Raw genomic sequence first — 144179 nt, forward strand, 5'->3', positions numbered from 1 at the left:
GATGGGGGGAGGGTGGGGGGAAGAAAAAAAAGCCCATCTTGGTCTGTGTTTTAAAGGACAGTGCTTTGAATGTCATTTGACAATTTCCTTTTAATTAGAACTAATTTACAGAAAGATGCCCACCAGCTAATCTTTACAGGATAATTAACTTCTATTTTCTTTACTTTTAATTAAAAAGTGGAAAAGATTTAGCTGATCCATAAAGAATTGTTCTTTTGAAATGTTCATCAGACTTCACACTTCTTTTGGCATTGGTAATATTTAGATCCTATCTGCTGCTCGCAGTCTCCACTGAGTTATTGCAATGATTTCCTTCCCCTTATCCGAGGTATTAAGAAGTGGAACTATCAATAGTAGAAATAGGAACCAGAGGAAAATTAGAATTGAATTAATGAAGAATTTACTGCAAAAAGGAACCCCCCATCCTTCATAATACTGGAATGAAATTGACATCTTAGATATATCCATTTCATAGAAATTCCTTGATGGGAAAATATTGTTTTATCTACATTATTTGATACAGCAATCATTTTTCTTTTTCTGAAGGCTCCCCATTAAATTCTTTGAAATGACGCTCGACTAAAAAGCTAATTGTTGCAGAGGCAGTTTTACAATACTGCTATTTCAGCCCCCACAGACTCGCAGGCTGCTGAATGTTATGAATATGATGCTTTTCAGGTTAAACAGCAGCATCTTATTAAGCACTTAGGACACAGTACAAAGTGCCTCGGCGCCGCCACAGGATGAAAACTCTCTCAGCCTCATCAGAGCTGGTGGAGAAAAGTATTTTCCTGCCACTGTTAGCACCTTCCAACAGACTTTACTTAGTGGAGATAAAGTGAGCCAATATGAGGTGAGCGTGCAGGAGACAGAGCCTCCACTCGTCTGCAGACGAGCCAATGGCTGAAGATGGATGCCCCCACTTAACCATGATAGCTCCCTGGAGGAGCCTCAGTCAATGGCTTCATTAAAAGTGAACGTTCTAGTGAAAAGCTCGCTTATAAACCAGTAATTAAGACCACACATATTTTACCTGCTTTGTTTCAGCTGTCACATCCGGTGTACAGGCGGTGTACAAACTTTTATTTTCTTATAAGTAACAGAATGACACTAATAAATCATTCAGCACGAGGAGAAGCGAGTGTGTAACAGGACGGACTTGAGGATGTTTAAATGCGGCAGGCTGGCCCTTTTAACAGCATTTTAATCTGTTCGCTGCCCCTGCAAAGCAAGAGAGGCATTAGCTAAGCCCATATTAGTTGGAGGACAAGCTTTGTGACTTTTATGGACCAAACGTTGTACCAGTGTCCACTTGGACGTGTGTGTGTGTGTATGTGTGTGTGTGTGTGTGTGTGTCTGTCTGAAAACTCTAGAGAGGCAAGTAGAGGCAGTAGAGTGAAGCAGGACCCAGCTAACTCCACAGAGAAACTGGCTGGCATCTGCTGAAGCCCTCGGGCACGCTCAGAGGTGCCTCCAGCATTTTAATGGCATAGTCAAATGCCAGCATGTTTTCATGCCATTCCAATTCAAATTCATTGGATAAAGAAGTAAGAGCGTGTTATTCCCCTTCAACAGTCCAGACAGAAACACTGGGCGCGACAACACAGAACTTAGCAACTCTGCAAACATGCCGGAATCCAACGTTGTGTCTGATTGGAATAAGATACTCGACTGGAGTTATGTTAACAGTATTTGAGAAATGTGAGCAAAAATAAATGTCTGTCTGTGAGGAATAATATTATTCAGCATCTGGGTAACACTTTCACAAGCTGCGATGAGGAACACACAGACAGCGATACTTTTTCCCAGCCGATGGGTGTGCCTCAGTCGCACTGCATGAAGCATAAATGTACAGTAATGTAAACTTAGCTAGATGCATGATGTCATCAGATTGCCTTGTCATCTCGAGCGCTGCAGCCTCACAGAAGAGTGTGTGTGTTCATATGTGTGTGTGTGTTATTTTTTACAAGGATATGAATACATTTATTCCCCCCGCCGATGAACCCGCCCTCCCTCCGTCTCACCACAATTTCCAGACAAGCGTTTGGATGCTGAGTTTTCAAGCAGTTTGTTGACTGTTGATTGTAAGTGCCCGAATTTAGGAAGGCAGCCATTTCTAATCACGAGAATTACATTGCTTAGCAACCGGAAAATCAAGTTAAACAATACGATTGCTTATTCTTGGTCACAGACGGCAGCTCTGAGAACACATCAGTCTCCACTGAAGCTGTTCCACGCTCCTCCCAGCACACACACACACACACACACACACACACACACACTTACACGCAAGCAGCCATTCACAGACAATATACAAATGGTAATTTACTTTTGACTTGTGTTACAGCATTCGCTCCACATTTAGTTTGATCACAGTGTACAACTTGGTTTTCTTTTTTATAACATTTACGCAGTAAGAAAAAAGACGTTTGAAATAAAAAAACTCCTTTGAGGGTTCCTGTAGCACATTAAGCTATTAAGAGTTGCATAAATGGTATCTATTTCATTACAGTGATCAAGGATTAAATTAGAGGCTTGAGCCCTGTAACATATACACTAAGTCTCCTCCAAGGCTGAGGGAGCCCTCTGCTTCCCAAAGGTCATTAGAGCTGAGGAGAGAGTATGGCCCCCAGTCTCTCCTTGCCTCCCTCCACTCTCTCCTCCTTCTCTTCCTCTTCTCCCCCTCAGCCTTCACAGCCCCTCGTGCAAGATGAGACGAAATTGTTTTTTCTATTTTCATACTTTTCTGTCAGAGAGGGAGTGTTAATCCACCGCCCCCCCCCCAAACCCCCCCCCAGCTGTGGAGGTAAACATGAATGTGTGTCTAAGTCTACCTGGCTCGCAGCGCACAGCTACTTGCAACTTGAGACAAAGTCTATATTTCCTCCCCCGCAGAAGTTTGAAGAGTCCTGCGGAGCATGTGTGTGTTCACCTGCAAGTGAGGAAGGCCCAGTATCAGCGTCGGCACAAAGGGCCAGTCGCGGGGAGCGGAGTTGGCAGAGGTTTGAGCCGTGTGGCCCTGTTGGATTTTAGGGCTGCATTATGCATTCATGTTTAGTCTCAGGTGCTACGTTTTATCCCCAGGCCAGCTTGGACACATTTTCAATGGACCTTTTGGATGAAAAACTGTATAGGTGGGAGCAAAAAATGATTTCCATGCTTATAGAGATCTGCCGCTTTGTTCTGTCAGATTCAATTACCTCACCTCTAATTAGGGAGCTATAGAGGAGGCTGGGTTTGTGATCCACACATCACACTGTGGAGCCTGCTGATAATGTGAGGTATCGCTATCACAGCCCGGCCACAAGCTCCCCACATTGCGGAAGGGGCTGAAAAAGCGGGCCATGAAATTACCAGTCACTCATACAGTTTTGCACAAACACATATTTGTTGAGAGCTCCTCTTTTTTTTTTTTTAAGAGCGAGTTTCCGAGGCAAGGTTGGCACATCTGTGTGTTTCCATTTTCTGTTTTAGCCCACTGAGGCACAGACTCGTGTAGCGAGTGTTTTTTCCTGAAAGATAGGCCCATTCCACCACCTCTGTCCGTACTCTCTTCCCTGGTCCCCTTCCTCTGTGACTCATTAATCCTCTGTCCATCATATGGTCTCAGAGTATCACCCCATTTTATAGACTCAGCGGGGGCATTACCATATCCCTCTCCGGAGCTCCACTCCGCATGGCCGATCCCTATCAGACAGAGGCCATGCCATGAACAAAAGAGCCACTGTGATCAAGCTTGCATTCAGCTACCAATGTCTCTATTAGCATTGGCTGCTCCTGCCTGCTGCTCCTGCTGCATGACTGTTTGAACAGGGCTGAGATTTCTCTCTCGAGTCGGCAGAGGAAGAGTCTGATGAATGCGGATGATACAGTTCAGGGCGGAGGGTGTGGATGACAGGGCTGCGGGGGTGCAGGGATACCTGGACACTGACCCTGATTGAGAGGAAGTTCAGACAGGGAGCAGTTTCCTAAAACATCCTCTTAAAATTGAGCAGATATGAGTCTTTGTGCCAGGATGATTTTAGCAAACCAAGCCTTTTCTCTAGAAAGTAAAGCTCATGAATTAGCACGTGGAAGTCTGACCAGAACAGCTGTCAGACTTGAGGGGAAAGACCATTATTGTAGGAGTGCAACTAATAATTATTCTCTTCATTAATTGATTCATTGTTTTGTCGAGTGGTTTCCAACCTTTTTGGCTTTTTAGCCCTTAAAATGAAGCCAAGTCTCGTCAGACTCTTCACATGTTATGACCTCTCAGGTTGTTCAATCTAGAGGACTGTTAGAGGCCTGAAAAGGTGTAAAGTAAAAAAAAGCAAAAATCTGAGAAAAAAAAAAATCATTTTGTGTAACAGAAACAGATTTATTTAGGAATCCTTGGGGTTCCAAGTTGATGACACAAAAAAAAATGCCCATCACAATTTCTGAGAGCGTCCAAAACCCAAAGATATTCAAGTTAAAATGATACAAATAGAGAAAAGCATTGAATGCTTGGCCTTTCCGCTGTATAAATTACATTATTTTATTATATCAGTTATTAGAATTATGGTTGATTTACTTTTTGTTGACCGGCTAATGAATTGCATTAACATTACATTTGTTTTTGTGTGGTTTTGAAAATGGGGTTTTAGAAATGTAACTGATGGGTGTCTTGTTTTGGTTTTTCTTTTCAAAACAGTATAATAGTTTAAAACACCCAAATGGAGCAAAGCACGGTATCCAGGTTACATTGCAAGGACAAGACGTAGGCAACACGTGAAAGACGCCGCATAGATTTACAAACGATTTCCAAGTAAGCTTCCAAAACACGGTTTCTTCTGGGTGTTTAAATCCGAGATCACCTCTCATGTGAAACTGCTTGCCTTTTTCATGTCTGTTGTAATGAGCGCACCATTTTAGCGCGGGCTGTGTTGTTCTCTGTGGCGACGCGAATACGCAGGCGCTCTGTCCGCCGTGTCGTTCGGCCATCTGAACTCCAGAGGAGGCCTGATAAGAGGGTGAAGCGGCAGACGCTCCTCCGGCCCAGTTCGTCAGCAGACCCTATAGAAATGCACCAACAAGCGTGGGTCACACAGTGAATGTGACAGGATTTTAAACAGTACACAACTAAATATAGCCACTATCAGAAAATGAGTTAGGAGTGTGGTGCTAGTCGTTTAGAAAGTCATTATTCTTATCATTGCTGTCTCTGAAATAATTTCAGGTCTCTCCATGCAATGAATACTGTATAATAAACTAAACATGTGAGAATGCGCACAAACTTTGGTAATCTACGCAGCCCCCAAGAAGTAGCCATCAGACCCCCTCTAATGTCTCTGACTGGGTGGAGTATTTCATTTTTCCATATTCAGCAAGGCCTCCAGTATCTCTATCAGTTTGAAAATGCTCCATTTAGTTACTATCTGTTGGAGTGGGGAAGTGAGATGCCCTTATTCCGAGTCTATTAAACCTCAATTCTATCTCATCTTATCTACCTAATCTTTGTGTCTTATTGACCATGAAGTTTATCTTTAATCTCCCTTTACCCTTATTATCGCGCAACACTGTAGGTCTATTTTCTATGGTGCAATGGTGCTGCTGTATTTGCCGGCAACAGAGGAAGAATCGTTTAGTTGTACACACAGTTCTTATTCAGCTGTGTAATGGAATGTGTACAGAGTGTGTGTATAGAAATGTATTTCCCCGCTTTCTTTCACACTGTCTTCAATTGCCTTGGCAGGAGCTTTTAACGCCAGTCATACAATCTCCCCTTGATACTGCGATATTTATCTCTCAGTATCATCCTAAGCGATGGTAGACTCATCGAGTCACTTCACGCCTCACTTCACTCCTCAGCGAATCAGCAGAAGGCATCAGATAAGATCATAAAACTGTATCCTAATTTAAAAGCAGCACTCTGCCTCCGCAGTGTCTATTAGAGATCTGTGTGCTAATTCTTTTCATGTCCTGGGCTCCTGCAGATGTAGGCCTCTACAAAGGAGTAATTTATAAGACTAATGAAAAGAGCAAGCAGTTTGTGGACATCAGGGGGGTCTTTTATGAAGCTCGGTACAGGAAGAAAGAGAAACAGGAGAGGCACACCAGCCCCACTTTTCTGAACTGAAATTATTGCTTTATTAAAGCTGAGGGGCTCACTCCCACTACAATAGAACAAACACATCGAAAGGTGTCGAGAGGATATCAGGGCACTCTGTTTGAGCTTCGGGATGATGCACAAGAGGCTGCAACACAGCTCATGTGTGACAGGCAGAAAGGGAGACAGCATCCACATCTAGCAGGCAGTGATGGCAGCACTTTTGATATGATTATTCAGTTTCAACACAGCTCGAGAAGGAGATTTTTTTTATTATTATTATTTTTTTTTTTTTATGAAAATGATGCAGGTTTCTTGCTTGGAGTGTGTCATTTCAAATATAAACTAACCTTAAACTTGAAGTGTTCCATCACTTCTTTGCTATGGTAATTTGCGTGCAGACACTGGAGACATGTTGTGGTGGGGAGGAGAGGTGTGCAAGATGCACATTATCTTAATAACATTCAAATGCCAGGTGAGATGTTTTTCAGAGCTAATACAATTCAGGTAGCAGTACAGTAATTCCATCAACGCCCTTGATTGAAGCAAAATGGTAATATGCAAATACCAAAAGAGATGTACAGCTACAAGCAAAACTCTGAAATCATTTAGATTTAAAGAAATAATATTGCACAGAGGGGGGAAAACATTAATCACACGGAAAAGTGTCTCCTTTAAGATTGCACTGGTGTATTACCCGGAGGCATGGAATGTAAATGGAAAATCAACATTGTACCCTGTGATAAGGCTAACAAATTAATAAAAGTATTTTCTTTCCTCCTCCCATGCTGATGCCTGTATGAAAAGTCTGGAAAGGAACTTTTTTTTCCCCCTCTTCCCCTCCGTCTGCGTGAGGTTTTGTTTTGCAGGTAGCGGGATTAAAATCAACGCTCACCTTGGCTGCTTGTCAGCTTGTTTTTCAGAAAGCACACAGTCTCAAAGGGCTTTTTCAATAGCTATAATGGAAGGACCTTTGTGAAATATTATGGTAAAATAATATTCTTTATTAACATGGCCTTATCTTTGTCTACACTGAATGTCTGAGCATGCAGAGTAAAGACAGTACAGCGCTGTGCTGCGCACTGAGTTGCATCTGCATTCGTAGTATCTCAACAAAAGAAACAAGGAGAGGCAGAGGTTTTTTTTTTGAGAGCCTGAAGGATGTGATGAAACTGCTGAACATCTCCCTTGTGTGTATGTGTTTGTGTGTGTGTGTGTGTGTGTGTGTGTGTGTGTGTGTGTGTTCCCTCAGGTCCTCTGGAGGATGGCCTGGAGGAAGAGGAGGAGGAGTGCGTCTCTGAGGAGAACGAGCTCTTGGCCAAAGACGAGTTCTCGGTGGAGGAGAACTTCTCTGCCGAGTTTGAGACCGAGAACATGAGCTGTGAAGACATGGAGTACTTCTGCAACAAAGGTGAGAACCGTTTACGTGGTCTTAACCACGACTCCAAAAGCCGCTCTTCAGAAGCAGTGCACAGGGCTCTTTTTAATACCTAATCTGAGACAATATGTTTGAGCCACCCTTGTGCCAAGCATCAAAAATAAGTTAAACTCCTGCCAATGGCGTCTAATAAAATTCCTCAACATGTTCGAATCAAACCTGGCAGAACTTGTATCTGCACGAGAATTTCTCCCGCATCACTGCCTCGAAATGAAACTATCCATTTTGATATTTGATCCCAGCAATCCACCCAAGAGCAGTGGTTTGATCTGAGAGAGAGATGGCATCGGCCACACTGGCTCTCCCTCTGTGATAGTGCTGTGAAGGTGTGCTACGGTACACCAATGCACTGGAGAGCGTAGCACTTCCCTTTGAGTCGGCGCTAAAGCTCTGCGAACACTCAGCAGCACCTGCTACTGCTCGGAGGTCCAGCACTATAAAGCGCCTCAGCATCGCCAAATGCGCCCGAGTCCTCTTTGAACTCCAATTCAATTAGATTGCTTCTTTGTATGTTTGTTTCATTTCGGTCACACCTTGCCATCACAGGAGCTAATTTGTGGTCTGCTCCAGGTTACAGTGTGAAGATGACAGACTTGTCCCGCCTCATACCCCCCCCACCCCCACCCCCACCCCTTCCTACCCCCCGGTCGCGTGGCTTTCACTACCCCAGGTGTCCCCATTCTTACTGGCGCACGGATGCCATAAATTTGACTTTTTAATGAAGAACCAATGCTTTGAATGTCTGCCTCTTCCTTCTCCTTTCAAAGGGGAAATTGTTTAGAATTATTTCTTCACACTTCTAAACTGATGTGCCTCGTGGGATTACATTACTGGAGAAAAAATAAATCTTTCATGTTTCAGGTAGGCTATGCCCCAGTAATCGTATCAATAATGTTTTCCTTTTGTTCTCCGGGAAAAGTTGAACGGCACAATTGTTCGGAAATTGCAATTACCAGCGACGCCTCGTTTGCTTCACCCTTTGTCTCTGTCGTAATGTCTCCTTGCGCGTACTTCAAAGTAGAATGTATGGTCTTGTAATAACCCAGTAGCTATGAAATAGATGGCGCAGTACACACTGGTGGCTGCAGCTAGGGAAAAAAAAAAAAAGTACAACTTCTAAAAAAATCTTCAAAGAACCTTGTCAGAGCTGTTTGATATTTCCATTGTTTCGGATAAAACCGTGTGAGGAACTGGGCCTCAAATCTCCTTTTCGTGTTTATGAATGAAGTCAACACTAAATAGTAATCCCAAATGTCAAATGCTACTTTTTGGGGACACTTGTAATCTGTTCCTTGTCATACACAAGCCTTACCAGTCAGATTTTTTTTTTTATTACTTTGCTATCTAAGCTTACAGTAGCTAAGTCTCCCATTGCCTCCTAAGACCCAAATGATGTACTATCCAAATTTCCTTTTTCCTCATGGCAAGTTCTGTGCAATCATCAGGTGTAGCCATTTTCCCCATGATCCGTTCCTCAATTAGATCTATTTAAAACTAATGTCGGCGTGGCTTAAATTTACCCCACTTATGTGAAACTGCCGTGAATTAAACAGGACGCAATCCTGGCGGCATTAAATGGTTTAAGTGTGTTATTCCTCGACTATAGGAGGAAAAAGAGAGCCCCCTTGATTAACTAAACCCTCTCAAATGTGATGGCGTGCTGTAATTAGCCCTGTGCGGACTTGAACGTGGGTTTTAAAGCAGCCACTCATCCCATGGCCTTTATCTTCTGCTGCTTCCCGGAGAATAAGGTCTCCCGTGTAAGGTTCCTCCACTGAGCAGTGACTCTCTGGTCTTAGCTTAGCCTTGTATCTGTGTAGTCACTCTCTGAAATGGGCTTGTCAGGGGGACCTAAAACCTCCATTAAAAGTTTCAGTCTATAATAGGTATTAAAAAGCTGTAGGAACACAAAGAGGAGTACCAATTTTCATTAACATATGAAGCACTTATTAACTTTGATCAGAGTGCGGTGAAGTAGCAAAGCCGCTTAAAGGCGCAAAGGTCAAGAAGTTGAATGCCACCAAAGACTCAGCCATTTGCCTTACCCTTGCAGAAAAAGGGACTCCCCAGATAAGTGCATGGAGCACCTTGACGTCCCATCTTGGTCTGAGGCTTGGGAACCTCTAAACTGGGTGATGGTTGACTCTGTAACCTGATTAGTTGATGGTGTCACGGCTCTGTCTATGGTTTTTGGTGCTTTCGTGGATGCACCGAGGCCTGTTAGCCTTGACTTGTGCAACCTAAACGTGAAATCTCACTGATGCTAAACTGTGAGTACATTGTGTTTTCAGCTGAAGTGACATATCCCAATACATGTTCCTCCAAAGCCCCTGTTGTATTATCTATATCAGTGGTGTCTAACCTGACCTTCAACACAAGCTATTCTGTGCTGCTGATACGTGCTTGCTGCCCTAGTCATTAGTTGCATATGTCCGTGGGTTGTGACCAGTTCAACAACAAGAAACACTTCTAGAGGTGAATCTCTCCAGTAATCCACGAGAAAACAATTACATGATTAAACTTTGTGTAACAGTTTCTTTTGGCCTTCCTCTCTGTTAGTCATCTTGTGGCCCCTCAGCAGTGGAGAGCAACCCAAATACTGTACTTAAGCACTTTACCTGAGTACTTCCATTTTGTGGTACTTTTTATTTCATTTCAGAGGGAAATATACTGCTGTTACTACTGTGCAGGTTCAGATTTTGGATACAAAATCAACAAATACTACATGATGCATTTTTATAGATTAAACTAACTACACATACATAAAGTAGCTAGAATTAGCCCCATCTAGACCAACTACAACATTAAAATGCTGCTGACATGTCAATCCATGTTACTTTAAGCATATTTTGATGATAGTACTTTAATGATACTTGATTAAAGTATTATTATACTTGATACTTGATAGTACAATACTTTACATTTTGAATGAAGGACTTTTACTTGTAGCAGACTATTTTTTGTACTGTGGTTTTACTACTTTTACTTAAGAAAAGGACTCCTTCCACCACCCCTCATGTTTATGTTGCAACAATTAAGGGGGGTTGGAAACCGCTCATTAATATGATCAGTAATAAAGGAAATTACAGTTATAGTTGTAGCAGCCATCGTTAAACCGTTAAATGAACGAAGAACGAATACACATAATGTTACTGAAGCGACACACATGGGTGTGAAATGAAGCAGCGTGGTAGAATAGCAGAGCCCCAGAGAGAAGGAACAGTATTTTAATATACATGGAATTAGAGGGGGTCTGCCTACCTATCGAGAGCTCTGTGAGAAAAAAAAAAAAGCCACATATCTAAAGAAATAACCTTGGCTTTCCCTGCGATTTAAACAGAATCTTACCTCAAACAACTTCTCCTGCTCGGTCAATTTCACATTTATGGAGCTCTGCTTGTGAAGGGCCCACAGTTGAACACGCTGACTTCACAGCCAAGATTTATACTCTATTGACACACCTGGCTCCATAATTGTAAGAAAGATACCTCTTTTATATACACTGAGTGGCATCTTTTTTTACTGAAATTGTGAAATTTCACCTTGCTGTTCTACCCCCTCTTTTATTGTTGGCTATCTGTGAAGTTCAGCACAGGGTGTTGCCACAAGCTGTTCCCTTTGTGCGTTCCAAGTGTTGCCTGATGACAAATGACTTCCTTAGTTAGCTCTGACAGTAAATTTACATGTCATTTTCGTGCGTCTCATTTCCTCAATGTGAAACACCTTCTTGTGAAGTGGTATTACATGTTTGTTTTTTTTTGTTTCGTTTTTTTTTTTGCGGCTCAAACTGCTTGATTCTGATGCTGCTGTGAGTGTTTATGTGTCCGGATACATCAAGCAAGGCTAAATGTGAACATTTCGCACTCTGCTGCACCGTTCTCCTCAAATGACAAAAATTATAATGTAGGCAGAGACGTTTTATCGCAGCGGAAGTGAAGAGTGAAAGCTCAGGACTGCACACACACAGGACTTAACATAGCAAACAACAAACCCACCTTGACCCTTCAAATAACCTCTCGGCGAGTAATTTGACTTGCAGCGGTCAGAGACGTACAGTAACAAACAGAAAGTGGCAGAATTAATTATGCCCCTCTTTGTGTAACACAGGAGTAATCAGAATCTCCAGCAACGCAGGAGGAAGATCTCCTTGGCACTTTCGCCACAGCTGCCAGTGCCCAGAATGGTAAATGTGGAATTTTAATGCACAGTTGATGCTGGAGAATATGGAGAAATGCTAATTTGTGGTGCGATAAGATGAATCGAGTCATCCCTTTAGCCCCATTTGACTCAGTGGAGGAAATTAATCATTAATGTTTGTTAAGTATGACAATCTAACTGGGCCAGATCTACATGCTCAGAGACTGAGGCAGAGCGAGATAAAGACCCAGGCTGCAGACAGGGAGGAAAACTGCCAGATTCTGTAATGATGGGAATTTATTGGCATTTAAAGAGACAGTGGCAAGGCATTTCACTAATAGCCTCCCTCCATTGGAGTGCTCTGCCCGCCACAAATTGCATGCAATTCAAACCTATTTTTCAGATAGCAGGGAAGTCTTACAGCTATGCTTGACTTTGGTGAAAGAGGTTGCTTCCTGGAATTGACTTTATCTGTTGCAGCATAATCTGCATCAACAACCAAATATGCAATATCAAATGACTAGCACTACCACTGCTGGGGGGAGAGCGGGCACCCCCACCCGTGATATTACATTCTGAAAAATCATTGCCAGGCTCCAACACTAGCAAGATTGTGATGGGTTTAGAAAAGTGGCAGTGGGTTAAAGTCATCGAGCCTAGAATTCAGTAGCATATAGAACTGTGCAATCCCATATGGAGACTTAAAAATACTTATACTCCATTTTGCAGAAATTGCGACCTGTCTCTAGACTCAGTGGCCAGGATTAGAGTGCTCTGAGCTCCTTAAAGTCGCACACGAGAGATTGACATTTTCAAGGGCTTCCTTGACAGAGACAATGCTAAAAGGGAGAGAAAAAGCCAATATGACTTTGTTGCTACCTTGCTCCAGGAACTGTGTGTGTAAATCGCCTATAAGCTTATTGACCTGAATGCATAGCACGCTGCGTGTGACTGCAATTTGGCTAGAGAGCTGTCCTTTGATAGAGCGGCGATAGGGCTGATTTTAACAGCTCACTGGCTCCTCTTGCATGCCCGCCAACCCTGCACTCAGCAGGCCGCCTCGCCTCCCCAGCCCTCCCCGGCCCTCCCCGTCCCTTCTGTTCTTGTTCAGCCTTCTCTCACACAACCTTAAGTATCTCCATTTGATTGCGCAGGGAAAGGAACCTAAGCCAGATGTAAATTATGATCCAGGCGATAATGTAGGAGGATGATCATTGACAATCTGTCTCCCTTGATAAGACAGCGGAGGGTTTCAATTCAAATGATGAAACAAGGCAGCGTCTCTATTACTTATGGTGGACCTCTATGAATGAAATGGAGCGCCTCAATCAATCTATTTCTATATCAGAAAGGTCAAAATCCCTGTGTCGTTTGAAACCATAAAAATGGGTCTCCATATTCGTCTGTATTCCAGGTTTCATCAACCCTTACTGTAAGCAAAGGAGTGCTGCTGCAGCACTTCTTCTCCTCTGCTGTGCTTTTTCCTAGTGACATTTTGCGCAGGAAACTTCATCAAAGCCCTATGACATTGTTCCCTGTGAGGTTGCCCGGGTGATTGTGTTTAAAATGCATTGCAAACTGTGTTAGATAGAAGGCAGAAAATCCTTAATCACTGCTTAATTAAGGAATCATCTTGTAGCTTCATTTCCCGGGCTGTAATTAAACACTTCCAATACGTTTCGTTACAGGGCTTAACATGTTCGCCTGAGATCAAGGTAGTGCCTTTAATGTTATCTCGCCAGCTTTTTTTTAAACTCCGCTCCATTGGAAGGAACTGTTGATATGCGCCTTTGTTATCCTCGTCATAATACGGGCCTAGTATGCTAAAGAGGTTCTCCAGGCCCAACAATAAATAGTGGGGGGAATTTAGTTGAGTGGGCTCCCTGATAATATACTGGGAGAGGGAAGGAGTGCTGGGGGGGGGAGAAATCGCCAGCCCAAGCAGACACTTGCATAAGCAAAACTGGGTCATAATGACCTCATGTACTGTAAGTAGGACATCTCTGCAGACTTCCCTTCAGTATCCTTTTTTTTTTTTTTTCTTCATATACATCTCCTCTTTTAGCGCACGGCAGAAAGCTGACATCCTTTTGGCAATGTTTGCTACCTTCTTTGAAGTGAGCCACGTCAAAAAAAAAAAAAAAAAAAAGCTAAACAAGCATGGTGTGTGTGCTCGATCTGGAGATTAACCTGAGGACGGACGGCGCTGGAGTGAAGTAGTGTGTGTCCCGTGGCAGTTGTCGCTGGAAGTGTGATAACTAACACTCTGAAAATGCTTTTTGGGAGCTGTGGGGGGGGGGGATCTGATACAGATGTGGTAAACAACCATGTGACAACAACATGTATACATGTCCTGTCGAATTTGGTGATAGGTATTATTTTATTACATGGCGTGTAAGCCACATCTTAACTATTGTCTTTGTCGTCCGGATATATTCACATTTAAATCTACATATCCATCCCTTTTCCCCTTGTTGAGTGGATGAAGTGTAGTAATCCATTGTAGTAATCCAGGCCTGTCCTTGACCGTTCACTATTGGGTTTAAAACATCAAAGGGATGAAAACGATATGGTGACAAAAGTGGGAGAAATGTTCCTCCACAAACTATCAACTACCACTACATGCCCCGAGCAGGTTTGCTCTCACTTGCCCAAGTTTGGAGAGACACAGTGCAACCACTGTGTCAGCCACATTGGATTTATTCAGAGCACCACACTAGGGGCACCTACTAAGCACTGATTTATGTGCCTATAAACTTTGAGTACAAACTGTGCTTACCGTAGACACGCAAAGATAGATTTTCTTACAGTAAGTGCATCGACAAGCGTCCCCGTCCGTGTTACCGCTGCGCACTCAGAGGCGGAGTCTGTTTAACAAGGTCTTTAAGCACTTACACCTTGGAGAGAGATACCCAAATATCCCTTAGCATGGTCTGTGTGAGCCCCGAGACTGTAAATCAGCCCTACATCCTATAACACACATTCTAGCTCGCTCCACAATAGATCAAACAGTAATAAATAGCCACCTCTCTCCCACACATTGCTTTCCTTCCTGTTCCACGGGGCTTCCTCTTGTTCCTGCGAGCACTCATGGGAACTCCTTTTACATAAAAGTATGCAGCTGGACCCGGTGAGCTCACAGCAAATGTACATATACAGAACTATATATATACACAGCAGCACACACAATGACAATAGCTCACATGACTTCAGATGGTGGCAAATATTAGAGGAAAGAGTTATAAAACCCAAATGATTCTTTCTGGGATACTATCCAAAGTCCTATGAATCTACCCTTCGGAGGGGCAGCACAGTCCATAATGCAGAACTTAATTAAATTAGGTGTCGAGCACTACGTTTGGATTGAGTGTATTGTGTGTTTTATGGGACTTCAATTTTTATTCTGCCTTGCAGGAGGGGAAGATGGCAACCGAGAAGCAGGAGAGTCTGAGATGGACGGGCAGGGCGAGAAGACCAGGCATACTGCCGTGGGACCAGACGAATGGGACGGTCCAAGTAAGAAAAGCCTTCATATCACTTCCCTAGATAGCCTCTTAGGGCCATCTGACAAAGTTAGTGCAACTAAACTGCGATGCATGTTGCATAGTTTTAGGTAAGGTTTTGGCAAAAAGGAGCAACAGGATATTTGCAGACACTGGTTCAAGAGTAAGAAAGCTTACTGAAGTCTGCATGCTACACAACAAGCTGCTTTAACTGAATGTGCACCCACCATTCAGGTAACAGTACATTATATTACCAACAATTTCTTGCTCTAAAGAGCAGGTTTGGTTTTTTGTTTTTTTTTAAAGAAATCTATAATGCAATGCACATGTAGCTTTTTTGATGAGTTTTCAACACATCTTGCTTTGCGCTTTTACTAAAAGTAACTTCATCAAAGTGATGGATAATACATTGAACAAGATAGTTGCACAGCAATCACTGCTCAGCAATAGCCTGCACCCACACTGCTGAACACACAAAATATGATTCCTTTTAATGCATAAAATGACCTCAAGAATTTATTGCAGGTACATGCGTTTGTAAAAAAAAAAAAAAGAAAAGAAAAGAGAGAGAGAGAAAAAAAAGAGGAGAGAGAGAAAAAAGTGGATTTGGGCAAGTTGTGCTTGCTAGCTCGAAGCCCCCCGGGGTGTGTATTTTATACTGACAGTGAATCAGTGTTATCGCACCTATCAGATAATGCATTTATCATTAAATTTCACATTTGCATTTAAATCTGGGGAAGGAAATGAGCATTGCTGGCTAAAGATAAGAACGCTGGGACGACAGTAATAAACCATCACTGTGATCAGTCAGGAGACAGGGCTGAGGGGGTCAGCTCAGAACTATGGGGGCCATGACAAAAAGAAGGCATCACATGTGGGGAAAAGGCCCCTTTTGGGGCGAGAAAATGCTGAGCTTAAAAATACTGCTTTGAAAAGGAAGGATGGATGTAGCATGACTAGATGTATGACTGACTGTAATTATCCTTCCCCCTTCTACTTAGCCATCAGAATGAGAATTAGAGGCTCGGAAACACACTGCTGGACAGGCAGCCGAGAGAGAGAGAGAGAGAGAGAGAGAGAGAGAGAGAGGAGGGAGGCTTGAGTTTTATGGGAGTAAAGTGTCTCTTGCATAGAGCGAGGACGGCTGAACGGCAGAGGAGGTGATGTGAGACGTGATGCCCATTTCATGTTTTACTCAACCACAGCCCGAGTGGTTCGGAGTTATCAAGTGACATCCAGTTTGAAGACTTCGACACCGTGTCCTAATCTCTGCTGTATTACCAACTGCAAAATGGCACTTAGCACATGGCTGCATCCAACCTAAAGTAACATGCTTTCATGTACTGTATACAATCAAGCCGGGTCTGTCAAAGAAAAACCAATGAATTCATGTTACCACCGATGTAACTTTCTCGACATCTCTATGATATACCAACCAATTAGTGAGCGACTTCCACTGAGGCAGTCGTGCCCCTCTGTTTTCTCAATGGGCAGCACAGAGTGGGCAGAAATTAATCTTGGCGCATAATAATGCCATTCACTCTCCCATCATGGCTGCCATGAAAGGTCATTTCCCTTTTTAATTTTTCCCATTGTGCTGGAAAAGTCAGATGGGCATGTTATAATTTGAATAAAGAGGGGGAATCAGACAATCAGATAGGCACGTTTGAAATGACATGACTTCCTGTTCAAAGCGATTAAAAGCAAATTTATTTAGTTTGAGACTGTCTACCCTTTAATCTCTTTGTAAATGTTCCGATGGTTTCGGCATTCAAAAGTTCTTTGTTATTCTTTGGCTTAAGTTTAAGCAGGTGTGATTATGATCACCAACAGATAATTTTTAATCACTCCGCGTGTGCATCTGAATGGGATGTGTAATGGCCGTTACATAAAAAGAGAGTGAAGCCTTTTAATGAGGTGGGCTAACTCAGTACATGCCCACCTGCTTTGGTGATTCCATTGAAGCACCTCCATACCGTTTCCCTTTTGCTGAGTAACAACAAAAGCCTTTACAATCTACATCCTTTAATTGAACTTTTTTTTTGTCCCCCGCATTTCATCTCCACTTTAGTAACTCGTGTCAAGTGCTGTCCGCGATTGCCCCGTGTTCTCTTGATTGTCTTTCTGTCTGGAACAGCGGAGAAACGGCGCAGAATGACTCACTATTAATCTGATAGCTGCCTCTCCTCCGCTGTTCAGAGTGCCGGGTCTCTGATGTGGAACACCCAGCGAGTTCCCTTTCTCTCCCCTTCGTCTCGACAAGTATGTCCTTAAGCGAATCTGCACACTGATCTTCTGTCTCATGTTCATTTCTCGTCACGGATGTTTCGCAATCAGCCGCTGATTCGGGAGATAGCGTGTCATGCTGTTCTATTCATTTTCATGGACTGGTGGTGATAGGGATCTGACTCTGTCTCTCTCATTCTCTCTCCGACTCTCGCTCTCCTCTAGGCTAATTGGGAATGGTGTGTGTTAGCTAGCAAACTCTGCTAATGAACTTGTTCTCAGCCTTATCTAAATGCTTGCTCGTGTAAACTACACCCCCTTATGAAAAAAAAATTCCAGGGTTCATTAAGAGCGCTGTAATTATGATCTCTGCCATTTTCTACTTATAAGTGTTAAGCCTGTAAAATGCCATTTGTTTCCATGTGGTATTTAGTCATACATGTGTTCATCTACTTTTATAAACTAATATGAACTAATGGACATCTGAAGCAGGACTAGAGGTCGGCTGGCCTTTAACTATAGAAACGACATGTATTCCAGTCCGTGTTGTTCACCGGATATAACGACGTTTGGCTTATTAGATAAATAACTGAATATAAGCTGCATGTAATGTATTTATTGGTATAAGTATTAGCCAGATAGGTACAGAATACGACCCTATTAAAGGGACACTCCACTGATTTTATCAATCAGTTCATCAGTTTACTCATCACAGCCATTCACCCTGTAAAACAGTCTAATGTATAATGTCTTTTTTGACTCTGGGGGGAGCTTTCCAAAAAAAAAAACTCTGATTATGTCATCATTAGGTTTATTAGGTTATTTCAACTTGAGCTTGGAGACTTCAAATGTTGATCAGAAAGTCTGCAATACAAACTGGAACTTTGAGAGACATGGGCATTTAGCAGACAGGTAGGCTTTAACTAGAATTGAGTTGCATTGTGGGAAATGTTGGACTTGGGGGGCTTGACCCATACCTTTTTCTTGCAAGTCCCCTAACTTTATGGAAGTACAATATTATAATAGTTGTTGGAGTGCCCCTTCAACACATACAACATTAGAGACAACATGTAAAACAACATGCAAGCCTTAATGACAATCTAATTAAATTGATCTTTATTTCGGTCTTTAAGTTACAAACAAAATCATAATCATAAACAATGGGGTGCTTTCCAGCAATGATATCAGTAACAATAAAAAAGAAAAACGTACCTGCAGACTAATGCTACAGTCGCTGTTAGACTGCAGCTAAAGTGTTAAGCTGTACTGTAAGACGTGTTGTAAATGATCTTTGCATCATACACAATCAGGATCTGAGATATTGCAGCAAACACACGTAAAAATAAGGCACACAGCAAAGGAGGAGGAGATGCAGAAGGAGGCGAGGAGTGTCACAGAGAGGTAACAGAAGCCATATGATCACCTTGTCCACAAATCTCCTCTCTTGGCTGTCCCTGACGGTCGGCGTGGCCCAGCTTGCTCAGCTCCTGGTGCCAGCTGGGCATCGGCCAGGGCGAGGCAGGGGTCAGCTGAAGGAGTGGCCATCTGAGAGTCTACCTGACAGTCAGACACAAACGGGGCACAAGCAAAGAGAACACCCCCCCCCCAACCCTTCCCGCCTTAAAAACGATATCCATTTTCATCCCCCTTCCTTCCCCTTTCAAGACATCAAACATGCACACGCTGAAAACGCAGCTTCACTCAGATGTAAAAACTCTCGAGTCTCAGTTTCGACTCCAGCCAACCCAGAAGGGTCTGTGGCCGATCCGTCTTCTTCCAGTCTCCAAAAAAAAAAAAACAATAGCCATTTCAGGTTTAATGCACATATGTCATGCTCGGAGATTTGGAGGACCAGATGGCCACGATACTGTGGCAGGTGCCTCAACAAATGTTTGCAGTTTGCCCGTGCTGCTATTTATATCGTGGTGAAACACAGACACGCAAATATTTGCAAAAGGACAGTGGGCCCTTTTTGTTGGGAGTCAAAGCGATCACCAAAATAAACAGATGGGATTAAACCTTTTGGGCATCAGTCAGTTGAACTTTGGAATTCCCACAGTTCATCGAAAGAAACTTCTTGTTCTGGAGGAAGAACAGGAAATGAAGGTGGAAGGTTATGGGGTCTTTATTGAGAAGATGCAGTTCACCTTCAGCTCTGTTTCATTGTAATAGACAGCTCATGATGTTCATATCTTTTGCATTTTAGTCACAGAAGCTTTCCAGCGCTGAAAGTAAAGTGGACTGAGAGTAAACCGACCCAAACTCCAGTACAAATACAGCGAATAAACTTCTAAATTCCTGCACAGCGACAGTCCATTTGAGCACAGTTCAGTCAGGTTGCTCTCAGTAAACAAGGCATTTTCTAACTCAGCACCCAAGTCCATTATAAAGTCAGGGTGTCGTCAAGGAAGGAGGGGCGAGCCGAAATGAGAGAGAGCGAGAGAGAGACAAACGGAGCACCCAGATGCAGATTAGGCTGCAGAAGATGAGGGTGTAAAAGGGATTTAATGGTAGGATGGATTAGAGAAATCCTTGTAACAATGTTAAATAATTATGGTTCCAGCCGAGATCAAAGCGCCATTGATTGAACCCCTCAAGCCGTCAGCACACAGAGTCTTGGAAAGCAAAGATTGGTAAACTAGTGCTCAGACCACTCCGGCTGCTCCAGTTAAATTGGATTGGAAATATTAGGATATAGATGAATCCTTCAGGAGGCTTTCGCAAAGCTTTTGTCACCGGAAATGTAGCTTGGGAACGGTATGAAAGGTTTGATAGTGTACTGTCTCGACAGAATCATAAGACGAGGGTGTCGCAGCTGTCTCCACTGATACCTAAGCGTTTTAAGTAGACTTATAGACACACTTGACTGTTATATCAGCAAACTGAAAACTTTCAGCGCAGGCTTTCATTCAAGGTTTTATTCCCCCCCCCCAAGCTTCGTCTTGTAATCAAGAAATTTGGACGTGCATCATGGCAATTCTCTCTCAGAAAAGGAAGGTTTTTATCTCGCTCCTCCAGGGGTTTATTCAAAGTCTTCTGACAAGTCTCACAAAACATGAATGACACCGAGATTGCTGATACTGATGATGAAAGTCCATCATCAGCCTCTCCGCGAGTCCTGGGCCCTGAGTGATGTAAAATTAAATTGCAATCAAAGTGCGATGTGTAAACATTGTCCGCCTTTTCCCAAATACATTTATTTCTTAGGAGATTGCTGATGAAGGCTTTATACTATATGCATCACCTGTGTGCAGACAAGACCCCCCCCCCACACACACACACACACACACACCCCCACCCCCCAACCCCCGACCCGCCACACTCGCACACTCTTTCTCAAATTCACAATGTGTGATTATAATGATGAAATATGCAACAAGAGATTAGACAAATCACTGTACTCCTATGCTGCATCGCCTTGATGCAAATTTAGTCACTGATCCGCTATACTAAGAGGCTTTATGAAGGAACTTCATGGTTGTTAGTTATATAATCTAAAATAGGGCAAAATGCAATCACTGTTCTTATCATCCGAGGAAGATGTCACTATATTCAGTTCTAGTTTTGTGTGGATACGTGGGATGTGGCACGCTGAGAATGCCCTTAATAAGATAATTCACTTCCAAACCATTTTGTCCGGATTTCAGCAGAATTTGTGTCCACTTACAATGCCAATCTTTTCACCGCGATTACTATTTCACATTAACCAGTGGAAGAATTGAGGAGAAAAACACGAGCTGTTGCTAAATATGAAGCAGACTTAAAGCGTGGCTGGGTGGTGTTTCTGGCCCCTCGGGGACTTGACACCCGTCGCGTCTTTCTTTAGCTCTCGGAATATTGTTTGTTCTGCAGTGCTTACCCTCCCAGGCGCTGTAGCTGCACACGTTTTTCTAAGAGGTATCATTGTAATTGGCTGAATATTTGATGTGTGTGTTTAGCATTAACATGGAGACACTCGTGCATGCGAGCGCTAGGGGGATATAATGCTGGGTAAACTCTGGTTTGCTCAACTGAAACTTACTCGCGTGTGGACATTTTCATTTCTTTTGGCCTTTTTTTTTTCTTTAAATAAAACTACAGAGTGTATTTGAGGGACTTTGGTTTGTAGTTCTTTTTCATGCATGAATTTGCAAGGCTTTTTTTTTTTTTTTTCAAAATCTGGAAGCAAGCGCTTCAGATAGTGCTTAGTTTCATATGCATGACTTTTTACCTTCATTGAGTTTGGTGTCCTCACATTATTACTTGGCCATAGGAATGCACTCAGTCCCATCCGAGCCATATCTCTCCCAAAACCCCAACCCCCTACTCTTTCTCTCTCTCTCTCTCACACACACACACACACACTCATGTACAGCCCACGCACTGATAGGTATTGATATCAGAACCCCCCCACCCCGCCTGTGAAGGCCTCTCATTGGTGATGAACAGCTGGGCCCAGCTTGGCCCGCTGGTCACGCCAATTCCACCCCCTTCTTTCTTTTTTTTTCTGTTCAGGGGTGGTGGGGGGTGGGGCCCGCTTGTCAAGTGAATTAAAATACCAAATAATAGTAATAATAATGATAATAAAAAGTTAATAAAAAATGGCATGTTCCTCCCTGATTGCGCGGGTGTTGTGGTATTCAATTATGCAATTTTCATTGGCATATTAATCATCTTTTCAACAAACAAGCCGCCGTTAATTAAAGCAAAGCATGGATAAAGACGTGTTGCCGGATCATCACTCCGTTTATCACTGCGCGCAGACCCGCAGTTAAGTAAATTCAGGCTGTGAGATGAATTTCAATGGTCTCCCTGTTTCTTCCTCTGTGTGTTTGTGTGTGTGTGTGTGTGTGGTTAGCCATGTATTTATGCACATTGTGTTTGGAGGTGTGGTTAGTGACGTTTCATGTCAGTTTGTGTGGGAAATTGAAATCACACGTTACCACGTTACGTGAGAATGACTTTAATTGTTTCATACAGACCTCCAATTCACGTGGGAGGTTTCTTTTTTTATCATCCCTTTTTTTTCTCTCTCTCCACAGATTTGAATGTTAAATACTCCTCGGTTATGACTTGCCACTGTTCAGATTAGTCAGACTGACTCCAGTCGAGTGAATTTAGATTTTTCCTCTGCCTCTCTGTGGCCACACTGAGTGTGCAGAGGAGGCCAGTGGAACTATATGACATCTCTGTACACACAGGACAGCGCGGCCCATTCTCCTCGCCTCTTTTTCTCTGGCTTTTTGTGCCGCCTCTGTGCCTTGCTCATTGGTGGGAGGGGGATGGAGATTATTCAGGATCTGGTAAGATACGGGCTTCTCTAATCATAGCTCACTGCCTCTACTGTCATTCAGTCACTAAATAGAAGTGGGGGGAAAATGTCTTGGTGACGGGAGCAGCCAGACAGCCATGCGAGTGCTTGAGTTCCGCCAGCAGAGAAAGAACTCGAGGCATCTGTAGACATGTCGCCTGTCCCTGTCCCTCATTGTAGAGCAACTTTATCAGCACCCGCCGCTCACCCACTTGCTAAACTGGAGGGCCAGTCGCCTCTTAACTTAAACATAAGATCTTTGTGGTTTGAAGCACTCGGCTGCTCTGCGCCCAATGTGGATCTGAAAGGCAAACACGACTCCAGTGTTGCCGTCGCCCATCACAAAATCGCACCTCATGGAAAACTTGTTTCTGCTGTGTTAGCTCGAATCTAAATGCACTCAAACAGACTGTTGCACTGGAGCAAGATCACCCCCACCCCACCCCTAAAGGGAAAAAAAAAAGAGAGATGATGGAGAAAGAAAGAGAGAGGGAGAGGGAGGAAGAGGGAGAGTGGGAAAGAGATGGAGATGGAGGAAAGAGAAGGAGGAGTGAGAGAGGGAGAGAGGGGGAGAGAAAAGTCAAAAACCTCCACATAACAATGCCGGAGAAAAATCAGAACATTTTCCACCGAAAGATGGGCCATTTCCAAATCCTTGTGCCCTATCAGACAAATTAAAGTAAATCAAGCATGAAATGAAGCAGAAGAGCCCGGAGATAAGGCTCCTTTAAGTCGTTTACAGATTAGGACAGAGAGAGAGAGAGAGAGAGAGAGAGAGAGAGGGAGAGAGGTGCATCTGGTCTCTGGCAGTGAAGGAGGCTAGTTTCTCATTTCACAATAGCAGCCTGTGTATAGGATTACTCTCCCCTGTCACCGACATGAGGAGCAGTGGGGGAATAGGCGTCCACAAAATGTGTCTAAATATGTCCCATCAGAAATGTTTCGAACCAAGAACCTCTCAGCGTCGGCCAGATGTGACACGTGATAAAGAAACGTGTCGCGCGCGGCGTTTGACCCGGCGTATCGCTCTGATTTGTTTATTTCAGTCGCCTCTTCACCTTTTCTCTTGCTCAAGTGGCTTCATCACCACGGCGCGGCTTAAAAATTCAAATGAATGCAGGATTGGCTGGGCCGCGTCACGTGATTGTACGGCTGTCAGCTCCTATGCGCATGTTAAGCACGCTTCAGATCAGGTTCGGGGGGGGGGGGGGGGGGGGGCGGGAAGGGGAGGTGGTGGGGGTTGTGTTGTACAAATTATATTCTCAAAATGTGATTTTGTTTTAATGTTGCGTCGCTGTGTAAACTGGGTTGTTAAATATGTGCGTCGTACTTCTATTTTCTGTCTTACATCAACAGATTAATTGCTGTTTTATTTTAGTGCTCGCAAATAATCAAAACATAATTACGGAGCTAGTTGCTCATGGAGGAACGATATTTTACAGTGCACACGCAGACTCACAGGCAGGCGCACACACACACACACACACACACACACACACATCTCATTCATGCATGCACGCGAATGCAAGCAGGAACTAAACAATCCCCCCACCACCTCCACACACACACAGGCACCCACACAAGGCAAGGGTGCTCTGCTCTTTGATGCCGCCCGTCGAGCTCTCGCTGGATTTTGTTTCACTCCTTTTCGTGTATCTTTTCTGGGAGCGATGAGAGGTGGGCTCGGCTGCGGCACTCAGCCCGCTCCGAGAGAGACGAGAGCTGGCCCCCAGTCGCCGGGTAGCTGCTCTCCAAAGCCGCGACCTTGACCTTCCCCAGCCCAAGTCCTAGGTTTAGCTCCTTTATCGCACTATCTCCAGGCATTTAAAAATACTCCTGAAACTCAATGATTTAACCCGCTTTTACGCTGTTCACATCAAAACTGGATGAAAAAAAAAAAAAAACGCTTAATCCATCTTATCTGTTGACTGTCAAACTGCTCCGGCTAAAACCTACTCACAAAAGACAACTAGGTCACCCAGGAAAAAACAGAATTCCCCCGTTACCCAGGGGAAGTTGCAGCCTGGTAATTGACTTGGGAGGAGATTCAGGAGTACTTTAAAAATAGTCAGGAATTAACTGCAGAGTATAAAGACTTGGAGGTAGCGATGTTTACTTGTGTTCTTTGCTAAAAAAAAGTTGTTTGTTTAGATACATCTCAGTCATATAAGGAAACCAATCTCTACCTATATTCCCATCCAAATATAACTATTTCATGTCATGCAGCGTTTTACACACTTTATTTATGACAAGACGGAGCAGACAAAACAGCAACTTCCTTTTGCAGTCTTTGCATTGTTATCCAATCCGTCTCCAATACATGCATTCCCAGTGCACATGCCATCAATTACTCATTCATCCTGACACACTCCGGTGGAGTAATGTCCTTCCGGTGGCTCTGAAATTTTAAGAAAAGCATTTAAAATAATCAGATTCCAGCAGGAGTGGTGTGTGTCCTCTAGATGTTGTCTGCGATACGGTGATATCGCGGCGTGAGGACAGTCATTCTTTAAGTTTTGCTGTCTCCCTTTACATGCTATCAATAGAAATTGCAGTGCTCCTCTAAAGATGGATGTCTCCGAGATTGTTGTCAGCAAGCCTGCCGCTGACTTCACCAGGCTTCTGATGAAACGGAGTGCTTGACAGCTGGTATATTTCAATTGTTCAATGACACCAAACAACAGTCTCCGTGTTGGTAATGTACTGCAGGACCAAGTTCTTGTGTGTGAGTGAGTGAGTGTGCGTGTGCAGCTGTACTATTCTGAACTTTCTCATTTCTTTATTGCTTTAATTACTGCAGTTCAAATTCAAAGAGGGTCATGGGTTATCTTTGGATCCCCACACGAACACTGAGTCCAGTATCTCTAGGAATGATGTCCTAGACACTGGACAATTCCACACCTCACGATTTACGTCCACTGCCAACGCTCAATACCAATGCAGGAGGTAGTGTGCCGTTTATGTAGCGAGGCGGAAAGTAAGTGTGTGGAGGTCGGGGTGAATGGGCATGTAGCGTCTGACTTGTCACAGTCCTGTTGCAGACCTGCAAATAAGGTTTGCCTTTTCATTAAAGGAATAGTGTTTGTTCTCCGGCAGCGAGTTAGATGAGAAGATTGATACCGCTCTCTTATCTGCCCGTTGAATATAAGGCAGCAGCCACTCAGGTTAGCTTAGCACAAAGACTGGAAACAGGGGGGAAACAGCTAGCTCTGTCCGAAGGTAACAAAAGTCAGCTGCCAGCTCCTTCAAAGCTCAGTAATTAACATGTTATATTTAGTTTGTTAATCAGTACAAATACTGAAGTGTAACAACGACAATTCTCTGTTTTATTGGGGGGTTGTGTTCCACAAGTTACTTCCAGAGCTAAGAAATCGTCCCCTATATAACCACTTGTAAAAAGGCAGATTGATGTTTTAAGACTTTGGTTTATTTTATACGGATTAAACAAATAAAATATATATAAAGAATTCATTAGTGAGCTTTAGAGGCTTTTGGGCAGCGCCAGGCTAGCAGTTTTCCCTTGTTTTCAGTTGTTGTGCTAAGCTAAGCTAACCAGCAGCAAATAAGGGTATTTCCCAAAAAGTCAAACTTTAGCTTTTTAGTCACCAGGCAGAGTAAAAATCACAAATTCAATCCTTTTTAAAACATCAGCATTGAACATCATTTTCCTACTGACACAGAAGTGTCCAATATCAATGTTCTTGTCTGGCAATGGGGCTGAAACCCCTGTATTCCTAGCTGTGTCTTTGAACACAACACTTTGCAGGCATTGTTGGGTCCTTCTACAACAAGGGGGTGGAGTCCATCTAAGGGACCCCCACAACCCCCCCACCCTCAACCCCCTGCTCAGCCTGTGTGGAGTGTCACAGCTAAAAGGCCCTAATCCCTTTGGCTTGTTTAACTCTTTCCCCCCAAGGCCTCCACAGCCTGAAAACAAGCCTGACCTGAAGGGGTAAATTCCCCCTCCCTCTTCTTCTCCCACACGCCCCCCCTCCTCATATGGCCAAACTCCTGTGGTTGCCTAGAAACTTGCTCTCCAGCAAACGGTCAACTTTCTCCCCGCTGTTCAGGGCCAGGAGCAGCCACATCTAGGCGGGTTGGGGGTGAGGGGGGGGGGGGGGGGGGGTAGAGGTAGGTGAGGAGGAGACGAGGTGGTGCTGCTGGTGGTGGTGGGGGTCCTCCACTGTTTCAAAACAAGCACCTTTCTCAGAGATAGTAGTGTGAGCTATGGGTTATAAATGATGCATTTTGCTCACTTGGACCTGATAATAGCACTTTGGGTGGGGGGGGGGTGGGGAAGTTCATCGCTCTCTTATCAAAGCTCTGCGACATTTCTCCTTCAGCTGTAAAATTTCATATCACATCACTGCTTTAAAGATGTGGCACCTTTTGTTGAACCGATACAGTGCATTCCATTTCACCCCCATATGCCTCTCTCATGGTATATTAATTTATAGCCCATTTGCTGGCTCCATAACACGGCCTGTCAGTGGAGATGACTGGGATTCAGTGAGACATCTGTGAATTGCCACGCACAGGTTATTGAACTTTGAACAGCAGTCATTTATTTGCTTTGATTCAAAGGTACTGCTTGATATCAAGAGGGATCATCTGCCGTGTGAGGCTCAAGCATGTTTTCCCACTTGTCTCCTCTCTTGTTTTTCTTTGTTTCCCCACAACATCCGCTCTTACTGTTAATGTGCTCAAGATAACTGGAAAAAGGTGGAGTAAACCATAAGCTCGGTCAGTTAACAAGGTTGTTTTGTTACGTTTTTTTTTTTTGCTACGATCCATTTCTTTTTCCTTGAAGTTGGTTCTTTGAACTAGTTAGAGAAGTCAAACTCATGTTGAAAATAGCTGGAGCAGATCCATTGCTTTAACAAATGTTAATCTGCAGTAGCAAGTTGATGATGTCATTTGTCATCTCTGACCATTAGCAGGGACCTTACTGCGGGCCAGAAATTATAATAAGAACATTCAGACTTACACTTCAGGCACATTAATAGAAACATTCGCAGTGAAACGTGAATCTGTCATTGCATTTCAAAGAGTTAAGGGAGAGAATCTTTCAGTTGCAGTCTTACATTATGGCATTACGATTAAAAGAGTAGTGTTTTTACCTTTAAATATTTGTACCTTACAAAACAGACTTAATATGAACGTTGTCCTACATTCAAGTCCTTAAACATCACGACGAACTCCTAACTTTGTCTGAATGTACAGAACTTTGTTTTAAATTCCAGCGGAGATCCGATTGATTGATGATTTTTCCAACCTAACGGGAGCTAGAAGGGGAACATTGCATGTTAGGGGTTTGTTGAAGTGTTTAAGGGTTTAATTATATCTAACAATATTATTCAAAAGTAGAAATTGGTAGTTTGCCTCTTTTAGGGTCTCTGTCTGTCAATAGCCCACACCCATTTCTTCTTTAAATCATACCAAGCTGGCACCCTGCCTCCGAGAAACTCATTAGCATTCAGTTGTATGCCATTGAAGGGAGAGATGAGGTCCCCTATTCCTCTGTACCATAACAGAAAAGAAAAGACAGGACACACATTAAAAAAAAACACACACACAAAAAAAAACCAAACAGATGCCAGCGTGGAGCATCTTGGGTGCTATCTGAGGAGGATCTCTCCACACAAAGGGACATTCATTGGTCTGCCAAGTATCTGTGGAGTGCAGGAACAGACCCTAGAGTCTAGCGACAGATGATGATCTTATCGAGGGAGGGGTGGGGGGGCAGGGAGTAGGTGGTGGTTGAGGGGGTGTTGGAGAGTGTTGAGGGTGAAGGTGGCGGAGAGAGGGGTTGGTTGGGATTCGGAGGAGGGGGTACAGCTCTTGAGCCACATCATGAGCCCTGTGTTGCCAAGTGTGTGGCATTTGAGAATTGGATGGTGAGGAACGCTGAAGAGAGAACACACGCGCCCGGGTTGGTTAAATCTCCTAATAGCCCAGTTTGAGCTTCCCTCCTGTTTCAGTCTGTCGTTTGCAGTCCGACGGGTTAAACACCGTGACTTCTGTATTTGTGATGTGTTTAGGTAACAGAATTGTGATTTCGGGCCTTGTAAGAAATTGAATAATCATTATGACATCAAGAGTTTTTTTTGCGGACACAATTTCAAAACTTGTCAGTAGCCAAGTCGATAACAAAACACATCTGTCACTGTATTTTTGCAATGTTACTAAACCTGAAAATGCTCATAGAGAACATACAGACAGTATGCATGAAGGGAACTCATTATTCATCCACGGGTGTTTTTGTGGAGATCTTCCACTAGTATCTGCAACAGATGTGACAAGCCATCTGTGAGCCAAGGTCCTCAGGCAACATTTGGTGTTAGATGCACACAACTGGCACCTAAACATGGTGGACCGCAAACTGCACAAATTGAATCGTACCCCCCTCCCACACCCCTTCTTGCACCTACACCACCCATTACCCCTTTTTTACTCCACGCATCCCACCCCAAAAAAAGGGTAAAGGAAAGGAATGGGAATTGTTGGCCGAGGACGGCTTGAGCTGCTTGTCAAGCGGGGCTAAACAGGAACTTGCATCCAAGTGGTTAAAGGCCGTGGGTCTTATCTGAGGACAAACAGAATGCATCAAGCAGTGGCTGTTGCTCTCAGTGATGACGACCAGCTGTGCACCAATGTTTAATTATTTCTCTGTAATGAGCTTACCCACCTTCCACTGCAGCACCAGGAAGACAGCATGCAACAGCAGGAACTCAAGGGGGGGGCGGCGAGTGAAAGAAAGAATGAGATAACGCTGTCCAGATTATCTTAGTTTTAGGCCTATTCCCAGACTGTGCATGCATTTTCTCTAAAATATCTGTCTTAATGTTTCGGCCATGTGTTGGTCTACCTTTAACAAAGATTTGGTCAAACGAGTACATTTCTATTATGGGTGACATTTAGCTTTTTGTATTGTTACCAGAGTGACCACTACTGATGAGTGTATGATCAACAAGGTGTCATTTGTAGCGGGTAATAACACTAGCCGGATGTTTGCGATCATGTTTATGCATGCAAAGGAGCACATAAGCGCAACATTTCCATACCGGCACAACAGACGGACACAATAGCGTGTCGCAGATACACGGCTGATATTTACACACTGGAGCAGGGCTGAATAGGTCATTATACCACATGCGCATCAGAAAGTTCAGTGATCACTTCAGCCCATTCAGCGTGAACCGAATGCCCTGAATACCTATTAGCCACATGTGTGAACAAATAGGTTAAAAGACACAATGTTAACAATTCATGTAGAGTTTGTTTGAAGAATAATACATTAGGATTATTTGCCTGCCTAGGTAATATATAAGCGGCAGGTTGGTTTCCCTCTAAAGGGTCAGTCCCAGATCTCTGACCTCCCAAAGACCGGTCCAATGATCCAATGATCGCATATGAAGAAAGCCTAAAACATGACTCAGTCCTGATAAAAATGTCCTTTGTTTGAGCGTCCTTGTGTCGGGAGAGTTTATAGAATCAGATAGACCATGTATGCTACAGATGTCTGAATCATCACACTTCCTCTAACAAGACTTTCTTAGGGTTGTCAAGGCAACCAGTCGGAAATGTACAGTTGAGAGCTGCCTACTTTCCCTTTGAGACGCACACACACACACACACACACACACACACACACACAGGGAAACATCCTCATCGGTAAACTATGTCACAGGCCTGCCATGGGGTTTATCATAACTATTTGATTAATCACCATCCCGAAAAAAGTACACTGAATCTAAGAGATAAGATAGTGGGAGGATGTCAGGGAGGTGAGCACCGGTAGTTCTAACAGCACTATCCGGTTTCACTGTTAATTAACTGGAGCTCTGCACAGCACTAACAAGGGCCCAGCCTTCCTGGAACAACAGAAATAGGCCTGCCACTAGCTGCTCTTGCCAGCCAGCGAGCCTGCACTGTCTCACAGAGATTATCTCAACACAAGACACCTTTCAAGAGAGGTTAGTGCGCCATGTGTCTGAGGAACACCATCAGATGGATGCTTGCTTGATTTGCTTATCCATTTTGAAAATGCTTGGCTTTAACCTTCACTGTTTACTGCGAGGGCTTTGAGGCAAAAATGTGATCGCACACGTAGGCTCGAGGGGGAAAGGACAATGAATGAACGTCACTGTGATTTGATGTGGAACTTGTGTGCTGCATAGAGCGCCGTGGCTGACTGCTTTGGGATCTGGTGTGTTTTTTTAGGAGAGCTGGATGCGTTCCTTAAAGATGGCGAGCGTCGGATCCACAGCCGGCAGCAGCTCCCTGTGGGGACAACATGGGGACCCTTTGAGGGGAAGATCGAGATGAGCACTGACAGCACTGCACTGGTATGTCCTTGTTTTGGTCAACTACTGTATCATTATGAACATTTGGGTACCACTTCCTAATATCAAGCAACTGCAATTGTGAAATGAAATACAAAATAAAACAAGACAGGCAAGAAATGACAGAAATAAGAGGGAGCTGAAGTAACTAAAATCAGAGTAATCTATGTGATAAAAGTGAGATTTGAGAAGTTATTTACATAAGAGAACCTAAACAAATCTTATCTGGCACATCGCTCCAGAGTTTTGGGGACTTGACAGCAAATAGGCGATCACCCCTGGTCTTTAGCTTCGCCTCTGGGATGGTTAAGAGTTCACTGCAAGAGGATCTCAGGTTAGGTTTGTATGGACTTAACAGTTCAGCAAATAAAAATACTAATACGAGTGTCCAGATTTAGCTGAAGAAAGCTGTTTGCCATGTCAGCTAGACACCCCTCCCTGTATTGAGTGCAACATGCTAAAGTGGAATTTATTGAAAAGTATATAATGAGGCATACTTCATACATTCATATAATTGATGAAACTCATTTTTATTGAATGGATTTTGCTCTGGATGCTCTAAAGTGCTTTTTTCAGAAGTGGTCAAACTGTCCACTGGTGGGGTACACATGATGATTAATAAGACGAAGCAAGTCATGCTGCAGTAAAGGAGGACATAAACCAGCCAAATACATAAACCATTAGTTATAACCCCTTTATAAAGTATCATTAAAACCTGTAGTGAAATCACTGTATTTGGTCAAAGTTGGAAATATGATTACCAGAAAGTCCTACATCTAAAAACCATATTACGGGCAATTCCCGCGACATTCAAACCTATTGCTGTGACTCTTCTGGGATCCAACTGGCCCCCATCAATAGCCTTTGAAGTGCATCCATTTTAACCATTTAATCTGCATATTTTATGACAAAACACTTTAATTGGTGGATTTTGAGCGCGGTCCAGGCTCCAATTGAATGAAGTCACATTTCATTATTTTTGATGTTACCCTGCACACAGCGGCTTTATATCTCTTGTTTCAGAGATCCCAGCAGAGGCTCATGTTGACCTGCTGCTCTGGTGGAGTGACAAGTCCTCCAAGGGTTTGATATTCCATTCTGCGTTGGATTAATTAAGAAATTCCTATTAAAATGTAACCAAGCTCACAATCATCCTGTTAAGAAACATAAGGAAAAGTCCATGAGGATTTTTTGCCCCCCCCCCCCCCCCCCCCCGAGTTTTCCCAGATTCCTTAAACGCATAACTTTATTAAATCATTTCAGAGCAGTTTTGACTGTTTTCTAAGCTCCCCTCATGGTTTTGAAGTCATCAGTGGCTTTAAATAACTCAGGCCGTATTATAGCCATGAAATATGGCTTCTCTCAGGGTAAAGCCAGTTATCCTTGGGCGGAAAAGTGATTTGACAGAGCAACACCTCAAGTTGCCTTCCAAAGTTACACACTCCATATATTTCTCCAGCAATCTCTGCATGAATTTTCCCTGAAAGGCATCCAAAACCAACCTTCAACAGTCCTCTCAAATGACCCCCAGACTCACTAAGTGATGTCGCATGAAAAATCTTTGTGAATTGTTTGTTGCTTGGGTGCTTTTAGTGGATACAAACTTTACAAAATCATTAAACTGCCTGCTGAACAAGATGCATAAACTGATTGTTGCTCTTGGCGAGAGTGATAAGTTCTTAACTAACTGCCCTCAGAGGAATTCATCGCTGCTTTCCACATCCTCCTCAGGTTTTCTCCCTTTTTTTAAGTGAGCAGGTGCTGGTCATCACCTGTAATAGGCTGCGGAGGGGTTATAGAATATGCCAAACCTCCCTCGCAATTAAAAGCAGTGGAAGAAGCTTTGGCATATTGCCTTTAAGGATCTCATGTGCGTCTATTCTCCTGGGGGCCCTTTAAATACTCTGCTGCTTGCCCCCCCCCCTTCCTCTCCTTAGTTTCATCTCTCAAATGGGGTACTGGCTGTTAGCAGCTTCTCACTATCTCTCATTAAAGGCTAGGTCAACCCAACTGGTACACTTTGTTTTATTATTATATATTTTACAGTGCAACTTTTTGTTTTGCCGAATATTCCAGAAACTATCAGTCAATTCTTGTGTTTTTGCACATCACTAGAGAATCATCTCATGTACAGTAGCTCAGCTTTGTTTCTTTTTTTGTTTTTGTTTTTTAATCAAACCTCTACTTATTGAGCTGTTGCCTAGTTAAACATGTCGCCGCTGGCAACGTCCTTAAAAACGGTGCTGCATTTGTCTCAGTTGTTACAGTGGGAGGAGAGGGAGTTGTGCAAATCTTCAAACCCTGACACATCAAGACAGGAACAAAACCCTGATGCCTCACCTGGACAGGGAGAGAGGGGGAAGTAGTTGAAATAACAAATGGGAGTGTGGGGAGAGAAAGAAGAAGAAGAAGAAAAAAGGCCGGCTAGTTTTGATGCATGTCAGGGCGACCAGAGCAGGGTCAGAAGGCGGCAGAAAGCGTTTGAGGTAGAAATAAAGGCTCATTGCTTCATGAGTCTCTACCTCAGCTAGGAGGCACTCTCAGTCATTCTTATGAAGGGTGACCTCCACAGACTATTAAATCTCCTTTTACTCTCTCAGATTTTTTGAAACCATAGAGGTGAATGAATTACCCGAAGGCAGCCAGGTATATGGCAGGAGTGACACCTCTCTCATGCTTGAAACACATGACCCGCTGGTGAGATATTGATATGCCCTCTTTGAAATCAGACATATATTATCCCTTCATCCAGACACGTCATTTCAGATGTGACTTTTTAGAGGTCAAGCTATTTTTGTCGAGCCGCCGCGGACGGTGCATAGGTCCGTTTCTCAATCCTTGGCATCACGCCCAGAGAGGGACTAAAGTGTAATGACTCCTTAAAGTGGCTTACAGTAAATAATGAGAATACAGTGAATTTGAGCAGCTTTTGCATTAAACTGGACAGGAGCGGCACTTTGGCACATGCAGAGCCGTTTAGGAGGAAAGTGTGTTAGGTCCAGCTGGTGTCTGGGGAGTAGTCCTGTGGAGTCTGATGGAGAGGTGGGGTAAGGATTGGGAGGGAGGGGAGGGTTACTGGTCCCTGGAGGCAGCAAATGGGAGCACAAGCTGGAGCTGGCCTAGCTATATGTGCTGTGGCGTGGGAGCCGATGTGGGCTAGCGGGCTGGTGGACGACAGGCCTCAGTAGCTGACCGCAGTGATGGATGATGCTGAGAAAGAGCGGCGAGTGGAGCGTTACATGCGGTTGTCCAGGCAGGCCTGGAAAGAGAGGTATAAAGCTTGAAAGGGAAAGAATGAAAAGAGAGAGAGGTGGGGGGGGGTGGGAGAGAGAGAGAGAGAGCAGGAAAAAACAGAGGAGAAAAAGCATGACAGGAAATCTGGGCATCTGCAGGACAGAGATAGGGTCACATCTCGACCGTTTATCAAAGAGGAAAGCAGATTTCACAGCTGATGGGTCGGCCGTGGCAGGTCTGTAGACCCCAGGGGCTCAGTTTGGCATGAGGCGCTGGAGTTATAGTTATTGCTGTTGCAGACCTGTTAACACAATCACATTGCGCCGTATTGGACGGCTCATAGGCCTGGCCTTACTGTGGTACTTTTATATGTTCTTTATCATTCTTAGATCACCTACAGACTAAATACAGAACCAGTTTCCACATGTAATCATTTGTTTTAAGAAGATAACAGGACAAGGTGTAGCTAAGGTAGAGAACCCAGCCTAAATCTGAGAAACAGAAGGCTCTCAACTAGACTGAAAGACAGAGACCATGTCTGAACTGATAGCTAAGTAGCTGGCCGGGGTCAGAGCACAAGAGAGGGGGGGGGGGATCCAGAATAAAACACCCAAGAGTTGGCGTGTTGCTGCTGTTGTCGGCCGCTTTTCTCTGCTCTGCTCCTCTTCCTCCTCCTCCTCTCCTCTCTGTCTGACTGATGGGGCTGCCAGAGCGCCGTCTCATCCCTCACTTCTCTCACTGATCAATCAGACCATTAGACTCCAATTACAGCCGCAGAGCCCGGCGCAGGTGAGCGACGAGCACATTCAGCCGGCTGCCGACAAAACGCCTCCGCCCGGCTTCCTCGCGCTCTCCAAATTAACGCAAATTAATAGTGACACTCAGACATAAATGTCTGCAATCGAGGGGCTAAATTAACAGTCTGGGTCGAAGCTATTGAGTAGCAGGTGTCTTTAAAAGCGGTAATTACCTATGCTGGACAGAACCGGGAGGAGAGAGGTGGCCCATGGTTTGCCTGGAGTAAGAGGCCTGGCCCCGGTGAGCCTGCCTTCCATTGTAGGTGTTAATAATTGATTGGGAGGCAAGCTATTAATGAGCAGCAGATTTAGAGCTCTGTTGTAAATGTGTGTTGATGAGGGTGTTGCCGCCTCTTGTACAATGCCTTACCAATGCTAATTACTGGGGCTTAGTCAAGGTGCACTGTAATGAGTCTGGATTCAATAGAATTCTGGTGTTTTGAGGGCCTTTTAGTGCAAATTACATGCTAATTGTAATGCATATGACTTAATTCCAGATTAAGATCTATCAGGGAATTTTTTTTTTCTTGTCTTCTATGTACGTGTTGGCTAAAGTTGCTGTGAGCATATGTTTATGATCAAACAAATCTACTACTGTAATCTCTTTTTCATACAAGGCAATGATTTGGAAGGTTACAAGGGCCTAATAAAAGTCAATAATAACCAATTCAGCCTCAACACAATATTACAATGTTACCCCTGAAACGTAAGTCATCATAATCATAATAACGTGTGTTATGATTTGCCAATATCTGGAATATTGAGTGTGTTTTAGGGAAATAACATGTTAGTATAGTATAAAGAAGACAACCTCTGTTACATTTCTGTCTTTTGGAATTGTTTAAGACACATACACCTTTATTAATTCTCACACTGAAAGAGGGTCAATAATTCAGATTTCTGCTAAAATGTGAGAACAAAGCTAAGTGTTTGCAAAGCGCCCACGTGTTTGAGTCTGCACGCTCTTACGTGTATGTTTCGGGTCACACTGTAGTGCCTGCGTATGTGTGGGAGGGCATGTGCGCGTGCAGACTGCGTGCTGCTTTTGGCTGCGAACAGAGAGCTTTAGCTTGTAGACTACAGAGGAGCGAAAATGTCAAGATACTGTCCTAATTTTCACCTGGGACAGAGAGAGAGGCAGAGGCTGTCAACCGATGGAGTGTGATTATTGTGTAATTTAGTACAAGGGTAGGAATATGGGCCTGTGCAACCAAAAAATGCTCCAGAAATTATTCAGCCCATCACTCAAGCCATTTATCTCACCCCTTTTGCCCACCCTCTCCCTCCAATATGTTTATTGTTAGCTACTCCTAAACTTTAACAAGTGGTGGCGGATTTTTCTGTTTCAGAAATTATATTTTTCTTCTTGTCATTGCTTCATTAATCAAGAGGAGGCATTCTGAAAAATGTTTTGTTTTGGAGGCTGCAATCTATTTTGTGTGTGTGTGTGTTGTAGTTAATCTGCGCCCGTGGCAGGTTTCCCCTCCGAAACGCAGCGCTAAGCAGCGGTATCGCAGGCCTATTGTTGTAGCCTCTGTCATAGCAAGGAGAGCCTGATGCAGGCCTGGGCTCGCCTGATAAGGAAAAGAGGATTCAACATGGCTGGAAAGGAGAATCAGTGGGACTTGAGAGTGGAGTACGGATGGGGCAGATGCGCTCGCACACACACACACACACACACACACACACACACACACACAGACTCACACAGACTCACACAGACATACAGAACGACGCACACATGTTCTACACACATACAGTCACACATGAGCCTACACACACACAAATCATCGCCATCATCACACTGGCACATGCCCAGGCAATTATTTACAGTAACATCCAATTACATATGCAAGAAGGCACCCCAGGATAGGACCTCTCTGTAGCATAGCTGCTAAATGGCACACACACACACACACACACACACACATACACGCAGCCTGAAATATGCATGCACGTGCACATAAACAAACAAAACCATTAAACTAAACGAAATTAACAATTTGAAGTCCAAAACATTTTGATTCATGTTTGCATTTAAAGGTGGCCCGCGCGTTCTATCTGTAAGTCACACTGTCTTGGATATGGTTTGAAAAACGCCAGACATTATCAGGACTAACAGGATTTGAATTTCTGTGTTGGACACACAAATAATTTTGGCACAAAGAATGTGGCTTCATCTAATGAAATAATGGGCCCAAATTTTAGGCGGAGAACCAATTTGTGATTGCATGCATCAATTATTTCTTGGGTTTAAACCAATATCAGGGCTGGGGTCTCTTCAGATGGGTAAAAATGGTAATTATCTGGCCTGCTTTCCCTTGCTCAATGTCATCCATATATTTATCGATGGCATTATCGATGGTTTTCATGTTCTTACATTAAAAGAGGGGAAACATCCAAGCAGATTCTTTTGAAGTAGCCCTTTAAATCTGGGCTTCTTTTAACACAGATCAACATGTCATTGATGTCTGTGTGCGAGTCAGATGGAGAATAGATTGCAGTCTTTTTTTTTCTATTGCTATTTACATTTATTTCCCCCCAGCCCGCACTTTCAAAGTTTCCGCGAGCATGGCTGGAACTCATCGCCGCCCACATGCTCCACGTATTAGCTGTGAAGCACTCAGTCAGTCAGCTAGTCAGCGCTATTATGGCCACAGCCGAGCTCCACTGTTTGAGAGATAATGCATGGTTGACTTGATCTACAAGTGAACCTGACATTTTGCTGTCCTTACATCACGACACAACTACCCAAACTGATATGGCAGGTCCCCTGATAAGCAGAGCAGGACTCACTGATTTGCTTTGTGCTCGCTGTGATGGCTGCATGGTTCCCTCAAACATGCCAAGGATACAGTGACTAGATCAAAACACAAACAGGAAATTCATTGCATTTATTTCGATGATTTTGGAACGGTAACAGTAGCATATGCGTCTGTGAATATATCATTTTCTTGTAATAATTACAGCAAATGGTGCTCAAACTCAAACCATGGTTGGGGACGACAGTGGCGGCATTTTCTCAAAATGAAGACCGTATCTCTCCCAAATCCCGTTGCTCATATCACGAGGATCAAAGCTTTCCTCTTTATCTCCTCACAACGGATAAACAAATTGAACATTGACAGTGTATTCAATATCCTGTCACTCCCTCCATCATCTAGCACTTCATCAAAGTAAAAGCACCCATATGCTACATTATGCTTCTCCTCCACTACATTTCAGAGGGAAATGTTGCGCTTTTTACTCTGCTACAGTTATTAGACAGCTGTACTTACTGGTTACTTTACAGGATAAGATTTTAAATAAAAAAACAAATGATGAAAAGTAGTCAAAACTCGACCAGCTACAACAGTAAAATACTACTTATGCATTGATGCATCACGTAATATATAACAATATACCACTCAGAAGGACATTTCTTTTACTTTGATATTTTAAGTATATATAGCTGATATTATACTATATGTTTACTTAAGTAGTATACTTACTTACAGGTATATTTCCATAGTTTTATTGGTACATGCATATAAGGATCTGAATACGTCTTGTGCAGGTTTGGTTGCACGCAGATTTATTCATGTGAAAATGCAGATACTGTACAGTATCTTCTAAAACGTCCATTGTTAGTATTTCAATACCCGTCACTAGTTTCATTATTCACTTGAGATCACCTTCAAGTGTTAAAATGCTCGTGTCTCCGTGCTGACGTGGCTCCGTCCTCACACATGCTGAGGATGTGACCACTCTACTGTAACAGGTAGACAGGCAAGCTGTGTCCTCCTGCTGCAGCGAGGACTGGTGACGGCTGAAAGCCCCAGCGAGGCCCCAGGTCCTGAGGGGCCACTCTTCACACCCGCCGGGCTTGAGGGTGAGCTGGGTGTCCCTGTCCCCCTCACAAGTCTCTGGGCGTTTGCTGTCGGCCAGCGGCCCATCGGGGGAGCGACACAGTCTGGATAGCAGACTGTCACACTGAGGAGATGTAGTATCTGCGTGCTTATGGTTTCTGTACGTCAGCAACACACACACACACACACAAACAGCTTGATTTGAACAATAACATTCATGAACAACTGTTCCACACAAACACACACTTTTCTCAAGTGTTGTGAATTTGAAATCTTGCTTGTAGCACATTCTTTAGCTGTGATATACCTTACGAGCAAATAAGCAAAGCTAGCCGTCAGTCTTCACAGAATGTTGGTCTGACAGGCAACAATAGTCGAGTTCAGAACTCCCTCGCTTCACACATATCGCCTTGTTTTAGAGTACGCAATATGTCTTCCCAAATGAATGATTATCCGACACTTCAATACACAACAGACCTCGATTGCAGCAAAAGGCACAAGAGGAGGAAGAGGAAGAGGCAAAAAGAAAGAAAAGTGAAACAAAGTTGAGTGGTGCCAGCTGCTTTGCCATCTGTCACTGTTACGGCTGCACTCGTGATATGTTGAATCAACTTTCTTGAGGAGTGGTGGAGATAATCCTCGATTGTTTCCATTTGCGAGCCCCCCTGATAGTCCTCTTGGAGTTCCAGCACAAAGTGAGTTCAGGCTCGGGGGTTTGGTGGTAGTTGTAGATGGCTGACCATTCCCTCTGTTGGCTGTGATTGCAGAAATATACAGCTGCTGTCCTTAGCATCTCTTTTAAAGGACGTTTGGGTTCTCCATGTTTTGGTGCTGGGCAGAAAGGGAGGAAATGAGACGTCAACACATCTCAAAATCGTATTTTATTCACAGATTTCCACCTAAGCATTGTCACTCTTAGAAATTCAGCAGTTTTCTCTCTTTCCCTCTCTGTCACATTGGCTGAGGGAAGTGGAGAAGCGCAGAGGCTTTGCTTGCTTCACCTCCTCCAGAGAAAGAAGGATGGCCACCCTACAGGGAGGCAAACCCCTGCTGGTAGACCTTGATAAGTCCTCGCTGTCCCCCTGTCCTGGCCTTAGCCCTCTGATCCTCAGCCTAGTTGGCTCGGGGCCTACCAAAGACAAAGCCCTGTCAAAATGACTCTGGACGGATGAACAACCAAGCAGGAAAAATTCAAGTCTTCTGACCAACAAAAAAAAAAAAAAAAAAGAAAAAAAAGAGAAAAGGTTAGCATTGAAGATAAGAAAAGCTGATAGGTGCTGGAGGAGATGAAGGTCTGGACAGTGTCCATTCGCTCCCCGGTGGTCCAGCAGCGCCTCATTAGATGGATGTGTATGAGGCTGTCAAAGCAGGAATATTATACCACGGGGTCGTCAGCAAACTAATTGGGTAACAAAGACCATTTCCAGCTCGGGAAACCCATCTTTTAACAGTCCGTGTGCTGAGACTCTGATAAGAGAGTTCACGTCTAATGCATTTAGTGCGGGGCAAGTTCACCATCTTTATCTTATTTACTTAACTTGGTGTAAATATTGTTGGTCTTTTACGGTGGATTTAGTGAGACCCCATTTCTCTGAAGTGCACCCGGGGATCAAACTATTGAACGCCGCAGCAATATGTAGATGATCAGGTGGTATGCAAATCACAGATACCTTTGTTCAGCGTGTTCGTCATTAGAGCAAAGCTACACCCGCGATGCATTTTGTGGGTTTCTCCTCTTTGTTCTTGGTCTCGAATGTTTTGTTTTTGTTTTGTTTTTTTTATTTGTACTTTGCTCTGTGTTTATTGTGATTACTATTCGGCGTAGAGCTCCATTTTCCAAATCAGGAGGTGAGATTGGCTGCACAGGCTGAGAGAAATATAAAATCACATACAGTGGTTGCTATTCTAATGCATCCTGAAATGTATAAGTCCACCAGAGAAGAGAGGGGAGTTCAAAAGAATATTAAAATCCAATACCTAAAGGGGGGCACAGAGGTTTATCTAAAGTCAGGGGCTTTATTCAAGCATCATGCCTGCTATTTTATTGTTTGTCTTTATTTACTGCCTCTGACTGATCCTAGTCTTCCATGTGTGGTTATGAGAGCAGGGATTTGTTGTGACCCCATTGACTGATCGACTCCTGAGTTCCCCTTTCTTCCTCTTTGAAGAAATCCCACAATCCGCATGTTTATTCCCGACAGAGAAAAGAGTGGATCTGTCCAGAGAATATGCCACCTGCCACCTTGACCCCCAGGGGCCATGGTAATATCCATACAGGTGAACATTACTGGCTCCGGGTTCCCTATTATGTTCCCTCACACAGCCCCTCGCCGCTCGGGGAGTCAGCCCTAACTTACATGCAAAAAGATCAAACAAGTCCTTCCCAATTGAATTCAAATGGGAAAATTTCGAGCAATTCAAACAGTGAGTAGTGAAGCGACGGGGCTGTTCTGTCCCCTGACCAAAGCCAAACACAAGAGGTACATGTGTGTATGTATGCACTCTACCTGCAAGACATGATTAAGTCCTGGAGCACATGCATTACGAATTCAGCTTTTCTCTTGTTTACAACTTCAAATAGTTCTCGGGACATACACATTATACGCAGCCACGGCAGCACACACGCATTTACTCATGAAGTTGAATTAAACATCCTCCATTACAAGGAAAGTTGGGGACATGGTTGTATGATGCTGAAGGGCTGGGGGAAGGGAAGGAAGTGAAGATGATTGGCGTAGAAGTGTTGACGGTTGATCAGTAGAGAGTGGTGTGCGTGATGTACCAATAGCAGAGGAGAGAAAAGGGGAGACGAGAGAGGAAAGGAATGAAAGGAAAGGAAAGGAATAGCAAAAGAATTCATAAGAAAATGAAAGAAAAAGGAGAGGAAGGAAAGGAAAGGAAGGCAGGGGTGGAGAAAGGGGCTGCTTGTCTTCAGGGCAGGCACAGCTTACACTAAACTGTTTGGCTTTAGAGTTGGAGCACCTCAATGTGCCTAAAGGTCTTGAAGAATGGAGTATGGATAGAGCGCCCCCCCCCCCCTTCTGAATCTCTATTCTCCTCTCTCCTCCTCGCAGCAGTTTAAAAACAAACACAAATCATTTCTAGATGTGCCGTTAATAATTAAGCATTGTCTTAATCAACATCCCGAACGGCCAATCTCTAGCCTGCCTTAATGCCACTCTGTCATGTCCTGAGCAAGCCAGCTGAACATACAGTAATCATGCCATGCCACCCATGGCCGATATAAATGCAAGCACTGTGAGCATTTCAATGGAGGGAAATAAGTAATAGCTAATGCAGCACATGAACTTTGATGCTTACAGTCCAGTCAGCAGGATAAAAGGTGATTTAAATGAGAAAATATTTATTCCCCATAGCGCCGCCATGATAGCAGCAGCCAAATAAAGGCACATGCGCACAGTGATGGGTGTCCCTTTAAAGATTCCGAGGGAACAGCAGTGACTCTCTCTCTCTCTCTCTCTCTCAATTTAATCGATTTTAAAATGAAAAGTCAATTTAACAAAGTTGAAAAGAGAAAGATGGGCTAAGGGAAGAGAAAAAAAAGGCATTCTCTTGCACTCAAGCAGTAAACTAACTGCCGCACAGAGCAGGCAGAGATTTCAGCTGAATTATCTCCCACCTCACATTTGCTCTTAGGCAAGCAGTTTAAAAGCCAAGCGATTGAGCCAGTGATCCAATTTGAAATGCAGAAATGATTAGAGCAGCTTGCCTCATTTCATATCGAAATTCTCTGATTTATGACAGGGCACCAGCCAAGATCTATCTCTAAAGGGAATTAGTGTGCAATTCCTGCATATTTCTGTTATTTAGTCTCCCAATAGCAGATGCTATAGCCTCAGAGAGAGGAGAGCGAGAGGGGGGAGAAAAGGGGAATGAAAGCAGTGTGTAGGTATCTTTTCATTTCAGCAGATGTAACCGTGGCCATTTAGAAGAGGAGAAAAACGACACAAAGGCAGACTTGAGAAATGGAGGTATTTCCCACTTTATGTAGGATGTTGACCGAGAGCCTTATTTTAGGGTGCAACGGGGAAAATATGCATCACCTAACTAAGCATACAAACAGCTTTTTTTTCTTTTTTCCCCCAGCATGGCTAGGAGAGGGAGAACACAGACTGCGAGGTTGGCTTTGGCCGTTTTATTCCAAAAATAAAAAATAAAAAAAAGACCCTTGCAACCCATCCATCCTTGAGGCTAAGAAAATATTAATACGCGGAGCGATAACGAGGGCTAGAGGAAAATCTCCCTTAATGAAATTTCCAGTTGACCACATGCAATTTGTTTCATCGCAGTGAACAACTAATTGCAAAGGACGTTATCAAGGTGTGAGTGTGCTGTCTGCTGTAAACTGACTGGTAAAACAGGTACAAATCCTTTATCCTCACTCCCATGTTAGAAACAGAGAACATATAAACTTGACATAAGCTTGTTTTTTTGTTACATTTATACTGCGTGTATCACCTGAAGAGGACATGGCACTTTGAAATGATTCGGGCCGTGTTGCTAGGACGCTAACACAGGGTCAAATGTAATGTGTTTATTGGTAATTCAAGTGAAAAACGCTGTTTTTGAAAGTAGTGTTTTATTGGGGGGGGGGAAAGGGGGGAAAACATGCAACATTCAAAAGATGTTAATGCCATTACTTGATTGCGATATTTGGCATTTTTTTGTTTCAAAATGGCACTACTTCACACCGAGTGGGCGCTGAACGCGGGATGTATAAAGCCAATGAATGTCTCGAGATATTCAGACGGAGTGGTTTTGATCTCTCAGTTGTCTAAATCCTGCAGCTGTGGGATCAAGACGGATACAGTGCCAGTCAGTGACCTTGGTGGGGGAAGAAAAAAAAAAAAAAAAGCGACGAGGAAAATAATCATTCCCACCAAGGTTCGTATCGATTTCACCTGCCCTGACCATGAAGCGGGTTAAGAGTAGCCAGTGGTGGTGAAATGGTCAGCGGTGATATCATTAGCTTGTTGTTTACACAGGGAAGCAGGGAGTTAGGAGGAGGCTGAGTGTCACAAGCCACTTTCTTCTTCACCTCCTTCAGCTGATCAGAGGATCATGGTATCAAGGAGGGATTAGTAGCGACTTGGGATTTGTGTGATTGGTTAATTTATTGCGGTGATGGCAGGTCTTTCATCTATGGCAACATTTAATCAGCGCAGCCACAGAGGCTATTACAGGTTAGCTCCTTTCTGGAGTCAGTCCGGCTGTGCCATCAGCTCTATCACAATTCCCCTGAAATTTCCAAATTATCTGGAACAGGCTTTAGCTTCTCAGTAATAAAAATTAGAACAGATTCCTGATAGAAGCTTTTGCTCACACAGGGCCAATTATAAATAGTACAGCCCTGCCTTGGAAGAGGGAAAAGGGGAAGTGAGGGGGGGGGGGGAGAAAAAATCCAACTCTGAGAGATGTGCACGGAACTTATCGTTCAGCCCCTGCTCCGCTCTGATCCAAATCCGTGTGGCTGAAAATTTATATTAGATGTTATCACAGAGGCCTAAGTCTAGAAAAATCAATGAAGGTTATCTTTTATGTTGCAGCAACTTGTGGAAATATTGATTTTCATTTTATAGCGAATTTGGAGCATCAGTTTTGTAATCACTTCCTCGCTGACTACACTGTTTTGGTCACTGTATCTCTTACACGAGCAACGGTAACAGAGCTCAGAGGAGAAAAAAAATAATAAAATAAAAAAATACCGGGAGAGTATTGAAACCACTGGAGTGAAGGCAGAGGGTGGATAAACCATAACACACTACATAGACAGGAAGGCCAGAGGGGGGGTTTACAGGCTCTGACAGGGATGATAGTCTGTAAACTGATATTTAACACTGTATCTCTATAGACGAAACAAATGTTTACTTGTTTCTCAATATCTCTTTATTTGAATATTTATTAAAAATAGCTGCAATAAATATGTGATATTAAAAATGGGAATATGTTCAGGTTTTTTTTGTATTGTTGACGTCATAAAGATTACATTAAAATAGAGGCTTAGTTAAGATTAGCCTCTTGTATATGCATATGCACAGATTTTTTTTTTTTTTTTTTTTTGCAACTGACATATTTAACTATCCAATAGGGGTCAGCATATTTTGCAGCATCCCCTCAGCATTCTGGTTTGGACAGGAAAGAGCTTCCACACGTCACATCCCCTGGTTTGTGCGAAGAGGAGTTTGTTTCTGTGAAGCCAGCTCATCACATGCTCCCTCGCTCCGGGGGAAATCAAAATGTTCTGCCTGTCAATCTGCATTTCTCCCCGGCCTCGGCCACTCAGGCCAACTGATCCGGGTTGCGCGAACGTTTTCATTTGCATTTGCAGACGCTCCTCCCCGCAGTGACGCTGACACTGTGTGTCTTAATCCTAAATATGTTGTGCGCAGTTGCTCCTCTGCATTTTCTTTGTCTTTGTGACGGCTGGTACATGCAGCATGCTTTACAAAGCACATGGGCCACCATTGTCACCATCGATGCATTATGTAAATCTGCATTGAGAAAGTGTCATGTGTTGTCGCGGCTCTGTTTCCAACAAGAAGGAAGCAAAGCAAATATTAGCAATTAACAATGGAATCTAAATAATACATAATACCCATAGTCGGAATTTTCTTTCTCAGCAATAACTGCAGGAGCAATTGTGATTACTGCAATGATTTCTAACAAATTTCTCATGATTTCTAACAGTGGGAGGACGTCTTGTTAACGTGCTATTTTGTCCCTGTTGGCTACATTAAGAGCAGCTGAAATATCATGAATTCCCAGAGGCTCAGAGGGACGGCAGAGAGGCCTCACGCTGCTGAATAAGAGATGGCTCCAGTCTGGAGATCTAAGGAAGGGTTAATCTGATTCCCATTTCAGATAGTCGTCCTAGCAACAATCGGCCCGGTCTGCTCTGCTCCTTTGACAGGGGTGTGAGATTTTCAGGTTGGCCAGATAGAAGACTTTATTGTGAGGCTAATTTGAAATGTGAAATCGAGGATGACTGAAATTACAGAGGTCCTCTGTCTCTCATCTGCTGCCAGGACGGGATAAGAAGCCGGGATGCCAGGAGAAGGAATAAGAATATCAACAGACACAATTTACTGTCTGTGTTTGATCAGTTTGGCAGTGTAGTTTGCCAATGTGCAGAGCTAAATATATATATATATGTGTATATAAATATATAAGGACTGTTTAGAAATCAGTCTTTATTTAGTGTCTGTATTTGTTTTCTTAATTTGCAGACAAAATCCAAACAGATTGCTATCGTCTCTCTGAGACGTATTTGCTATTTGTAAATAATGCTCTAAAAAAATCAGTTTGTCCTCCAGCCTCTGACTAGATAGAGTTCATGGAAAGAGAAATGGGCGGGTGAGGAGGAGGAGGAGGAGGAGGAGGAGGAGGAGGAAGGGGCATGCAGGCACACAGTGCTCATCTCTTGTGCATATCTGTGCCAATTCAGACCTTTAACATGCTCAAGTGACATTTGCATTTATCCTTGAAGGTTGTTGCCTTTTGCGGGGGAGAAATAAGTGAAAAGCAGGAGAGAGAGGACTAGTATTTTTCTGTTGCATTAGGCAGATGGACAGTGTCCTGTCGCTGCCTGCCTCAGATGGAAAAAGGAATGAAGTGTCGAGATTGCGCCCCAACCCATTTTCTCTTAGCTAAACTATTTCTGTAACATCCTAATGAAGGAGGGCCCCGAGGTTCAAAAGTAATGGCCTTGAAATACTGACATTTTGCCTTTGAGTAATAGGCTACTGTACCCAGGAGCCCGAGATGTTGCAACACACACAACACCGCCAACACACCATTTTGCAAGAAGAATCAAACAAAAAGGAACACCAAAATGAAATCAAACAGAAAAGAAAATCACATGAGGATAAATAGAGCAAGCCAATCTGGTGACAGTGCACCATGTGAATCTATTATGGCGGACGTTGCACTCTATCTCCCTGTTTTATTCTTTCTTTCCGAGAAATGAAACTCCACGTTTGACCTCTGACCGAGAAGAAAAATGACCTTACACATTCAGAATAATTTTTCCGGCATATTATAAGAACTCTAACCTCAATCGCCCTTTGAAATAGATACTGATTCTTTAAATTCTTCCCTGCTTGTTTCAGGAAATAGTGAGATCCTGGCGATAGCGAGGCACAATGTGCCCAAAGTTCACCGCTGAACACTCGCTTCCTTCTCTCTGAAAGTCACCAGCCATTTTTTTCCCCTTCCCTTTCTTTCTATTTTCATAATTCCCAGTCACCTTAGATGTTCTTCTTAATCTAAAAGATCTGATGCTGAATCACTGGGTCCAATCCTGGATGATTTTTTCCCTCCTTTTTTGATACAATGCAGTGCTCTTGCACCCATTTGTCACCACTCCAACCACTGTACAGCCTTTGTCTGCAGGCCATCACACAAACACACACACATGCTCACACACAAAACCTGCACTGATTCTCAAATCTTCTCAGCAAAAAACAAAAAAACAAAAAAAATGGGATTGGGGTGGACTTGAGTTGCACGCTGTATAGTTTCTGAAATTGTCTGTTTATGGCCATTCAGAGCAGCAGAAGAGCGTAACTCAGTGGTTATTAATGTTTCTTTAATCACCAAAATAAGCAAATGATTAGTGTTTGTTATCTGTCCCCGTCCAGAAGACGAAGAGCACGGTCCCGGTGGTGCTGAGCGCCGGCCCCAGGTGGCTGCTGGATGTGACTTGGCAGGGAGCGGAGGACAACAAAAACAACTGTGTGGTGTACAGCAAAGGTAAGCAAGCAGCGCCGGCATCCTGTTATCTCTCCGCGGCGCAACACACCGCGCCACAGCGCCGCCGCAAAGACACTCACAATCCTCCATCCACTCCACTCCTGCCTGTCTCCCTCTCTCCCTCTCTCTCTCGTCTGTCTCTCTGTCTTTCTTTTGACTTTTTTTTACTCTTCTCTTTCTTGCACACAAACGCACTCAAATAATTGCATTTGCACGGCCCACAAGGACACACAAAAACACATACATGCACGCACACCATATCTGTTTTAGTCCAAAGAGTCGTTTGTATCACTAAAACTCTGATTAAGAACTGAGAAACATCACTTGACACACAAAGTTAATGGTCTTTAGATTTCACGAGGTAATTAATGCCCCCCTTTTTTTTCCTCTCACTCTTATACTAAGTGAATCCCTATCTCAGAGCAGATAGCGAGCAAAGCACAAGTGGAGATGGGGTTTGCCATTTTGCTTCATTTGTTCTCTCGCTAATTCAGCAAAGCTTTAGCTGTATATCTTCAGCAAATCAGACGTAATCATACAAGCCCCACCAGAAACGGATTTATGTACATATGCGGACAGAAACACAACATATCTGTCCAGAATATCCACGTTGTTTATTTTACGCCCCCCCCCCCCCCCCCCCCCCCCAAAAAAAAAGCACGAAAACCCCAAATGACCCACTGTCATGAAGATAAACTCCTCAATCCGCTGCATTGTGTCCAGCAAAGACCCCCTCATTAAAACATGGATCTGTGGAGAGCCTGGTTTTGTTGCAGATTGCATGGGAAGATGCTCAAAAGTGCACACTGACACCACAGTCTGCAGCTTCACTCCCCATGAAAGCGCACGGCTTCTGCAGCTATAATTGGGTCTTGACGGGTGTTAACCAGAGAGACACAGTGAAAAATAAATACGTAAATAAAGATGTGTTTTGGATTCCAAAGGGTGAAGGAAAGGGGCTCCATTTATCACTTTTCAAAAATGATTACCCCGTGACAATACCCCCAAAGCTGAAATGGAGCTTCTTCTCCCTCAAAGTGAATAAGTGGCAGGAGTGGGATTTGCAACCCCGGATTTTCAGTCTCCCAATTCTCATCTACTAATCACTAGACTGCACTGGGGAGTTATCCTCTTAACCGGCTACTTAACTTTGTGCTCTTTATCACCAAATCATTAAAGTTTTGATAAGCTGTTAAAGAAGATTATGCACTTCTTTAAAATCTTCTAATCTTTTTGCTCGGAGACTGACTGTATGAAACAAAAAAGGGGGGGGGGGGGGGCAATAACAGGATTTCTCACTTTTTTTTTTTTTGTTAAGTCTGGAGAATTTCCTCTGCCACTCTTCACACACACATATTCTCGAGATAGCATCACATGCAAACAGATGCAAGTGTCATCACCTCAGCTGTTTGTCACTTCCAGTTTGACCTTATTAAATTAAACACAATAACACCCCCCCCCCCTCCCCCCACGCTTCCTTGTGAGAGTTGTTCTGTGTTGTACTGTGTAAGTTCATTACAGTAAATCTTCACGCGCTTGCCAACTGATGATAAATGATAACGGAGGGAACGTTGAATACAAAGAATTAATTGAAATCTCGGAGGAGGAGAAGTTAAACATCTCTTGTCACCTCTTAGTTGCTGCGTCTGCGACGTCACTAAGCCGAAAAAACAGCATCATTTATTCTGTTCTGTTCAGACTTCTATAGTTTTAGCGCGTTTAGTTATGGAAGTATCCGTTTTTTTCACATTAATTCCATTAAATAATAACGCCAGTGTTTTCACATGAGGAAAACTTTTGACTTTGAAGCCAGTGTTGGAATAAATATTGAAGAAATACCACAAGGTCCAGGCTGTGTAATTCCATACTTGACTCCAACAGCTTTGTAGCAACTCTGCCACAAAGCTCTGGATAAATTTGTTGGGTGTTGGGGTTTCTTTTTTTTTTTTTTTCCACCCAAACTTGTTCCACATTTTGCTCCTGGCGACTTTTTTTCAGGTGGACTGGGAGTAAGTTCAGAAAGTGGTGAAGTGTTTGATGCCGTTCAGCTGTTTGACTCTTGCGTCCAGACTGTGACTCGATTTATGCCGCTCATTCTTCTTCATCGGCCCCCCTTTTAAAATATTCCAGTCTGCATGTGCGGGCACCCTCTGGAGGTGACATTGAAATTGAATGTCGGCGTGCTGAAAATGTCAAATCTTTTTCTTAAATTCAATTTGGAATTCGGCCTTTTTGCTTCCGTTTTGGAGCGGCGCTGGAGTTGCGTTTGTCGTGGATCGACTAGAGGGGAAAAGGCTCCGAAGAGTCCAACAGCAACTTTCTTCCCACCTCGAAAAAAGCTGAGGCCCAGATTGTTTATATCTTCACCCCTGTGCTGTTTCTCCTCTGTAGGCTGCTTCGTTGCTCCCTGAGATGCGTTACTTATGGAAAACAGTGAATATCTCAATACACAGTATGCTTGCAAAATATGTTTTGGCTCACGTTTCAGTGGTCTCGGCTTTCTTTATGGCTGCCTGCAAAGATAGTAGCAGTTCACTTTGGATGCTTGCCAGCGTGAATCTATGGGGGAGTATCTCTAAGTAAGGACTGGTGATTGGTTTGAGTGGCTGTAAGCTTACTGTTGGTGCTGTTCTGTCCTATGATTTCCGCATTATGTTTTGTACAACTGCTCGTCCTCCGTCCCCGAAACTTGTCTTTCAGGAAGTCGGAGGAATATGTGGAGAGGGGACAGGATTCAGCAAAATGATTCCTCTTGAGAGTTGTATTCCAGCAGCGTGTTATGTATAATACATGCACTGGAGTGCGTAACAAGCAGCAGGGTGGTGTAGCGGTTCCCCCACGGGGTGCCCCTGGTCATCAGCACCAAGACAAGCTAACCCTATAGTGTCAAATATAGATTTTTTTGCCTATTTTTGGGATCCTACAATTCCTGTTGCCGGCAAAACTATGTCTTTGCTGACAATTTGTGTTCCGTTTCCCTGTCGGTATCATTTCATCCAGATGAGAGACAGGGGCTTTTTATTTTATCCATTTAAAGAAATTAGAAGCCACAGAGCATGAGTAATGTTTGAGGAATTTAAATGTCTCAAATTAGGATTCACAGAGCCATTTCATGAATATAAAATCTTCTTTGAATTCCCGTTCTTAAAGTGGGGAGCAAGAAGAAGAGCCCTGAAGTGGAAGTGGGAAACTGCAATATCTGTTTTTCCCAGGCTGTCAGCATGGCCCTGTTTGTTTTACATTAAACTCCCAGGAAGAGCCTTAGCAGCCAGCCATTACTAAAACTCTCAGCTCGACTACTGCGCTAACTCATTATCAAGAAATCCACCTGGAACTCCCACAATGCTCTCCTCCACACTCCGACAGTTTCTTTGAACCGCTGAAGTTATAGAAACAGGCAGCAAGTCTGCAGAGCAATTATATGTTACAGTAACGCTGGAGACGGAGGGGGGGGGGGGGGAGAGAGAGAGAGAGAGAGAGAGAGAGAGAGAGAGAGAGAGAGAGAGAGAATGACAGACAGGGACCCAGACAGAGAGGGAGAGATAGAAACCAGTGGAGAATTTCTGCACAGATAAACAACAGATTGATAAACAATACAGCTGGAAAGTAGGAGAGATCTAACAGAGAAAGGAAAATTCAGATTTTTTTTTCTTCTTCTACCATCTCCCTGTTGAATATGTTGAATGAAGGCTCTGCTCAAACGCTGCAAACTTGCCTGATTGGAAGAATTTTAGCAACTGTTCAGAGAGCCGTTGTGGCCAAGCCCAACTGTGATGCGTTTACTGTCGTCAAACAGCTTTTTAAAGGATAAGTCTGGTGTTCTATAATCTATACTTTTCTTATTTTGAGCAAATCCCATCAACAAGAACAAGACCGGCAATGCATCTGTCTGTCCCTCGCAACCTTCTGACTTCCCTAACCCTGTCTGTGGCCCATGTGTTGTATGAAAGATAAACTACAGCGTTATACTTTATAATACACTAATAATATGTGCATTTTTGAAAATGCAGTGGCTCTTACTGTAAAGCAAAATTCCATTTGAAGACTTCCTATATTAGTTATATCTGATCACATTTTCAAAGGAAATACCTGCAGTATGTTACAGTCCTTCTCTACAGTGTACATTTTCTGAAATCAAACACGGTCAGATCGGAGTGTGCAGTTAAAGGCGAGTGTCAGTTTTAGGTCTAATGTACAATATATGACTTCATTCATCCTCAGTGTGAGCCTCCATTGTGCTTACCCCATTGTTACCTGATATCTGAGCCCATTGAAAGTGTACACACTCAATGTGACCACATTATGTGGCTTTATTCAGAGGTCACCTAAACTTTTCAACTGTAAGCCTCTTAAGCCAGACCACATTCAGATACAGCATGTCCAATAAGTCTCCAGAGCAACTTAGCCCATTGTTCGCGCAGAAATTGACCAATGTAACTAGGCCGTTTTACATAAGCCCGGACAGTGCCGAATTAGCCAACTCGCTGTGTCTTTGTATTATTTCATATTCTCTAAGTCCTCACAATCAGATCCTTTTATTTCATGCCTTCATTTGCTCTTTTACCACTGCTCCAGAGCTGTAGACCTCTGAGGCATAAGATGAACCAGCATGAACTGCCTGGACAGATGTAGTATCAGACTTTTTTTTTTTTCTTTTTTTTTCTTTAAATAAAACCAGTCTTGAAATGTACAGCCAGAGACATTTTGAGTTTTTCTTCTCCACCGCAAATGAAAGCGTAACACTGTACTGTTTCCTTCGCTGCTCCTTGGCAGCATGCAGCATTAAAGGTTGAGAGGAGAGGACTCTTACAGTTCAAAATTTAATTGTTCATTTCAGCCCTCCTCGTTTTAAAATGACTGCGGCGAATAGGAGGTGCGAGGGGTTATTATCTGTTATCTGGGAACATAGCGAAATAGTGTGACTGAATAATAACTAAACAACTGACACAATGTAAAAAATTCATTATCAGTGTATTAAAACAAAATTGTACCCTAAAGGAGTCCCCACCACAGCTCCGAGCAGCCGACTAATTATGTTTAATTAAAAGACAACAGATCAACAGAATCGTTTTCATTGGGAAATTATTAATGATTCCACTGCAACAATAATTGATTGCACTGAGCCACGCGATAACTCGGTACGGTCAGGCTGGAGTGAGCCAGGGTGCAGAGGAGTGGCTGGTTTAGGCATTTGGCAGCCGTTGAGTAGCGTGTCTTGTAGCTGGAGCCTCCACATTAGCAATTGAGGAGAAGTTGTAAAGCTGGCTTTATGGAGAGGAGAGGAGGAGGAAGAGGAGGAGGAGGAGGAGAGTGTGTGGTGGGCTAAGGACAGCGAAAGCCAAATCATACGGCGATCTTAGGGGACTTAACCATCCCACACATGTATTTAGGAGCACAGGCATTCATGTACACACACATTTCAGCACTCATGACTAAGGCGGGAACACACACTCATATTATTTCCTCCCGTCTCTGTCTACAAATATTCAAGAGGGCGTTTTCTCCCAATTTTTTTGTTTCTTTCTGTCTCACTCGTAAGCATATAAACCACATGCACACGCGCACACACACACACACACACACACACACACACACACTTTGCTGCTGCTGCTCCATTCAGAGCCATGTGAAAGACGTCAGCTCCAGACGCTTCCTCCGACAGCCTTTTATGTGCATTGTTCTCCCGCCGCGCAGGCAGTTTCCCTCTGCTAGACAGTATAGCACAGGCAGCAGACACCACACTCACTGCCACAGCAACCCTCATTCACTGCAAGCACACACACACACACACACACACACACACACACACACACACAGACCAAACGCCATTACCGGATATTTGCATAATGGCTGCTGACACATATATGTCCATCTGCATTCAGAGTAGACTAAGCCTTAAGACAAAAACAACAATACAGGGAGAGAATGTAAAAGAAGTGATGGGCACTGATGAGGGACAAGATTGTTCTCCTCATATATCACCATGCAACTTTACATTTTGTCGCTGCGGTCTGTATGCACAGTATGCGCTTGTGATTTGTGTTGTGTGTGTGTGAGTATAGCCGGTCGTCCTTGTATCAATGCCACGGGAAGGTGTCAGGCTAATGAGCGTGGGCTGTCCTTAGAGCAGGAGGGTTTGGGTTGTGCCATTCACTCTGCATATTTAAATGCCTTGTAGAGCTTAAGTAGGCCCACTTTTCCATGTCAGGGCAGCGTTCAATCCTGCTGCGACCATTAATTATGATACCATTGTGCTCCAGTGTGGCTAATAAGAGTGATGTATTGCACCCTCGTGGCATTATAATCATCTGAGTGAAGTACCTGGACTACACTGAGCTCGCTTTAAGCACCACGTTTATGAAAAAAAAAAAAAAAAACAGAGTGAAGAGGAAGCTTCTTCCCTCCTCTCAGTCTCCACCGCTGGCTGCGTTGGTTAATGCTTCTACATGAGAGCGTGTCACAGATTTAACTTCTCTATAATTGTATAATCAATGGTGAGAAATGCTTTGGTATTGATCACGCAGGAGGGCTGATGGATGAAACACATGCAGCCCCTTGTGCTCAAAATACTGCGAGTGCACAGGCATCAGAAGCAGACATGAGTCATTGTTTTGGGGTTTTGGGTTTTTTTTTCACTTTTTCCTCCACACATGTGCACTCGCCCTGTCTGCACTGCATAAGCATGTTATATGAGTTATCTGCATTGCTTTTCGCCGATGCCTTTGAACACAGTGGACGTGGTTAAGTGGATTTTGAGGGAGCTGCTTCTTAATATTTGGAGCATGTCTCCTCAGTATTGAATGTGTTCAATACAGATGGGGGAGAGAGATCACATTTTATTACATTAATCACTGCGAGTTAATGTGATTATATGTACTTTATATTTCGCTTCTTAACTTCCCTTTAACGGCACAATCAATGACCGTTTTTATATTCATTGAAAGAATTCTGCGGATATGAAAATAAGCTTCTGCAAGGTTTTTTTTTTTTTTTTTTTTAATCTATTGCAGGATCTTGAGTCAGTAATTAAAGAGTCCATTCTGTGTGTGTCTTCTAAAAGCCCTTAGCCTGCTTTTAGTCCTGGGTTATGATGCAGCCCACCGCCCCCATCTCTGCTGTGGTAAGTAGGTGTGAAAAGCATTGTCAGTGTGCTTCAGGATAAAGCCCTGCTGTTGGATGCCATTGGTCAGAGTCAAACCCCCCCCCCCCCCCCCCCCCTACACACACACACACAAGATCCAGAGTAAAGAAGAGTGTGTGTGTGTGTGTGTGTGTGGGAGAGGATGTAGGGGGTCGTGGAGGGGTGTCCATGTGCATGTGTGTGTGTGCAGGGATAATCAGAGACAAAAGCTGAGAGCTGGAGAGAGGGGCCTTTCTGCACATCCACACAGCTTTTTTTTTTTTGGAGGGGAGGGAGGTTGGTGCCTTTTTATCAGGCTTTGGGGGGGGGGGTCACAGTGTGTGTGTGTGTGTGTGTGTGTGTGTGTCAGAGAGAGTGAGCGAGAGAGATGGAGGGAGAGAGATAGAGGAATCACTGGGGTGGAGGGGTGTTTAGATCGTCAGTCAGCGTGATGGAAAACCACACGGTTAAAGTCTCTCTGAGGGTTGACACAGGACTGCAGTGAGTGGAACTAAACAAGTGAAACTGAGTCTAGGTGAAACTCTGATGCACTGAGGGAGAGAGGGGATGATCATACTATGAAGGGAAAAAAAAGAGCCCACAGTGAAGGGGAAAAAGAACATGACAGTGGAAGAAAAACACTGATGCAGCCTTGAAAGGAAAAACATACAACACTGACTGCTGCAATGATACCGCTAGCTTAGGGAATAGAGTAAGAACAATTCCATTCAAGCCTTATAGGGTCCATTTTTCCTTTGATAATGTATACCCCTGCAAATCAATTTCTAGGTTGGGCAAAACATAATCAGATTTTCTCTGAACAAATAGCTCGACACATTACAAAATTGTTTTGTGGGGTCGCCACTGTGTTCATGCAGGAGAACTCGGCGATAACCTTTATACATACCTTTGCAGCTAATCCATTTTATTGATTGTACATCCACCTGCGTGGAAAAAAACCCCACATAGCCCCATAGTCTTTAGAGGGCCGTATCAGTGTGATATCGCAGTTTTTCGTTTCTCATTGCAGCGCACGGAGGTACACAACTGCAAGCCACCTCTAGCATTAGTACCTTATCTGCGGGTTGTGTTATCACGCTATCTGGTCAAGGGATCTTAGCTATTCTACCCCTCTTAAAGTCAAATGCCATGGGTAAGGACACGGGGATGCATGAGGTGGGTTCCACAATGAGCTTTAAAGGTGTAGTCGTAGTAATTTGGAAAGGTAATGTGTGGTAAACGTGAATAATCCTGCTAGAAGCGGGGCCAAGACAGGTTTCATCTTGTGTTTGCGTCATGTGGAGATCTGCAGTCAAGTTTGGTTCAGGATGTTTTTAATGTCAAAGAACCCAAAGAACCAGGTTTGGATAGAGGCTGTCCTCACCAGCAAAGGCCGAAGTGGAGTGAGGTTTTTATGCTAAACTCTTGAGACTGAGGTTGCCATCCCGTCTCCTACCAACAGTCAACGTTGGTTTCTTTTAACCATGACCACAATCTTTCTCTAACCAAAAACCAACCACAGGTGGTGGATAAGAAGACACACATATGAATCCTCTTTGCAACGATGGTCTTGGGGGGGATTTGTAATATACAAACATTTTGCCTAAATAGCAACCTATATAAGTACTGCTGGTTCATTTCAAATCTGATACCTGCAGTGCCCCATAGGAGCATCAATTGAAGCGCATCAAATGAGACGCGTCAAGTATCGCTTTCAGTGCGTTTGGGCCTTAAAGGTCAATGTTAGGGAAGGTTGTGGTTGGAGTTGGCAGAAAAGCAGATGTTAACGCCATGTGTGTGACGGACACAAACTCTGGTCTCCTGCATGAAAGTCTGATGCATTACATGCCCACCACCCCGACCTCTGCACCATCACTTTCCGCCTTACTACACATAAGGCACACTACGTCCTGCAGTGGCACTGCATGCTGGAAAGGGACGTGAACTGTGAGGTGCGGAATCGTCCAATGCAGACGTAATTCCTCAGGATACTGGGCTGCTGATAGGGCTCCAGATCAGAAATGTGGCTTCTTTCAGAAGGCAATGATTAACAACCTGTTTTGTCATGTAAGTATGAGGACTTCTTGTTCTAATTTCAATTATAGCAAGTTACAGTTATTAAGTAACAGCGTCGTTTTTAGATTTTTAAGGTTGTTAAGACTTGCCTTGTGTGTGTCTTCACCATGACAGTGATGTCGGACGCTTATGAGCTAAACCTCCTCTAGGTTGCTTTAGTGCCTGAGCTCTGCTGACCTCTGCCTGTCGGCGCTGGGTGACAGAGATGGGTGCCCCTGTTCCTTGTGTGCGCTTACTGTGTGTGTGTGTGTGTGTGTGTGTGTTATAGAGAGAGAGTGGGCAGGAGTGGCGAGCGAGCAGACAGGCGCGCTGTAGGTACAGTAGTGTAGAGGACTAGACATCAGTGTCGTCCAGGTCAGACAGGGCCATCCATTCTCTAAGCCCCAGGGAAGAGAGAGAGAGAAAGAGAAGGGAAAGGAAAGAGTGGAAGAGAGAAGTGTGTGTGTGTGTGTGTGAGAGATGGAGGGTTGGGGGGGGGGGGCCTTGATGCACTGTTTCTTAACTCTGTCAAAGCCACTCCATTGTGCTCCCCCGTGCAGTGAGTGGAAACCAATCTGTCATCGCTCCACTAGCCAGCATACTAGAAGAGGGCTAGACTGCTGGAAACACAAGTCTATTCAATGTGAAATGTAACTGGAATCTGAGCCCCTTGGATAGCTGGATTGAAAAAAAAAAAAAAAAAATTGATGTAAGATTTTTGAACCCCGCTCTCCCACAGACTGTGAAATGGAAGCCGTGAGTACAGTATTTGGGTCTGCGGAAGATAGGTGAGGTGATTGACATGTTTTGTTGATGGAACTCTATCCAAACCATGTGAGGTTTGCATAGGCATGAAGGGCTCAGTTAAAACCTCAGACAGGCATCCTCGCTCGATATTACCCGGCAGAGTTGGCCTCCTTTGTTTAAGATTGGATTTTTTTTTTCTCTCTTCTGGCACTGACAATATTTAGACAGTCACAGTCACAGAGGGGTGACTGAGTAGCAAAGAGTCTTCAAGTGGGGCTGTGAAGATTTCAGCTCTCCTTTTCCCCACTCCATATCCATGTTTTTCCTTACACCTGTCACCTATAGAAAGCCAGCATCACCTGACCAGCACAGAAAACATGGCCACCTCTCCTGATGCCCTGAGCTCGCTAAGCCTGCATACTGTTGAATAGTAGCTACTAATGCTATGTTCCGATGCCATTTGGAGTCACTTCTTCCCCTCTCCTTGCAGGAATCCCCCTTGCGCCATTTTCCCCTGTAATCTCCCCACTCCTCTCTCTTATGGGGTGGCTCACCCGCTGCTCCCTCCACTATTTCACAGCCCCTCTCCTTCTTACAACCAGCACCTCCACCATTTTAATCCCTTTGACCCAAACCCTGTGTGTTTCCCTGTATCAACAGCTCCTGGAGATTACATCCTGCCTGCCTCCTCACCGCTGTGTGCTTCAGTCACTGGGGCTGGAGCTGGCTAGCGCATGCTAGGGTCTTAGTCAGACACTGCTGGGTGAGATAGCCACTGTGGCTAGTTAGCTGGGTCGGGGTCGTAGCCAGAGCGCGGGCAGCTGGAAGAGAAGTGAAGGTGGAAGAAGATGCACTGGGCCCTCAGGAGACCTAGAGGAAACTTAAGGAGAGCTCCAGCCTCATGTAAAAGTTTCTTTAGGTGAACAGAATCATCGAATACTGAGCATTATAGTTTCATTATTCTCTCAACTACTCTCAGTGTTCCCTAGAGCGAAGCAGCTGACGTCCACCTGCTTCACTCTAGGTGTTCTGCGGCCAACAGTTCTTCAGCTATGCTGGAATAAATGGGTGAAGGTGTAGAAAAGAGCATTCTCATTTCACATTCCCTGGAGGAAGAAGGATAAATCTTAGATGTTGTGCTGCTATAATTAAGTAGCAGTAGCCAGTGATGACGCAACCTGCTACCGACCTACCTGCCTAAGTCACTGGTGACACTGATAGCACATTGCAAGATTTCTGGGTGATGGATTGCCTCAAAAATTCCAATGTGACATCCCTTGCTGACATTTGGTGCTGCCAAAGTTGTGTAGTGCAAGTGGAAGCTGTTATTTTGGGGGTTAAAAATTGAAATCATATAATAGTGTGTGTACAATATACTTAATTTTAAACACTAGATAGAACTATGGTGAAAGACATGTGGAACGGTTCCATTGAATGTGGTGGTGCAGCCATCAGACCGCTGGGTTTGCTTTTAGTATTTCACAATATGAGCATCGTATCACTTTAAAGAGGCGTTGGAACAAGCAGATACAGAATACATATGTGATATTTCCACACGGAAATGTGTTTCCCCAAAATCTAAGGTACTTTAGGGGGGAAATTGAAGAGGAAATCGGGGTTCGAAAGGTTAAGGGAGTTATCTGGAAAACAGCCTGTCAGGATGCCTTACTGCTTCAGCACAGCTTGTCAGGAAAGTGAAGCCGCCGTCAGGAGCCAGTTCTTCCTTTATGCTGAGGAGCAGCCTGCGCTCACAGAGGGCCCCTCCTCTTTCATGTAGTGTTTCTGGTAATGGGTCAGGGCTTTATTGATGTGAACTTATGTGATCATTGCATAAAGAACTACCATTTCTCTCTCTCTCTCTCTCCCTCTCTCCTTCCTGCTCAGTTTTCCTGTGGGCCACATTAAATCAAGCCTCCGACCTAGACTCTAGTTAAATTAAACCCTATCAGCATGTTGCCCTCTCATATCGGAGAACGGGCCTTTATATAGACGGCCTGTAAATGGTGATTAGTGGGTGTTTTGATTAAAATTCAACCACATGTGTGATACTCTGGTGGAGCCAATCACCTCCCTCTCTCCCTCCCCTCCTTCTGCCTCCCTGTGCATAAACATACATTGAGACATACATGCACACACATACATACACACTGACCCTCCCCTCCCCTCCCTCCCTGTCTCTGTCTGGCCTGTTCTCATGGCTCAGCAGAGTACAAGGCTGATTTAAGGACTCTTACAAATGGGAAGGTTGCAAGTGAAGACAAAAACCAGAGACAAATCACACCACAGCAGTCTCAAGGTTTCCACTAAACCTATTCAACTGGAGGGGAGCGGCAGAACAGTGAAAAATATATACACACTCCATCCTGTCAGAACGCTTTTGGCTTATCTTGAGTGACTGTCAAGGCTGGGAATATCAGGGAATGGACAGAAATATATAAAATTAATAAGCCGCTGGATGTTGTCGGGAGTTATGATGCTTCATAAATCCTGGTTTGATCATTGCGGACAAGGCTTAAACCCACAGCTTCCTAATGCGCGCAGCAGTGTTTTGGACTGGATTTCATTCTGTTTGGAAGATAGAAGCCCTTAGCTGGCAAAAGTAAGATTTATCATCTCCCTACCCAACCCCCCCACCCCCCACCCCCTCTCTCTCTCTCTTTCTTTCATGAGTGACAAATATTAAAAAGAAGGCCTGAGGGAAGTTGGCAGCCATTACCACCTTTAATAGAAGGGCACAGGCGTAGCAAGGTGAAACTGGGGCCAAAGGCAGAGAAATGCTATTCAAAGGGAAGAGAGAGAAGCAGGAGAAGCGGGAGAAATTGGTACTAACTTATCAGTTGTACTTCCTTTGTCGGGTCAGGGGTCTTGGAGCTTTTGTTTGTTTGTTTGTTTCTTATACTGAAAGGATGGATGCTATCTCTCCCGCCATCCAAGCAGGTCTGCTCTGTTGAGCGCTGCAGGTAATATTTCATGTCAGGAATTAAGCAAGCGTACCCACCGACTCCTTTCTACAGTTAGATGGCCACCACATCCATCATCGTCCCCTCTTTGGAGCTTTGGCTTCGGAGGTGGAATGTAACTCAGTACATTTACTCTCTCTTACTCTTACATCTCAGAGGGAAATATTGTACTTTTTACGCCACTGACAGCTATAATTACTAGTGACTTTACACATTAAGATTTAACATGCAAAACATACAGAAATGTTTAAAATGTAATTCACTGTGAAGAATAAACTATCCAACATGTAATACATATGAACATGTAGCTTAAACAATTAGTCAGTTATCAAAAAATGAATTAGCGACTGTTTTTCAGGCGAAAATGATTATAATGAATAATTGTATGGTTTCAGCTCCTCAAATGTGACGTTTTACAAATCAAACAATGAATTGGATTGATCGAGACAATAAGCGGCAGATGAATCCATAATGAAAATAGTCATTAGTTGCAGCCCTATACAAAATGGTTAAAGATTAGCTCCACTTCAAACTAGTACGAGTAAAATACTGCTTAAACATGAATGCAAGAGCAATGATCATCTATACTATGTAATAGTATATATATAGTTTTTATATTTCTATTATTTGGTAGTACTTATACTTGAGTACCTTAAGTTTTCAATGCAGAACTCTTACTTGTAGAGAGGTATTTTTACAGTGTGGTATTGGTACTTTTACTTACTGTAAGTAAAGGATCTGAATACTTCCTCCACGACCGGTTGGCTTTGTCTGGATCGCTTTCCTTCCAGGGGCTTCGGATGTGCAAATACAACAGTGGGGAAAGAGACTAATTAGACCGCCACGTCTAATCTCGGGGGATTTACCTGTCAATAAAAATGTTGTCAGTGAAGATGAAGCCTCTTTAAATGAAAGGCTCGGCAGTTTTGATATGTAAAACGCATGTCACAGTGTTTCAGTCAGCAACGTCCCGATGAGACAAGTTGTCAACAGAAGTAAAATCGCAACAAAAACATCTTTGCTGGACCAAATCAGAATAATGACATTCTAATTTAAGACTTGTTGTGCCCCCCACCCACCCACCACCCCTCTGTTCTATTTGGGAGAGGTCATGCTTTTTGAACACAAGTTGTAGTAAGTAAATTTATTCCACTTATTTCTTGTAACTGCACGAAAAAAGTAATGAGGTGCTGGAGATAAATATGTGAAGACAATAAGCCATGCAATCCTTCGTCTATAGCTGCTTTTGTGTCAATTAGCACATTTCAGAGACTCTGAAGAGTATCGCCGCCTTATGTAGCGCCTCAATATGCGGCATCTGACTTTTGTCCAATTACATTATGTGAGGTCTGTGGGCACGCCGGGCACAGTGCACATAATGGAGGATGCCATCTTTGGTGTGATATTCTCCAACACTTTCCCATTGCATATGCCTATGGCTCTCACCATGAATTATTCAAAGGCTTCATCCGCACAGAAGAGAGTGAGGAACTCGGCTCCATAGTAAACAGATTTTCTGCTCGCCATCCTCACAAATCTGAAGTGTAGGACATTGTAAGTGCCAAATAATTACACGGTGGCCCCTTTTCCCTCCTGCCGGAGTTAACCTGGCCCCGGAAACGCATTCGGACTGAATAATAGTTTGTCACTGGTGAGTTAATTGAAGTTTGGTTGCTCAGGACCTCCAACTGCAGATGCATGAAACTGATGCATGAAGATACATGATTCATCTTTCCATGTAATTCCCTGTAAAATAATCCTCTATTTAAATATTTCTTATCCCGTTTTTATATCTCATCAAACATATTTGGCCCAGGAAACAGCCCAACAGTGTGGTTATAGAATATTTGTGCACCCTGTTCTCCCTCTGTTGATTTATTAAACTATAATAGATAACGGCCCTAGAATTTGACTCTGGCTATGTATAATCACTTTAGTTCCTCACTGGCTATTGTGCTGTGAAATAGAAAATATGAATATTACATGGGCTTTAAATCCCTGCAAAAATTCTTTTTTCCAGAACAAGAAAATTGACATATCCATTGCATTACTGCAGCGACCCATCTTTGGCTAATGGAGATTTCACATTATAGCGCCATGAAATGTGTTAAGCATTTAAGAAAAATGAACTTTTTAAATAGTCCATCAGTGTAAAAAAAAAAAAGAAGAGGTCTATGAGATTTTTTTTTCCTCATTCTTCTCTGCATTGGGGATTTGCCCTGACCTTCAACTGGTCATATCTTCCAGTGCAGATCTGTGGCGGTGACACATGTCATGTGTTGGAGAGGATTGAGGAGGAAGCAGAGGAGACAAGAGGGAGTGATCTTGGTCTGCAGCCCAGTCAGAGTCGGAGTCTGCCCTCGTGTCAAAGGATGGGCATGTTTGGCCCAAAACACAGACTGCACCTCATCTACTAATCTCAGCACAAAAAAAAACACCTTTGGGGGGCTACACACACATTGCACAATGTCGACGAACGCTGAGAGGGTTCAAAGCTGCCCTTAAATTCTTGGGCTGCGGGGAGGGATGGCTATACGGGGGAGAACAAGAGAAAGAGTGAAGGGGAGGGGAAGGAGGAGTGCATCTCCAGATTCTCCTCTTGTAAAGCCGACCTGGCTGAAGCCAAGCCAAGCCTCTCTCCTCTCCTATTTCGGCTTTGTAGGAAACCCTCCACGTTTTCTGCCGCGTTTGTTCTCTCCCACTCTGTAAGAAAACACAAACTACAAAAGAGTAAGAAGCTCTCCATAAAGAGACGACATCTTAAGGACAACCCCCACCCCCCCACCCCCCCCCCTCGCTTCAATCTCAGGTTCACTATCGTGTAATTGAAAGCACATTATCACATGTGAATGAAGTTAACACACACATCGACCTGCGATGTTTCTTTGCGTCAGTGCAACGCTTGACTGAACACTCCCTTTTCACCCAGACAGATTGTATGAAGGCGGTGGAATAATTTGTTATCGACTCACTAAGGCTCTGAAATTGAGATCAAAAATCTGCAACCCCCCTCAAAGATTAACATCTGTATCTTACAAAGATGGCTAATGTCACACGGTTGACAACTATCATTACGTCCTGGTTACTTTTGAAAGTATTTACCTTTAATCATCAAACAGCTGCATTTTACCTTTTGTTGGGAGCTAATTGATAGACTGAGACCTTGATGTTTGCATGCAGCGCATCAAGCAGACGCTGTGACTTTCAGCATGCCTGTAAATAAATAAATCATAAAGTTTGTTTTTCCTCCCAAGTCAAAAGAAACCTTTTCTTTGTCTTTTGTGTCGACATGAGGCTAAAACCCCGAAGACTACAACGTTTAGGAAAGCTCCTAAATAGCGTCTCTGAAGCTAGGTTTGAGCTTTGTCATCACGCTTGAAGAATTTCCTTTTAATGTACTGTAATGTGAAATTCAGTGGGGACAAGTTTAATTGAGTTTTACACAAACCAGTTGGGAGTAGCGCTGGAAGGTAGGTGATGTTGAGGTTTTTAATCTCTGGCTCCGGAGAGGCTTGTTGACGGAGTGGTTCTTTCTCTTTGTGGAGAAAAAAAGAGGAAGCCTAAGAAATGATACATCCATGGATAAAACCAATTGGCAACCCTCAAAGGGACGGGGGGTGATAAGGCAAATCCAGCACTTGTAGAGAAATAAAAGAATCCAACTGTTCATTAAAACGGGAAACAAAACAGGCGATTGAGAAGGAAGGCAGACTGCTCAGTGGAGGAGTGAGTGAAACAGACAAACAGAGCCAGAGATATCAGAGGAAAGGATTGGAAAATAATCAAGGATTTGTGAGGAGAATTAATAAGGAAGATAGGCACAAATAAGCATTTTTTTTCTGACTCCGTTCAAAATTAGGAGGGATGGACCACAATTATCAAACAGGGGAAATGGCATAAGCTACATAGACACCTAATTATAAAGGATAACCTAGATATGAAGGTTGCTGTCTTTTTATTTTACACACTTTGAGTGTGAGGCAGTGGGGTCTTTTGTGCTCAGTAAACCAGATATTCATTGGATAGAGAATATTCAGAGATTGTTTAATATAGTAGTATTCTCTTATTCTTTGCCAGCAGTCTGCGTTCTGTTATTAGTATATAATCCATTTAGAAAAGGAGTGATTTTAACTTCACACAAAAGCGTTTTTTTTTTATAAAGCACTGGAACAGTAATTTAACCCAGGGAAGGCCAAATGATTTTCTGGGTCTAGGATAAAGCCAACAAATAATCAAATGAAAAAAAACAAATATAATTATAATAATTATTCCTTTACATTAGTCAGAATTTTTAACAACACTTGTTTGTGCAGAAAGGGTAGGTCTAAAAAGTCACTGAAGGACCTTTTGTAAGGATATTTCATTGTGCTGTTTAAATTGGCCGAAAATTGACTGTGGTTTGGCCTTTCTACTGTTGAATTCCGGATCAAACCACTATTGACAACATTAGGCTTGTTTTGAAACGTCCCCTGCTTCCCTTTAGACTTAGGTCTCTTCGCAGACAATGTGCCGGATATCTCTGTGCAGGATAGGCGGACGGTTGTGCGAGGTTGCTGTCGGACTGTTTATTTCTGACAGTAATTCACCTCCTGGAGGTTAGTTGACTCTATCACCTGATCCAGCTCTTGGTAATGAGGTTTAGAGTCAGGGACTTAAGGTGATACAAACAAAGGGGTAATGAAAGGCTCAAGAGGAGAGGTTGAAGGAAAGGTGGGGAGGGGAGCGGCGGTGAAAGGAACTGGCAGTGAAATAATCAGCCCTTGTATGATCGGCCACTGAGACATTCCATAGGTGTTTTGTGTGAAAGAGAGCCATTCATCAACATATCAATAAAAATATGGAATAGATTATTGTTGTGTTTGCTTACCATGGGCCCCCGTCGTAAATAATGGGTCTGCCGCTGCTGCCTGTATTAATTATAATTAGAATGCTGATAATGTGTATGCTCTTTTATTACGGGAGCTGAATCAATTTTACAGTCTTATTTAGCCCCACAAGGTCACACACAAAGTTGCCAGGGTGAGAGATGGCTCCATGTAAAGGCTTTCTGCAATCAGGGCTAGGGGGAGCAGGACAGAGAAAGACCCAAACTGGCCACATAGATGTCTCAGCATCCTCATGGAGCGACTACCCTGAACTTTTTCACTTTGGTGTCACAAATTCACCACATTCGTTGATATCTGATGAGTTTGACTTTTCTTTTTAAAGCTGCAGTAATTCATTTTTGGGGGGACCACTGAGGAGCAGAAGAACCCCAAAACAAGCTGAATAAGACAACATGTTATCGCCTTACAAAACTGGTATGGCAAACCTATTAGCATAGCAAACAATTGCTTATTAACACATCCAGCTGACATGGAGTAGCATTAGTAGCATTTTGAGTTTGTCAGTTTCTGGCCACCAAAATGAATGTAGGTCTAATATATGCTCTCTTTTAGCTCTGTTTTGGTATATTTGGGTCTTTAGTTTGCTAGCTTAGCTTGTACACCATTTTGTGCTGGGCTTGAAGCCTACGATGGTTTTATCATATGCTGAAAACAAGCTGCTGCTGCTGCTGAAAATGGAGTGATGGGAGCAGAATCTATGGGCCATAAAACCAAAAGAATGAGCTAAAAGAGGCTAAAAAGCTCTATGGAGCTGAGGGGAATCGCAGAATTGGGTGATTATTCTCTCTTCATCGCTATGAGCCACCCCTTTCACATTACACATAGTCATATGTTCCATTGTGAATATAAAAAATCTTGATTATTGCAGCTTTAAAGCTTTAAAGCTGTTTGTTGACATTTCTGCATTTCACAGTTCTGCTAAACAAGGATCTCTGCATATTACAGCAGTGTCTGTACAACTCATTTCTCTGCACATTGTTACTTTCATTAACCCAAGATAAGCAATTCTGGCATGTGTTGTCAAAGTGGCCCCCATGTAAAACCACACATGACAGATCACAAAGAGGCACTGGCAGTTCACAGGAGAGAGTGTGTTTTGGCCAAATGTTGAATCTCAACTTAGTCTAAATTCATAAGGCACCCCACTGGCTTGTTCCTCTGTTTCCCCCTTCCTCGCGAGTTAGACTGTCAGATGGCCCGACAACAATGGATCTCAACCAGCCTATCAGCCGGCTCCTACCTTTATGGCTCGCTGCGTGGCTTTAAAGGCTGGATTTAGCATGGCTTGGCAAGGTTCTAACCAACAAACCATTGCCACAGATTTTTTTTTTTTTTTAAATCTACATATCTGTTCGCCCCTATTTCCACATTTGAAATGCATTGCGTTGAAGTTGCCACACATTAAATGGGTCTCCTCCCACCGTGAGTACAAGACCACAGTGGTCTGCTCCTAATGTGTCTTCTCAGTGAGTCACCTGTTAGAACAAATAAGCTCATAATCTTTACGATAAACATGATCATCCCAATTAATGTTATGCATACATAGGGATTTGTCCAATTAGAGACGCACATTTACATCCATAGGATGCCGTGTTTGTAAATTGCTACATGTTGCCATTAAAAGCAGCACACATTTGTATGTAATGCTACATTTGCATTTTGTGAATACTCTGCTATCAGTGAACAAACATTTTACATATTTCATTTGCTATTGCCTCCTTTTGCCCGTTAATAATTGGGTGTGCATTTCCTTTCTAGGGTAAGTTGTTGTATTTTCTTGCCTGTGAATGTTAAAATGACCTTGTGTTCCCCTGTGAATGCGTGCATCTGTCATGAAATTATACATTCCATCAGCCCTTATTGAACTGGGCATTGACTCTGTGCCGCAGACTCCGGCTCTGGCAGTGAATCTTGATTATGGATTCTGTGATATTGTAAATGACTTGAGATTCCTCTGAATGTTTCGGATTAATCGGTTTGTGCAGATGTGGTTCCCCGTTTTTTTTTTTTTTGGTGGGCGCCATCTTGAACAGTTGCTCATTTCCATTCCGCCATCACATTCTGCATACAAAGCAGATTTCCAGATAGGTAATCCTTGTAAGGTTTTTAGAAGACAGGTTATTAGAGGATTGAGGGCTGCGTGTGTGTGTGTGCCTGTGTGTGTGTGTTTGCCTGTGTGTGTCTGCACAAGGGAAATTATGTACATTTTTTAAGTTGGTGACAATGAGCTGTGTCTCAAGGCAGGAGACATGGTAACTGTCTCCTTTCACTTCTCACCTAACAACATCCCACCCCCTTAAAAATGAGCACACTCCAGGTACCCAGACACACACACACACACACACACAATCCCCACCTGCTCCCCCTTCTCCCTCTCCACCACCGCCACCCAGAATTCTTTGAAATGCCTGAGGCTAAAAAGCTGGTTACTCTCCCCTGGCTTGCAGCTCACAGCTCCAGATTATTCCTGAATGCCAGAGCTGGTCTGCCCCCATCATCTTGCAAACCCAACACCCCACCCACCCCCACCGCCCAACCCTGTCTTAAACCTGGCTCTACCTGTCACCTGTCAGACGCACCCCACCTTTAAGTGGCCAGTTATTTTCCATTGGTTTTAGATGTCTTTCATATCATGGCTCATTAAAGCGCAGCACAGTAGGCAGCATATTTACATAGGCTACTGGGGAGGTTTTAATTTGCGTCGGTACAGAGCATGACCGGAACTGAAGAGTGCAGAGCCAAAATGACTTTTTCACATGACACCCCCCCACCACCACCCTCCCCCGGCCCCGTCTACTGCCACCCTCCCCTTCCTCATCCATTCCCATATGAAAACATGTAGCTGGGCGTAATTGCTTGAACGGGGCACAAAGACGGAGACAGAGCCGTCACCGAGGGGACTGAGGTTTCTCCCAGGCGACAGACCGGGAGGCCAATCAAAGCCAGCAGTGAGCAGTCTGCGGTTGTGATCATTCCACTGAACATATACCATTAGTCTCTTTAGAAAATCCCAACTCTTTCAGCCACTGTGTAACTTCCTAATTTATTTATTTTTACTCACTTTGTCTGGCTACTATACTCATGACTCAGTCCAGAATCAGGCTATCCTGCCATCTGCAGCTCCACTTTCATCCCAGTAATGGCTGTGTTTATGTTTATTTAGTTAATTAGAGGATATTTCTCACTTTTAAACTGATACTTTAATCGTTGCAGCTGAGCTTAAGGTGAGTTTTAAATGTATTTAAAGCTGTGAGGAGTTCATTTGCATCATTATATTTCTAGTATTTAGGTCCTATTTTTTTACAGCCAAATAAGTCTTTTATGAATCCACATTCTGGGCTATACCTCCAAATAAGGCTACAATGTAAGTGCTCTGTTTGTGCAGTAACTATGGAAGAGGTGGTTCCCTTTTTTTGGCAGGCCATGGGGGGAAGGCCCCTCTGCTAAATTATTTACATGACAAGATAGTCAAGCTGCCAACTTCTGCAATTCTATCTCACTCTGCGTATAGCAGAGGAATAATGTAATTTCCCTCGGACAAGATTTTCAACAGAGATTCCCCCCAAAAAACAGCAGACCTTTCCCAGTTCGCAGCGGAGACTCACGTATCAGTCGGAGATACCATTATCAGTCTCCAATTCAAGATTCTATTGAAAAAGACAAGGAGGAATAGAGGCTAATATTGTCGTAAGATGCCTCTGTGTCACTCCCAGAATACATGGAGCACTGGGAGACTCAGCAGTCGCGGAGTTCGCTCCTCAAACATTTGCTCTCCTCCCACATCTCTCTAAGGACCCGGCGCTACAAACTGGCTCCTGCAGATGCACTCCAAATAGCAGGCTGTTCATCATGCATTGTCATAGAATCGTACCCCCCACCCACCCAACACTCCCTCTGCCCATGTACACCCCCCCCCCCCCCTCCCTCTCTTCCCCCACGTCCACCGATGCTCCTGCTGGCCCTACATCCCATTGCAGCGCTCCGATATCAATCAACAGCAATGAGGCTGGCTCCGGCTTCCTCATCATCCCAAACAACGCCACGCCGCCCCTGCCCAGGCGCCACACCCCGGCAAAGATGGCCCGGGATGCCATGCGGGACGGACGGACGGGCAGGCAGGCAGGCAGACACGTGGCCATGTGATTTCAGTGTAATTTTGGAAAGCATATTGTCTAATTTTGCCATCTGTCCGGGAGGGAGCGATGGCAGCGTGGAGCTCATTTGCCGTCTGCTTGCTTTATTGCAGCTATACAGAACAAGTTTTTGGAGCAGGATGCAGGCCCGGGTGTGCAGCCCACTGGAGCCGGGAGGCGTGTCGATACAGGCACCAGGTTCCCACCACTCCATCATGGGCTACTGTGTGCCTGACATCCAGAGACACATGCAGAATACCTCCGATTCAAGCGCTTGAGTTGCTTCAGCTACAAATGTAACAGGAAAGAAGTTGAAAATGCAATCTGGGAGCGAACTCGGAGAGGGTTAGTCCTACTCCTCAAGTTTCTGAGGACAAGTTGGAAAAATGTTTCCCACTCTATGACAGTTTTGAGTTGTCTCTCATACCACCAGGCCATTATGAATTTGGTCCAGTTTGCGGGGAATGGTCATATAGACACACACACTCACACACACACACACGCACGCACGTCACTGTCACACATTGTGGATCACGTCTGGTTCAGCTGCTCCTTGGCTCTGACATTAATACAGAGCAGATTGGTGGAGATCTGCAGCCCTTGTTGTTTGATCTTTCCTCCTCTTGCCACATTTCCTGGCACTGCCCCCCTGCCACACCGCGTGGCGCAGGCAGGACTGGCATGGCCTCAACGTGCCTGCCAGGTTTGTTCTCTGTCTTCTTCCCCTTCCAACTTATTCCCTTATGCCCGCTCCATGGATTCAGTTCTGCAAATTACAAGAGCTCCCCTACCCCCAGCGACAGCCCGGATTCAAGAGACCTTCAATCCACCAGTTTGTCTTCTTCAGAAAGGAGCGATGCTACCTCGGCCTGCGATGTGTCACTCGGTTGCTTTTTCTTTTTTTTTACATGATAATTGTCCTCTGCGCTGAATTAGGTTATTGTCCTCATTCTCTTTTCCAAGTTTAGCAAAAAGATTCGCCTCTGAAAAATCTCTTTTTGGAGTAAATTGCTCCACCAAATATTAGAAGTATTAAGCTGTAAGGCCATGACTAAACATTAGGTACAAACCGAGCTTCACCTGAGAACAAAAGACATTCCTTAGCCAACAGACTCAACTTGAACAAACACTGTATTCTCTTATCGGGACCCCATCCCCTCCCGTTTTCTATTTACTCAGGACTGTCATTTGGCCCGTAATGCCTCGAGTCTCAATAGAGAAATTGTTTAAAATGTCACAATCGAATGTATGAATTAAAAGCAAATACATCTAAGAGGTAAAGGCGGCATCAGTGCCTCCTGCATAATCTGAAGTATTTGTTCAAAGAATAATGTCTGTGAGCGCCACACAATAGTGCCTTTTCTCCCCATTCCTCCCGAGGTTGTGATCAGGATGGGCGGGTAAAAGAGCACAAGCTAATTTGGTAATAACATTGCCTCGCGATGTCGGCACCCAATTTGCACGGTCTATCTGCCATTTTACAACAATCTGCCTTCCCTTTTATGAATCGGCATCAGATCTCAGCCTTATCTTCCCCCCTCTCTTTTTTTTTTTGCGTTAACCACTTCATTTGTGACTAATGGCACACGCACGATCGTTATCGTTCTAATTTATTCCGAGTTTAAGATGAAGGGCCGGATAAGGTGCGAGAGACAATAAGTTGAAAAAGCCAGTGTGATGCCTCAGTTAATGAGGCACATCGTCTTTTTTTTTTCCTTCTTTTTTTTGCGCCGCCGCCGCCGCCGGGGTCAAAAGCAGAACGCATGCTGATTGAGAGTGAAAGGAGGAAAAACTGAGATGGCAATTCAGAAAGAGAGAGAGCAGAGAGGGGAGGGTGAACCAGGGTTTTCCTTCAGTGAAAATCAGCCTTTGAAGGAGATAGAAGATCGTCAGAGCTTTGAAATAGGAACTCAGTTAGCACCTGGAGACGAGGGTTAGCTAAGGCCTCCATGGGAGACACTGACTCTACATGGATACTGCTGATGTCTAAACCCAGGTAGTGGTCCGTAGTGAATCAGAACTATGTCACTCAGAGTCCCTCAAGCATCTCAAATTGGACTTTTTGGACATTTCTTTATGCCTTAGTGACTTTTTAGTGGCTTGCAGCTTAAATAGACAATAAAAAAATTCTGAACACATGTAGATAAATGTTCATATTGTTAATGGTGAGTCAAAGCTATTAGGCTACCAGGGTTGAAGTAGTCACACTCACACTCCCATTTGTGTATTTATGGTTTGCCTGACTATCTCTGAACCCGTTTCTTGTGCATCCAGGCCTCCATATTGAAAAGGATGTATTTTAAGCGAAGGCAGCCCAAAGATACATAACTAATGATGAACGGCGCTCATTTGGCTTGGCTACGTCTCCCTGTCCATGGGAAGAATGAAAAGCTGCTCTCAGGAGCGAACACAGTGTCTCCTAATGTGAAACGCGCAGGATCGGTCTGTCTCTGCAGGCCTCCTGGGCAACATATGGAGCCCTCCAAGTTAGTGTTCGGCTTCCCAGCGGCTGTTGTGAAAACTGCTGCACTAACTGCGGCCCTCAGAGAGCTAATTAGAAACCCTTGTGCATAAACCTTGCGTGGAAGTTGCTTTGGGCTGCACCAGCCCGACCAAGGCAGGATCTGTGCTGCCTGCGAGATAATAAACAACATTTGCATATAATGTCAACGTTTGGCATCCTTCAGCGATGGCCCAGACGCTCTAGTGGCAGGCGTTTGAAACGCATCGATCAAAAAAAAAAAAAAAAGTTTGGGCAAAACGTCTGATCATTCGCAGCCTTTTGTATGTGAGGGAGATGTTTGGATTCACTCAAGCGTTTTTCTATTAGAATTCTGGATGCCTAAATCCTCACTAATTATCACTCCCACCCTCCAGTGGTTTAAACTTGTGATTTGTAACAGATAAAAAGCCCCACATAAGGGATCCCTACAATACATATTTAGCTGCGGAGTAATTAAGCTGTATTAGACTTCATTCATACCTGCCAGAGTGTAAGACTGCACTGTTACACAGTGACGCTTTCAATTAATGAAAACGTCTAAACCAGCATACATCTGGGATCACCATGCAAGGTCTAGCTCGACTGTATTTATCATGCGCTGTAAGCCAACACAATTACACAGACCTAACATAGTAATTGCTACGTAGCGGCTCGTACAATGGTAGAAATGGAATTACCTTGACAGAGAGCGTCAGTAGGTCTGGGGGGAAAGGGAGGAAGAGGAGGAAGAGGAAAAAAGAAGAGAAAAAAAAAAGAGCACAACCTTTTACCGAACTGTAAATCACGCTTCACTTTTAAGAGGCGGGAAAATAAATAATGTCTGAAAGTGCAATGATTTCAGTGATTTAGGGGAGCTTTTGAGAAGCGTATTACTAGAGGTGACAGCTTGTGGGAGATAGGCAGGTTGTGTTAAGAGGGAAGGATAAGAGGCTATGACATTATGTCTGCAGGGTTAAGGTGTCAGAGTCAAAGCGTGAACCACTATTACTGGATCAATACTTCTCAGTTTTGCACTTATCTCTGGCCCGATGGTTAGCAGCAGCTTCTCTGGATATACACAGAGACTAAATGCCACTACTGAGAGGGGGGGGGGGCCGCATACCTGCTCCATTTTCTACAACTGGAGAGGAGTATTGTGACAGGAAATGTTAAATATTTGAGCCTGTTCTTCTTCTTTTTGTAGGAAATGTTAAATTCTCCACTGGTTTGAAGTTCCAGGGCTCAGTGAAGGCTGAATATAGAGCGGTGCTATATTTTATTAAACAGTCCCTTTTTAATTTTGGATAGGTGTCAAAAAAATATATTTCTGTTTTATTGCTGTACATTAGGTTTTGTCAAGTGCTGCTGCTGCTGAAATGTGTCCTCAAGGAAAGTGAAGTCCGTCCTTTATGCTTTGGGTGTGAAAACAAAAGTTGTACTCATGTCATGTCCGCTCCCGCGCAGGAAAAGGGAAACATTGTCACAGCCAGAAACAAGAAGAAGAAGGGAAAAAAAGTGTGTACTTTCAAGTCTTTCATTAAACTTCTGAAGCCTCTGAGTTAATCCTTGCTGTACATAGAACAAAAACTCAGCATTCAACAATTTAAAAAAGCCAAGAGAGAGTGAGGGAGAGGGACGAGAGACAGAGAAAGAGAGAGAGAGATGAGGAGGGGTGGTGGGGGGGGGGCTGGCCTGATCGCTACATATTCATATTCCTATGCAGGCGTTATCACTTAAAAGGCTTTCTAATTACAACAACAAGACAAAAACTCCTTGGATTCCTTCCAGACCCGCTAAATGATAAAATAAGCTTGCACTCTCTCTCCTTCTTAATCTCTGCAAAGCACCTTGGAGCCTCATCTCCCAAATACAGGCGAATGAATGTGAAAATGCCATTTAGAGATGCAGGTGTGACATTTGATAAGAAACTTCTGGATTAAATATGTTCTGCTAATGAGGAACCCAGCTACCCCATCAGGGCAAACTATTGGTGGGATTGTGTGCGCGCTGATAACATTCCGCGCGCAAACATCCAAATTCATTATTAATAAACAGCCGCAGTCTCTCTATCACACAGAGAGTCTGGATCCTTCAGTGGAGAGACAGGGATGTTGCGTCTCATTAGGAGAGGCTAAGGAAAAAGAAGGGGGAGGTACGGGCGGTGTAGGGGTGTTGTGTGGCGGGGCAGGGGTATCAACTGTTTTCATATTTAGCTGTTTGGGGCTTTTTTGGGGGTGGTGGGGGGGGGGGAGAGAGACAATTTCAAAGGGTATGTTAATGGTGCATTGAATGTTGGAACAAAAGGGTTGAAAGTTTCAGGGGATCTGGCAGTGAATGTAATTCTCTGGCTATAGCTAATACGGGAAAAAAAAAAAAAAAAAAAAAAGGAGGGGATAGCAGGCTAAGCCATTGGTGCAGTAGACTGGGAAGTCCCTGGCCCCAGCTTGACATTTATAACGATTTGGAGAAGATTAAAGCCGTATTACTGCTGTAGTCCATAATGTGGCTCTGTAATGAGGTGTGAGTGCATTAGTGTCCCGCCGAAGTTAGCGGCTGTTTCAGACCTTTGAAGGAAAGACACCGAGAGAGAGAGAGAGAGAGAGAGAGAGTGCGGTCTCAAAGAATGCGGACACTCGACTGCTGTACTGTGGTCATCATCTCCAGTGAAAGGGCTCGCTGAGGCTGGTGGGGGGGAGTGGGGGGGGGGGGGGGGGGTCGGAGAGAGAGGAAAGGACTCCAGAGGCCTGCCAGTGGAAGCTGAGGCTGCCACCGTTGAAGACTTGTCAGTCTAAACCAGCTTAGTTCAGCCAGCCAGCAAAGTGTCTCAGACTGACAGGCAGCACTTTGTTATTCGGACCAGTAACTGGAGGTCCATGTCTGCCGCCTGGAAATATTTTATATTCAAATAGAAATTAGAAATGGAATGTGTTATTTCGGGCACAGCATATAGCAGAGCACTTTTTTTTCTTTCTTTTTTTCTTTTTTAAAGGTGCATTCAAACTCATAGAGGACAAAAAGAAAACAGCTTTAGGAATACTGCCAGCTCTCTGTTTTGACAATTATTATTCTTGGCCTGGTGGCTTTTCTTTTCCTTTTTTTTTACAGTCCATAGTGAAAAAGACAGTGGTGCCAATTCTAAAGCCGGCCACGGAGAAATGAATATTCTAAAAGGTGTTAAAAAATGCATGCGTTATCTGCAAAAAAAATAAAAACACAGGTAGTTTTTTGCATTAGCGTGTGCAAATGAAGGTTGCAGGTGTCGTCCGTCCATTTAAACGCCCCTTTATGATGTTAATTAGTTGTTAGCGTAATTTCCCAGCCTCCGCTATCAAGCGTGAGAAGTTCAGAGACCTGCTGTTAACTGAGAGTCAATGCCGTGGCACCGTTTCAAGAGCTCCCAAACAGGACGGCCAGTGATAACGAACAGGTGATGGGGCCTGATGCCTATGGCAGCAGGATATTGCAGAGACAATTGAATTCGTAGGGGAGAAATGAATCTTCTGGACAGCATATCAAATGTTAAAACAACACACATTGCATGCAATTTGCTTATGCAGGAGGGTGATAAAGTGTGCTTATTTAAAAGATAAACAAAGGGGGGATCTAGTGCAGTAAATTGTGCATGTGTGTTTATTCCCTATGAGTAACGCCAGAGGTTTATAGTCCCAGACACAGGCAGCCGTACTTTATGGCTCCTCTGTTTGTGTGATAGCAGTATTTATGATATTGGAATTTATGTCGTACTGTATTCACACTGTCTGTGTGCTGGCGGTAGTCTGTATTTAAATGTACTTAGCAGATTTGGTGTTTGTCTTGTTTGAGTGAGCGCCTTTGAATGGTGTCAGTTTCAGCAAGAGGTCAGATTCATTGTGTCCTCCGTGCCTCTCCCAGGAATCCGGCCTCCCAAGGTTAAATTCAGCATTCCAAGTTTTCCTCGATGGAATGAAAGCCATTGGAATGGAGAGGAGTTTCATCTCCTCAGCCCCTTGCTTCAGCTAATCTTCACCCCCTTCGCAATAACATTTCCACTCCGGTTCCTCCGACTCCTCAGATGTATTTGCTCTCCCTCGCCGCTTGTGTCCTGTTAAGATTTAAACAGCAAACATAAAATGTGGAAGATAACCTGCGAGAAAAGAAAAAAAAAAAAAAAGCTTTGGAGGGACTTGACTCCGAACATTATTTTAAAGACCAGATCTGAGAGCTCCTGCACAGCAGTCGGGAGCGATTATCTGCTGTGATCCCTCTCCGATGCACCAAAGTCATTCATCTGCCGATCCTCCACCACCCCCCCCACACACACACACACGCAGCCCTATGCAAAGGCAGACCCCCTAATCATGTCGACACCGTGTGTCAGTGCCGTGGATGAGCAAGGCCTAGAGATGAGAACGGCTCTGTAAACATGGGCAGGCAGCGGGGAGCTTCTCTCTCCCCCCACGCTGCTCGGAATAAGCAAACGGGAAGATTTAGGGATTTTGCCGGGGCCCAACTTTGTAGTATCGGCTCAGGGTCTTTTTCGACGTTTTCCGGGGTGCTGCCTATGGGATATTGTTCTTAGCTCATGAAGTGCCGCCCGCCCGTTATAAGCTGTGTGTCTTTTGTCAATAGTATTACAATTTTGAAGCTGAATCTCTCCCCCCGCCCCCCCCCGTCCTCTCCTTTGGATTTAACTCTTCAGTATCTGCTGTGGCCCACATATTGTCTACGTATTCTGTCGTTGACCTTTGCTGTTGACCTCGAACATTCAGATAAACCAGCAGAATCTTTATGAGGAACTCTTATTATACTGCTGCAGCCATTTTGTCACTTGACCTCTATATTCATTGAAGTCAACTTTTTTTTTTTCCCTCCCCAGCACTGTCGATTATGAACTCATCATGACAGACTAGTAAATCTAGTGTGCATCAACTGTGTGCATTCCATAAACAGGCTAATACAATTGGCTGTATCAAATGGGATGTATATTAACAACAGTCAACTGTGCTCTCTCCGCTGTCAGGATTCTATTATGGAGCATGCTCCCGCCCCTTGTTTTGATACAGCGGTAATTTAAAGACCGATCTTAATTGACTTATTTTTTCCGCATGTCTGTCGGAGCTTGTGCATGCACTGCAATAAGAGTCTTGTTTCTTTATTGGGCCACACACAATGTACTGAGTTCAATTTTACCATTCATAATGAATGCAGCCTCGCCATTCAAATGCAGCCATAAGCACACAGCAGATAAGAATTTAATTAAATGTAGATTAAAACCAAACAGGAAAACACACTGGCTGATAATTTTTTATCACGTCCCCTGGTCATATTTTTTTCCCCCTCATACTTTCGACTTGTTCTTCCTTGGGCTACATCTTTTCAGCTTGCCAAAAGTGGCAAAAACACCTCACACATCTCACCGTGGCGCCGTGAGATTGTGTAAAATGCAAAGCGAGGGGCGGTCACACGATTAATCAGAATCCTCGTGTCTGGGGAGGATGGAGGCTGGCGGAGGATTGGGGGTGGGGGGGGGGGTGGGGGGGTACAGGGGTGCAAGGAAGGAATTAGTTGCTTCATCCCAAATTTGCATCATATTCCAAAGGACAATCCCAGCACTGTAGGCAAGGGGAAACATATCTCGCTCTCTGCAGGAACAATTAAATATTTGCCACAATGCTGAATAAATGTCACCTTCAGTATCAAATTGTCCATACTTGCTAAACATGGTGTAACAGTGAGTGCCTCGAAAGCATGCCTGAGCAGAGGGAAACTGCTATTTCAGATGTGGACCACAGCCTCAGCTAACATACTGTAACACACATTCAGGAGCTGTTCACCTCAGGCACTAATAGTGTGTTGAACTCCACTGGGGATACTAGTGAGCAAGAGACAACTGCAAGCCTTGTCAGGGATTTCCCACTATTGAAACATTACACCCGGGTGCTCAGTTACATATTAAACACATATTGTTTTTTTTAAAAGGTTTGTACACTGCAAGAATTTCTCCCCCCGTCATGTATTTTAATTATTATGAAAACTGACAGAAAGTCCCGTTCAAATATCAGACTGCAGCCCTGGTGTTAATGCTCAACAATTTTTTTTTTTTCCAGAAGAAATACATTAATTTCCCACCATCTGGTGTACTTATCATGTAGCATATTTCACTTGCATCCAGCTTTTCTAACGCTTTCAGACAGCTGTTGGCTTCGACATTCACCTGAATGACTTGAATGATAAATTCTGCTCTTCAAGTGACAGTTTGTTTGTTTTTTTTAATCAGAGGTGATGGTCTCATCTTCTGCATGCATACGCAGATTCTCAGTGATGTTTGATTGCAAATTACAATTTGGAAAGATTTCGTTGCGGTGATATTACACGTGCTGCTGCTGCTGCTGCTGCATTAGCAGAAAGGTTAGAAACAGGGTCTTGGTAACATGGCAGTGGACTTCCCTGCCACCTCCACAGCGGCTCACACTGCCGTGCCGCTGCCTGCCTGGCTGTGCCCAAGCCCGCCTGCCCACCGCGCTGGTGCTGCATCTCAGTTCCACTCTATTACCCTCACGCAGGCGATTGGCCTTTTCTGTGGGGAAAAGAGCAATTTCCTGTCGCAGTCTGTTTGATCAAGTGCTAAACCCTTGTGATCAATAGAGAGACAGATGTCGGCTCCAGATGGCCGCGTGGTGATACCTGGGGCAGCGCGGGGGCTTGCCAGGACGACAGAATGGCAATGAGCAAGGGCAGCGGCTGTGCTCCCGATGTACCAGCCACGAGACACAATGTGACAAACGCAATTAGGCCTTTTAGCTGCAGATTATTTATTTCTCTTGCAAACCGACAGAAATTTTAATTAGCACATACTTTAAGCAATATGTAGAATTACAGGGGTGCAGAGACAGAGGGCAGGCTGCGATGTTGCACCGGTGACTGGTGTGTGTGTGTGTGTGTGTATGTGTGTGTCAGAGTGTGTGTGTGTGTATTCTTTCTGTGTATTGCTGTGCTGTGAATACCAAATTAGCATGCTCGTAAATAAGGTGCAGAAACAGAGAAAAAAATGTATGTTTTAAGGCACAAATCAATGAAGAAAGACACATAACTTCATAAATTCCATTCCTCATGACCAGATCAATAATGTTGAATTTCAAAATGGATGACAGGTGCATCTCCCTGGCTCTCTGTCCTTCTGGAGAGGAAAAAAATAACTGCCAGCACCAGAAGGCCAAAATAGACCTTTCCAAAGAGGAGAGACAGAGGAGGAGAGAGGCTCCCATTTTTTAAACGGCAAGCATTTGCATTAGGGCTGGCATCCACCATACACCCCCACATACACACACACACACACACATACACCCACACACTTAAAAAAAAACACACAGACACACAGACTGGCCAGCCAGCCCATGTGGCGTAGGGCCGGAGCCATGTTGGAGGAACCACTGAGGCGCGTGGCGATGGCGCGCTGCTCTCCCAGGAAAAAACCGAGCTCACCGGCGTTGGCCCTCCGCCGTTCACCTGCTCCCGCCGAGGCATGATGGGTAGGGGGACATGGGCCATGAGGCCGCAGCTGGAAGGGAGGGAGGGGTAGGTAGGTTTTTGCTGCGGTGCTCAACACAGCGGCGCCCCGTCACGAGGGGTCTCCTGGTCCCATTAGCAGGGCTCGGTCAGGACGGGGCCCCCAACCAGCCTGCCGCCGCAGCAGGGGCCGCAGTAAACACATGTCGACCGGCCGCAACCAGGACACAGGCAGCACTACCCGCAGAGAAGGATAGCTAATAGAGTGCTCAATGGGACAAACCTGTCCAAATAAAGAATAAAGCAGAGCGGAGCGGAGCCAGTCAGAGCTTTCCTTTAATAGTCTCCTCTACTTTATTGTGGACAGGGAGGAGCTGGCCGTGTGTGTGTGTGTGTGTGTGTGTGTGTGTGTGTGTGTGTGTGTGTGTGTGTGTGCGTGTGGCAGCTAATGAGGGAGAACAGCTTTGTACTGTAGGAATTCATGGCTGGTATTGTCTCAGACTGACAGCACACCTGCAATATAGAAAGTGTAAAATGCTCTCAATAGCCATTTATTGTTTTCACTGGGGAGGACATTTCATTTGGAAAGAATGAAAATGTCAAAAAGAAAATGATTTAGATAGAAGATCTTAAAATAGTTTGTTTAAAAATAAAATAAAAACAGGTGATGTTTGGAGTGTTAAATATCCCACCATTTAATACATTTCAGCAGAAAATAAATACATTTGTATGAGAAATTGTAATCTAAATATTCAGATGGAGCTATAATAGCTGCTAATTCACATTTCTATTTTTTTTTTTCCTCCCTCAAAATTATTACAACACTATTACCAGGCAAACGTCCCCCTGCCAGAGTCTATCTCACTGTATTGAAAAAGCTACACGAGTCTCCAGAGACCAGCCACAGCCACGTCTTTTCATTTCAAAGTGAAACATTTAATTTTTTTTTACTCAGTAAAACATTTGCTGAATCACATCATTGGTAGATTTCTTTTCTTTTTTTTTCCCCCAACTGTTTTTGTGATGTTCAAACAATTCTTAAATGTGTGTTGGATGACATTGTTCGGTGTGCTGCGCTGCTTTTATGCCTTTGTTGCCTGCGAATGTATACTATTGAGAGAGCGGCGTGTATGAGGCTCCCCTGGGAGGACTTTTTAATTTGTGGATTCTGACCCGCGTGCCATTTGCTCGAGGCCATCCATGAGCTCTCGGTACTGGCTATATCTGCGGAAAAAAAAAACAAAAAAAAACAAAAAAAAAAACACTTGATGCTAAAATTAGTCTGGACGCTGTAGTGCAAAAGGAGGGAAGTCTGGGGGCTTTGGGGTGTCAGGCAAGACAAGGCAAGTCAGGGCTCTGTAAACACATATTTACTGAGCAGTATTTATTTCCCTGGAAAATAGGGAGATTATTTTTATCCTGCTGTAATCTTAAAAATTTTAAAAGTAAAATAGAAAATTTGTTTAGTGACAAAAGCATTCTGGCATGCCTGATTACTGTCATAACAGAAAGGCAGCAACAGCAGACAAAAGATTAGTGAGCATAAAGACATCGTAGAAGATTTCAGTCCCACATTTTAGTCAAAATAAGGTCAGAAGAACGCCTTTTTGATCCAAATACATTTCTCATGAGAGTAAGATCTTTAGCACCTACCTGCAAGGATGTATATAGGCAGACTGGCGTCTACGCTGCTCTGCCATGTCTGAGGCGTCGCTGCATCGTCACAGCAGGAACGTCCACCGGCTGCAGCTTGAGCATGAGAAGAGTGCCTCCTAGTGGCCGAGACACGAGAGATGAGAGAGGAGGAGAGTGAAGGGGGAGAGAGAGAGAGAGAGAGAGAGAGAGATGGAGAGGGAGTCAATCTGTGTCAGTGCCTTAGTGAAATAATAGTAGAGTCAGCTAATTCTAGTTTAGTGTACCGTCAATAATAGTAAGCTTGTTTGACCCTATGAATGATGTTCCCACTCGGGTCTAACTCAGCGCTTTCCTTTCTGCTGCCTGCTCCGGCTGCAGGGATGGTGACAGCCATGAGTCATCCTAATGTGTTCAACTCTGATGATCCAGAAAACAGTCCAAATATTTACCGGTATTCATGAGGAGGGGTTTGTTTAGCGCTTGTGCCGCAGCACCGTCCGCTGTCAGGTGCAGATACAGATATTATTGTGATCAAGATCCTGGGAAGTTGTTAGGGTTGTTTTTTTTGTTTGTTTTGGGGTTTTTTGGGGGGGGGGGTTCGTGTTCGCCCTGTCATTTACTCCCCACATGATAAAGCTTTGTCAAAGAAAGGAGAGTGGTGGTTCACAACTGTGCAGCTACTTGATATTCATAGGTGCAAGGAGCTTGTTCCCATTTGACCAGGAGGAGTTGGAGCTGATTTGAAGACAAGGAGAGTAGAGGTCTTTAATTACAAGCCTCTCCGTGGCTTCAGGCACCACTAGCCTCACTTCACAATTAGGACCAGCAGTTAGCGCAGAGCCAACCGAGAGAGACGAGAACTTTTAAGGGGAAGAATAGCCGAACCAAGGGAAAAAGAACAAATCAGCATCTGGCTTGACAAAGGAAAAACTTGACTCGCACACTAAATCAGGTCATATAGATTTGAAACTTTTGCTCTTCAAGATGCATCAAACGGTCATCAAGCACTTTTCTATATGAGCGCATGTACCAGATCTTGTTCTCAACCTCTAACATTTCTCAAAGTGCACCGCAATGCTTTATAATGTGACCCCGCGATGCACGCAGGTAATGCCAATGGGTTCGTTTTCCCAGAAGCCCCATTCAACTCCCCCTCCCCTTAATACGTGGCTGTGGTGCAGTGGGACTGTACTCCAGTGCTGTAATGGCCTCTGCAACGGTAATGTGTTTGGACAGATGGGAGAGGCAAGTGCTGATGTGCTTAACTACGCATTTTACAGCTAAACTATTAAAGAGTTGTGCTGTTTACACACCAACATTTGAATACCTGTCTTCAGGCCAGTTTAATTATCCGGGCCCTTCTGTTATTTCTGCCGCTTTGTTGTCTCTCAGCTTTTTGCACGAGGCATGAGAGATTTGTTTGTGGCTTCATTAAGATATGGTGGTGGTAGCCGTTTGCAGGGAGCAAAAAAAAAATTATTTCTGCTCAAGTATCTCATGCTCTATTCTCCCTGCCTCCCCCATACATATACAGATACTGTACACATCCGTTTTCTTATAAAGTCATTTAAAGTGAGAAAATTAAAAAATGCCCTGTGATGCCTGCACTTTGAAATCTCTCGGGGCTTTAGGCAAAGGGGAGGGGACACGCGCCCTGAGTCCCTGCGATTCATCCTGAGACATTTGATTGGTTTATAAGTACTTATAGGGGGGGGAAAGGGTTTGCATTATAATTTTGTTTCATGAATTCCTTCATATGTTCATCTTCAACTGCATGTTCAAATAAAACATTAATCAAAGGGAAGAGAGGGAAGAGGGCATTTAGCCAAGCAGAGCCATAGTCTCAGGGCCTCAGTGAGCTGGTGGATATGGTATTGAGAGACTGTAGGAAGCAGTGGTTTTTAATTATCTGGACTACGTACAGGATGCCGTTTTTGATTGTTTTAATGAGGCAGCTGGCCTATTGTCTCCCCTTAATTCCTCCATTGTTTTTAGAATATGTCATAGTTCTTTATTCTTTTATCAGGTGCTCTGCAGGAGGATTTAGACAATAGCCTTCATTCCAACTGCATTGGCCACTGCACAAAGGCAGCTCACTGCAGACAGTTAGCAGGCAAACAAGTGCAAATCACAAGCTGCACTTTTCCCAGCCTTTTCTCCAGTTTCACGACTTACGGTGTTTGGTATTTCGCTCTAACTCTTGACCCCCCCCCCCCATCCCTCCCTCCTCGCTCCCTCATTCATACGGATCATGCCATTGTCATAGGTGGCTCACCTGTGTTTCTGTGATTTGAATCACCTGTCATGAAAAGGCTGTCAGAGAGAAACAGCTGTGACCAATCTCTCGACAGAGCTCCTTCATGGAGTATTGATTTTGTCTGTAGCCCACCTGACGCCTCTGTGCTGTCTATTTTCTAAGCCTTCCATCTCCACATGTGCATGATAACGACATGTTTCTGCACAGTAGATTGCATGCATTAGTCAGTGCATGCATGCAATACAGGTAGGCATGTGTCCTTGCATTTGATTGCGTGCAAACATGGAGACGAGTTTTAGATTTCCTAAATGACTCGTGAAATATTGATATGAAGCCAAACAGAATTTAGATTGTGATGCATTTCAGTCAAAATAAAATATAGATACATAAAGCAAAAAAATTGCAGTAAAAAACTGTCACAAATCTGAAAGAAACAGCTATGATTTCTAATTCTCATGACAATGTAAATGCAGTTTAAACCATAATCCTGAAGCCAGAGCACATGTATCTTTCTACCATGTCTTGGTTGAGTGATTGTAACAAGTGCTGCCTCAGTGTTTTGTGGAGCTCAGTAAAACTGGGACATGCAGTCCTAAAACTCACTTCTAGCGTTCTCGCACACAACAGATGGATCTGTAGCATTTTTGGCTGAAGGGATGCAATCTGAGTGCATATTCTGCTGTCAAAACGCCGTAAAACATTTTCATCAGACTGCACGTAATCTGCTTCATTTCAGCTGAGGAGAGCGTACAGTATCTTTGATTTGGATTGATCCAAAAAAAACACTGATTTGTATCTGAGCGTCTGGGACTAGTTCATAATTCCCTTTGTAAGCTGAGCGCTTCTGAACTAAAAGATCCATTCAGGGGAGAGAAACTTTTGTGGCTATGGCTGCGATATATTCCCCGCCATTGTCAGTGGCAGTTTGTATCTACCTTGATGGTAACTTGGGCAGACAGTGGAGAGGAGTTTTGTTATTTTAATTAGGAGATAAAAATTCAAAGGGCCTCTCCAGGCAGTGTGTGGTATGACAGAATCAAAACGATGAAGTGGAGCGGCCTGAAGTGTGTGTCTCGTCACAGCAGATTGGCCGACAGATAGGCACTGCTCTTTAAAGTGGCGCTGACATGCACACGCTCACGCAGGCACACACACACACACACACACACACACTGGTGGCCAGGAAGCCTGCACACAAATGGGACTTTGAAAGATAGCATATTTTAATACTATTTCACTCCTTTGACACGTTTGTGCTCGTCTAATTTTCAGTGCTTCACCAGCAGATAGGAAGGGCTAGAAAGGTTTTAATCAAAACAGCAATGTGAAATCTGGAATATTCAATTTTGCATTGAAATAATGGGGCAATTCATTCTAGAAACTTAATAATGATTTATACATAATGCATGACGTAGTAGTGCAAAGTCATGGCGGATCTGTTTCCATCCCCTAGTTTTCCATTTCTAATAAATCCACAGAAAATAGGGATTGTTTTCAAACAAAGCCTCACTCAAGCACCTTCACCGTGTCTACAGGGCGGTTTTGAACCTGTTGATTCATAGGTTTTGTGTAAACATGAGTAATCAGTGTTCCACATGTGCGGGGGGGCTTTCTAGCTGCGTCCCCCCGCCTGCACACCTCTCCTCATGGCTGTCTTTATTCCACATCAGCTGGAGCTCAAACCACATGTCCCCCTCTCAGCCTGACACTCCGTCGGTATGTTTGCACATCTTTGAAAGCTAACAGCGTGCTTTAATTAATTGTCCAGCTTTCCTCAGAAACAATGTCCTAATTCTGCCATTTAGCAGGAGCGTATCATAGTTTGTTGTTATCTCCCCAGCCAGATTTCTGTAAATAGTCATATTAAAAACTTTAATCTCTTCAATGGAAAATGAAGTGCAGCTGAAAAGCCTGTCATGTGCTGAGATAAATATTATCTAAGCTAAAACCTTCACTCTCTCCCGCCACCCCCCACCCTGTCTTCCTCCTGCCCCCACCCCCTTCCTCTGACTTAATGAATATGTTCAGAAGATTTCAGAGGAATGCTTAATCCCAAAACACAACAATCTAATAATGTGGAGGACCTGTCTCAGTGTTCCAGCTGACAACAGCACTGTAGGCTACAGTTTACCCCAGTTGAGGTTTGCCTCACTTCTGGATATGAGCGCCAGCAGCCTAGAAAAGCATTTGAGGAACGGTAAAAAGACAGAAATTACCTTTTAAAAGGGTTTGTTCACCCAAAAAAAAAAAAAACATTTCCTCATTTACCTTTCGTTGTATATTATTGGTTTTATTTCACCAGGTTTTACCAGACAGATATCTGTCTCTGAGATTTCAAAAACAATGGAGGTGAATGGAATTTCGCTTGTAGTGCTCATAGCATTGAAAAATGCTGAGAAAATTGACCTCACTGTGAACAGTTTTCATTAGAACTGCAGAAAAAAGCAGTCCTTATGAAAACAGTTGATGATTATCCAGGGTAAATGTCATTTTTCAATTTTCAACAAAATAAATTCCGTTCACCTTTATTGTATCGGGGTGGCGGCAAAAGTCGTAATTCCAGGGAAGATGCAGTTTTAAAATATTCTTATTCTTTTGAACAATCCACTTTTTCAATGTATGTCCCACCTGGCATCCAGTTTCAATTACACACTATTGTGCAACACACCATTGAAATAGTTTGAGAGTCTTTGAGATGTTGTGTTGATGATCTGACATTTAAGTCCAGAACTGCTCATGTGTACATGCAGCAAAGCTTTCTCTTCTCTCGCAGCAAGTACTTAAATGTCCCCTCTATCTCTGTTTTGTCCAGGTGGCCAACTGTGGTGCACCACCACCAAGAACATGATGGAGGGCGAGGAGCTGGTGGCGTTTGCGGTGGACTTTGACTCGCGTCTGCAGGCGGTGAACCACATGTCTCTGAGCGAGGGCATGTACCCAGCCAGGCTGCTGGACAGCATCCAGCTCCTGCCGCAGCAGGCCGCGATGGCTTCCATCCTGCCCACTGCCATCGTCAACAGTGAGTGTCCGCGCACCAGCACGAGCGCACGTACGCAGAGCTGGAACGAGACGTGCTTTTGTTTGGACGTGCTCTTGTTCTTTCTCCCTTTCTGTCTCACACACACACACACCAGTCCACAGTCTGCACTCCGTCACCTGCTTAACAAGGAGCGTCGTCTCCGCCGGGCGTAGATTAACCCAGATGCGTCTCTGCACTGGAGATAAGAGCCATCGACCTTCAAGTTTTGGGTTCACATAAACACACTGCGGCTCGAACTAACGTGTTAATTGCAAAATACACGCCTCATGCAAATAGTGTGTTTGTTTACTTAGCGAGGGCTATCTGGGTTCAGCTCAACAGGGAGGCTTCTGTAAGCAGATGGTCCAGTGTTCTTGTTTGCCCTTGAGAAAGGGCACCAACCCAGTGGTAGCAACACAGCGATATGCAGCAGCTGAGGATTTGGTGGAAAAGCCTTTTAACACAGGCTTTGAGAGTCAGAACTGTAGAAGTAGAGAAGAGGAGTATGTGTGTATGCATGCGTGCAAGCTCTTTATCTTTATACTTATGCATAAATATGAAAGTACTGTATGCTGATATCATGTCCCCTTTGTCCCCTTCCGTGTCCCTCCAGAGGACATCTTCCCCTGCAAGGCATGTGGAATCTGGTTTCGGAGCGAGAGGAACCTGCAGGCCCATCTGATGTACTATTGCAGCGGGCGACAGAGGGAGCCAGAGACAGTGGTGGAGGAAAACGACACTGGTCCCCACCAGACCCCCAGTATCTGCCCCTTCCCACAGTGCAACAAGAGCTTCTCCGGAGCCAGGGCCCTGGAAATGCATTTGAGCACCTCACACAGTGGTGAGTGATGTCATGGATCAAGCAGAAACTGCATTTGTACCGCAAAAAATATATATGTATTGCGAATCTTGAAGATGGCTACTTTCAATCAATTTTTAAAAGAAAGGGGGCCTGAAGAGTGTTTTAGAAAAAAATGACACAGGGACAGGGAGTTTTACACAGGTTTGGAAAAATGACTGTCATTTCTTTTCAAAAATATACATATCCTGCTGTCAGCTAGCATAGTTGACAGTTTATCCTTGAGCAAAAAAAAAACATCTAGTGGAGGGGAATAAGCTTGGCATAATGCATGAGTGTTTGATGGTTTTTACAGTTAACTCTAAAGGAGAAGTGGGAGGCGAGATTCTGAGCATTTCTCCCTTTTATCTCCTTCACAGGTGTCAAAATGGAAGAGAGCCTCCCTCCTGGCACCAGCTTGAAATGCACAATCTGTAACTACACGGCAGATTCTCTTATTACATTCCAGCATCACATCATGTCTCACCTGTCACAGGCGGCCTTCAGATGCAATCACTGCCATATCAGCTTCCAGAGCCACAGGGAACTCTTACAGCATCAGGACTTACATGGGCACGGCAGCAAACTTCACAGGGAAGGCGACGGCACCGAGCATTCCCCCAGGGGGCCGGAGGAAAGCCTCCAGCAGCAGCAGCAGCAGCAGGCCCGCACTGAGCTGGCCAACAGGAAGGATGCTCTGCTGGGAAGTCCCAAAGGGGCCCTCAGCAAGGAGACCAGCACAGACGGAGAGGCTGACAAGGCTGAGAAGAAGCCCATGCTGTCTGTTCAGAAGGGAGAGGCCCACCCAGGCAGCAAAGCCAGTTTTTCTTACACTAGGATCAAGTCTGAGCCCTCCAGCCCCCGGCTGGCCTCCTCCCCTGTGCAGCATAACATGCCTACATTTCCCATGGGCCCCTTCTTGTCTCAGTTTGCTTTCTCCCAAGACATTTCAGTAGTCCCGCAGGCTTCTGAGATTCTGGCTAAAATGTCAGAGCTAGTTCACCGGAGGCTGCGCCATGGAGGGAACAGCTACCCCCCTGTCATCTACAGTCCTCTTATGCCCAAAGGGGCCACCTGTTTCGAATGCAATATCACCTTCAGCAACCTGGACAACTATTTGGTCCACAAAAAGCACTACTGTAACAGCCGCTGGCAACACATGGCAAAGTCCCCCGACTTCTCTGCCCTCTCAGATAAGGTCCCTGAGGCGGTGAGCCCCAACAGTGGTCACAGTTCTGTTAGCATGTTGGCCGGCTGCCACCCTACAGAGGCCGACAACCACCTCATGCAGTCCGCCTGTCTGAACTCCAGTGTGTTGGACATGATCAATGCTGGGGCTAAAGGACCTGATAAGGATCTAGCAGGACAGGTGAAGAAGGTATCTACCCCGACCGGGGCTGAGGAGAGGCTGAACGGCAAGCAGATGGAGGGGAAAAGCCCCAGTACGGGCTTGGTGGAAAGTGACAATGATCCAAACAAGACAACCTGCGATGCCTGCAATATCACCTTCAGCCGTCATGAGACCTATATGGTCCACAAGCAGTACTACTGTGCCACCCGTCATGACCCACCCATGAAACGTATGTCCACCAACAAGGTACCCTCCATGCAGAGAACCATGAGGACCCGCAAACGCAGGAAGATGTATGAGATGTGTCTCCCTGACCAGGACCACCAGAGGCCTCCTATGGGTCAGCCAGGTTTCCTCGGGGTTCCTCCTATGAACCCTTGTACATCCCAGGAAGCCGTAGAGAGCCTAGCAGACCGCTTCCACCCCCGCTGTGACATCTTCCCAGGTATGGTACCCAAACACCTGGAGGCCTCTCTGACTGTCACTAAACCTATTCTGGCTCCCAAATGCAATACAGTGGAGCAGCAGGAGCTGGACGCTCCCATTGATCTCAGCAAAAAGTGTTCGCCAGTCCCTGACAAGACATGTAGCTCCCCCAAAAGACTGTTGGACTATCACGAATGTGCAGTGTGCAAGATAAGTTTTAACAAAGTGGAGAACTACCTGGCGCACAAACAGAACTTTTGCCCTGCAACAGCCGCCGCTGCCGCCGCTGCCGCTCAGCAACAACAACAGCCACAACAGCAGCAACAACACAATGAGACTGGTAGCCTGGAGTCAGCCATGTTCCCAGATGTGAAGAGTGACGGCAATAACAACCCTGATGACGTGTACGATAAGAGCCCAGGCAAATGTGAGAAGAATGGCAATGGGAAGGTAATGGTGCAGAATGGAGGCATGTTCCCCCCTCACCTGGGGCCTGTGTCGGGACTCAAGCCTTTTGCTGAGCCCCAACTCATCCCATCAAAAGATGAGAACAAGAATATGTTTCTGCCCCACTGCCTTTATCCCGGAGCAATAAAGAAGGTGAAAGGTCCTGAGCAAATATCGCCGTATTTTGGGATAAAGCCAACCGATTATGTGACTGGGGGAGCAGTGATGCAAGGAGAGGCAAGCGAACAGGAGCAGAGCGTTAATGGGGGAGGAGGAGGCACAGGAGGAGGAGGAGAGACAGGAACAACCAGAGAGCAGGCCCAGCAACCTGCTGCTAATGGCTGCCCCCACCCTGGCAAGGAGCCCCTTCCCCTACTGCCCAAAAACCGGGGCATGGTCATCGTCAACGGGGGTCACAAGCCCGAGGATCGTTCAGGCACAGCTCCACCACAGCAGGAGAACCAGCCCCAGCCAGACGGCCAACCTCCCAATCCCTCACCTACGTGGGCCACTGAGAACCAGGCCGACTCCAACGAGAACATGTCGCCTTCCTCCAAGTCTCCAAACGAGGAGGCGGCACCCACAGCCAACAAAGGTGTGAACGGCTCCGGAAGTGGCAAGTACTGCCGCCTCTGTGATATCCAGTTCAACAACCTTTCAAACTTTATTACCCATAAGAAGTTTTACTGTTCATCACATGCTGCAGAGCATGTAAAATAAGTTGAGAAGAATAAGACATGTTCTTCTTCTCCCTCCCACACCTTTCCCACCCCCAACTTTTCCCCCTTTTTTCTCCTTTGTTTTGGTACACTGTTGTGTCTGGAATAGTGCATCACGCAGTGCTAAATGCTGCTTGTGGACAATCAAGAGAAGCTTCTTCTTTCATTGTTTTAAGACTTAAAAATGCAAAACCATTGGTTAAAAAAGAAAAAGAAAAGAAAAATGAATCAAGAATAATATTGGTGCCACTTTCACATTAATTTATTTTACAATCAGTATTAATAGGAGTAGTGATCTTAATTTAAATTCAAAATGAAATTTATATCAGAGTTGTTTGTAATGTTATTGTATAGTCATTCTTGTGTAGCACACATATTGTTTACACTGTAATGTAGGCTCAATGAAACAATAGACAATACAAAAATGAGATGCATTTTAGACACAAAAATAGCTACTGAGGCACTTGTGTATTCTTATTTGCTGTACCAGTTTCTGTATATGCCCAAAATGTCACTTGCAGATTGCTACTAATGACTTGTTTGCCTTAAAAATCACCATTTGGGGGTGATAACTAGGCACAACCCTGCATCTCACATTTTGGCATATACACATGGCTTTGCATACATATGTGGCTGTTTGTCCCTGTCTCTTTTCTTCAACTCAGATGTGGATGTTTTCATGAGGATGGCAGCATTCTTGTATAGTACTCGTATTTCTGTTTGATGATACACTTTGGTCTCCCTTTTTGGAAATTTGCTCTCAATGCAATACTTTGTAAATTAGGGAACATTACTGAAAGCAGTATTATGAAATGGGGACTGTGCATATAATTATTTGTAACCCCATAGGGAAAAAAAGAAGTTGTACAAGAATTAAGTTTATTGCTGATGAACAAGATGGGTGGGAGGTCAGTGGGGATACTGATGTAAAATGATCATTCCAATGTCCTGCTTATGGGAGAAAATGTTTCTTAAAACGTTGTTGCTATGCATGTATATGGATGGAATTAAATTCCAGATCTGTTGGAAATTTTTATTTTGATGTGGTGTCATAATTAAACTTAAATCCTCAGGATAAACCAAGGTTGTCTGGTCTTTCTTTCACACTACTGTGTACCCATCAAAGCCAAAAGTACATAAAGATGGATTTACAAAAATGCAAAATTAGCTTGGCAGACCAGACTCATCTGTTTGCAAATTATAACATGAATCAAATCAACGGAAGTCCAAAAATAGGGTCTACGTCTGGTTGTGATGTAACTCAATTATATGAAAGTAACAAATGACTGAAGCTGATGCAACAGAGACAGAAGAACTCAATGTACCGTCCCCCTGTGGCCATAACATGGCAGAATATTAAGACAGCCGTAGATAAAAAAAGTATCAGGTTGAGCAATGACGTGTGTGGCCTTTACATTGATAAGGAGTAATGTATTAATTTTTGGCACTGGCCAATCAGGTAGAGAGACTGAAATAACAACTTGAAAGATAAGATTTTCTGAATCTAAGACAGCAAATATTTCATCACACTGAATACCCTCCAGTTATTTTCAATTAAAAAGGCTTCCAATGAAGCAGAGCTGTGCAAAAATATGTTCAAAAATTGACTTCTTGGTGAACCAAGAATATATCAGACATGTAGACAATCTCTACAGATTGCTGCAGGGAAAGGTAAAAAGATAACTTGGAATATTTTATTGAATATTTAAAACATATTCAACGATTACTCTGGGGTCCACGTCTGGGGTACAGTTACATGTTGGCCATGGGTCACTCGCTCTGCTGTTTGGCTTGTCGTTGGTTGACTAGCTTCCTCAGGTGCTGGCTGATGGCAGATGGCTTCTTGTAGATCATTCGCCGGTCGGCTCCTTTTATGTGAATCTGATTGGCTGATGGGTAGGATTCCTCCAGAAACTTCTTTTGAAGCTTCGCTACCATCTGGTGCAGGGAGACGATTATTTACTATGGGTTTTACAAAACCATTACTACAGTATTGTTCTGTCACGGTACAAGAGTTGTAGGCATCACGGAGTTGTGCAGCGATAGTAAATATTCTCACCTGGTTTAGGTGTTCTGGTATTTGCTGGTCAAAGGAATCCCCAGTGATGACACTCACTGACGTCCTGCTGGAGAGGGGCTTAAACTTTGTGATATCCCTTTAAAAACAAAATACTTCAACATTAATAATATTAAGTAATATTACAATGTTCATTTTGACTTCTACATTGAACATGCAAATAGCAGACCCAGCCAGAAAATAATGGGGGTCAAAAAGGCTTTCTAAGTGTTTACCATACCTAACTTGAGCTGCACTTTCATTCAAAAAGTAATGCTCATCCACAGCAGTGCTCTGGTGGGCGGGGTTACTCAGTAGGTATTTCTTTAAGACGCAGAGATAGAGAAAACAGACAAGATTGAAACAGTTGTGTGGATATATTTACATTGCTTACAGTATGGTCACACCCTGGTTGAATCCTCCAATGCCAAGAAAGACGTATCCAAACTTTTCATTTCCAAGATGATTCGGAAAAGATGGGAAAATGAACTGCAACTATTGCTATAGTGAGAGAATTTGAATGCAGTGAAGTGAGGTGTCCAGCTCATTCAATGAAGCAGCTCCAGACGGTATACTGATATGACATTGTAAATCTCTCAGTCTTGGTTCTCCTAATTCTCCTGCTGAGTGCAGGGAAAAGTTCACCACGCTACCGGAACAGATGTGAATGCGCAAATCAAGCAGAATTCTCCTTTAACTGTATCTGTCACCCACATGTGATGAGACCAGATAGCTTTGGTGCCGTTAACATAGCAGCAAACAATTCTGCTCCAGTTCAATTAAGCAGTGGTTACAGAACATGCCCTTGAGAAATGGACTGCATGCTCTATTGAGTCCGGCAAGCTTGCGAGTGTGAGTGTGTGAGAGTGTGAGTGTGTGTGTGTGTGTGTGTGTGAGTGCGTGCGCGCGTGTTATAACCTTCACTAGCCTGTCTACAAAACCTTTTCTCTGTCCTTGGAGAATTCAAGCACAATGATGTCCTTATCTCCTTGGCAACAACTGCAACACTTGAAAAGCTGAAATAGGTCCCTCATCACTACTGCCATCAAATCGTGGGTGGCTGGCAGCAGAGAACAAGGCGTCTTAACGAACTGTTCGCATTCATCCCGGAGCAGGCGTCATCGCATCACACAGACAGCTGCAGAAAACATTCAGTGCTGAACAAATGTTAGAAATGTCACTGGGTGTTCACCGAGGTTCACTAAAGTGTACGTTACGAAGAAATAAAAGAATTTGAAGTAGAACTGTATGGTTTAAATGCAATAAACAGCTACTACATTAGCTTTCCTGCAATAATCTCTCTTTCTCTATGCCCCTAATGCACCCAACAACAGTGTTTGTTTCCGTGCTATAATAATGTGTCAGTCTATAGAGAGCATTATCCCATGTCACCAAAGATTGGTTGTTGTTCATCACCAGAATCCATTACTATTCCTCTGCCTAAGATGTTTTCCATAACAAGTAAAAAATGACTACAGGACTTCATGACAGGCAGTGTCACCACTGTATGTGTTTTTTTAAAAAAAACAGATTCACAGCAGATCTGATTATGGACGAGTGCAAAATAAAACCCTCCCCTGTAGAAAAAAACTTCCATCTGTACTACACAGCAAAAAGCTTGTAGCTTATATTAACTGCCTTTTCCTCACAAACTGTATGACCTGTCAAAAGGCTGAGTTTACAATATAGCAGGCATCAGAAGACAGAGTGCAATCGCAGCGTCACGTCAGCTCCAGGAACGGGTTCAATTTTCATTTATTTTAAAGTGACGTCTGGTGTCATGTGCCACATTCACAGTCTCTGATGATATGAAGACAAAACGCTTCTGCAGTCATCATCCACTCGTATCTCTGCTGAGGGGGAGGCATGATTATTCTCGCACTAGCACCACCCTGTGGCTGCGTGGGAAAGATGGGAGGAGTGTATTTTAAAATGCCTGAAACATATCACTTTTTCCTCCATATTCCTAATTAGGTTAACAAAAGCTGAGAAACTGTCTGAGCAGAGGAACAGAGCCAAAGCCTGTGGTATGATGGCATCTTTCTACTCCGATGAACTCTTATATATATATATATATATATATCCTTAAATCACCTCTAAATCGCACTTCAGCTGCTGTTTCATGTTCAGCTTTGTCTTTTTTGAACAGTGTCACAGCCTTTAGGGCACATTTCATTGTAGTGTGTGTGTGTGTGTGTGTGTGTGTGTGTGTGTGTATGTGTGTGTGTGTGTGTGTGTGTGTGTGTGGGTGGGTGTGCATTCGCCTAACCTGCCGCTGGATGACCTCCTCCGAGACATTTTCGCCTTTAATAGTCGGTTCAATCGCCCCAAGGATAATCAGCATGCGGCTCAGCCCTGTAGCTGCTGAAAACTGCCTGGCTTGGAGCGAGGGCAACAGCTTGCCATACCTGAACAAACACACAAACATTCAAAGCCACAAAACCTTTGCATTATAACCAGACGAACTACTGGATTTTAAAGCTGCATTCATTGTTTTGTTTTTTTTTAAAACACAACACTGACATATCATATCGTTATAAAGGCATTCTAGCTAACGTGTTAGCAAATAATTGCCGGTTTACACACCCAGCAAACATGGAGTAACCATTAATAAGTAACCATTAAATTGGAGTCAAGGTTCTGCCCACCTACTCCTACAGGAGAGTTTGAGTTTATTAGCATTCATGCTCACAGTTAACCACCGAATAGAAGCAGAATTTACATTAATAAAAATAGAAATATATCTATACATGATTGTACATTATAAAAATATAAAACTATACATACATCTATATACACACACATGCACCCATACACTCGTTCTCATACATACACATTTACATATACAACCATACAGTTACAAACACCCATGCATGCATTTTAATCAGAGCCTTTTGCACTGAAAACAGCCACCAGCTACTGTTGGAAGCAAAGTCGAAGAGTTTGCGGGCAGTAAATCCAAAATAATGCGCTAAAAGATGCTAAAAAGCACCAAAGGGATAAAGAAGACAGCTGAATTGGAGGATAATTCTCTGTAGGTTCATCACTACTAGCAACCCCTTTCAAATTACACTAGTCATTTGATCAAATGTTAACATGCTCAACAACATGCTAAAGTTCTGACTGGCTCTATTACAGCGACGAGGGACATTTTATGATCACAATAACAGTGACTCAAGCAAAGTCATACATAACATTTGCCTTCCTCCGTTCTTTTTCAACCCAAAATCTCAAACTTTCTCTTCGAAAACATTTGCCTGGGGAATGAGAAATACACTTTTTTTTTTGGCAGATGAGAGAAGAAGAGCTGTGGGATTTTGTAACTCAGGAGGCCCAATCGGTCTCGGCTCACTGGTGCTCTGAATTGGCTGGTCTCAGCCTGTGGAGCCCAGTCAATAGTGCCGTGCGCCTGCTGCCGCCATCGCCGCACCACGCAGCCTGCCCCTACATGCAGCCAACACAGTGTAGATCAGCCCCCCCCCCCCTCTGCACCAGGAATCACTCGCCGTCTTAGTTTTACTCCTGATCTGGGCCAGACTTATAGCACTGCGCCCCTGTGTCCTATCAGATTCTCTCTGCTGTATTCAACCCTACAGGAAATTTCAATACCTGATAAATGACTATGAATCACTTTTATAAAATATCAACTTAGATGCTACAGCGCTATTAAGGTTAGCTTAATGGGGCTGTAGCGATTAATGCTTATTTTCTCTATAGATTCATTTGTTGATTATTTTACAAATTAATTGATTGATCATCTAGTCTATAAAACGACAGAGAATAGTGGAAAATGCACATAACAATTTTCCAGAGACCCAAGTTCTTCTCTTCAAATGACTTGTTTTGTCCAATGAACAGTCTAAAACCCCCCCAAAAATATTTATATTCATATATACGGACAGAGAAAACAGCCAAATCTTCACATTTGAGAAGCTAGAACCAGCAAATGTTGGGGGGGGGGGGGGGGGGGGGGGTTGTTTTTGGGCTAGTGGTGTGGCACCACTGATCACAATGTCTGTCTGCTAGTCGGTCTGTCCATTGGCCCATTTCGGCCAGGAATATCTCAGCTTCTACTGAATGGATTGGCAGAAGATGTCGTGCAGACTTTCATGGTGCCCAGAGGATGACTCCTCGTGACTTTGGTGATCCCCTGATCTTTCCTTTAATGCCACCGTGAGGTTGACATTTGTTTCTTTTTAGTAAAATGTCTCAACAGCTACTGGAGGGATTGCCATTAAGTACAGACATGCTTGTTAATTTAGGTTCATTTTTATCACATTGGTGATTTATTTTGCTGCTGGTGGCAGCTAATTTCAGCACTAGAACTTACTAAGACTTGAGTCGTAACAGTATCTTACATACACGTCGCAGCACAAGCCAGCATGTTACAGTATACTGCGTTTTACAACAGGCAGGCTTCAGCGCTGCTTCACTGCATGTCATATCAAACCTACATCATAAACATGCACTTTTCATGGGTAAAGTAATCCATTTCACCTGTTGTTGATAGGACATGTCGCTACCCAAAGAACTGTAGCTTGAAATATCAAGCTCTGCTCCGGCAAAGCATGTCAGCACTGACTGGTCAGATACAGCTGATACAAACAGCGGAGGATGGTCGTTCAACTGCTACAAATGGCTGTGTGAAGATAACATATCTGCCATAATCGTGGCAAAGGAGACAGTACCCACAGGTCAATAATAGATACGGGCAGAAAGGGGGAAAAGAAACAATTCGACTGTTCTAATTTTCAGTCTTCAGTAGACAGAAAGAAATTTTCAAATCAGACCTCCGGAGAGTGACATTTTGACATTTTCATCTTCCTTGCCACAGTTTTCCCCCCCGAAGTCATTCTGGCACCACAATTTAGAACTGACTCTTTCGACCTGGCTCTTAAGGGACTTCTCAGTCTCTGCACATTTTCCACCTGTCGCCCTTTTCTTACCCCTTGATTCCAAAAATAAAAGGGGGGCAAAAAATCATCACAAATTCGAATCTGGTCAAATCATTCCTGGGTCTGGCATTGAACATTATTTCAAGGATTCTCCAGCCACCTGTCCTATTCCCTCCTCTTTTTTTTTTTTCCATTTTTAATTCTGCCCCGGAGTGAGGATTATGCGAAGCAAGGCATGCGTGTCAAAGGGAAATTTAGTGGGTAAAGACAGCCAAGATTGGCGGGATGAATTAAACAGATAACGGGAGGAGACGAAGTGGGGGAACCATGTAGAGCAAAACGCCTCACCGATGTTGGTCATTTCAGAGGGGCTCTTTTTTTTCCTCCCCACAGGAGCGAGGAGGCAATATCTAAATTAATAAAGTGATGAAATGAGTTTGTGCCGTGGACTTTCTGCTGTTTGACTTTCCCATCTGGATTAGTGCAGGCTGAATGGACGCTCTGTTACTTTTGTTACAACTGCGCAATTCACTGTCGGAATTTGGCCCTGTAGTGATAAGGCTCCCCTCCTCCTCCTCCTCCTCCTCCTCCTCCTCATTACCATCTCATTTCATATGCAGGGCCTCTGTTACCTGAGAGCCTGCTCACACACAAAACACGAACTATTACACGAGCTTCTGCCAACTATTACAATGAGCAGAGAACATTTAAACACAGACTATTACACGAGGCTCAACTAACTATTACGCCGAAGGAACATTTAAAAAAAAAAGGAAAAAAAACGTCAGTGCGAAGACTTCCTGAGACTATCACAAAAAGGAGGCCTCTAACTCTCACGCAGGCAGGACAAGCTGACCATATTGTGAAGAATTCTAATCTTCAGTGACGTATCGACACAGATGGAACATTAAAAAACAGATTCTACAGGGAGCACAAGAGCACAACACAAGGCCATAATCCTGTAATCAAATCTATGGTCATTATGGTCCCATTTAGAGTAAAACAGACCATAAAGCAGGGTAAGCTTTAGGGCGTGGATAGGATAGAGGCGTAGCAATGCATATCGATGGCACGGTGTATATTTAAAGAGCCGTGAACTTGTTTTTGGGTGTTATCCATATTTTTGTCTTGAGACCCTTTCACTGAGTGTTCAGCTCATGAAAGTTGATTGTGACATTTTGGTCACCTATAAAATGTCTTGTTCAGTGTTCTGTTGTACTAAAAGAGACTCTCAGCTGTTTCCAGTAAGTACATTTAGTTTTAAGCCTGTTCTTCTAGCCAAATTAGTATCCCAATTAATATCACAGTTAACGTGAATTACGGATGCACCTTGCTAAGCAAGCTAGCCAGCTAGCGCTAGTGTTAGCTGATAACTTAGTGTTTGCTATGCTAAGGGTACCTGGCCAGGCTGGTAACCTGTGTTAACCATAGTCTTCTGGCTCCAAAAAAACAAGATGGTGACAGTCAAAATGCTAAACTCGAGGCTTCCAAACAGTAGTCCACAAACCAAAGGGTGACCTCACGGTGGCTACGTCCACTTCTTTTATACGGTCTATGGTTGAGATAGGTATGGTCGTTTTTTGAAAAACGAATCTAATATCGTTTATCTAACATTTTCTTTGTGCTCCCACAAAGTAATGATGTTTACCGTTAATGTTGTTGAAATCACAAAGTGGAGCTGATTTGTCTTAGAATACGTAAAGTAAACCTCAGGAACACACTCAAGATTACATTATGTGACAGAAGCTAGTGGAACAAAGGCTAGTCCAGACATGAAGTCATGACTTCAGCTCTCTACTAGGCCTTTTCAACTACAGGAACTCAACAACCCGTAACCTGGAGCTTCCCACAACCTGAACCTGGAGCTTCCCACAACCTGAACCTTTAAGGTCTAGGTTCTAGGTTCTTGGAAAGGCGACACTGTACGACGACACCAGGACCAACATCATCATTTTTGATGAGTGCAGTGCATTTGCACCTAGAGACATTTTCATCATACTTTTGCAACTCATCAACATTTTCATCTGACCTTTATGAGACAGACACAGCCAATCAAAACTAGCCTTAGGCCTACAGTATACAATCATGCAAGGCTACTGTATGTAGTTTCATGGTCCTGTATTGTGCAGTATGAAGTACCATACTGTTCATATCCAAGCTGTTTTACAGTAGCATGCTTTGGGACACAGACAGTGTGGTATCACATTTTTCTCACTTCAAGCACAAAAATAAGGGCATCTCACAAATTAAAAAGGAAATACAAATGAGTGCAATTTAAACCTTATACCTTCAATATTTAATATTCTGTTTCCACGTTTGATTTTTATACCCTATTTTTGTTGTTTTGTGGTTGTAATACCCATGGCTGTTATAAAACCCAGGGGGATTTAAGCCAACAAGGGGCGGAAAAATTGTTTTTGGAGACTAAGCAAAGCAAAAGAATGAACTACTGCTGTTCCTTGATACAGAAAATGCATTCTGTTTAATTATCTGATATAAACTATGCTGATTCTGCTTTTGTGACAGTTGAAAAATATATTCCAAGTACTATAATTATTATACATTCCATATCATATCTGCTTCACTACTAGATAATCTGAGAGCCATTCAATTCAGAGGTCTGGAACCAGGCTACTTTATTACATTTCGTGCTGCCAAATGAACACCAACCACACTGTATGTAACTTCGGGTTGCGGAAAACTCAACATTTTTGAAAGTATTAACAATCAGTTTAAATAGGGAATAAGCACAACTCCTAAACTGCCCAAATATACTGAATTATGAAGGCGAAAACGCCAACTTGAGGGTGTAATACCCAGTATGAACACAAGGTGTCACTCTCGCACCACAGCTGACGTCAGGCTGACTCCAGCATCCCTCTTCTGCTCTCAGCCTTCACCCCTGCATCGACACTATAGATTACACTGGAGTAAATACACAGGGGCCGCAGCAGCCCAGCTTCATTAGTGGAACGCAACAGCAATAGTTGCGCTTACAGTGGTTCTAATTACAAGTAATTGGCATTCCTGGCTCGTCTGGGAGTCTCTGGATGAACGGGGAGGATCTAGCGGGGGGTGGCAGCTGAGTCAGGAGGGGATGAGGAAGGGGGCCGACACACTGGGAGCCATTACAGGACCACATTGTGAAGCACAATGAATCGCACACTGTTGGAGCCTTCGGGGTCAGATACAGAAAATACAATATGTATGTGGAATTTGTGATCTATAACCTAACTTCAGTGTTTCTTTTTTCTTTCACTGAAGCTGAACTTTACATTTTCTACATTTCCAATCTAGTCTCTATTCAAAACTGCTTGACATTTTACACCAAAAATCTTTATTATATCTATTTTTAACTAATTTTGTGTCTAAAAGTTGAAAGGGATGAACCACTTACAAACACTGTCAAACATTTTTATCAGTTATAGTCAATCGATAGTCCCTGCGACATGCTTTTGTCAGGCTGCATCTTCTCCTTACTGCTTCACTTTATTTCCAGCTGTACCAACTTTTTCTCTGTTTCGCTCTCTTCCTTCATTTCTCTGTCTCCCTCTTTCCCTCCCTCCCTCCCTCTATCCCTCCATCCCTCCATCCCTCCATCCATCGGCCCATGGCCGAGTGATTGCTGCCAATCTCAGCCGAGGATCCCTGGAGGGGTTTAGAGCAGGGCTGTGCTCCAGTGGGTTATTGAACGCAGCTCACGGTGAAAGCAAATGGGCTCTGAGGGGGAGACTGGACATGTCATCACTGACTGCTACTGTTTACCAATGAAGGCAGAGGAGAGCAAGCGAACGAAGAGATTGCATAATGCCACTTATGGTGTGAAATTAACTACTCCATCCGAGTATTGACACGTTAAAATGTCTCAACAATGGAAGGTACAGTATAGAGGAGAGTAGAGAAGAGATATGCTAACAAAGTGCTGTGAGGAAGGATAGAAACACTCTTCAGTCCTCACATTAAACCCTGTCTGGCTTATAAATCAAACCAAACGTAGCAGTTGTGAGACTCCGAACGGTCGTCAGTCAAAGTGACAGTCATACGCTGCCTGTCATACAGAGCAGGCTCCAGGTGAGCCGCAAAACGTGTCTATCTGCTGCACACTGCAGCGAGCTGTGTGGGTAAGTAAGCTGTTGGGAGTGTGTGTGCATACATACAGTATGTATACACGCGTTTGTGTGCAGGCCTCGCTGAGCATATTAATGACAGGCGGGATGATGAATGGGGCAGTAAGGGTCGTTTTCACTTTGGGACGCACAACTCAATCAGGCTTCTATCCAGGCCTTCAGCCACAGCTGTCAGGCGCACACCGAGAGACTCGTCACCTCACACCCTAACCCTAAACCTTTTGCTACACACACACACACCTAAAGGCTTTGTGCCTCAGCATCAAATTATCCAAATTATCACCAGAGTAAAAAACTCTTGATGCCTAACACTTAAAAGAACTAAGATGCAGAGGAAAGGGATGAGGAGACTTTCAAGTGGTGCTCCTGTGAGGACTGAGTTGCACTAAACACAGTAATGGTACATTAAAACGGAGAGTTTGCCAATCAATCAGCATTCATTAAATTGTAAGGACCATCCCATTAGATGAGAGCATTCCCCACCGTTTCTGCTCTCTGAGCAAATATATTCCCCATGGGGTAAATTAGTTTTATACGCCAATCACACACACACACACTCACACACTCAGCTGCAGAAAGACAGGAGACACACACGCTTGGGTGTGTAAACGCACAACTAAATTCCCTCTTTTAAATACAAGATGAAAGAATTATCAGTGTAATTCCTTTAGTGGTATTTATCATAACCTTTGATGCCATTTGTCTAATTCCAGCTGGAATCTCTAACCAGGGATCGGCACCTAGAGAGTCAAGAGAGCTGGATTATTATTATTACAAACAGACCACTACATGACCACAAGTGTGGCGACTTGCTCCCTGATGTAGGGCTGCAACTAATGATTATTTTCATTATCGATTAATCAATGAGTCGCTTGGTCCATAAAATGTCAGAAAATAGTGAAACGTTCCCCTCACATTTCCCCAAAGCCCAAGGTGAAATGTCAAAACACTCCAAAACCTTAATTTATTCAGTTTACAGATACAGAAGACTAAAAACATTTTAAACATTCACATGTGAGAAGCTGGAACAAGAAAATGTTGCCATTTTTTCTTTAAAAAAATTTAAATGGATTATTCGACTATCAAAATAGTTGCAGATTAATGTTGACTAATTGATTAATCAACTAATCGCTGCAGCCCTAATGCTGGGGTTTTTTGATACGGTGGGGACACTCGCACCAAGATGATCCGTGAGCAGCCACAACCATTCGAGCCATGCTGGCACAATGCAATGGTTTTCCCACAGGGCAGCGAACCGGCACACCTCCAACACGTCATCCAGTTGTTTACCTGCTGATCAAACAGCGCAGAATGCGCGCATATCTTGCTGTGTAGACCATCATATTTTATTAATAGCTGCTTCACAATAAAATGTATAAATACTAAATAAAAATAAAAAGAATACATTTAAATTGCATTTGCAGGGCATTTTATGCCTTCATTAGAGACAGTACAGCATCAGAGGATTTTGCCAGTTTGATGTGGAAGAACTTGACTGGCCCTCAATGTATGTGGCCGTATTGTATGTTCATCCCAGCAATAACAAACAAAAGTGATGCTGTACATACACAACAAGGAGTTGTGCTGAAATGTAGAGAATACTCCTGTCTGTATTCAAGTGGAGAGATGCGAAGCTTCCACAGCTCGAGCTGGGGAAACAAAGACTGGCAGCACTGAGTGACTCAAACCAATGGCTTTCATCCAGAATGCAATTTGTCCTGATGTACACTGGGGCTTCTGCTAATCTCTGATGCTAGACCCACCACTTGTGTTTTTTCATCAGGAAGCATTATCTGTGCCCACAAGGAAATGAGACACACGCTGCGACGTCTGCAGAGGAAAATCCCAAATAAGGGAAGCTGACCCCTTGCGAACGAGTCTACACAAGCAAATGCCCACACACACACACACACACACACACACACACACACACACACACACACACACACACACACACACACACACACAGACCATTCTCGGGAGACGGTGGCAACTCATTTTGTAGGATGTAACAGAACTAATTTTGGGAGTGAGCCTCTGTTAATGAGCGGGTCTTTGATGTGTAAATCCTCCGGTCCCAGTGCAAAGCTGATACGGTCTCCCCACAATCCTGCTCAGGTGCAGCCCAGCTCCCCTCTGCATTACTTATCTTGTGTACAAAATACTGTAAGACCTCCGACAGCTAATAAACCCCATATCTAAGAGGGAGAAATACACACCTACATGCAACCATGGTGAACAAAAAAAAAAAAAAAGAGTAAAATAAAGAGGGAAAGCGAGTTGAAGAATGCCAACTGTGATGCACAGAGTTGTGCTGCGTCTCTTATATGTTCAAACTGTACATCCCATTCCAGTTTCCATTTTTACTCCCCCGTGGAAATCAGGCACCGATGATGAAATCTTTTTTTTTTTTTCACAAAGTATATGTAAGTCTTTGGTTCGTTTCATTTCTCCATTGCTTCTCCACACAATAATTGGATTGTGGCTGCACTGTCATGTACTCAGTGAAATGAATGCCTATTAATCAGTGGATAATTGGACACATACCCCTGATAAATGGCGCTGCTCCGCTTTGAGTCACGTATAAATTAGGCCATTTTCAGGGGATCCATTTCTTATCTCTGGCTTGACTCGCGCTTATATAAACTGTGAGCTAATATTGGTGGACGGAACTACGGAAGTCATGAAGTCATGAAGTCATGCCCGAAACGAGATTACTGGGTTTAACATCAGTTTGTCTGTTTTTATTAGAACTACTTTGCTGACAGTGATAGAACTTGAGAGGAAAATATCAACTGCAATAGAAGACAATAAATATACGGGGGGGGGGGGGGGGGGGTTCTTGATCTCAAAAAAGCAGTTGATACTATTTTTTTTGCAGATGATGAACAGATTTACTTTGGATTTAAGAAAGACTAAATTCGGTAATCATGTAACAAATTTACAAAGCGACTTACATAATCTACTGTATAAAGAGAGCTATAAGAACTGTGAACAAAAATACTGCACCAACTAAACCCACTGTATTAAATTAAAGGCCCGAAAATTCAGAGACTTGGTAGATTTTCAGCACAAATCAGCTCAAATCAAAAACAAACCTTAAAGTTTCCAAAAGTTGCAATGAGAGAAAGAGAAAGTAAATATAATTTGAGAGCAATGTACACGATTTAAGTAAAAAAACAAATTGCATTTATGGAAAAATGTATGATCAGAATGGCATGCTGGCATTAACAGTGTGCCGTTACTTTTTACATCCAATAAAATGGGCAGTCTTTTGTAAATAGCGTGGGAGCAATAAGCTGTATTTCATTTGGAAGGAATTGTCATTCTTTCGCTGTCTGACTGTTTAATCTTTAATCCCAAATTGTTTGTTTGATTGATTATTCACAGATGAGAATAAATGTCAAATGATAGATACTGCTGTTTTGCGAGAAACAAAGTATCCAATGGGTTTTGAGCCAAACACGCCGTTTGATCCGCTTTGTAAGTGACATAAAACACACTGCAGATGCACTCCGGGGATTTGTTCATTATGTAGCCGACGCTGCTAGGCTGTCAGCTACATCTAAAAGCTTAGCATGGTTTGCTAAATTATATAACTGATTAATTCTGGTCTCTTCAGCAGTGAAATACCTTTTAATGATAACACATGACATGCTTTACTTGTAAACAATCTTGAGATTGTGTGAGTCTTGCATAATTGACACTTCTACCAACATTCCTCCGCCGCACTCTCGGTTATCATTAATAATAACCCCCCCCCCCCCCCCCCCCCCTTGGTAATTAATGCATAATGAGATATATGCTGTGACAATGTCTACCACTTGACATATATCTCGCCTGGAGGATTAAAGCAGTGTTATTACACTCTCTGTCACTCAGGCCCGACCACCGCCACCACCCTCGCTCTCCCCTCATCTGTTTCATGCTAAAAGGCTGCGATCAGCTAATTAGTTTCTTTGGCCTCCAATTAATCATGCTAATGAGCCCCACCCAGCAAAGATAATCAACTATTCTCACCATAAAAGCCAATAAGGGAAGAGTTTGGAGTTTGACTCGTGGAACGTGCTTGCGCCTCTGCCTCCACTCTCCTCATGCTAATCCTCTTTTTCTTGATACAGTTCCTTCTTTTTTTTCCTTCTCCTCTTCCCCACCTCTCGCTTTTTATCTGCCCCTCAGAGCTCCTTATCGTCCTCTTTCCTCGTTTCCACGCTCCCCTTTTCTCAATCTCCTTTTACACTCCGCTTTCTCCCATTCCGCCCCAGCTTCTGCTTCTTCAGCATCTCTCCATTTTCTTTCCCTCTTCCCTTTTCATCCTCTGCCTCTAATTTTGTCCTTCCAACACCCATGACACCAGCTATAAACTCACCAGTGCTCTTTCCACTGGTCCTCCTCAAAAACGTTCTCTGGGATGGGATCAATCAGCACCAGGTCTGACACTTGCCTGAGGACAAAGGGAGGACACACACACACACACACACACACACACACTTCGATGAAGTAAGTCTCATTAACTACGCTTGTCCACTTTACTCTCCCAGCCCGAGCCGTAATGAGTGCGAGATGGATGGCGTTATCCCGTCCGTCTTTCTGTAGATTCGTCTGTCCTCTGTCCCCACAGACAGATGATTACACCAGATCCAGTGGCAATATTTCCATCTGGAAAGGTGTCTCACCACCACTTAATTTTCTCCCTTAACCGCAGCAACATCATGCCTGATTAAATACTAAATCTTTCATCCCTGGTAGGGGCTACTTGTCACGTTAATCACCACGTTGTCTCCCAGATGGCTGAGTTATGGGGGATGATGGGGATGGACACTGGAATATATTTTGTTAAGTGCGAGTTTGGGAGGCACTGCCTGCCATATGTTATAAAGCAATTTTAAAATTACCGATTTTTACATTTTATCAAAGATTTGTTAAGTCTGGTAACATTCTATATTTCTATTATCAACAAATCCCATGAAAAGACCTTTAGAGCTATAGAGCTCCATTATTGTCCAAAGACATTTCCTGTTCCTTCATTACCATGAAAACTCACACTGTAGGTCCTCAAGGCTCAGTGATGGGACCATTATTGTTTTCTTTGCACAAATGCAAATGCAAAACACTGCAATGTATTTTTTTGTCTTTTGGAGATGATGTAAAAACTTCTCAAGAGTTGGTTTGATTTGAACAGACTGTGTTTTAATTTAGGAAAGACTAAATTCATCGTCTTTGGCAATCATGTAACAAATTTACAAAGCAACATATAAGGGACGTTGAAATTGAAAGAGTGTCTGAAATTGTTTTGGGAGTGATTATAGATAATAAATTATGCTGGAAACCACATGTAAATTAAGTCAAAGCATAAAATCAAGGACTTCTTCAATCAAACTTCATGAGACGTTGTAGTTCATTCAGTCTCCCATACACTGCTGCTGTAAATACTCACTAACAGAATAACAGCAGCCTTATCCTTTAACTTACTGCATTTTAAGTGCTTTTAGTCGGTCTGTATTCTCTGTTAAAGCTGTAAAAGAATGGAACTCTAACCCGCACATTTGACACATATCTATTAAAGAAATGGTAAGTCAACAGTCAGCATTAAAAAAAATCAATTGCTCCTTGCTGCCTTCAGTTTGTCGGCACTGTGTACTTGCGTTGCCGTCACCTATCGCTATCTCGCTACTGCCAGTCTGTCCTCACGTACCTGTCTTTCCTTCTCATGGCCTCATTTTTTTTAATTGTGCCACAGTGATTTACGTGTTGTTTTATGTATGGGTAGCTTGTAACTGTGTCTGCCTGCTACATGCTTCAGATTTGCATGTTTCAATTAGTGCTTCATAATGTAGCACCACGTTGTCTTGTTTAGTGCATATTTCTAAATAAATAAATAAACAAATGAATACAATAAAAAGTCAAATACAATTGGCTACTGTCTTGTTGCTCTGTGTGACACTTAAACAATCCCACATTTTGGATTGTGTCATTAGTTTGGCGCCTGTGAATGATGACATGACTCATTTTATAGTGACTCGTGCATTATTGTTACCTGAAGAGTAAATGAGTAATGAGCTCAGGAAACCTCAGGATCCTACATTTCTCACAAAGCAATTAATAGCATAATCCAAGTAGTACCCCACAAGACACGTAAACTGGCCTTTATGTGTGCACTTGGTGGAGCAATCATCTCAGCACTTCCATCAAACAATACTTACACATCATGGATGTGGCTGTAAAACCTGCCGTTGAGCGTGCCGAGCTCCGAGCCCACCAGGATGAAGGGCTTGGCGATCCCAGCCGCCTGCAGGAGTCGGTGCAGATCATCCACCATCCTGGAAGACAACAACACTCAATCTGTCTCCACACAAAAACCAGGACACGCTGCAAACTGGGCCAGGAGGTTTATTTATTCAGCTAGGTGGGACTAGGACTCACAGCATGAAAGATGAATGCCACAGGCCACCATTAATCTCATTAATTTCTAATCTGCTCATTTACAGGTCATTATTACAAAAGCAAAAGTAACCCAAGAGGGGAAAATAGAACTCTCACAAACTAAAATGCAGAATATTAACAACTGAATGAAAGTTAAGGACAGCAGTATTTTACTTTTCAGACGTGGCACCAAAATAAACAGCACTGCTGAAAACCAAATGACACTGTAAAGGAGGGGACTGCTGGCTCCGTTCCAATGCAACCCGCAGGAAAAAACAATCCCCAGCAAACTTATATCATCAGAGGAAGCATCGTCGTTACATGAGATGCAGCAGCTCCGCTATGAGAGCCATCTGCTGCCCTGGGTTTGTGGTGCTAATAAATCAAACCTGAGGTGTCACACTGGAATGAAGAGTTTTCACAACACTCCAAGGGTTAAGGTTAGGTAGTCATCAAACTCCTTGAGATATTGAATTCTGGGAAATTGATTGCTTGAATCTCACAATGGGCGGCCGCCCGCTTTTCCGGGCCAGCTGCCAAGGTAAACTAGACTGCTGACCGTCGGCAAAGTACGCCAGCCACGTCCCCTAGGCAGATTTAAAGCTCGACAAGCGCGTTACGATGTCAAAGCCTGTGGTGAGTTCAGCAGAGGAAGGCACATATCAGTCTACGCTGGCTGGGACATTAACGAGAAGTCCCAAACCGCCACTTTATCAAGGAAATATTGATTCCCAGTGGATAATTACTGTACACTGGTAAACTAACACAAAACTGAATTTGATGTGTGTTACTGCACTGTATGGAGGCTTGGTTTTTAGCGTTATTGTCACATATGTCAGTACACACAATCTGAGAGATCTAGTGCTGAAAGGATCAATTTGACCAACAGAAGATCAATCTGCAACAATTGTTTTAATTGATTAACCCTTTCAGTCATTTATAGAGCTGAAACAATGAACCGTCTAAGCCAATTTCTAAGCAAAAGCGCCAAGAATACAATACTTACTGCTTCCCAAATGTGATGATTTGTATTTAATCGTAAATTGAATACCTTTGGGATTCGGGTCGGACAATTTGACAAAGTCACCTTGGGCTTTGAGGAAATGTGATGGCCATTTTTCACTGTCGTAATTCTAATCCAATAATTTAGCGTTGATTTTCTCTAAATATCTTAACTAAATATCTTTGGCTTTTATACTGACAGAGAAAACAAGCAACGTGAAAACATCTTTTTGGGCTCTGAGAAATTGTGATGAGATTTTTTAAACAATTTATAGATTCATTTAAAAACATATTTTGAATAAATCTGTAATAAAATAGCTGTTAAGTATCCACATGGGGAAAAAAACTGCCTTGGATTTTAAATAGACATTAGATAATATATGACCTTCATCAGCAGCCTCTTTTGATGATGAGAAGGCATTTGACTTGCTGTGTCACCTCCTACACAAATTTCTGGCACAGTCCCAAATCAGTTTTCCTCCTATAGCCTCAAGCTACAGTGTCCTGAAACTGACACAGCCATTACAAAAGGCCTGTGCCACCTGAAGAATGCCCCAAAGTAGATTCTGGCTTCCCACAATCAGCACTTATCAGACACACTACACTACTGCACATTTGGCCTACATCACATTCACAGTTTCAACAAATGGATTTTACAAACTCAGCAACAACAGATAAATGAGACAGATGGCCCTGCAGGTGTGAAACAGCCCACTCAGTCATTCAGAAACCACTTCATGACAATAAAAGAACATTTTGAAACTGTGACATTATGTTTACAGTGTAGACTTTGTCTACAGCAGCATGCGTGGCAAAAAACACTGTTACCCCACATTTTATATGTCACTCAGAATGACTGCCAGCTGAAGTAGAATACAAACCGTCCAGTCGTTGACATCCCCCAAACCTTTTCAGTTCCTGTGGTTTCATTCTGCATCAGCCGCTTGCTGAAGCCCAGTCCCATTCTGTCATAGGTACAGACCTGAGCGGTGTGACAAACAGGGACACCACAGGTTTAGAGGGATTTTTAAATAACACCATGCTCTACATTGCTCTCAATAAGGACTCCCTATCCTGAGTAGGACCTTTAAAATACATGATGGCTGGGTAACACTGAAAAATAAGATAAAGATACTGGTGTAAAATAGTTCACCATGAGTTTGTTTTTGTCACTGCTCGTGTGATCTAGGCCCTTCCCCAAGCCTGTGACCTCATTTGGGTCACATTTCAGACAAACAACATGGGGCAAGCTGTCATCCCCGACTTTCTGCTGTACTGAGTCCTCGCTGAGCAGAGAGGATGTGGCAGAGCCACTGCTAGGACTGTCCCTACATGCCCCGGACAACAAACAACATGGCCGCATTAGTAGTAACTGATTCCAGTGAAAGTTCACCACAGTGAATTTCCTTGGTCAAATGCAAAACCAAAATCAGTATGCTAACCTAACTCACCCTTGGTAAATCTTATGAGTATGATTCATCTGGGATATATATTTCAGTTCTGAAGAGCAACCTTAAAAATAAAAATTATATATTATATATAATTATATATATATATTTTTTTTTTTAAATCTTTTTCTAAAATCTTTTCAAAATACAACCATTCAATATAACCCACAGTAATTGTGTCATTTCCTCACCTTTGTTAGTGTGGCCACACTTTCTTGGACATGCAACCAAACATCTGAGGACATTCCAGTTGGTGCATCCAGTATGACTAAGAAAAAAAGCTGGTTAGGGTGTGCTCGGGTTAAAAGACACAACTAGCCACCACGTGCCAGAAATGTTGATCATTATTCATAACATAAATAATTCATGGCAAATCATTTCTTACCTACTGGTTGGCCTCGTCCTTTACATAAAAGATGCATCTTTTGACCCAAACCAACATCAACAATCTGGCCATCTGGATGTAGGAGGGGAAAGAATAGAGAGAAAGATTAGGCTTCACACAAGACTTCTTATTTGGCGTTGAAAATAGAAATAATAGAAAAAAAAGCTGGAGGAAAGGGAAAAACTGGAGGATGTCTAATCAATACATTTAATAAATATATAAAAGACCTGTTTTGCAGGTTAATATAAAATGAAACTGAAATAAGACAACCTTTAGGCAAGAGCATCTGTCCTTCTCTCTGCAGCGATGCATAGTTGAGGAATGGAGGGATGATGATGATTAAAAGAAGACACTTCCCAATGTTAATGAGCACAGAGGTGTAAGACACTCTGCCCTCAGCTTCAGCTCGGCTATGCGGCCTTCGACCCGGATCCTAGTTCATGTAGAGGAGAAAATGCAATGTTAGCTCACACAACCTGACTTCAGCATCATACAGTTGGAAAAAAACACACACAGTATATTCATAGATACTTTAACCTAAAACACTGTTTAGGAACTGTACACTTTTCACAGCAATTTCAGTGCTAATTTCATGCCTTGCAATTATATTTGATTGTTATCAAAACTTCAAAGGTTAATTCAGGGTATCAGGGTTAACCACAGTGTATTTTGATTGAAGATTTGACCCTCTCCCTGGCAATAGGCAAAATGCTGGCAAATATTGTTATTTCATTGTCCTGGATGCATGCCGAATTATAGAACTATTTCTAACGATTTGTGAAAAAATAAATTATATATGGTGTTAGAAATGAGTAAGCTGTAAATAAGCAGGTTTTTTTTAAATTGCTGCCATTTATAATGGGATTTTGCTCCACCTCTCCTTCTCCCTGTACAAAACGGAGGGATACTGAGTCCTGCTTCACGTAAGGTTAGTAGTGTAAGATCAGTATAAGAGCAGGAAAATACTAGCTGACATACTTTGATGACAGCCTTTGACTTCAACTGTTTTGGAGTCTGTCGGCTAATGTTAGCTAACAACGATCTGCTTTCACGTGTACAGTAGCTATCAGCAACTAGCTCTCGACAAAGTTGCATTACCTTTCTATCAGCACTGACAGGTTCATTATTGGACGATTGAGCTTCGGTTCTTCTACGCATTTTGAAACAAAGTGTCGTAATACCTCATGCATAAACAGCACAGAATGAATGAAATTGTAGTAACTTCCTGGTGGAGGTACGGAAGCCGTCGAGACACAAACCTTCCTTGCGCGACTTCCACATGTGTGTTATGTGTGTAGTCTGTGTACTTTCCCATTTGTCAGTCTTTTCCTTGCAATTATTTATGAATCACAAAAAGATGTGACTTTTCATCAAATTTCCACTGTCACACTTGTTTTTCCATCTCACTGTTTAATTAGTGTCTACTGTCAAAATTAAATATTTAAATAATTGCATAGATAAATCGTTTTAGTATGTTAATGGCTGCATGTTTACTTTTAATATTTCTTTATTTATTTGCCTCATTTTTGTTTTTGTTTTTTTGGGTTTTGTTACCTACAGTTTGTCTTTTCTGTCAGGCATATACAGGATTATAGCAGTAGAACTGTTGGCCTGCAGGGGTCGCTGTATCCCACAAACCCATCCTATATTCCCCACTCTTCATAATAATGTATTGCACTCACCAGCAAAGGCAGCAGGATTAATATTAAATAGGCTCACAATCACCATTTAATAAGACTTTGTTTAAACATCTCACACTCTCAAATGAAATGCACCCTAATGCAAACTGGAGGTCAATGACTAAACATATGGAAAACTTAGACTGCATCTTGATATAACCAAATAGATGAAGATGATCAGAAATCATATCATATCGTCATCATATATAAAAACGCACTCATGGTGCGCAGGACGGCTTATTCAAAGACCAATTATTTATGCAAATTGCTGTTTTTATGCAGTCATACATGTATGGCTTGCCAACAGCGTGCTGGTTTGCGTCATTCGGGGGCTGTGACATCCATACTGATTAATTCTACATTATTCACATAGACTTTCACACAGCGCTCGTTGTGAATTGGGCTTGCAGTTTGGCTGTAATCATCTTGCACATTCCAGACACCAGGGAGACATCAGATAATAATGGTTTTAGGAAAGGATTCAAGTTTTAGGCAATCCAACAGAAACGTATCATCAGAAAGGGACAGTGAGACCTTATTTCTGTTCTCCTTCAGAATCCTGAGTCCAGAGGCTGTAAACATGTATTTCCCCTATACTTTAATATTCACCAAGGATGGAACAAAGCCAGACTACCCTGACTATTTATCCATTAAACAGTGTCTAGACAAAGCAAAACCTCAACAATAAACCCTGTTTAGATAGCAGGTGACTGGAGCCATGTAGGGAATTCATTGCAGTAATTAAAAAGCCTGGCTGGACTGAAATGATGAATGTCAGGTATTGACTCACTGTCAGGCTGCCTGTGTGTGTGTGTGTGTGTGTGTGTGTGTGTGTGTGTGTGTGTGTGTGTGTGTGTGTGTGTGTGTGTGTGTGTGTTGTTTTTGTTTTTGTTTCAGGGTATCCAGGGTTGATTAAAGCTAATGACGGAGGGCCTTTTCAGCCTTTTGCTTCTGTTTCAGCTCCACATAATTAGTATTGAGAGAAGGATGGTTGTCTAATCAGACAACTGTAGCTTCGCTCTACAGTTTGTGAATGCCATTCAGACAGCAGACGCCCGGCCCTTGACACCCATATGGCCTGTTAGTCCGAACAGCGGTGAACAAAACACACAGGTCTTTTTTGCCGTCTGCCCCCTCTGGGAAATCAAAGACAGCTCATTCCGTCAAAGATTTAGACTTAATAACAAGATTCGCCACAGTCACAGAAAAAAATGAAAAAAACCTCTGATGATGCATGATGTCCTTGACTGCCAGACTTAAAGGTTGGTATTTGTAGTTTGTCCCTTGGATTACCGTCTCAGGGTTCAGGGCTTTACACATCTCTGATTGTTGACAAAGCTCTAAATCAAACCCCCAGAATCCAGCAGTGATTGAACTCTGAGATTGTCAGACATGACCTGCAATGCTTTTATATGATTATTTTTATTTTGATACACATTCACTCTATTTTCTTCTAATGAAAAAAAATCTATAACATTTCCACAGCATCGCTTCGGGGATTTAAAGTGCACTTGCTGTCCTGTTGTATTTACAGTGGCCTTTATATATCAGTAGTATAATTAAAATCATCTTTGGAATCAGTGTTATCCCTTAAATACTGCTATAATATTCCTTATATTTATAGTTCTGTGATGATGTGCGTAAGTAATCTGCTCTTGATGAAAAGAGTGTTTTAGTTTCTGTTTGTTTGGGATTAACATGATGTTACTGTGTCCTTTAGCGCCCACAGAACAAGACAAGAATGTTCCTTTATTGCTTCGTGCACTCTGCTATTCTAATTAGATATTGCTCATAAACAGCATCTGCCCTTAAGCCACATGTAACATCTTCACACTCCCGGTGCACAGAGACGAAGAGCCATTCCTTCGGTGCCAGGTCACCTTGACACCGTCTTTGCCATTAGTGCCATGTCTGGAGGCAGTAGCCATTTTTAAGGTGTTGCTTCTTCGCCCTCAGCCCTGACATTCAGCGGAGCCTCACACAATGCATTTCATCCTTAGTTACAGGGCAACCTTTCCCAAACAACACATATAGCGTAGGACAGCCACTAAAAATGGAGAGCAGAGCGGAGCCTGAGTGCAAATAATAACCTATTATTTTGACATTTCTCTCCGCTCCCATATTCTCGCGCCAGTTTCAGCTCTCTCCCAAGCAATGCTACTCACTTTTGCTCTCTGCTTGATCTCAAGTCCTGAAAATGGATTTCTTAAACAAAATATCAAAAAAAACAAAAACATCACATCCCACAGAGGCAGCCACACACACACACACACACACGCAGGAGACTTTGGTGCATGTACATGAACATCAAACCGTGATTGAGATAGCATGGCGGGCAGATGAGAAGCCATTTCCTGTTTGTCTCATCTGTTTTGTCACATAGAGCAGGTTAAGTGGGTGACATTTCCGCACTGGGCTGTCTGTATCACAAAAGGCCATCACCAAATTCTGCTGGGGCTTTCATATCTCACAACATGCTGGCTTGCCTTTATTAAATCCCCCTGACTGAATGGTGGTATGATGCTCCGATGCACCAGCTCACAGTGTTAAACAGCAGCTGTGGTTTTTAGCCACTCTAGCGGCATTGGCTCTGGAGACGGCAATGTTGGTTGGTTGGTCTGTCCAGACTGAAATATCTCAACAACCATTAGGTGGATTGCCATGAAATTTTGTACACGTGCTTGTGGTGCTCAGAGGATGGTTCCCGATGACCTTGGTGATCCCCTGAATGACGTTAACATTTTATGTTTTGTTATGGACGTTACCTGACACCAATTGATGCATTGCCATAAAGTTTTGTACAGATATTCATGTTCCCCTCCGGATGAACTGTAATAACTTTGGCGATCCACTGACTTTTCATCATGGCCGACATTTTCAGGTCAACACTTTTAACTAATGACATTCCCATCAGTATCAGTTACACTTCATCACTTCACTTCATCGCCAGCGGTTGAGTGGGAAAGGTTTTCCAGGAAAGCGCAATGCTTGTGACATCCTCTGGCTTCCGAAGTTGAAAAACTGGCCCAGGAACAGCAGCAAGATGTCGATAAACATTTCTCAATCATTGACCGAAAGCATCAAATGTTCTCTGTCAATTTTTTTTCTTCGCCACAAACACACAACCCAACAGGAACAGTTTCTAAAATCGAAGACTGAACAATTTTTCCATGTTGTTGCAATCTCAAAAGCGAGGTGAGATCCTCTCCTCTTTATTTAGACCAAGGCGTGGGTCTGTCGTACGCCGCCAAGAGGCCTAAAGTCACGTTAAGATTTCATTTGAATGATTCCATTGAGCTTTATGTAACATCACAGGCAATGTCTTCCAAGTAATTTCACCCAGGCTCGCTCAGATGAGAAATTCACACTTACTGGCTCTCAATACGTCTCAAGCCAAATTAATTTGTGCAAGACTGTTTACAGTTTGATGATGAGGGTGAGAAAAATCACACATGCACACACACACACACACACTAAATGTTATTGCTGTAATGAAGTCCCTCTTTAACTAAATTCTGATGAATGGATTCTCTGTACCACGAAGAGCAGGACTATATTGTGTATTTGTGGAGTGAAGAATATCTAATATCTCACTGTGATTTTTTTTCTCTTCTGCGTATGATTCAGTGTGAAAAGGTGCGTGGAGGCCCTTCCTTTGACAAAGCAAGCTATTTCTCAGGAAATGCAGTGTCTCTCTTTATTTATGACTGAGCTCTGGGGTGTTCAGGAGGGTGCGCATCACAGGCATCAGTCTTCGGCCCTCCGTCTTCAGACTCCATGTGGCGCTCATCGATTTCCGCCCCTCGCTGCTAAAGTGCACCATCAATCAATACAGTAACAAGTCTTCATTTATACTTGAGAAATGCAGTTTCCAACTCAGTGGGCAGGAAGTCCTGGTGTTGTCAATGTGGTCGAGAAAGAGAGGCGCCGGCCTGCGTTTGGCCTTGGGCCTCATCTGCCCAACAACTGCTACGTGACTGTGCGTCACCATCACGACACAACAGCAACACATACATACAATATCAATGTTAAATTCAGCCACAAACAGCAAGGTTTCAAATGCATGACTTTCAGGTGTTCCAAGTGGATACTTTTCTGCAACCTACTGTAGGACCCCAACCAACCCTGGACCAGTTTGATATCTATATTATCTCCTTAACACCCACAATGACAACTTTGTAGTGCATGAGGGCAATCTCCTGGAACAGAAGCAGTGCTTTATACGAGGCTGCGTTCTCACAAGGCCACACATTTTATGTAAAGCAACGGCTCAAGGTGTTTTCAATTCATCACTGCCAGGACTTTTAGTTTGTAGACCTATTCAGACAAGGCTTTGCAGAGTAAAACTGTTTTCTGATGGCAATAGCATTCACAAGGATGTCACCTTTTATCCAGATACAATAGTTCACAAAGCTTTTATGAGCTGATAGTGTGCCATTTGACCAACCGGGTATATTCTGTAATTCAGGTTCTGACTAAGTATCTGTGCCGGAGTAACTCACACATTAGAAGTAATTTTTGCTATTTAATTTATCACCTATTGGTATAATATTCAAGCAGTATTCTGTCGGGGAGTATGGCATCTCTGTGGCAAGTGAGCGACAGTGGCTGCTTTTTATATCCCATGTTGTCACATTAAATTTCCACAGGGACATACACTGAGCAAGTCAATAGTGCCCTTCTAACTGCTACATCATTGTAATATACCAATACAGTGTACTGTGGGCCTACATATACTGTGTGTTTGATAGGCCTCACGGTGCTTTATAATTCTTTCCTTTTTACCCAGTAGAATCTCGTTTATTTCTACAACAGGAACTTATAGTTATGCTGCTTTATTTGAAGCATCCTTTTCACATTATAGGATTCCATTTTACTGATAAAACTCGGCCCACAATTAAACGACATGAATAGCATGCAACGGCGAGTTTAGGAAGAACTACAGCGACCCTTCACCTGCAATTTCACCTGCACTGTCTGGAAAGCGTCACAAGGAGCAGCATCCTAAAAAGAACTCTTTTTAAACCAAAGGGGCTCCTGAGCTGCGCCGGCTGCGCGGAAACACAACACTTTACAAACATTAAACCTTTATAAGGAGACGACTCATCCGGGCATGTCAAAATATAAGCCGGAGTGAATGCTTTATGGAAAAAACTAACTATAAATTCATAGAGGCGCCAAGTGGCAATAATTCTGTGTGCATGGGACTCAATCCTGTTAACTGTTCATCAGTGCATTCTAATTTGAATGTTGACACTCAACCTCATCACTGTAATCCATGTGCAATAACTGCTTGGACCTCCCCCCAAAACGACGGAGGAAGAGTCATATGCACCTTTTCATTTTTAAATCCGTTTTTCTGTAAAAACGCTCTCTCCTGTTTCAAACTGCTGTCAGACCACTACACACTCTGGGCTTGGAATAATTCAAACAGCGAACCTCACACATACAGTAATACATGCCGGTCAGGTCCAATGTTAATGTGCTTATGTGTGAATGTTGTTTTTCCATGGGGCTGCATGTGTACTGTACACTGCCAGGTCCCTCTTGTAAAAAAAAAAAAAAAAAAAAAAAAAAGGGATGATATGTCTCAAGAGGCTTCCTGGTTAAATAAAAGTTAAATAGAAAAATACATAAACATCTGAAGTCTCCAATTTGAGAAAATGAGACATATTCAGTTTTTAGTGAAACCTCTGAGCAGAACACGGGATCATTACAGTGAAACTGAATGAGAGTGCTACACCCTGCTACATGTCACTCCATCTCCACATTTCTTCCCATCCTTCACTGCAACTACTGTATCATTCACATCCCCGCACGTAGGCCTCCATCCCAGGATGACAGCTGCCCCCTCCCCTCCCCTCCCCTGCCCTCCCCTCCCCTCGCCTTGCCGGGACGCCTGCTTGGTATGGTCCGCTCCTCCCCTATCCTACGTCTCACCGATGGTAGTTTCTATTGGGAGAAGGTCAAATGACTCCGCATGTCTGCCTCTTGTGTACATTCCCGCGACGGTGCACGCCTGATGAAGGAGCACCTCTCATGAATTACTGAGCCGTGTGTCCGACAACGCTTGCGACCACCAGAAGCGGCTGCTCCCCTCCGAGAGTAAGTACTGATGTGGCAGCGACGTGTTCCTTATTTCCGATTCACGATTCACTCCGGCTTATATTTTGACACGGCCGGACGAGTCGCCTCCTCATGAAGGTTTAATGTTTGTAAAGTGTTGTGTTTCCGTGCAGCCGGCGCAGCTCAGGAGCCCGGATGGCTTTAAAAAGAGTTCTTTTTGGGATGCGGCTTCTTGTGACGCTTAGCAGGCGGTGCAGGTGAAATTCAGGTGAAGGGTCGCTGTAGTTCCTCCTGAACTCGCCGCTGCACGCTGTTCATGTCGTGTGATGGTAGTTAGGGTCGCTCTTGTGTGCGAGCCATTTATCTGTCCTAGAATGCATTTTTAGAAGCTCAGTGCATAAATGTCCCTGCAGAAGTCGGTTGGGACTCCCAGCAGGAATATTACATTAACATTTAGAGGTGCTAAAGGAGAATAAAGATGCGCTCAGGTCACTATAGACTTTATACAGCGTAAAAATACTACACAAATACCAGAAATTGAAATGAGGCTATTATAAACTCAGACATGTCTCTGTAAAAAGAAGTGAACCCTTGTTGATGATTGGATGTTTACCTTCTTTACTCTACTGCATATGGCATCTGAGGTCAGTGTTAATGTGGGGGTGTGGAAAGTTCACTTCTCAGCAACTCGAAAGCTCCTAGGAAGACAGACTTAATGAAGTGAGTCATCAGAGTCAGTCCCCCCCCCCCCCCCCTGCAGAGTAGCAGGTAGCTAAGCCTATTACACTATTGCATAATGCAATAAGGTATAGCCCCTTAAGGTGCACAATGAGCGGCCTCCAGGGTGAGATGTGTGTATGTGTGTGTGTGTGTGTGTGTGTGGGGGGGGGGCTGTATATTGTCCAGGCTTCTTAATCTCCTGTTATACATCCTACTAAAACATATCAGTGCAGAGCCGGGTCAGCATGTTCAGGTGCTGTATTACTGCCCAGAGACACACTGTGCTTTGCTGTTGCACTCTGTAGTTCGTTCAAGGTCGGTGAGCCGTTCAAGGTTGATTTGAAAACAAAGTGAGATGGAGGAGTTGACGAGTGCTACAAGTCATGCCGATGAAAATGTGTCACGATGCGACTCATTTTGTGATGCCGATGGCGAGTCTCGTTTAACGTGGGGCCACATTAGTTACAAAACATCGACTTTCTTCATGACAACCAACAAAGGGTTCTGTTCATTTGAGCGTTTAAATGTTCTGTAAGTGGAGCTACTCCAACTGCACCTGCGACTGACAGTTATTTTCATTGTTGGTTTAATCTGCCAAGTGTTTTCTTGGTGAATCGTCTTGTCTGTGAAATGTTTTCCGCAGCCTAAGGTAACGTATTCAAATTGCCCTTTTTCGGCATACTATCATATAAGGCCGACTATTCTCTAGCAGCTCTAACTCCAGTATTTTTAAACACATGAAGACTACTATTTTAATGTAGAACGTGCTCAGTAACCATCCTGTAGTCATCGAAGGGGAAGTTTGGATTCATTTAATGAGGTAAAAAGCCACTTGTTGCGAACTGTCATGTTAGAGAAGACAAGAACCATTACGTCTGTCAGTCCTGTAAAGGATGGCCGTGACAGACACACACACACACACACACACACACACACACACACACACTTTGAATGATGACGCTCACGATCAAATTATGCATGGCCCTGCTGGCTCTGATTAATCCCTCACCCTGCCATCTTCAGTGAGTGCTTGCTGTTTCCAATTGATTACTGCACTGAGATTCGCGTTGATGAAACTGAACTATATTCCCTTTGCAGAAACGATTACATACGTGTTATTTTAAAAGGAAACAAATCCGATTAGCAGACCTCCTAATAAAAATGTTTTTCAAGTATATCAAACTGTGCTTTTGATGCTTTTGTTTTTCACGCTGATAAGCCGAAAGCTGTAAAGGATGAGGCTTGATGTTTTATCAAGATGGCTACGACAAAATTCGCTATCTCTCAGAATCATCTGCGAAAGGCTCTAAAGTCATGTGGTGGTTTAACAGCTGCAACTATCTCATCTGTCTCTGCAACCTCATTAATGCGCACACACACATGCAAGGCAGAGGCAAGAACCTCTGCGCTACCCTGAGGAATACAGACAAAACACTGAATTACTGACATCGGATCTGACTTGTTGCCAGGCACAGTGTTTCCTGAAAACACGCTTAGTGAGAAATGAGTTTGAGTGTTAAGCTGCTGCTGTTTTTATACTCTTCAGTGAGGTGTTTCCTGTGACAGCATCTGCTACAAACTCATTTTACATTGAGCCGATGCTATTTGACCTTCCGCAATATGAAGGTTAAATTAGACTCCATGCAGATATAAGTGGTTCCGTAGGGATTCCGTGGTTTCTAAGTACTTCAGTTTTATGTAAAAATGATCCAGGAATAGTGTTCCCTCTGAGTGATTACTGGTTCTCATTTGTTCTATATTAGTGCCGCGTTGCCGGTGAGGAATTGTTAATACGTGTATTTGTAGTACATATGGTTCTCCAGCGGTTCTTTGAGAGCTCTTGAATCAAACAGACCCGAGGGAGCCGCCATCACTGGTGGAGACCGAGCCTTAAATCTGCCTTTGCAACTGGCTGGTGCTAATCCGCGTTCAAACCCTGCTTAAACTCACAGAAGTTGTGGCAGTGAAAACGAATAAAGGAGCATTTGAGGCTGAATGATGCTGTGCGGCGCCACGTGACAATTATAATCTTAAATGATAAATCTCCTAAAGAGGCAACCAAATTCACCTTCCCTCTGATCCTGGGCCAGCATTTTTGACTCTGTTAAGCACTTTGTTCAGGCTTCATAAGAACCTTATTCTAGTTGCTCGGCCTCCTGATGTGCTGTTTTACAGGCCCAAGTATGAAGTATAAAAAACGTTGCTTGAGTCATGAAATGTGCTCTATTTCACTGCCTCCACCTGTGGATCAGTGGAACAGTGTGAAACCATTGGCAGGACTGTGGGTTTGCGTCATCGGGGTGCACGCGCGTCCTTGTGGGCGTGCATGAGACGAACAAAACGGGGGCCCGCTCATGAGAAAACTCCACAGGTTGTCTTTAATATCTCCAAAACATTGCTTGTGTTCTCATGACGTTTACTGACTCTGACGTACAATAGACCTGAAATTAGGGATTTATTTTTTTCAAGTAACTGATTAATCGCTTGGTCTATAGAACATCAGAAAACTGTGAAAATGCCCACTACAATTTCCCTGACTCAATGTGAGGTCATCAAATGTCTTGTTTTCTCAGAAACAGTCCCCTAACCTACAGATATCCAAGTTTATGATCTACAGCAGACAAAAACAGCAAAAGGAAATCACATAATCGCATCGATTAATCGAGTAATCATTGCAGCGCTACCTGAAATGATCTCCCGTTGTTTAAAACTTACTGGTATTCATTTAGAATGTATTGAAATAAATGTCCTCCAATGTTGGCAAGCAGCTGCATGTGCATTTTAATTCCGTCCTGGTGCCGGCAATAAAACTGCTCGACTTTTTGCAGACTGTACTTTTTTGGTAGTGCTGAAATTTTGGAATAATAGAGAAGTGTGTGGAGGGAGACAGGCAGACAGGGAGGGAGGGGAGGGTCTTGAATCCACAAGAAAGCAACTGGATAATGACGAGGGCAGTGACACAGTGATTTGTTGCCTTCTGTTGTAATGGGATTCCAGGAATCTGAAAATGAATTTTAAAGCTTCCAAGAAATTCGCCCATTACGTTGCTTTATGGGTCCGCACCGGCTTGAGACATTGTTTACGGAGATGCACCAGAGATTCCCAGGACAGGACCACTGTGTGTCACTGGGATGCTGTATGTGCGCTGTGGTTTTGCTAGAAACGACTTCTGTTTACATGCTGGAGTGTTGATCTGGAGTCACAGAGAAAGTTCCAGGTCTCCATCGCGTCTAAAGGAAGCTGTGATCACGCAGCCAGACTGCAAGTCAATGACGATAATCTCAAAATAGAGTTACGGAGGATCAACATCCTCAGCTGTCCCCTTGAAAAAAAAAAAAAAGAACAGGCGAACAATAGTGTAGAACAAATAGCAGTTGTACGATGTAGCTTACATGGTAGCGGGGCAGACTTGGTCTGGGTCCATAATAGCTTTACCTACATACTGTAAACAGTGCCATGGGACTGGTTGGAGGATTACAGAGGATTTGCCTTGCTAAGCCACAGGAACCCAGCCCAGTGACCCCCCTCATGTCTCCTTCTCCCTTGAGCACAGCAAACAAACCTTCTTCCTCTCCCTCCTCCCAGTCTACTTGGCCCATGATGCATCAGGGGACTGTCATGTGACCCAAATCAGTGATTATATAGATAGGATAAAGGATGGCGGAGGCGGCCATTGGATGTTGATTCATAAAGTGATTAAATCTGCCCCCTCCCGTACATTTCCTCCAATCAAGCGTTTTCCCCTCCTGCATTTTCTGATAAATCTGCAAATTTAACAGCTGTCGGGGGAAATTATCGGCATGTTCTGAGTGCACTGACCCCCCCCCCTCACGAATGGAGTGATAATGTGACAGCCAGATGACATACATCACAAAACCCTGCGCCACGTAATTTGATGGGAAGAAGGCGATGCTGTCAGCAAACTGAAATCTGATTTGGCCCCATCACTTAAGTTGAGCGAACATTGCCTTTGGTTCCACTTTGGGACACTGCTTGAAAGCTAATTGAATCAAAGCAAGGGGCTGGGGGTCAGTTTTGACTGACACTCCACGGGCGTTTGTCTCTGTCAGCCTAATATCATGCAGTGAAGTGACTCAGCAGAGAGCAGTCCCCAACCCAACTGTGTCCCCGGCCCTAACTCAAACTGACAGTGTTCTAGCTCCCGTACATACCTTGCCATGAGCTACTCTGCTGGAAAGCTGGGGTTTTCTATTTTATTTTTATTTATTTTTTAACCGTTGTCATCATCATGTGCAGCCTCCATGCACATAGAAACCTCAGGAACACTCACGGACAGAAATAGATCAACCCAGGAAGGCAGAGGTTTATTTTGAGGTGAACTCGGTGAGAAGCTTCTCAGTAGTTTTCTTGGCATAATGCGATCTCATGGGGCTGTGTGGTTCCTGACTGGGATGATGTTGTGTTGTACAAGCGAGCAAGAGCAGAGAATCATTCCCCTGGTGTGAGGAACGACTTTGTTGCTAGGCCCTCATGTCAATATCTCTTTAAGTGTTTTTTGTGTGTTTTTTTTCATCGACCCTTTCATTGACTGTGCCACCCTTTTTTTTTTTTTTTTAATAGAGCTACAGTACGACATATTCTTATGTAATGTGCACAAGATGGCGGTGCACACGTGGGATATAAGATTGAAGGAACTGAGGAAAATGATTCAGAGAGGGAACTTTCTAGGATTCTACTGCTTTCTATACTGTCGCTTGCAGCATTAATTAACTTTAGTAAAGGTGGGGACACAATTGTCGGGCTGGTTGTTCTATATATTTATAGTTATGGTTTGGGTGTCACAACCAATCAGACCATCGGAACTGCCTTAGGTGGTTAAAGACCATTGGGGTTACAATCTCCCCCATATACCACACATTTTTTATCACGTGACCTATGTGCCACACTTGCATCACGTGATGACACCTGAGCCAGTTTCATTTGCTTTGCCAGCTCTAAAAAAAAAGCTAGTAAGTGAACCTTGATTCAAGATTATTTTGTCACACCAAGATTTTTATGACCAAAATTCAGACTTTTGACATCAATTAGTGGCTAGAGAGATAATGTTAAAAAGTTGCCCGCGAACAAGCAGTAAACTAGCATCTTTTGTATATAATATATTTATTTGAGTGCAGAGCCACTCTTCAGCTTAATATAATTCATTAAGGAATAGTTTGAGATTTTGGCATATAAGTTTTCAGACAATTCTCATGTCTGTACGCTAAATATGAACCTAGAGCCAGCAATAAAAAATATCTGCCTAGGTAGGTAAAAGTAATTATAGCACATAACTCACCGTAGAACCACAAATTGTTGTTTGTTGCACAAACATTGTGTGAGCTGGTTGGCAGATTCTTACCTTTTGTACAGAGCCAGGCTAGCTATTTCCCCCAGTTTCCAGTCTTTATGCTAAGCTAAGCTGACAGTCTCCTGGTTCTAGCTCGTATTTAGTGTACAGACATGAGAATGATGTTGATCTTCTCATCTAACTCTGGGAAAGAAAGTGAGGAAGGGTGTTTCCCAGAATGTTGAACTTTTCCTTTACATTCACCTCACTATTATGAAGTTCTCTCGCCTAATTTCATCTCTCCAATATATCATCCAAATTTAGCATTTTTTCCTGCCTTTCTCTGTGTTTTTCTGCACAAGCTGCATAACTGTTTTTTATTTCTGTTTTGGGACATGGGCCACGCAAAATTGTCTTATCTCAGCGGCTCAATTCAAACGTACTGACAGAGTAATTGTACATTTTACTCACTTGAGCTCATATCTCCGTCATATCCCGTAGTATCTATTAAGAACTTTATGGCAATTTTCAAATATTAGTTTTCAGACCATTAGTTTTACCAGGAGCTCACTTTATAATCATTTACTTTGTTATCTTGTATTTAAATTAATTATGGGACCGGATTCAAAAAGTTTAATGAAACATATTAAATGAACTCGTATTGTATTTAGTGGAAATGGTAATTCAAGAAACATTTATAGTTTTCTGTATTTTAACCTCATTGCAGTGGCTTTCCCTTGAGCATAGATTGCAGCTCTAATATTACCCAAAGCACGCCATCTATAAAAGATATAGTTGTATGATTCAGGCTAGAATGAGCCTCCTGGTGCTCTATTAGGTGCTGGAAGTAAACTGGAGGACTCTGATCCATTAGTTGCGGTGAACCCCTCAGTATGTTCTAAAGTTATGATCTTATTTTTATATTTTGTCATATTTTCAGCTTTTCTGTCTCAGTCAATCCAGATACTAAAAAGAAAGAAATGGTCAAAGTCAAACATACATCTGTTGTCATTTTTAGGTCTAAATTACATGTCCTGAAGAAGTTTCAAGAAGATTAATCCATTATCCCTTTGACAAGTGGCTGGCAAATTTTTTTATTTGCAGAGGAAACGCTCACATCCAGGGCAACCCAACAATCCAACAATTACACAACTGACCTCAAGCATATGGGCAAGCTCCTCCGGGAGACGCAGATAAGATGCTCCCAGAGGAGATAACAACCGTGCGTCGCAACCATTACCCCAGCGCAAATATGAGAGTCAAAAATGACAGAGGGTGTTTATTCGTTGCCCAGTAATTGACTGAGCATTTCCATAATGGCACTGTGTTTCCTGCCAGGCTAATGTGACCCCTATTAGTTCAGGAAACGTACCGTAATCAGGCTCTGTGTGCGCCGCCAGACACAGCCAAGGAAATGAATTGGGGGAGAAAGGAGAGATGAGGGAACTGGGGGGGGGGGGTGTAAACAGTGGTGAGGTGCAGACAATGGGATAACCAGGGGACAGGAGTGGAGAACAGAAGGAAAGATGAGTCATATCACTGCAGCGAACTGGGCCCCGATTGAAATGCCACTGCAGCTACTGGACTTAACTCGTGTTTTTTGTTGTTTTTTTCTGGCAAAATTTTGATTTTGTCTGGCCTATTTTGTCAGTGAACTGAACTCTTCCCCCTTCAACCCTACGGCAAGTTATCAATTGTCAACGTACCCGACACTAATTTGGATAAAAGGGTATTGCCTACACTACCTCAGCTGTTATAGAGTAGTGAGACTTTCCCGCTCTTTCTTTAATGTTTCTGAGGCGTATTGGGAAAGAAAATGGCCATGCATGGCTTTAAAATACTTCCACAGTATTACGTGGCTGCTGTTGTGTTGTTTTCTTTCCTCTGTGCTTCTTCCTGGCTGTTACTGATTTAGCTGCATGCTGGGCCAGCTAATCCTGCCTCTGATCAATACTCCACTTCTCCCGCTCACAGTCTGGATTTCATCCAGGAACCAGCACCAGCTGATATCTTTATTTACCTTCTCCTCCTGTCAGTCATTCATAAACCTGGCGGCAGGGGGGAATTTAAATGTGCGTCTGAAACAGTATGGATTTGATACAGTGGATGGAATTGACTCCATTTGCCTTGGCTGGGATAGCATTTGGCCTGATGCGTTTGCGGTTGGCTGTGTTGACAGTGCACTGCGTAACATGCTTAGCTCATCTTTGTTTCGTGTGAAACAGCTCTGTCAGCCCTGAACTTAAAGTTGCGTGCGTTAGGCCGAACACATCACCCCTGTGTCATTGTTGTTTTACGACCAGCAGCTTTCGGCAGAAGTGCAGACCCGAGCACCGGCGATACCTGCGGGTCCCTCTGTCTGTCTGTCTGTCTGTCTGTCTGAGGGATTCGCCTCAATCCATTACATGCTTGGATGCTGATAGTGTTTGTCAAGATGCTCTACATGCCCAGAGACAATTAAGCCAAAACACAAGGCTGGCTTAATGAAGCTCGGCAGGAAAAACATCCTCCAACAAGGTTCTTTGGCTGTGGAGATGGAAGTAGACAAGGTCCATTCATGTCAGCAGGAACCACATGGCTCCACTGGTGCATTGTTGCGGTGTGGGTTCATGCATTGGTGATAGTGCAGAAAGACGGATGAAGGGTACAAATACGCTAACGTTGAATTTAACCTTTTGGAGACTTTGTGATTTACTGACACAGTTGCAACTATATGCTACACTCTCAATTTGAGGCTATAGTGTTCTTAGTTTCATGCAGATCTGCCTTGTCTGTAACATGACTTGACTTGTGCAGCAAATTTCCTACTGCAACCATTTTTTGACAGCCGAGGTTATTTGAACTTAATGTGAGTCAGCATTTGAGTAGTTTCAACGCTTCACTCCCCCTTTTTTGTGTGGTTCCTTGCTTGTTTTTTTCCTTCTTTCTAGTGGCTTTAATTAAAGTCGATTTTAAGCACAGAACACAGGGTTTGTGTATCTTGGCGAATTTGCTGTATGATTCAGAGAGATGTCGGTTAAATATTTTGAGTCACACAAGGTTCCCAATCATTCTAGTTCAGTGCCTTGTACTTCATCCGTTGCTTAACTAATCAGAGCTACCATATTTGGTCAGATAACATGACCTTGTTAACTCTCACCCAGCTAACTCAATTCTGAGGAATGTCACTCATCTAAAACTCATCCCTATCATGAAATGAATCCATACAAAATCTGCTTAGAAATGACAGATGCCCAAAAATGAGAAATGAAATGGTATGACCAACATGTTACTAAGTGACAGAACAAAACAATGGTCTACTTACTGTAAGTGTTTGCACAGTCGCACAAAATGGAACCAAGCCCGCAAGATGGGTGATGTTTCATTTCAAATAGAACATGAAAGCTTGTAAATTGGATGTCTGCTTGCACAGTTTACAGAAAATAGACACCCAAATGCAACGTCACAGGACTTAAATGAGACATTAGTCAAATGCACTTAACTTTATGTTGCTCCCGAAAAAAGGGTTCATTTCAAATCATGTTTTGTGCTTATTTTCCTGTAGCCTCCTCTCCTTTCTCCTCTTTGTTGGTTTCAGCTTGCTTTTCATTTTACTTTATATTGCTTAAAAAAGAAACTTATTGGTTTGTGCTCACTTTAAGACCACTGGCAGGTGAAGCTGGCCTCACATAATCCCAAATCATGTCTAAATGTATTTTCAGTTTTTGCCTTGGTTCAGTACAGACCCTTGAAAGCTTGAAGGCTTGTTATTATTTTTCTGAGGGGAGTGCTGGGTTTGGTAAAGTACTCTGTGTAATCATTTTAAAGCCCTGCAACACTGTGACGAATGGAAGGATGAGTCACATTGCAACAGCAATGGAAAAGGAAATTATGCGACTCTTTGAAATTATCGGTCTGTACTCCCTGGGCTCTGAATTTCCCCTCAGATTAGATAAACAGTTCGCTTTAATGAAATGAAATATTTTATAATAATTGACTGTCGGTGTGCATATACCTGCAGCCCTTTATGGCAAGGAATTTCTCATCTCATTAATGTCCCCCTGCTGCCATAATGATATTCATGTTTCAGATATATAAAAACAGAACCTGTTTAAATGTGATGTACTGCTGGAAAGTTCAAAGATTTTCAGAGCTGATACATCTCAACAGCAATTGTATGGATTCCCATGAAATGTTGGGCAGACATTCATGGTCCCTTTCGTGATCCCCTGGCATTTTCTCTGGCACCACCAGGAGGTTGGCATTTGTGGTTTTAAAGTCCAACTGAACACATTTAGTCATCCCTTTATTGCATAATGTCAGTGTGTTTTTAATTTATTCTTAATAGTTTTTTTTTGTTTTTATTAAAAGGAAGGACAAAAGGTATTTGGGGAAATATCAGAAAAGCTCTTTTTCTGTCTCAGTGGGTCAAGTCAGTGTCTGTGTTTGATTGACAGCAGCTGGCAGGCTGAGCCCCAGCAGGGTAACAAGACGAAAAGTAAACAAACGCTGGTAGACAGTGTGTTTTTTACTGTAGTGAAGAGAAAGCACTGCACTGGCATATAAACGAACCAAAGTGACATTTGTAGGTACCAGATATCAGGAATTTTGGACTGCAGCGATATCTCCCACTTGCTGAAAAGAACTACAGAAGTGTCCACAAACTGTGTAGTTGCATCTAAATCCCATATAAACACAATTTTAAGTGACTAAGTGAGTTTACAGGGAACTATTGGCTAATTTATTGGTGTAACTGCAAGGCCAGCAGTAGCAGCAGCCATCTTGGAATAATGCGTCAACACTCCAGAGTCGGAATAAAGGAAGGGTTTTTTTTTTATTCTTGCGTGAATGCAGCATTAGTAAAACCTCACAGAGCTGCTAGCATGGTAGATTCTTTCGTGCATAGTGGTGAAGCCACCCTTGATTGAGTGTTAAACTGGTGACAAAGTGTTGACAACAGCTCTTCCCCTTACCTGAAAAGTGTGTTTTGTTTGGCTCCTAACAGGGAGGCTACTCTAATCCTTAATCCAGCTAATTGCATTATCAAACGCACGTCATACCTTGAAAGTAATGCAGTGTCAGAACAATTAATCTTAACTGAGGGCTGCATTTTAAAATGTTCTCCTGTCTGCCAAACATGACATGAAGAAACAACACTAATAGATTCCTTTGGCTTCTTGTCTCTTGTTATTGTCACAAAGTAGGCTGCCGCACTGCCTTAGATTACTTACAGAAGTGAGTACATCCGCGGTTTCCATGTCACCTGAATGAATTATCAGATGTTTCCAGTGTCACCCTACTTTGCTAACCTTTACGCCTGCTTATTCAGCGCTCCTCTGCTCCCTGCCAGTGTGTAGGAGAGGGGGAAACACACTCCAGGTGTTATAAATGAGACGGTGTGTATGTGCGTACATGCTCGTGCGTTTAACTGATGGAAGAAAGAAGGTAGATAGGGCCGAGCCTGGCGCTTTAATCACCCCATTCTCCCTCCCTTTCCCTCCCCCCTTCCCTCTGGCCCTCCACTCATCTCATTACAGACGGGAGAGGGTGAGAAGTGAGGTCTGCATAGACCTCGGCATTAATTATTGAACCCTATCTTCTCTTACTCCAGCTCCTCCTCCACAGTCTCTGATAACCTTTACATAAAAGAGCAGAGGCTAACTCCCAGCCATTATACACTGTGGTAGGTATGGCATACATAGACGTACAGTATAGGGAGAGACCCAGTTTGGGGTTTTAATCATTTAGAGACTGTGCTACTTAGTGGCCTGAGTGTGACATATTTGCCTACACAAGCAGATATATAATTCTCCTTTTTTAATTGCATTTTACATGTTTCTCATTGCCCCGGTTGAGCTTCAGTGCTAATTAATTCCACTGTTGGGTGCTGGGTGCTGTTGTGGCGGAGTACTACAAAGCGGCTAATTATTAAAGCTGACATTTGATTCCGTGCATTGTCTTTGTCATGTTGGCTGAGTTATGCTGTGCTGCTTGCCCCCTACTATGCCCAGTCAATTTGAATCGCTCAGTTGGAGGCCAGCTAATGGACATTGTCAAGGTCACCGCGGCCAAGGCAGCCAGACAACTTGCGGGGCGACCTGACTGTGATGCTGAAAATCTCACTCTGTTGTCTCCCTCTGCCCCCCCCCCCCCCCCCCCCCTTGTCTTTTTGCTTTGTATGTATGTATGTGTGCGTGTGTGTGTGTGCGCGTGCTTCCTGCAGGTTTTGAAAAGTCAACATCAAACCTCGGCCTCCCAAAGCCTCTGAGCAGGAGAAAGAAGACGCTGCCAAGATGTTCAGCACCAAAAGGTCAGCACAATGTCACTTCTGATCTATTCTTATCCACTCAAAAAAAAAAAAAAAAAAAAAAAAAAGCCGGCAGAAATCTCAGGGCGTTTTTTAAAATGGCTTCTGTTGATAATGGCTGACATTTCTGGTCAGCTACGTTCCACAGATGAAAAGACATTGATGTGAAGAAAGATGATGGTTGATTTCAGGTTACAACACACAAACCATTCCCTTTCATTATTTGTGTAGGGTAAAGTGCATGAGTTATATCATTTGAGACACAATATTTGAATTGATATTTTGAGCCACGCTTCTAAATGGGTAGACCCCAGAGAACCCTTTTAAACTGAAGTGTAAATACTCTCACCCAGCCTTTGTTTGCTAGTTTAGGAAGCCCAGTTTACAGTCCTCCTTGGTTGTGTGTACATTCTGTATTTTTAATGTGGCTTGTGGTTGCGTACAGTCTGCATAAATCATTTATCACCTCGGCTTTTTCTGGATGTGGACTGCAAAGTAGAAGTGGTCACATTGCTGAGCCAGTGTGTGTAAGGTGGCTCAGGTGCATCAAAACAAAATGCCTTTGGCTGTTGTTTTAATCCTAGGTGGAGTATCTTCAGTACTGGATACGTTACTGAGAACAGCCCATTCATTGTCCCATTCTAAAAGAACAGTGCATTTTGAATCAATAAGGTTATAATGTCAGTGTTTCCCCTGTATGCAAACAGCTGTGCTGCTATATAAATGCAATAAGCTTGCGTCCCAAACAACAGCAAGTTTGATGCTTTTCTTTAAAAGAAAGAAAGGATGATGTCTTTTGAGTTACAGTGAGAAGGTATAATCATAATGTCCTCTTCATAATAAAGACTACTGGACACTGAACTAGAACATAAACAAAAGCTAACATGTTAAAAACCATTGATAGTGTGTGACTTCTTAATACATATATTTCATATTTTCATACATTTCTTATATGTTGTGATGGAAGTTGCCAATGGAGCATTATCTGTTGATGGGGCCATAAATAATGTGCCATAGATCTACCAGTCCTATTCTTCATAGTATAGCTTATATAAACCAATGTTACACCCTTCAGCTGACTGCACGGTCAGAGAGATGGAACATATATCAAAAGGATCAGATATTAGGACTAAACTCTATTATCCGAAAATATTAGATTCCACACTGTGCCAAAACGCACGCACACCAAAAGCGATGAGTTCACCACAACTTTACATCAATACTGTCAAAATGTCCCGTGGCAGAAAATATTGTATCAAATTCACAATTTATTAATGAATGTAACGTTAGTCCTATGACACCTAGATGGTGTGGGTCTTTACTAGGCTGTGTTATGATTTGATTGAGCATTTTATTAAACGTAATTCAACATCTACGAGCCCTTCTCTAAATCACTTCAGCACCGCTGCTGGGAAGAGTCTTAGGGGAAACACTGAATGTGCAGGCTTCTTGCCTTAAAAAATGAAAGCCTTCAGGCTCGGGGGGTCGTGTGCAGATATTGCATCCTTGCATGACTGTAGTTTTTCAACAGGAAATGTTAAATCAAAACAGTGAAATATCAGCCCACACTAGGAAAAACAAAATCACATATTTTATAATTTATTCAGCGATATCTTTGAAAATGTGCACAAATTGTCCAGAAAAATGTAGTTGATGTATTATAAAATGTAGATGACACATGGAATATAGTTTTGTTTAATTTAGTTTAAGTTTTTTATCATACAGACTCTCTTTGGAATTGGCCGCTCACAAAATTCCTCTCCCAAATAGCGATTGTTCATGCATGGCAGGCATGTGAAGCATTTGGTTTCTCTACATCCACTGTGTGGTATTTCCCCACTGTGTGGAAGCCTGTCCTAGATGCTACTATATCAGAATGTAGGGCAACATTAGCAGCTCTGTCCTTTTTATTGTAATGGGTGAAGTTCACACTCCAGCAAACCCAGTCAAACTCATTATCAGAGATAGAGTTACGTTCCAAAACACAACAGTTTGGAAGAGAAAAGGCTTTTCAAATGAGGACTGTTAGAATGACAGGAGTCTGATCTCGGCTAACCAGCTATGCAATGCAATGCAATACAGGAACAATGCAGTTTCTTTATTTCCATCTTCCACGTCTTTTACATGGTTCATCAACTGGTGTGGATGCTGACTTTTTGCCTGGAACATATTCGCTTTAAACTAAGCTCAAAACAACTGATCACATTGTTTTAAAATTGAAAGTGGCCATAATCTGCCCCTGGCATCATTTGTAAACCGTGAGCGCTTGACGGGCCGAGCAACAGTCACTATCTCATGTGTAGAAATGTTTGCCTCATTTCTGTGCCCATTGAAATCTGTCTCTAAACCTACTGCACTCTGAGGACTTAAAAGCTGATGTCGAGGTATTTTCTGTGCGAGAGTTGGAAAGATGAAAGCACACACCGCCTGCAGTCCCCAGCCATAACTAAAGAGAAATTCTTCCTGTTTGCTTCCCAAACCGAGGCTTGTGTATAAAAACGCTTTTTATTTTCATACCTCTGTCGTACAGTAACTCTAGTTTTTCTAGTTCCGCAACTGATACTTACAGATCAGATGTTCAGGGATGTCCTACACACACACACACACACACGCTGACTCGTTATCTGTAGCTAAGCCCATAGGTATGTGAAAGGGCTTCGTATTGATGGCATCAGAATCCACAGTGTCGGAACCGCATGGTGAGATTAGGCTGACATTCGCCTCTCAAGTCCTGATTTACATTGACAAAGAGGACTGGCCTCTGCATTGGTAAGATATTGATTGCTCCTTTGGCCTGCGCGTTGAGAGTCATAGCGTCGCATATAAGCCACATATGGTTTATTTTATTTGCTGTCTGTCGGGACGAGGTGTCCACAAAACGAATAAAGGACTGTGTTTACAGCAGGACGTTTGCGTTGTGGGGAAAGTGAGGTACAGGAGGAGGTTAAGGTATCATAATGTGATGGGGACTGAGTGCAGTCACAATGCGGCATCCATCCACCTGTCTCCTCGCAGTGTGTGTGTGTGTGTGTGTGTGTGTGTGTGATCATCATACTGTGGGTGAGAAGATGATTAAACCAAGCCAGCTCTCCATCTTCAGGGAGCTGTGTCAGCACAGTCGATGACACGGATACGCTCAGAATGACTGTAATAGTCTGCCATCTTGAAATTCAAACGCTCCAAAAGCTCATTCACGTTTTTTGCTGAATACGGAAACAAAGCATTTTTCTCTCTCGCCAAAGTGCTGAACGAAACATAAAGTGGATGAGGAAATCTGTGTATCTGTCAGAGATTGCTATGTGCTGTTGCGGCTTTATCTGTGGATTTTTAATATTGGTTTTCCTCTCGGGTTCCCGCGAGTCATCTCCAACAACACTTGCGTACAATGCAAGAGCGTAATTTAAAGTCTCTCATTAAAATTTAATCAGTCAAACGTCTTAACATAGCGGTTTACCTTTTTGATTTGAATGAAATGAAGTGTGGAACAGAGGCATGGGTATTAAATCCAAAGCATTGGCACTTTGTGCTCCTGACTTTGTTCAGTGCTCTCTCCTCTGATGATATGAGGTGTTTCGCTATTATGGATAAACTGAGAGCGCGCGTATCCACAGCCTGATTGTTTGTGCCTACATGTGCTCATTAAAATGTAACTGGAGCGCTGTTAATCAGAGTCTTTCATTCCGGATGAGAACATTTATGAAGTGATGCACCACAGTTTTGATTTGGATTGCACATTTAAATTCTTACTCGCTGTAGCTGCTTCTGCCAGCTTGCATAAATCAGCTCCATAAAGGGAAGAGGTTAGATTCTCTCGGAAGTTTGGTTACGTTTGTATTGTTTTCTGGACAGAGATGTCTCGAAACAGCAAGTGCAACCCCAACCTTAAGGCCTAGCCTGACAATCAAACTGACTTGCCATTCTGTTTCACTCTCTTCATTCAACCTTACATTGTGTTCATGTGAGTTCATTTCTTAATGGTATGCATTCATGGAGTATGTGATATGTCTTTTTGTTTTGCCCTAACCAATCAGTCGAAGAAATAATCTAATTATAGAGTTTGTTTAAGTTGATTTATAGCTACCTGTACAGTCGTGTCAATCTCATTCACACTTTTCATGGATGTAGCTAGGTACCTAGCTAGCTATGTAGGAAATTAGATCCCCATTCTCCATCCCACCAGCAAAGCTCTAATTAGTAAATTGTTTCTCCAACCAGCAGAAATGGCAGTGGGCACAACACTAAACCTAATTGAATTGCCGAATAAATCCGAGATATGCATGGCTATTACTAAAGACTATCCCTTCCTACTAGGAACTAGGAACTCCCATGTCCCATGTTAAGCCATGTTATCCAAAGTACTTATGTAATGAAATTGTCTCTTATATTCACCCATTGCATTGCGAAATGGCATGTGCACCATTTAATCTTAAGCCAAATGGAGTTTTATATGAGAGAGATTGTGTAATAATAAGATTTGCCTTAATTTTCACTTCCAGAAAAGGGTCGCTCACAACCAGTGGTAAAGCCAAAGCTGCACAAACTCGACCCATTGTAAATGAACATGGTATTCCCTTAACACTCCTGAATATAGGCATTTTTGTAGCAACCTTTTCACAGGTGTTCCAAGGTTTGTTCTATGTCTATTTTTGTCTTTTCTCCAAGCAAAAAGCTTTCATACATGGCTCCTGACTCCTTCTTTGTGAACCAGTGTGGGTGGACAAGGATTCAGTTCAGGACCTAGAGGAATGTTGTTACCATGTTGCTATTTGACTGACTATTTATCTTCTCCTTGTAACTATTGTAATCTAAATGCCATCTGCATGGAGGCACCCTCTAGCGGTAATACTACAGTTGTTTCAGCTCTCATAACAGGCTGGCATCATGTAACTCCGGCTCTAATACACAACAGAGCCTGGGTTTGACCCCAGGTTTTCAGTTGAAGTCACTCAGCATTATCTTCCCGGGCTGCGGAGGTGTTTGCGTGGATGACTGTCACAAAGAGTAATTCGGTTTCCATCCCTAGTTGTCAGCCATGTTGGGTCATCAATTCAAAGTAGTTCCTCCCAGCTGTTTTTTGGAAACAGTCGGGACAGGAACAGGAAATAACTGTTCATGCTGGGAGCAGCTCAGACTGAGATCTCGGAGCGACGGCGTAAAGGTGTCACAACTGGACCAGTAATTGCTTTCAGTGGGAGCTGTAATGAAATTACCACAATATGAGTCGGACTCATTAGTGGCCGCCATCTTTCTGCAGCTTTTCCACATTTAATCTGACAGTCGATGTTTAATGTAGCTTGACTGGGATGTGTGCTACACATACCTTGTGGGATCCCCCATTATAGTGCTAACATTGTGGAATGGTGCCTTCCTGTGTTAGATGACACTTCCTTCCTCAGCCTCACTGGATGACTCATCACAAACCGCCCAAACAATAAAGAAAGCAAACACCTTTTTATCTGTCATGCCCCACACTCTGCCCATGATATGTGCAGTATGTCCTTGGCATACTCTTGTACCATCATGACATAGTGTGCATGTACCGAACCCTCTGCCCTCCATCTATACAGGAATCTATATGTCACATCCTCGTCATGGTAATTAAGCTCATAATGACACGTTGGTAATTACAGTCTTAACAAAATATCACGTCTGACATTGACCCCCCCACTTATCCTGACCTTCATAAGGAGTAATTGGATATCTGACTGACTGTAGCTCTGAGCAGTTGATCGACATCAAGGGGCCTTGCACTTGATTACTTATGTATGCGGAGGGAAGAGAATGGTGTCTGGGGAGTAGAGTGCATCCTGGGATGTGTTAACCCCCCGCAAAGGCCTGCTGATTCAATCATGATGAACAGGTTGCCATCCCGACAGCACCCACGGACTCTCCTTGGAGCGACCTTGAAGGGTTTTGCAACAGTGTGGCTGCTCGACAGCCACACATTCAAAGACATTATCTATCTTGCTCTTTGAGGACTTTCTAATGTAATATACATTACGGTGGGCTGGACATGATTGATTTTAGTTGAATACTAACTGAGTTTTTGCATTCAATTATACTGGAACTTGGCCACTGAAAATACTATTTTCTGAGAGGCTGGCAGGTGTCCATTATAACCAAATAACAGCACACCTCAATAGCAGCAGTCAGCATTTTAACCATCTTTGCAAAGCAGCACACAAGGTACAGTCCGTTGAACTGCAGAAAACAGAAGCAACAGCACTTCTGTGTGCTACAGTCCCAGTAAAATTCTAGTTTCATACAACCTTAGTCTTATTTTTGTAGTTTTGTCTATTATCCCTACCGGTGATAAGAACATTTTACTCACCAAAGGCATTTCTGAGATCTGGGGACCAGCCACTAAAATGAAGTCAGACTGGACAAAGAACACGAGCGGTCAGACACATCAGACAAGTTGTAAACAAACCTCAGGGTTAGCCAGACTCTTTAGGAAGAGGAAACCATACTGTCCATTAAAAACCTCCAATACAGGCTGATTTCCTGGTTCAGTTTTCCTCTGCAATTAGATAATTATCCAATGCTATGTCTAAAATCATTTCCTGTTTACTATGTAGTGCCCTGTATTTAGTGTAGTTTAGATTTGTCACATTTATGCACTACGTAGTGACTTCAATAATTCATACAATTGAACCAACAGTAGCGTCCATTTTTGTGGACTTTCAGCTACCAATGTCACATTTCCTAGGTTTGAACAGTCAAGCGACTGTTAGTGATTACGCAAAATGATGATTCATGAGTGTCAGAAATCGCAATTGATTAATTGTAGAGTAAACTATTGAGTGACTATTTAGGATAGGTGCTAGAGAATAACTGAATGATGGAGTGACAGCCTCACATCTGGGGTGCTTTCTTTTGGACTTATTTTTAATTTAAGTGGTTTTGTACAGTTTTATAATTCTGCTGAAAACTGCAATAATAAGACCCAGTTGTAAGTTGTAATAAACCAGCTCCTTTTAACTCTCACTGCTGAAATGAAACTTTAATCAGTGCTTGATGACCTTTCAAAAACGGCGTCTCTTCTTACTGTACCTGCGGTCAGTGGCCATAACTTCAGTGTGATTATACACTCTGAGGTGAGGTGTCCTGATAATAAGGAGGAGGAGACACCACTCTGCGGTGTGTTTTTATGTATTCTCTGCCTTTTTATATTTTCACAAATTTGGACTCATTTTTTAAATTATTTTTGAGGGCATTTTCTACTTTTGTCTGATAGCGAACAGTAGAGAGATGACAGGAAATGAGGGAGAGAGAGATGGGAAATGACATCTACCAAAGGTTCCTGACCACATGCAAACCAGGATGTTGTGGTTCATGGTTCCCCTAACCCCTAGGCCTCTAGGGCGCCTCATATTGTATTCGATCTATATTTTATGCATTTGTAAACGTAATTATAGCAGGTATTGGATTCCGATGTACACCTAGCCAGACTCTAAGAACATGATCACAGCCCAGCACTCAGTAGATGTGATGTCGATCAAGATAATGTTGTTGCTACGCTTGAGATTGATGTCAAAAACTGAATCCATCCAGAAAAAGATAGTAGTCAGGTTTTGGTGTCGGCCCCTAATTGATAAAAGAGTCAGTGCTTCTCTCGAGGCTCCCCATTTACCTCTGATGTTCAATATTCAAACAAGCAGTAATCCATCATAGAGGAGGCGCAGACAGACATGCATAAGGCTCAGTAGATCAGAATGCAGTGCAGCTACCTGACGTGTTGTCTTTTGAGTAAGTGACGGTGAATCTAAGAACTCTTTCTCAGTGTTACTATCCTCACCTACATGAAAATTTAAAACACCACCAGATAAGACCCATTCTGTGGGGCAAAGACATTCCAAGAGATGCAGTGAAGTACAAGAAGGTCACACTAAAAACTCTATCACACATGCATGTGGGCCTTGGGTGGGCTCTGCCTGCTGTTGGAGCCTTAGTCCTAACGAGTGATGCTGCTGAGAACACACCCAGAGTGCACGAGTGGTGACTTCGCAAGCCTGCAAGAACAATGTGGATATAATCAGTCTCACGGCAAGAGATGTCCAAGTTAGTCTGTACCTCCACTGCTTGGTTTAACAATGCAGACGGCAGCAGCATTTTGATCAGGCAGCCCTCGATGCAGCAGGTCCTGGACATGGGTAGTGACAGCGGCAGTAACAGAGCCTGAGGACTGCTAAACTCTGCAGGAAAGTGATGAGGAGTGGGGCTTTCTGCTGACACGGGAAAGAGGGAGGTATCAAATGTCAAGGGATACATTCATTCTACTGTTTCTTCATGGTCCTAAGCTGAGTAAGGTTGAATAAATATGCAGGAAAAGGCTTTGTGTGGGTGTGTTGGTGCGCCACAGCATGTATACATATACTCTGATAATGTTGATATTGTCTCATTTATCTTCCACATCGCCTGGTCCGCTCTAACTGCGAAGTCCGTTTCTCTGTATAATGAAGGCATTGTTCAGTCTAACTTCTCTTATTGATTGAAGGCGGTTGAATTGACTGACTCATCGATTTTGCATGCTATTTAAAGAGCGTTTGTGTTTCGTTTTTTGGTGTGGAGCTGAACGGAGCGTCGGCCGATAATAGAGATAAAATCAGTTATGCGGACAAGATGAAGCCTTTGCTTTGTCATATTTGTCCCGGATGAAGCAAGTCTACAGCTTACCTGCAGCTAAGCAGGTTGTTGGTGGTAGTAATAAAATCTTGGCCTACGCTGCAATGCTCTCTCTCCTCTAATCATCACTAACACCACTACCATGACAACAGCAGAAGTATGTTGTGGCTGTCTAAAACACACGGCCTTGGTCCGCTCTGAGGGCACTCTAGCAACTTCGACGACCGATTGTATCCCCCTACTTTAATCAGAGTAAAGTTCAGATTGGTGCTCTTTCTGTTCTGATGAAAAATGGTTGCAGGAAAAAAAAAAGCAGCCCTGGCCTTTTTCAGTCTGTAATTTAGGGAAAGAGTGGCTTCCATGCAGCTACACCCCACCAATATGATTTGTGTGCTCATCTGATGTGTGGGGAAAAGGGAAAGGTTAATACAGTAGTTGTGGCACTTTTGCATGGAAAACAAAAAGTTTTCCCCCTAAAAACAGCAGCGTGTTGCAGCTGGAAACGGTCGATTAAAAGCTAAAAAGATTTTTTTTTTTAAATTTGGGGCCAGACAACCAAAACAATTAGCTATAAGACGTGCTTTCCATGTCTGTGAAACTGTATTTGTGCGTTCCATCCAGCCTAGAAATGTCAAATAAAGGCCCCTGAGATTCAACAAGTCACTGCTCTGTTTTGTAGCTTTTTGTTGTGGTTGTTGTTGTTGTTTGCTGTCAACTTTGAAAAACTGGGCTTACATGTCAGTAATGGAGGGCATGTCTAGATTCTTTACCAGCATGAATCCAGTTAATGTCTACATGCATCTGTGTTACCAGGGGCTGCTCCCAGTACACCCAGTACATGTTTTGTCTTTATTCAGAACGTGTCCCTAGCATTCTCTGGCACTGATCAAAGTGAGTGGTTTTGGATGGGGTGTAGCTCCACCCAAAGGCTCCACCTCCCCTCATAAAACCACAATATCAACATAAAGAAACATTACAAAATAGCATGAAGGTCACTGTTTTGTTTCTGGATTTCATGTGCATGTTTTGTCTCTGAGGCAGATAGTGTGTTATTTGTCCCACCCTCCTCCTCCTCCTCTTCAGTTTCCCACCCCAGCATTTGTCACTCATTTTGACGAGCTGTCTGCTACAACCTAGAGCTGTCCACCTCCAGATAGAGGCTATAAATCTGAAAGGGGAAAAAAAAAAAAAAGAAACAACACAAATGCTCAGTGTTTTTGAACAGGTCTTGTCCACCGGTCACATGTTCCTTACTGTTTTCTCCTGATGACGCTGTGACCTTTCTGTGCTCGACAGCTGCACGACAACAACAAACACTATACACCCCCAGGAGAGGGATTTATTTACATGTACACGTGACTTATAATATGAAACACAGGCTAATGAATTATGTTGTTTTAATATGTGAATTGGTGCATGTTGTAGCTCTTAAGTATTTTTTTGATTTGCAGCTGAGCTGAAGCCCCTCAATAAGAGTATGTCTGGGGGAGAACAAAGAAACAGCTATACGTATCCTCAGGAGCCTTTAATCAGTCGAAATGTATTGCCTCACATATCAGATCAATGTACAGAGGTTGAATGTCACCGAGTGAAACTGGTGAAAGTGAGCCTGCCAGCCATGGGCACCAGCTAATGAAATTTTGATGCAGCCTTATTTAGAACTATATTTTACAGGATTACGTTCCAGGATCCATTTTCCGACTTCAAAGGCGAGCTTTCACCACTGCTGGGGGTAAGCAAACCTAGCTGCACCACTCCCCAGAATAGTCTTCCATCCCCGTCTTCCATCATTCAGAAGGCTTTCAAGTGATCACTTCTAATCTGACTCGCTTTATTTTTCATCCTTTTCCCACTTTGCTCTGTTAATCCATGAAGTGAGATATGCAGCGGGTTTTGTGTGTGGCTCTCTCTCGATTAGATTAGATTAGCGCTTTCATCTCTTGTGGCTAGATGAGAGATAGAATGACTGTGGGGGGGTTTATAGAACTGCCAGCTCTCTCCATTTAAATGGTGCTGGAGTGGTGACAGCTTTACCCCAGAATAAACACTTGATGGGCTGTGTTCATATTTCTGCTGCTCATATGCATTCATATCATATCACGGGTTGCGTATTTCGGTTGTCTCAGTGTCTCACTCACTAAAGTGAGGCTGCACGATTAATGGTTTTAAGATCTCGATTCAGGCCTCCATGCGATCTCATTTTTGCTACATTCCTGCTGTGTTTGCATTAGCGGGGGAGATCCATTGCATCAAACCAAGCACATGCAGTGAAAGAAAAAAAGCTTCTAAGGAACAGCAAAAAGGAGTTGCGGAAACCGAGCCCTGGCAGGGAAGAACAAATAAATGTATCCGCCCCCGGTTCTGACAAAAATGCAGAACTTATACCGTTGCGCAGTCTGCTGTCTGAAACCAGATTAGATGTTGATGATGGTCAGAAGTGAAACTGCACAACCACCTGAAATGTCACAGAAAGTCACCATGACGCTATCAAGGCCAGGAAACCTTCGCCATCGCCCAACCACTCCTAAAAAGACAATAGAGGCTACGCACGACTTTTCTCCTTCTCCTACATAGGCCAAAAGATGTGGCTATGGTCACCACTGCAAAATAAGGGATTAATGCTTTGTAGGATAAATGCTACTCAATGCCTTTCCACAACTGTTCTCCATGTTGTGCAACCTGCTCAAACATTACACGCTAACATTAAGCATCAAGCGTAACTTTGAAGATTGATGGTCAATCCTAATATTTTGATAATAGTTGCAGAATAGTTTTCATTATTCTCTTTTTGACCAACACTATAGGATTAAAAGCAGATTCAATCATAAACCCCAAGTATGCAGTGCAGTACTGCAGTTCCTGGCATATATAAATGTCCGTGTTGCACTCAAGACGACCTTTTTACCATTCCCTCCTTCTCCCTGTCCTCCTGCTGGATGGATGGTTTGGAGCTTAGCTAGGTGCGGCAGCTGGTGCCCCAGGAGATCGCTGACCTGGGATGAACGCCGAAGAAGAGTCAAATTAACACTTTATTTCATTACTCACACCGAAACACTGGCAGTTCTCAATGTCATCCAGAGGGTAAACGCTGCTCAACCAGAGGGACACAACAAAAACATCAGCAGCACCGTCACAACGCAGGAGGACCATATGAATTTACATCTCCAGTACCAGAAGCAACGCGGGTGTTTATTTAAATTTTTCTATGTGTTTTAGACTATAACAGTTATTTGTTATGCCAACGGCGTCTCTCTCTTCCTGTTGTCTCTTCCTCTGTTTATCTCTGAGGGTACAGTACTATGTCATGCAAACAGATTGGGCCAATGGTAGCCAGAGAGCAGCAGAGGGAGCACCTCTGGGTGGTTGGATGTGTTTGTTAAGCATGGTAATTCACTGTGGGGGGAGTGCCAGAGGAAAAGAAAACAACTGCCACCATTTCAAAGATAGTCTGCCTCTGTAACTGTGCAGTCTTTCTCTGTCTGGGCTTTTATCCTCGTGGCTCAAATTATTCCATATCTTACATAAAGACAGATTAGGAAAAAATAAATAAATACAACAAAAAAAAACAAAAACCCAGTGAGTCCAGACAAAAGGGCTTCAAACAGCCAGCAATTACGAGTCAGATATGCAGCATGTACGGCTATCTACCACTGCCATTGCATCTAACTCAATTTGCTGACTGCTGTGACAATTTTGTGATCGTGGAAAAGTGCAGTGGCTGGATTTATTGTTGCAGGGCTTCTGCTTTTTTTTCTTTCTTTTTTTTTTTGATAAATGCGCTCAGAGCTCATCCTTATCTGGCAGCAAGCATTTAAACATGAATCATACCATTTGGTTTTCTGCCTTTTCTGAAAATGACCGACAATGGCATCTAAGGACAGCAACATGGGTTAGGGTGACCAAAATCACAGTGATGCAAATGGTAGTCATTGTAGGACGGAGCACTTTACAAACATGGAAATTACATATAGTATCTGTCATAAATGTAGGATGCATATGTAGGAGTTATATATATCGCCTGCATCTCCAACAAGTCAACTGTGACAATGTATTTTTCATATAATCCAAATCTCAACCTATGAAAAAACACTTAATCCTTCAGTTTATGAAATGAAATAAATATGGCATACAGTACATGTCATTCTTCTTACCATTAAGTGAATATAGTACAAACTTAATTTCCAACATTTAATCAAAGTGGTCATTCAGAAATAGTTTGAATGACATGATAAGCCTGCTTGCCAATAATAAGCCTGTCGATACTAGGTCATGCTAAAAGACTCCCAGCAAAGAATGTAATAGAACAATTAGTCAGTATACCCGAGTACATCAATATAACTTTTAGTTTAAATGTTTTTTTTTTACAATAAATTACTTGGAAACCATACAAAGGCTGTATGATTTTTTTCAAAGCTTGTACAGCTCATATTGTCACAGTACAGTCTCATCCTGGCAGCAGAAAAAAACAGTATTATGTATTGTGTTAGTAGTGATTTGTAGTTTAGAATGCAAACATGATGGTGAACCAACGTCATATGAAAATGTTGATTCCACAGCCTTTCTATTGAGGCTAAAACAGTGTTTTAACATTGATTCATGGACCCATAATGATAACGCAAGGTTCAAGCACTTTGATCTGATTGGATGTCCCGCCTCTCGTGGTTTCTAGCAGACCGTTTGTGTGGGCTTGACTTTACATGTCTCTGTAATGTGGGAGGAGGAGATATAGTGGTCTCGGAGCGCTATTAAAAACTAAAAGCCACAAGCTTTTCTCCATTGAGCGGTAACGCAATGTGACATTGTCTCTGATTTATGGCTTTACAACAGATGGCATAGTAAATTTCCAATGTCATTACTCAAGCTAATATCTTAAAACACTATTACAACACAACGACAATACTACACAGTTCCTGTAACAATGTAAGAACGGGTGTTGGGAGCATGATTCTCGATCCCCACA

The 144179-nt window shown here is 43.3% G+C and overlaps 2 protein-coding genes across 2 annotated transcripts; one reads left to right on the plus strand and one right to left on the minus strand.

Moving 5' to 3' along the window:
• The first annotated feature begins 6775 nt into the window (after nucleotides 1–6775).
• On the plus strand, nucleotides 6776–90221 carry zfpm2a (zinc finger protein, FOG family member 2a). Its single transcript, XM_070911917.1, has 8 exons — nucleotides 6776–6782; nucleotides 7323–7481; nucleotides 15060–15161; nucleotides 30888–31012; nucleotides 47549–47660; nucleotides 86233–86439; nucleotides 87053–87280; nucleotides 87658–90221. The coding sequence occupies exons 1-8, from the start codon at nucleotides 6776–6778 to the stop codon at nucleotides 90219–90221; spliced, it is 3504 nt and encodes a 1167-aa protein (XP_070768018.1).
• Nucleotides 90222–91952: 1731 nt separating this feature from the next.
• On the minus strand, nucleotides 91953–94661 carry LOC139289638 (uncharacterized). Its single transcript, XM_070911237.1, has 4 exons — nucleotides 94546–94661; nucleotides 92518–92600; nucleotides 92280–92376; nucleotides 91953–92158 (listed from the first exon to the last, which is right to left on the minus strand). Exons 1-4 carry the CDS (start codon nucleotides 94618–94620, stop codon nucleotides 91991–91993), a joined length of 423 nt encoding a protein of 140 aa, XP_070767338.1. The 5' UTR covers nucleotides 94621–94661; the 3' UTR covers nucleotides 91953–91990.
• Between the last annotated feature and the right edge of the window lie 49518 nt (nucleotides 94662–144179).

The sequence above is a fragment of the Enoplosus armatus genome, chromosome 9 (assembly GCF_043641665.1).
Source record: "Enoplosus armatus isolate fEnoArm2 chromosome 9, fEnoArm2.hap1, whole genome shotgun sequence".
Lineage (NCBI taxonomy): Eukaryota > Metazoa > Chordata > Actinopteri > Centrarchiformes > Enoplosidae > Enoplosus > Enoplosus armatus.

Coding starts and splice junctions, on each gene's coding strand:
- zfpm2a (XM_070911917.1), top strand. Junction 47,661..86,232: donor CTGTGTGGTGTACAGCAAAG/GTAAGCAAGCAG, acceptor TGTTTTGTCCAG/GTGGCCAACTGTGGTGCACC. Junction 87,281..87,657: donor TTTGAGCACCTCACACAGTG/GTGAGTGATGTC, acceptor TCTCCTTCACAG/GTGTCAAAATGGAAGAGAGC.
- LOC139289638 (XM_070911237.1), bottom strand. CDS start 94,620: ATGCTGATTATCCTTGGGGCGATTGAACCGACTATTAAAGGCGAAAAT. Junction 92,377..92,517: donor GAAAGTGCAGCTCAAGTTAG/GTATGGTAAACA, acceptor TTGTTTTTAAAG/GGATATCACAAAGTTTAAGC. Junction 92,159..92,279: donor TACCAGAACACCTAAACCAG/GTGAGAATATTT, acceptor TCCCTGCACCAG/ATGGTAGCGAAGCTTCAAAA.